Consider the following 144179-nt stretch of genomic DNA (forward strand, 5'->3'; position numbering starts at 1 on the left):
GTTCATTCAATTTTTACCAAAAGTTAAATCGGAGCCCGGGCCGATCTAGTTACATGCAAAAACTGAGCTCAAATGCAGGCTTAGTAGTAGAGATGATTAACATTTATTACTCAATAATAAGAAGCCATATATCCTTGCTACCTCCCAAAGAAACACAAAGACACCAACACAGAGCAGTGAAAAATATGTCCAAAACGTCCCATCAAGGCATGAACTGCAATTTATTTCTATGCCTTGTTTGTATGTATCGATCGGGTGTTGGTTTAGGTTTAGGATAAATTTGCACTCTGGTTTATTTTTGGTCGTGTTTGATAATATTACATTTATGAATTGATAAATGACAGATACATATTTATATTGATATTAAGATGTAAAAGTAGATCAATAAAAATAGTATTTAAATAGGCTTTTGATAAAAAATAAAAACATATTTTATTGGAATTCATATTTACATCCATTATAATTAAAAGTCTGTTTGATAAGAAAGTAAATTTGTGGATACTAAACTAACTCAACTTTACAATTTAAATTAACCATTTTACAATTTATAAATTTGTATTCACACTTGTTTGCATCGTTTTCAAATGCAGCCTTAAGAATTAAAATGTTGGATGAATAACAATTGATTGGTTATGACTGTGTAGTATGGACGGACTATGGAGCCCTAAAAAGTAAAAACAAAAAACTAAAAGATGCGGAAAAGCAAGAGGGCGAGAATTATGCTGCCTGCTCTCTCTGCCTCTCTGTGCTCTGCCCCCTGCTCGTATTCCAATGTCCTGGGCTCCTGGCTCAGATCGGATGAACCGAACCGTAACTCGCGGAAATTCCGTCAAAGAATAAACATTTTGGCGGACTTCACGGTAAAAACTAAAAAGTTCTGTTTGGACCGTTTATATTCAGTGTCCAGTGAAGGAAGAATCTCAGCGGTCCAAGATTAAGGAACATTGTTTTTTGACTTGAGGTTTGATTTGATATATCATATATGCTGCCGTCGTGCCGCGGCCGCCGGGCCCTTTTTCTCCTGGCGGTGGCGGAGAATTTGCTCGGGCGTGCAGAAAAAACTGTGATTGTGTTTACATTTGCAGCTCTGTTCCAGACTTCCAGTAAAGCACTAAAGCAGGTGGGAGTGGGACCTACTGACTGACTGGGCAAAAGATGAGAATGAGATTACATGATCAACACCGTTGCTTTTGTGAATGAACGGTTGTGATGAAACATAAAACTGGGTGGAGTATCATCAGAAAGTAGGTCCAACTCCCATCAATAGTAAGCACTTCGGTGGACATTCCGTGCACTGATTTTTCGGGGTTGTAAATGGGGTGAAAGGTAGGTGGGCCCAACCCAACTCACCAGAAGCTGTGATTTGGGCCGTGGGTCCAGTTGCACACCGTTCCAGTCTAGGGAAGAGTCACACACAGTACATTACTCTTGAACGCACACAACGTATCAAATAATATAAAATTATTTAATTTAATTGCAAATTATGTTAATGTGGACTGGACATACATTAGTGATTAGTCAAGCCCATGCTTTATTTATTTATTGTTGGATGGGGCAGGCTGCTTCAATTATTCAATATACTCAATTACTCCTTTCCCGCCTTTACTTCTATTTAATTCTCGTCTCTGCTTGTCATCAAAATCAAATCAAATCATTGATTCAGTCTGAAAAGAGTATGCAAATATGTGGAGTACAAATCTTATATTTTGCATTAATTATTTTGTATGTATTTACATTTGTATTTCTTGTAAACTGAGCCTTACTATCTGAATGGAATTCCCTTGTTGTTCACAGAGTCCCCTTTCTTAGACCCAAACCTTTGATTTTCCTTCCATTTTCACCATAAGTCGCCGTATGAAATTCCTCTTAAATGGGTAATTTCTTAAATGAGAAAACCTCATTCTAACAAAAATGAGAATAAAATTTCAATTCCACTCAATCAGATAGTTTGAATTAAAATAGGTCATTTTAATTCCAATTCTAAACCCCTATTCCCAAGAACCAAACAAATCCTTAATTCTTGCTAACAGAGGGAGACTGATACTCATATTATATCATCCTATATAAATAAACAGCCAAGAAATTGTATAACAGTTGGCATGTTTATTCATTTTTTAACGATTTCTGGTTTGGTGATGCCTAGCGGCCAACATTCATATTGTAATATGTAATTCACTTAAAAAAAAAAAAGAAATAAAGAAATAGCTCTTGTCCAATGTAGATAGATTCCTTTCAAACAAGGGCACAAACAGCTAATTTGGCTTATTAGAGGCTTTTCTTTGGTTACTATATATACTAAACGCGTTATGTAAAGAAGCTTTTTGACCCTCCTCTCGTCGTGGTCCATTACTCCATTATATTCATACATTTAGTCTACTTGTCAACTACTGATCTCTTTAAATTTGTTGAGTTTTCTTTTTCTTTTTCTTTTTCTTTTTTTTTTATTTTCTTTTTTCCTTTTCGGATAATGGTTGGGGAGTTAATGAACGTCTAATTCTGTGAGTGAAATGAGAACAGTAAGGAACGAGGTGGACTGGGCACCCAAAAGTTAATAATAAATAAATAAAAGCCCAACTACTTCATAAATCGAATCCCTTAAAATTTGGAATCACACAACAAACGGCAATTCCTTTTAAAATTTAAATTGTAAACAAAATAGCTAATTGGTGCCGAATTGGGGTAGACGATCTTAAGCATCTGGTTCGTTTTTCAACTTAAATTAGTAAACAATCTACCTAGCTATTATCTCAAACTTCATATCATAGTCTAAAACGCTATTAGTTCCGATATAAATTTCAAAACAGGAAAAATATTAACAAATGTATTACCCAAAAGTCCCATAGGGTTACGAGTTGGAGAGCACCGGGTTTTAATAAGTGAGAAACTCTAAACTATCGAGAAGTGATACACACCATATACAAGGCCCACTTTGGAAGAAAATACAGTACAAATACAAATATATACAGTACAAAATGCAAGGTTTTGCATTCTACATATTTATATTTGTATTCCTGAAACCGAGCCAAAAGAAAATATTAGATGGGTGGATGGATTCAGTATTAACAAAGGGAGTTCAGATCAATCTCCCATGAGGGGGCACCCCACAATGTCCAATAACACATCCCAGTCATATATTGGGAACATCTTCTAATGATAGTATAAGAAAATTGCCAAATCAATTTTCTGGTTAAATTAATGATAAATACATTAGAATTGATCGAAACCCAACTTGCTCAATCGATGTTTTGCACTTTTCTGTGCAGGGAAGAAGCCAAGTGAATTGGTGAAAGCAACCCATGACCCATCCAAATCCAACCACTTAAGACAAGAGCTCTACTCAACTCAACACTCAACAGAACCTTATACCAACAACCAAGGTTGGCAATTTCGTCCAAGAGTTGGCCTTTTTAATATTAGAAATCTTGTTTAAACAATTCCAGGGTGTCTTTTTTTTTTTTTTCCTTTTCTAAGAAGTTTTAACTAAAAGCATTCTCTCTCCAACTACTTACAGACCTGTTCAACCCACTTATGCCAAAGTGATTCGGTATGTATCAACTTTGGCCCAATCTCATATTTATGAATTCTCCGGGATGAAAGCACACCCACCCATTACTCTTTCTTATTAATCATGAATTGATGTTACAAGTTTTTTTATCAACCATGAACTCCTCAACCACATGTCCACAAAGCATCAATAAGAATAATAAGAGGCCCCTCAGCCTCTGGGTGTTGAAGTTTAGTTTGCAGTAAGATAGGCTTATATTAGTTGATCCCAAATCACGTAGCCTGATGAGAAGGAAGCCAGATTCTCTGGCTCTTCTATAACCCTTTAAAGTTTAAACGCTGTAAGTAGGTAGCATATGAGAGAATTTGTTAATGACAAGAGAGAGAGAGAGATGGGTCATAGACTTACGGGCGCTTGGAAACTGCGTGGAAGGACTATATTTAGTACTAGCAGCCAACGAGGACTGAAGCGAAGTAGAAGGCACCACACCATCCCGTTGCCACTAGAGAATTCCACATTTACTGCAGATTAATTTAAAATGAAATAGAGAGAAACCATTTAAGCTATGTTTGGTTCTGTAGGCATTTATTGAAAAACACCACTATATAAGCATTGATGTTCATTGTACATAAAACCACTGTTTTGTTTACACCTAAGCATCGTTTGTTGAAATGTTTATTATACATAAAACCACTGTTTGGTTTCGGCGCCCAAGGCATCGTTTATTCAAATGAAATACTTTTGTAAAAGAAGTGCACCAGGGTTGAAATTTTGTCCAGCCCGGTTTACACCCCTATGTAACCTGAGGTGTGAAAAGAAGAGTGAAATCTTTTCACAACTTGGATGAGGACATTGTGGGTTCAAATTCTTCTTTCCATTGAAGTTAATACTATATTAAAAACTTCCCACAAATCCAATTAAAATACTTGAAAATTATCCCATCTCTTTATAATGTAAAAAAAGATCAAAAGGAGAAATTAGGACAGACACAGAAAAAGAAAGTAGAATGCAGAAAGTAGAAACACCCATACCAAACCAATTCTCAACACAACCACAAAACATGGCGAACCAGCATCACATGTGCAATTAATGGGTTGCCTGTCAAGACTCAAGACTCAATGCCTTCACCACGAGCTGCCAAGCAAACTCTTCTGACACGATCAATGCACCTCCACCACCCCCTGCCTCGTTGAATGATTCTTTCTATATTTTACAATTCTGAATTCTCAAGGACCCCTTTTTTTTCTTCTTTTGTTTGATTCTCCCACATGATCAAAGATGGATAACTATGGATCAACACAAGGCTGTGGATCAATCAAACCAGAAGATGGATAAATCTTCAAAGTTCAAACATGAACATGTTACGCTTCCACGTGGAAATGGATGGATCAAGGAAAAAAAAAAGAAGCAATGTGGTCCACACACACACATTCACCAAACCAAAGAACCCAGAACACCATTATCAACTTCCCTGCTGATTTCCCATCCCCAGCGTTAATTGAAGTTCGTCTCATTTCTTTGGATGCATTCAACTTTTTTTTTTGTCAAACTAATACATATTAGATACCCAAAAGCAATTAGAATATATGCATAATGGGAGAGGAAGAGAAAGAAAGATGAATACAAAACTGTAAATAGAGCTTTTAATTCTCTTTCTTGATCATTGAATTAGATATCTTTGTACAGAAAGGATGGGTACAGAGAGGTTTCAGCAGATCAGGAAGAAGAAAAGCCAAACCAGATCCGAACCCCTAATACGATCTTATATAAACTTCAACAAGATAGACTACATTACTTAAGCCCATGTAGTTGAAGAAACCCCCCAGATCGCATATAAGCATACACTAATCCACCTGTAAACCTAGTAAAGTAAGAAAAAGGAAAACCCAAATTCTCCTCAACCCCCAAACAAGCGATTGATTCATGGAAGAAAGACGATTATCATCTTATCTTCTATCCGGATGAAAGGTTAAACAAAGAGAAAGAAAAAGGAAATTAAAATAGCCCGAGACAGCAATTAAAGGCGCAGGGCTGTGCTCTGGAAATCATCACCAGCAAAGTCGACGTCATCCAACGGCGGGAGATTGAGGTCGAAGGGTAAGGGTTTACGGAATGACGAAGAGACAATATCCCCATCATCAATAACCGAAGAAGACGAGTCACAGTCACTGTGGCAGTCGTCCGGAAGAATAGGCGGCGGCGGAGGGAGATTTTGCCGGCGATGGTGGCGCCCCGGTGCAACGGAGTGCACAGCCGAAGAGAGTTTAGGGCCACTAAAGGACTCGACAGTGCTGCTCATATTGCTGGAGGTTGGCCTTTGCGGCTGATGATGGTTCTGAGTATGCAATTGGGGGTTGTAGTGAGGGTCATTAGGGTTTTGCTGGAAAGCCAGATGGTGGTGGTGGTGGTGATGCTGCTGCTGCTGCTGGAGAGGATAGGACTGCGGGGGTGATGATAGAGGGAAATTGGTCTTGGCCTTAGGACCACGGAGGGTGCGTGCGGCGGTGTCGTAGGCCCGGGCGGCGTCTTCGGCGGAATCGAAGGTGCCAAGCCATACACGAGTTTTCTTCCGGGGGTCCCTGATCTCGGCAGCGAATCTACCCCAGGGTCTCTTCCGTACACCTCTAAATCTGGTCTCTTTTGCGAGGTTCCCTGATCCTGATCCGAAGGTCGTGAACGCTGCCGCGGCTGCCGTTGCCGCTGCGGTTGTTCTCCCCCTCCGCATGGCCTCGGCGACAAGAAACGGAAGAAAGGAAACAAGAAGGGCGAAATACAAGAAGAAATTTAGGGTTAAAACAGATTGCTCGGAAGCAGAAGACGACGGGGGAGGATGATAAAGAGCAAGAGATAGACAGGAAGAAAACAGGAGGAAAGATGGGATTGAGTTTGTTTTGTTCTGGGAGAGGGAGAGGGAGAGGGAGAGGGAGAGGATGATGAGAATCGGTGCTTAGAAATCTGTCCTCCACCCTCTTAACAAAATAAACTCTTCCCTCCTTCCCTGTCCTACTGTCCTTCCTTTCTTTTTTATTTTCTTGCTTTCTCGATTTCTCTACTCCCTCTCTCTCTCTCTCTCTCTCTTCAAAGTCTCACTCTCTCCACGCCCCCACCCCCCACATACCGACGACCTATTAGTTATTACTTCTCGGTTTGCTATTTCTTTTCCCTCTCGACCACATTGACGAATTGACACAAACAACCCTAATTTATTAACTACAAAAGCAATTTTATTTTTTCCTTTCCTTTTATTCGGATGAATTTTGATTGATTAAGGCTCTTTCGATATCATATATTTCCCGGCATCATAGGTTTTAACTTTTAACTTTTTAAGCTTTAATCCAAGTCTTTGTTTTGGTTGTATTATGCATTGGGTGGACGTGTATTTCAGTCTAATAATCATCCAATAATTTTACCAAAATGCCCTTATTGTTAGATCGTTAGGTGGAAATCCAATCCTAGAGGAGAAAGAAGGATTGGAAGATGCTTGGGCTTGAGGTTTGGTGGAGCAGCCATGTACATGTCATGGTATTTTCATGAATAATCGTGTTTTGTTAAATGTAAAAGTACAACATATTATGAAATATGAAGTAATGAAAAATAAATAAATATAAAGTTGATAATAACCGCCAACTGCCCATCTATATGTTGATTCATTGAGTCCTTTGATGAATACCAGAAATTTGGCTACCAATTCTATGATATAGTTGATTGGTTATGCATGCTTTTAGATATAATAGTCGGACTTGGAACACTTTAGCTCATCTTTTGGCTAAATATCAAAGGTAGTTTACAATTTTACTCACAATACAATTTAATCACCACTCTTTTGTTTGGAAAAAAAAAAAAATAGTCGGACTTAGAATAATTTGATAGAAAAAATAAAGCCTGTGAAAGGAAAAACAAAAGTATAGAGGTCATTTGATAATTGCTGAATTTGTTCAACTCAATGAATTACTAATTTGTTTTACAAGATAAAAATATAAAATATAATATATATATATATATATATATATATATATATATAATTCAACTTTAACTTCAACCATTATAGAACTCGTAGCCTCTTTGAGTCTGAGATTTTGCAATGTGAAAAACAAAAATGAGCCGATAAGTGGAGCATTGTGGTTTGGGGCTTTCAAAACACAAATGCCTAAAACGTATCTAGATGCAAATTTATTTATTAATTAAAAGAAATAAAAAAAAAGATAGTTCAATTTTAGCTACTTCAGGTGTTATTGGGCAGAATTCATGGTTTTGAAAATCGGATCAGATCAGATCAGACGGTCAAATCGGTTGACCTATGAATGGGTCAGGCAGCTGGTTCCATTTTACCCTACAACCGCTCTTGAGGCAAAAACCATTGATTTGATCAGCGGGCTGCTGACCCATACAGTCGAACTGTTGACCTGTTGATCCAAAAAATGATTTTTGGTTATTTTTTATTTTAATTATTTTTAACCCAAGAACCGGTCCTGAAACGGTTCCGTGTCCGGTATTATTTTTAAAACAAGCCCCCAATTCGAAGTACTAAGAATATGCAATTCAAGCAATGTACAAATAGGGGCGGAATCAAGTATATCAGTGGGGTCTTTGACTCCTTCAAACTTTTTGTTAAAACTTAAAACCATTATTTATATAATTCTAACCGGAGATAGGACCAGAAACATAAAAAGTGGGCCCTCCCCCATTAAAACTTGAATGTAAGGGTGCAAAGACCTCTTGTGCCAAAGAATTCAGGCTTTTTTATTTATTGGGTTGGGTCCAGGCCTAGTCTTTAAGTAGCCCGAATCCGACCCAAGCTCTCCTCTAATCTACACCTTTTCCAATATACATATGTATATGTGTGTGTACATGTAAATTTTTGCATACATATTTATGTTTGGGCTTAGGCTGATCATAAACCCAACTCAACTTGCTCAACTTGCACTCCTACTTGAAAACCTGCCAAATCTAATCAATTGGCCAATTCAACCAAAAAACATATGAACCGGTCCGGTATCATAAAACCAACATTTTTATTTTTTTCAATATAGAAACTTCTTGAGGCCATAACTTTGTGCTTAGTTGTCGGATTGAGATAATTTCTTTTAATTTTGGGTAACTTTTCATGGTTTACACAGTCCAAGGATCCAAAGGCAACTTGTCCCACAATTTTTGTCAAAATTCACCTTTTTAACTTCAAATCTTAATTTCTAGTAAAAAAATCAAACCTAAAATGAAAATGCATATATTATATGCAAAAATAATTATATATTCTAAAATATGTATAATCAGTATCATTATATGATTATGTATATAATCTATAGGATCACATGTCAACAAGTCGACCAATTTGATCGGACTAATTGAACTACTGACCTATGACCCAGAGGGAAAATGGTTCTACCTCATTCTGATTATCTGGACACTGCATTCAAATTGTATTACAGAATTCAAAAATTAGTACATATAAAAACAATTGGATCTATGTTTTGTCAATGTTGAAAATTCCAATATATAGGGGCCTAATCATTTATAAATCCATGGAATCAGGGTGGAAATGGAACACCGTGGATGGACAAGAGCAAAGTATAATTATAAAAGCTACGAGGATCAATATTGATTTGGGACAAATCGCCCAACTTCATTGCTGGAAGATAGCTTAGACGACTGGAGCTGAGATCGTTAGACCGATCTGCAAGAGAAGAGAGATTGGAGTATCCGGGGGTTTGGACCGAGGCTAGGCATTCCGATGCTTAAGTTAGTTGAGCTAGAGAGCAAGGAAGCAAAGAGATTCATAAAGCAAGAGAGATGGTTTTGCACTTAATTGTGTGTATCTTATACAGGCATGGAGGTGCCTTTTTATAGGCCTCAGGCTCAAAGAGTCGTGTCTGAGATATCTAGGAGCAATAGGTCTTATCAACTCATTATCTTCGAGGGATGTTGTACCGGTGTTGGCGATGATCTTTATCCAGTCTCTCTGAAGTGTGCAAGGACCGAGGTCACCCCTGCCTGCCACGTAGGTCAGTATCCCAAAGGTTAGCTAGCTACTTAAGTCAAAGGTTCCCCAGGTCAGGGAGGTCAACCCGGCATTCGAAGTCATTGGTTTGTTCTCCCAAGGTGATGTGCTCTGCTCTACACCACTATGGAGTGAACCGTCGGTCTTACATCGGTCGAGATGTAGGTCCAGCGAGTCGTCTTATGCCAACCTGGCTGGGTGCAACTTGTTCCCACGTCACGTCAAAGTGTCATTAAATGGTTCGATTGCCCCTCACTCGCGAGTCTGAGGTGATAAGCTCAACGAAGGGAGTAACTCAGTTCACGGTGATTATGGCTTGACATTTGATGCCGGTTCCTTATTAGGTCGCGATTGAAGATCGAACCGATTCGGCCACCTTGGGTCATGTGTTGCACATGTGGATGCCATGCAGTGATTAAGCTCCGTGAATGTAAAAAATGCGTTAAGTTCATTTTTGGGCCTCGGAAGACGAACCATCACACCATCACACCCTTTTGATCCATCGGATTGAATCGATTTCGACTGTCAATTGACCGAGTTCCCCATCTATAAATAGGGGCCCTTGAGGGGTCCCATTTGCATCTATTTTCTAAGCTTCGAGTGAGGTCAAAGAGGATAATGATTGGAGAGCTTAACATGGTTAATTGAGGTCAGCGAGGTCAGTTCTCTTTGTAGTTCAATGAGTCCTCTCATTTTCTTCCCTTTTCCTTTCTGTCTTTTTAAGTTTTATCTAGTGGTAGGTCTAAGGGAGAGGGACGAAGGGTTGTTCATGCCAAGGGTCCTCAGCACAAGAACAGAGAGGCTCCCATAAAGGGGGCCTCAACCCCACGTCGACAACCAAAATCCCAGATGGAATTTGGTCCAACGAAATGAACCGCTGAGGACGTGCTTCACCTAGCAACCCGATATAGGATCCCTAACCAATTTGGTCTTAACCTTTCCATCCCCAAGCAAATGCCTTGGGACCATGAGAAAGACGAGCTCTATGTCTTTGAGGAGGATTTGAAGGCCAAGCTCAAGTTTCCTCTTCACCCCTTCATCTCCGAGGTCATGAACTACTATGGCATTAACCTAGCTCAACTCCACCTTATTTCCATCAAAACCATGTTTGGCACCACCTCTTTCTGCCACTGCTTTGAGTTTCCTTTAACCATCTAGACTTTTACCGGCTTGTGTCAACTGAAGTGAAACCTTGACAAGGAATTCCACTTCTACTTGCCCTATCGACCTTGTTGTAAACGGTTAGGTGTCTTCCCTCCAAGGTGCCGGCTTCGAAGACGAGGAATTTATTCCATTCCATGGGCAAAGGGAAGCCCTTCACCTTGGAATTAAAGACGGCCATTAGGGACATCAAAGATGACTCAGCCTTGAGTGAGTGTCTGCAAGAAAGGATGCAGGTCCTAGTCGCTAGGAAGTCACTGATCAGTGAGTTCCTAGCCGAGGAGGAGCTGATTTGAGCCAAGCTGAGTCTCCCGAGTAGGTTACTCCTATCTGTACCTTGGTTTTTCTACATTGGTTTCACCACTTTGGCAGTTTGGCTTACGCTCTTCATTTCTTCTTGTCTATAAAGGAGACATGTTGTGATCTAGAGTCAATGTTTCCGGGTTGTTCGATCGAATGAAGAGCAAGACCAAGAAGAGGAAGATGTCTGATTGGGACACTCCTTGAACCGAGGAGGCTGTGCTGCCCACACCAACAAAGTAGGAGGGGACCAAGGTCGTCGATCTCGTGAAAGATGAGCCCTAGGGGGACTAACATAGATTCCAACAACGTATGGGAAACTGAGGTATGCCATCCCACACCCAGAACAAAGGAGGTTGGTACCTCAAAGGCTGGCATTGAGGGGAAGCATCCTGTCCTTGACCCGAAGACTATCCAATGATAGAGCAAGTCCATTATCATCCCCGAGGAGGTGGAGGAGCACGGCCACCAACAACCTACTACCCTCGGCAGTAAACTACTTTGACACCTCATCGTAGTGAGTACCCGCCATCTTGTGCTCATTCATTTTATCTTTTTTTGCCTAAGTACTGATTGGGAGCTACTTTTCTTTCTCAGTTCAACACCCCGAAGCATGCCCTGATGGGTCAAGCCGAGGCGTATTATCATCAGTGTGGCTCTCTATAGAAGGAGGGGGAGAATCGTGATGAACACCTAGGAATGGAGGCAACACACAACAGGGAATTAAAGACCGAGGTGGTGCATCACCAGATTGAAAAAGAAAGGTTGGCCAAGAAGGTCGATCACCTTGCCTGCAAGCTAGAGCATAAGGAGGCCAAGTTTTCCAAGCGGAGGTTGAAATTCAATGAGGAGTTGCATTAGGCTAAGGCTCAAGGCTTCAAGAAGCATCTTACCTTGATGGAGTGCCAGAAGGCTAAGGATGACTACGCCGTCACTACCTTCCGCCAAGGGTTTAAGTTATGCCGCCTCCTTGTCACCTTGTTGTTCCAAAGCTCGATGTGACAAGGGTCAAGAGCTCGACCGTTACAAAGGAGATGATTGGTTAGGCCGATAAGGAGCCCGACTTTGAAGGGGAAATCAAGGGCGATGATGAAGAAGAAGAAGGCAACGATGCTGAGGATAAAGAAATGTAGTCTATCAAGGACAAGCTGTCGACCAGCCAAGAGTGATCATTTTGCCCCTTTTCTTGGACCTCCCGTACAGATGATGTATCACAAGCCTCGAAGCTTGGTTTTCTCCCTTTTTGTTGTTTTTCCTTCTCCCCCCTTTGCTTGAGTGCAACGTGCTAACGAGAAGTTGGCTTTAGGGTTTGCGTGCTGAGCTGCTTAGAGTGGGTTGGCATTTGCTTTTAGTGAACCGAAGTGCATAGAGTAGGTTGATCGGAGTTCGAAATTCGAAATCGTTGAGTTGTTGCTTACAACACTTAATGAAAATCCCTAAATTTTAACTTAGGAGCTTGGAACTTTAAATGTAATATCTTCTTAGGTTGTCAGCATTCCACGTACGGGGGACCTACCTCCTTTTGAGAGTTTCGAGCTCATAAGTCCTAGGTCCCAATACCTTAGTCACCTTCTATGGGCCTTCCTAGTTGGGGCCGAGCTTTCCCAAGCCCGACTCAGGTACCATGACCTTTCATAGCACGAGGTCACTAGCTTGAAAGTAGCACCTTTAGACTCTGGCGTATGGTATCGAGTTACCCTCTACTAGTAGGCAGCAGTTCGGATCTGACTAAGTAGAGGTTGGTCCTCGGCCCATCATCATTCTCCTTGTCATCGTATGTTTCCAACTATAAGCTTAGCACCTCGATCTTGGTAGGGGTAACAGCCTCAATTCCGAATGTTAGGTTGAACATTATTTCACCCATTGTTGTTATGCTCGTTGTTTGATACACCCATAAGATGCTAGGGAGCCTGTCGACCTACAAACTCTTGGCTCGGGTTAGTTGAGCTTTCAAGCCTCACATGATGGCCCTATTTGTGACCTCGACTTGCCCATTCTCTTGGGGGTGACCGACCGACGTAAAGTGTTGTTTGATCCCTAGCTCAACACACCATTCTTGGAATTTTATGTCTTCGAACTGTTTCCCATTGTTCCAAATCAGTACGCGAGGCAACCCATGCCAACAAACAACACACTTCCAGAATAAATTTGGACGTTCCAGGTTGTGATGGTAGCCATTCGCCAACAACTTGGCGTTAACCCACTTAGTAAAATAATCCACGACCACAAGTAGGAACCTCCTCTGCCTGGTTGCCAAAGGGAAACGGATGAGGATATCTATTTCCCATTGAGCAAAAGATCATGGGCTAGTGAGGTATTGGAAGTCGACAGTCGGCTACTAAGGAATGTTAGCATGGCGTTGACACCAACCACAATGTTGTACGAACTAGACTGCGTCGGCTTTCATTGTTAGCTAGTAATAGCCTTGTTGAAGGGCCTTCTAAGTAAGCGCCCTACGCCCCAAATGTTCATTGCAGAGACCTTCTTAGATTTTCTGAAGCATACATACTTAGCCTCGCTAGGTCAGAGACAACGCATGTAAGGAAGAGTGAATGACTTCCTGTACAACTATTTGTCAATTATGATGTAGCGAGCTGACATGCATTCGATTTTTTGAGTTATGTTATGATCTGAGGGCAATGGTCCATGGAGCAGGTACTCAAAGAGCGGATCCATCCAGCTTAGTTCTACGACCTGCACAGGAGCATCCTCCTCTTTTTTTGTCTTCTATATGCTAAGGCGCAGTAAGTCTTCTACATAGTCGTTCTCCCAGTGTAGTATGTAGAGCGGGCCAGCTTCAAAAGAGCATCGGCTTGGGCGTTCTCAGGCCTTGGTATCTGGTGGATAAAGAACGAATCAAACTGTCTGGTCAATTCACAAACCAACACCAAATACATAACTTTTGCTGGCTCTTAAGCTTCGTAGTGTCCGTTCACCTGGTTCACCATGAGCTGGGAGTCACTACATGCCTTTACATTCTTGCACCAAACCTCCTTCATTACGGATAGGCCAAAAATGAGGACCTCATACTCTGCTTTGTTGTTAAACATCTGAAATCCAAACCATAGGGTGTACTCCAGGTTCACCCTGTCAGGTCCTAGCAGAATCAGCCTGGCTCTGTTACCTCTCTAATTGTTCGAGTCGTCCACATGGAGGATCCAAGGCACTTCACCCTAGTTGGGAAAACGTACTACACTAGTGGATGCCTCCAAACTAGACGTAGGCCCATCCATTACCAAGGTTGACGAGCTAAATGTGCACTTTGCTAAAAAGTCTACTAGGATCTGCACCTTGATCGCTGGGCGTGGTTCGAATTGGATGTCTTACTCGTTGAGCACGATGACCCACTTTGCTAGACTTCCCGAAACTTCCAACTTTTGCAACACTTGGCAAAGGAGTCTATCAGTGAGAACGGTGATAGTGTGGGCTTGGAAGTAAGGCAACAACTTCTGAGCTGATATGATGAGTGTGAAGGTGAACTTCTCTACGTTTGGGTATTTGGTCTCAACAACACGCAAGACCTTGCTTACATGGTAAACAGGTAACTACACATTATCTACGTTCTGTACCAATACCGAGTTGACTACCTCAACACTCATGGAGAGGTATAATTGGAGTTCGTTCCAAAGCTTTGGGCGTGTCAATAACGATGGCGAGTTGAGATATTGTTTGAGCTTGTCAAAAGCGAGCTGACACTCCTCAGTCCACTCGAAGTCCTTAGCCTTTTTTATGGCTTCGAAAAATGGAAGGTATTGCCCTACTGACCTTGACGTGAAACAACTGAGGGCAGTGATTCAGCTTGTTAGCCTTTGGACTTCTTTAAGGGACCTCGAAGGTTGCATATCAAAGATTGCCTTAATTTTCTCGATCTTGGCTTCGATGCCACATTGGGTGGCTTTGTAGATGAGGAACTTACCTGACGTAAAGCCGAAGACACACTTGTTCAAGTTGAGCTTCGGGTTATATTTTTTTTAAAATGGCAAACACATTAGTTAAATCAATGATAAAAGAACTGGAATTTTTACTTTTTGTAACCATGTCATCTATAAAAACTTATACTTTATTTCCAATTAAATTTGGAAATATTTTGTTTATAAGACACTAGTAGGTTGCCCCGACATTCTTCAGTCTGAAAGGTATGAGTTTAGCCAAGGGATTTACATTAATTCTATGGGTAATAACAAACAGGTTTATGCCAGGTGATGAGGGTTAATTTGACTGACCTACCGCAAGGAGACACATGGTGAGCCCAAACCGTCTAATGACACCTCGACACCACGTGACATAGGACTGAGACAACCTAAACCGATCAATCTAGCTTGAATCCCAACCTATGAGATGCCAATAGGTCGCTCTTCAACTGGTGGTGCACATCACCTCGAGAAAACAAGCCAAGAGCCTCAAAGGCCGGTGTGATCTCCCCTACCTGAGCTAACATATACTAAGTAGTCAATAGGACTTCCAAGGTGCCAACCTACCGACCTACATGGTAGAACGCCCTTATCCAAAATGACACACATATCGACTCTAAGCCAAGCAGCGATACATCGCCTATCCCAGTACATGTATCTCGGGTTCCCACACGGTTCGAGGAGTTTGGATATGGATCACTGCCAACGTGGAAGAAACATGCTCTAAAGATAACAGACTGATAAGGCCAGTCATGCCCAGGTACCTTGGGCACGAAACACGGGCCCCGACGCCTATAAAAGGACCTCACTATTCCGCTAAAAGGTACACACAATAAGTGTAATCTATTCACACTTGCTTTCTCGAGCTCTTTTCTACCAAACGCTCACTTTGCTAACGTAAGCATCGGAGTGCCCAGTCTAGGTGTATCTGCCCAGGTACTCTAATCTTTTGATCTTCTTGTAGTTTGGTGAACTGACCTAATTAGCCTGTTCGTCCAAGCTGTCCTCCAGCAGGGAGTCTTGTGATTTCGTGCTACATCACTAGGCATGTCAGTAGTCGACCAAGAAAATACATTTATATTAGAACATAAAAAACTTACCAGTTCAGAGTGTGGATATCCCTCGAACCATCCCAATCTAGACCATCTTCTTGGGATTGGTATTTGAGACCGACACCAAGATGGCATCTTCAACCGGGTGAGCTCTGTCCTCGTCGAGCTTTGGGAGTGGTTCTAGGTCGACCGCTAGTGACTATTTTGCCTTACCTTTCAAGGCTGCCATGTAACACTTATGAGACTCTAACTTGTCCCTACACTCTAACCCAATTCCATTATCGGTGGGGAATTTCATGGCCAAGTGGTATGTGGATACCATAACTCAGAGTGCATGCAGGATGGAGCGGCCAAGAATGGCGTTATAAGGTGATGGTGTGTCCACGACCATAAAACTATGGTCGAACAAAGTCATGTTCGACGTCGTCCCCACTGTAACTAATGCATTAATCCTTTCTAGAGGTTGGACAACCTCCCACTAAAAATGACTAGTGGTATGTTGGTAGGGACAAGGTCCTTCCTCTATAGTTGCATTTTCTCGAAGGCTTTCAGGAACAAGATGTTCGCCAAGCTACCACTATCCACCAGGATACACTTCACCTTGTAGTTGTGGATGATCAACTTAACCATGAGAGCGTCATCATGGGGGTAGTGAACCCCTCTCATATCGTCTTTGGTGAAATAAACCACTTCTTCTGTCCTTAGTCTCTTGGGGGGTTCTTATCATCGTTCCTTAAGTCGTGCACTGACGCCTTTTCAACGGACGAGCTGCAACCTACTACTATTGACCTTCCAGTGGTCTTGTTTATCACCTTAGCATGTTCAAGATCAATAGTTTGGAGACCTAATGCACCTAGATGACCTACTGTCTTTGAGGTTGCACTTGTTGCTACTTTCACCTCAATAGTCTTCACGTTCCTTACACTTACCGGCTTCGATGAGCTCTTTGCGTGCACAAAGCGTCTCATCGGCATTCATATATTTTTGGGCATGCTTAAGGAGCTTCCCCATGTCCTCCGAGGGGTTCTTCATAAGCGAACTTCTCAAGATGGGGTCTCGAGCGCTATAGATTGCAGTGGTAATCTGTATAGGAGACTAAGGTTCTGGATTTGTAGAGATTCCAGATTGAACCTTCGCACGTACTCTCTAAGGTCTTCTCCAAAGTGCTGGTAGATTATCATTAGGTAGTCGATGGTACTCGAGCAACATTTGCTGGTGGAGAAATGGGTAGAAAACAAGTTGACAAATTGGTTCCAAGTTTTGATGGAACCCGGGACCAGGCCTTGAGTACCACATCCGAGTAACCTAATGGAACATGGTCAAGAAGGCGAGGCACAAGCTTGCCTCATTTGCTCCATGCAGTTCATCATGGCCTGGAAGTTGTCAACCTCATCGACCAAGTCAGTCATTCCATCATAAATCTCTAGGTTCGGGGCCTTAAAGTCCTTGAGTCGAGGCTTAGAAGGATCTTGGCTGATAGGGGTGAAGCTTAGGTGAATTGAGGCGCAACCGAGGTGTTTGATTGACAGGCCTCCTAGTCTTTAGGTGGGGTCATCTAACGATCCTCCACATTAGGACCGAGTCGATTCTTAATGGGCTCACTCCTGGGGCACCTCCTACACTTGTTGCACCTCGATCCCGATGTTGAACCCTGTTGTCTGACTTGACAGAGGCGGTCACCTTTTTAGTCCTCGTCAAGGACATAAGTGGTGTCCTATGCTTTAGAGGTTCGGGTCCTCATAGGATTCTCCAAGATGTCGAGAGGTCGACGCCTGTCGTCCAAGGGGGTCACCAACCTATTGACATTTTGGTTCAGGTTCAGATTTTGGGGTAGCAGTTACATTTGCAATGACACCTAGGGCTGCTTTGCCTCGAGAGCGGTGAAGCACTGCTCCCAAGACTGCATGTGCAGGTCCATTCTCTAAACATACTGCATCAATTCCTAAAATTGTTGATGGTTCACACCGACAGGAACTATTGGAGACTCGACTACTTGTGTTTTCCCCCCAATGAAAGTTCCTTCATTCTAATTGTTCTTTGTTGATGGAAAAGACATGCTGAAATCTAAGTGAGAGTAGCGAGAGTCTGAATTGGTTTTCCGTTCAATTTCCCACAGACAACACCAATTGATAAGGGACGAATCACCCAACTTCCTTGTTGGAATACAACTCAGACGATTGGTGTTGAGGTTGACAGACCGATCTAAAAGAGAAGAGAGATCAAAGTACCCGGGGATTTGGACCCGAGCTAGGCACTCCGATGCTTAAGTTAGTCAAGCTAGACGGAAGCATAGAGATTCATAAAGCAAGAGAGTTGGTTTTGCACTTAATCATGCGTACCTTATGAAGACGTGGAGGTGCCGCTTTATAGGTCTCGGGGTCCAAGTGTCGTGTCCGAGACATCCGGGTGTGATAGGCCTAATCGGCCTATAATCTTTAGGGCACATTGTATCGATGTTGGTGATGATCCTCATCCAGTTTCTTTGGAACATACAAGGACTGGGGTCATCCATGCCAAGTGGATGACGTACCACCATCTATTTCAAAACTAATAGGCATGCTAATTGGATAAGGACAACCCACCACATAGGTCAGTACCCCGGAGGTCAACTGGCTACTCAAGTTGTTGGTTGCCTAGGTCAGGGAGGTCAAGCTAGCATCCGAAGTCATCAGCTTATTTTTCCGTGGTGATGTGCTCTGCTCTACTGTGGAGCGACCCATTGGTCTTCCAATGGTCGAGATGTAGGTTGGGCTAGTTGGCTTATGCCGACCTGGCCAAGTGTGACCTGTCCCCATGTGGCACCAAGGTGTCATTAAACGGTTCGGGCTTGCCACGTGGCTCTTTGTGATTGGTCGGCCAGATCACCCCTCACCAAATATCTTGGCATGTTTTTACTTAGAAGCCTGATCTATATATGTGGCTACAAGGAACAAATTTATTTTTTCAGGGTGTGGAAATAAGATGATATTGTTGAAAGAATATTTTGGAGAATAGAAAATAAATTTCATGATAGATTTTAGTAACAAATCCAGATTCTATTTTGAGAGCAATGCCAACTAGGTAGGAGTTAAAGATCTCATGCCAATAAAACACATTTCGACAACCTACCAACATCATCTAACAGGGATGGGATTGGCTGCCCACAGAGCGTGCCCTACAGCCCATCCCATCCATGCATTGGGAATATCTCCCCTTGACAAGCATGGGAGATGTTCCCTAGTGCACACGAGGGGGTGGTTTGTTGGGAGCCTGTGGGGCACGCTCTGTAGATAGTCAATCTAATCGTCACTTGATACTGCACATCATATCATGAGATTAGGACCCACCATATAAGTGGGACCTCCCATGTGTGAGACATATGTGTCAAATCTTGTTGGTAAAATATGGGAATGTATTTTGTTGGCAAGAGATCTAGACTCTCTAGCTACCAATTTGTTAGAAACAGAAGGCTTAGCTTATTGGGACTTGTGAGGATATTGCCACGACCAATGTTTTCAACCTACCATTGAACCCGTCAATTGAACCGTTCAAACCATTAGGAACTGCTGACTTGCTTAAAAACTATCCGACCTTAGCGGTTCAACTATCAACCCGGCCACCGGGTCATGTGTTGCACAATCAATGTATGTGTAAACTTTTAGAGGCCATAACTTTGCACTTTGATGTCCAATTGGGGTGATCTTTTTTTTTTTATTTTGAGTAACTTTTCAAGATCTATGTGTCCCATGGGGCCATATGTGCCTTGCCCCATTATTTTTATGAAAAAAAAACTTTTTGGCCTCAAATTGCAATTTTTAATATTTTTTATAAATAAAAGAATTAAAAACTGAATTAAAAAATATAAATTAATTATAAAATAATACATATATTATAAAATGTCGAATGGCACGGTTTGACCTGTTCAATCCAAACGATCAATCGGTGACTTGCGACTAGGAAGTAAAAGCGGATTGCCCTCCGATCAGTTTTTAAAGCATTGACCACAACAACATAGTATTTGAAAGTGAAAGTAATTCAAGCGCTACAAAGGAATGGAGAAGGCTACTCAGTAGACGTAGGCGCCACATCAAAGAAAATGGTGCTTCAAACAATGCCCTTTTGTTTGGTACTGCTTTTCCAAAAAAAAAAAAAACATTGCTCCAAACCACGCCTCGGAAATCAAGAAAGTGTGGTCTGGAGCAATGCCAAATTCAATGTTTTCTGAGAAAATGGTGCATTGCTGCCAGCGGTGCAATGATGTGGCATCATCTTGGACGTTGGATAAAATAGACCATGTTGAAAACATTGCTGCCAGCATTGGTAAAAAAGAAAAAAAAAAACTAGTGTTGTTTTCTCAGAAACGAGCCTATGTGGCAGCACTAGTTCCAAACAAAAAATAAGCATCGTTTTTTTTACAACTCCACATGCTCAGCATGCAATGTTCCCAGCACTGATGCCAAACACCTACTATGTGTCCGGATCTATTAGAAACTGGTTATTGTAACTTGTAACTACAATAACACCAGGACTCATTCCTTTTCTCCTTTATCTTAATAAAATGCAATCATTCTTATTCTCATGTTAAAGTTTTTTTTCCATTTTTTGACAACGAGAAAATGTTGGAGATGCGAAAGTTTCTCGCTAAAGAGGTAACAATGAAGAGCTTCCTCTCATGTCACAACTTGAAAAATATACAACTTTGTTTTCTTCTTTTCATTCTTATTAGTAATAAAATCATGTTTTTTTCGTCTTTTCTTATCGTTTTAAAGCTTTTCAAAGTGTTGTCGGTCTCCAGTCTCCACAAGCATTTTGGAAAAATGTCACACACACTAGTTGATAAGTTTCTAAAGGATCAGATGGCAATTTCTACTCTATCTCGTGGGTACTCAGTTTGATGGGGAAGGTTTTTTTTTTTTTTTTTGCTTGAATGAATGATTTTGGGGTGAATGCGGATTTTGGGATTCTATAACTCGTATGGGTATGGGTAAGGTATTGTATTAGGAAAAATCCAACCCTCCCCAACCCGCATAGTGTTAGAAAGCATATGAACTTTATGTATTAGGTATTTAATTTAATAATATTTTGAATTTTATGTCAAAGATAATTGATAGCTTATGTGTTTTTTAAATGACTTAATCAAATAATTAAAAATTTTGCTATTTATTCATGTTATTTTATTTATTTATTACTTGTATATAACAAGAAATAATAGGAAATTAAATGCAGGTTCTAAACCCAACCCACCCTACCCTTGCATGCATAAAGGGTAGGATCGGGGAAGGTTTTGCATTTTCATGTGGGGAGAGGGTTTGAATTTTCAAGATCCAACCCACTATGGGTGTTGGGGGTAGGATCGAGTAAGGGGGATAAAGGGAGGTGGGTAGGGTCTAGAATTTACAAAATCCAAACTCCCTAAGCTTGTCCCATTGCCATCCCTAAGGATCACACCCATTTTCTATTTCCATAATCAAGGACATTTTTAATGTTTAACAATGATTTCATGTAAATTCCTTTTTAAGCATATACATATATAGGTTTTACTTTTGGGGAAAGGCCTTGTTCAATGTTCAAAAATGCCTTACTTACCTATAATTATAAATATATATGGTTCCATGAGTTCCTTTCTAAGTTTGATAGTTTGATGTGGTCCTTCTAGGTAGGTGCACAAATCAGTTAAGTTAGTTGGGACCCGATCCAATGTGTTAAAACATAAAACACCAATTACACCTCGCTCCTTCCTGCAACAACATATTTCTGGAATTTTTTGAGGACAACCCTCCATATTTAAACTTATTGATAAAAAATAAGGGCAAAGAGGGTAATCGGTTAATGATATTAAATGAGTTGAAAAGAGATCATTTTAAGATATTTAATGCATTCAATTTCCTCTCATTAAATCCAACATATAAAGCATTGACTTGCATTCACCTTCATTGAATCATATATTTAAATAATTTTTGTTTATTCTCATCATTAAATTCTTAATTAAATCCATACAAAATAAATTAATAATTCCAATAGCATAACAACTTGTACTTTTAAAATCTACCTTAAAAAATAGTGCTTTCATCTACGTGGCGGTAAGAAATTAAACCATTTTGGGTCAAATGGGCTAATCCATGTTGCCATAATTAAATAATAAAATTTAAATAGATAAAATGCAAAAAATATAGAAGTTAAAAATAGGAAAATTTTTAACATCATATACTTGAGATATTAAACAATAATAAGTATGATAAATAAGTAATGTTTTTATTAATGATAGAAATGGAATGTGAAATTTAAAAACAAATGGAAATAAAACTATTTTCCTATTCTCTCTCTCTCTCTCTCATTAAATCTTATGTTTAAGATATATTTCTCTCATCATTAAATTTTACTAATTAAATCCCCAACATTAATTTTAAAAGAATAAAAATAAATATCTTGGAAAGTAATTTGAAAGCAAAACCATTTTCTTCCCTCTCGGAGGTGGATAAGCAATTCAACCATTTGGGATCAAATGGTTAATAAATAATGTGATAATTAAATATAAAAATTAAAATATATAATACAAAACTAAAAAGAATTGGACATATATCTAATATTGTATATTAATTATACTAAACAAAAATAAGTATGAAATGTAAGAAGTATTTTATTAAGGATGAAAATAGAATGCCAAATTTAAAATCAACCTATAAATGAAATAGTGTCACAGTCAAATAATAATTTTTTTTTAAATAAAAAATACAAAGAATCACAAAAAAAAAATTAGAGAAAATTACAACACATCTAATTTTGTATATCTATAAAAAATAAAATATTAGGTACATCTTTAATATTATACATTCATTCTGTTGAACAAAAATAAGTATTATACACAATAAATAATTTTATCAATGATGGAAATGTAATACAAAATTTAATGTCAACTTAGAAATCAAACTAGTTTTCTTTTTAGGTGGTAGTTTAATGGTTTGGGTCAAATGGATTAATTAATGATATTATAGTAAAATAATAAATCTTTAAAAAATAAAAAAAGTACAAGTGATCAAAAGCTATTTTCTTAGCTAGATGGTGGGTCAATAATCCAATTTTTCAAAGAAATTCATGATGTCATAATTGAATAATAAATATTTAAAAAAAAAGATAGAACACAAAAAAATGAAAAAGTATAGAATTTTGTTAAAAACATTTGGAAACATTTCTAATGTTATATATTCATCATATTAAATAAAAATAATTGTTAAAATAAAGAATATTTTTATTTATGATAGAAATGGAATAAAAATTTTAATAATAATAATTGTTATTGTAATTTAAAATTTTCACATGCAATGCACATGCACATTTACTACAAGCATTTAAACTTATTTTTAATCATATTGTTACTTTTATTAATTTTTTATTTTTATATTAAGTATGATTTATCTAAAATGCAAGTAATTAATATAAAGAAAATTTTTGTGCTTAATTACTAACAATTAAATATATGGTAAATCTATACACCCTTCAAGTAAGATATAGTAAATCCATACCATATGATACTTGGATTTAATTTTTATGACGTACACCTAAACCAAGGCTACTATATATTTTATATGGTATGGATGATAACTTATTTTTAACTCTGCACCCGTATGAATCTTCTTACACAAGCTCAGATAAAGGAGGAGGATTATGTTAGGTTGGAGTTGGCAATTTGCATAATTCTTATGATCATAAATCTTGAATTGTCTTTTTGTATAAACACAATGAAATAGTGAAACAAGATTCATATATAGCCGGCCCAATATAATTAGGATAAGACTTATTTGATGATAATGGTTTTTTTTTGGTACTTTGATGGTGATGGTTGAAGTTGTAATTTTTGAACCCCAACTTAATTTACAATTACCAATTTAAGGGGGTTCAGGTTGGCACTACCCACCCAAGTTGCACCTTAATTTATGTATGGGCCATATATATGGGTGTGCTAGCTTCAAATTGAATGGTTGGTTTTGTTTGTTTTTATTCGGTCTTAGGGCCATTTGATAATAACCAAATGACTTATCAATTTGCTTTTCAGTGGATAAAATAATTAAATAATAAAATATTTGTCAAATCAATTTCAGCTTTAGCCATTAAAGAGCCAATAGCATCTGAATATTGACAAAGAAACAACAATTAAATTCAACTTTAGGCTATCTTTGGTTTTAAGGAAAATATAGGGAAAGGAAGTGAAAGGTAGGGAAACTTTTACAACTCTTGTATTAGTTTTTTTGTCTTTCTTTCCCTTCCTTTACTTACTGTTAGTGCTCAGATTAGCCGAGAGCAACAAAGTAAATTTACTCTCAAGCTTCGAAGGAAGGCCGAAGGCTTTGAGGGTTTGGAGGAGATAAGTCAAGGCTGATTGCTCCTTTGGATACTTTATAAGCTGAGGGCTAGTACTGAGAAGGGCATCCGAAGAGGGACGAGATACGGCTCCCGCAGTAGTGAATCTGCAAGGGAGGAGATGTCAGAGGCCTCGGGGGGAACCTGAGGCAAAGACTCTGACGGTTAAGTTAGTATATGCACATGGCAAGCAGTGAGTATGGAGTCAAGGGACCTAGACGAGGTCTCAGATAGCGCTAAGTCCTTAGAGGAGAGAGCATTAGAGATCACAAAGGTTTTGAATCCTCTACCTTGTGGGGAGTGCCTTATATTTATAGTTGTAGCTGCCAGGGGGTAGTTGGGCTCAGATGGTCAGATGTAAGCCATACGAGGGCCAGACGAGATGTTATGCTAGAGCCACGCGACGCCCTACGATTGGGTCCTCCTGGTCAGCGTCGGGTAACCCTAAGCGTCCTCATGGCGAGCCTATGCTAGCGCCCTCTAGTCAACATGCGTCAGCCCTATATAGGCCAGTCGAATGCACCTACATCATTTTCCCCCCACTCCCGAGGTTGAGGTGGTGGTTCGAAAGGGGCCTCGGCTTCGACCAAAGGGAGTGTCGATAATGGTAGGTGCCATCGGGCTTGTTCAGCGGAGTGAACCCTGCAGTGGCATCGCCTTCGTCTTGCTTCTACTCTGGCTTGATTTCAATTTGTGGAGGAGAGGTGAAACTATGGATGTCTCGGCTTTGGCTAGGGAGCCCGAGATGGAGGGGGCCCGGCGGAACCGAGCCTATGCCTTGTACTCATGCGCCAACAGTTTGGGGCCATGCGCGATACGGGATTCATGGGTTGGCACGTTGGGGTCATGCCCGATACGAGTATAGCGCGAGGAGAGCTTTTTGTAGGGTGGACAGGCGCTCTGGGCGAACCGGTCTACCCGTCCACCGAGCCTGTGCACCCAAACCGATGGGTTGCAATGAATGGACCCATCAGTTCGCTCAGCATCGTTTCGTCTTCCCAAGGTTAAGCGTTGGTTCACTAGGTGTCGTTTCATTTCCCCAAGGCTGGGTGCCGAGTGTCACACTGTAGATGCCCCAAGACCATTGGATTAGGTGGATATGAGCCATTCATTCTTCTATAAATAGGGGCCTTAGTGGCGATTTTTCTTCGTCATTTGTCTCTAGGCGCCCTTACTGTCGAGTGAACACTGCTCCCAGACCTTCAATTCTTCAACACACCTCATCTTCCTCCTTCTCTTCTTCGTTTTTAGGTTACTCCTCAAACCATGTCTTACTCTGATTCTGGCCCTGAGTGCTATGAACTTTCGGCTGGTTCGAAAGGGAGCTCTCCTCAAACTCCTTCCCCCCTTTCTCACTTAGGTCCACTGGTTGTCATCCACCTTCAGCAAGAGGTGATGGTTCTGAGGGAGAGGGTAGCCACCAAGGGTGCCGAGGGCAACCGCTGAGGTGACGACCCTCCTTGTGAGAGCGCCGCATCCATAACGCCGAGGGAGCCAGAGGGGTCCCCCCAAGCCTAGGGGGAGAGGGTCGCGAAACCCATCCCGGGGGTGGTGGCCATTGCTGACCTTCCACGTTCGGAGTTCGACAGCACTTTCGACGTGGACCAAGTAAATTCCCTAACTAGGAGGTTTCATATACCTTGATCCTACCAGCTTAGGGTTCCTGATGTCGGTGACTAGCCGTGGATCCCTGATGAGGGGGGAATTTGTATATACCAACACTTTTTAGAGTTTGGCCTTAGGTTCCCTCTTCATCCCCTAATCTCAGAGTTGCTAGAGTGGTACAACATCACGATCAGTTAGCTCATCCCCAATTCGATTAGGACCCTCGTAGCCATATTGGTGTGGGCTCGGCTTCGGGACGTGGAGTTAACCCCGAAGTTATTCCGTGCCATGTTTGTGCCGAGGAAGCACTCTTCCGAGGCCATCATGTACTACCTTCAGCCACAGAGGAGGAGACCCAACGATAACCCCACATTCGTCCACAACTAGAAGGTTAAGTTCTTTTTCATTTCTTGCCCTGAAGGTTGGTCATTTAGGTCGAGGTCAGGAGAGGCCTACACGAAAGTCGAGAAGTGTCCCCCTCCACTTTGGGACGAGGAGGCAGTTGTTGTGGCTCACCTACTCATGTTGGGGACAGTCAAGGCCAAGCCTTTGGTGGAGGAGGAGCTTCCCCTGGTGTTCACGGGGCTCAGCCCTGCCCCCTTTGATAGGAGAGGTTTCATAGTTTTTTAACACGTTTCCTTCGTCGTCATCTTATCATACTGACTTGCCCTTTCTTGTTTGTAGAGGTGCCAGTGGACGCTCGGAAGTTGCTACTGTAGAGTGCCCGAGCTAAGCAGAATGCCCAGGCCAGCAAAAAGCCGAGAAGGCAGACGTCGAAGGGCCTTCTGAGAGGGTGCCCGTGAGGGATGAGCAAGCATCAGTCCCCGCCAAGGGGGTTACTCAACAACAAGTCCCCATCGACCAAGGGGACAAGGGAAAGAGGCCGACTGAGGGAGCCAAGAAGTTGGCCGAGGTGAATAAAAAGCCCGCCAAGGTGGCCAAGGTGGATAAGAAGAGGCTTGCCGAGGAGGCCCTAAGAGAGCAGCCGCCGAAGAAGGTGGCCCAAGGTGAGCGCTGCTAGGAGCGTTGTAATAAAGAAGCCTCCCACCAAGGGAGATCGGGAGGGGCCTTCGTCTGCCCTTGCTTCTGCACAAAAGCCAGTCGAGGGGGCCAAACAGCTTGCCAAGGTCTTTCGCCCTTAGTGGCAGATCCACGAGGGGGACTCCATCACTAAGAAGGGGGTCGGCAAGGCCCTAGTGACTGGGGCGATTCTGCCGAAGGATCACTTTGAAATGATGCAAAGTGACCCCTAGACCATCCACAACGAGGGGCTTTATTACTTGGCTGAGGTAAGCTTTTAGTCTTCGTCTTTTCTTCTGTACTTCTCTTTTTTTCTTTGTATGTTGTGATTCTTACTAATGGTGCTTAATGCAGGTCTTTCGCCACTTCGTCGGCCTGGGAGACCGGATGGGCCTCACACTAGAGCACTTATACCGGATGGAGAAGTTGAACAAGAAGCTCTAAGTGGTGGTTGTCACAAACGAGAGTAAGCGGGACTGGTTCAGGGCTGCCACAAAGATGAGCAGCAACGCCGTAAGACTATGGAGGATGACCTAAAGACCGAAAATGCCTACCTCGACCAGGTGCAGGAGGCGTTGAGGAAGTCCGAGGAGGACCGTGCTAGCCTCGACAGCATCGTCGTGGAGGCTCAGTGGCGGGTGACGTAGGCCGAGGAGCGGGTAGCCAAGGCCGAGAAACGGGTGACTGAAGCCAAGAAGCAGGTGGCCGAGACAGTGGAGGCCTTCAAACAGTCATTCAATTACCAGAAGGCCCTGGCGGAGTATGCGTCTTCGTCATACCTGGATGGCATCAAGGACACAAACAAGGCCATCCTATAGGTGATGCCCGACTTCGACATTGAGGGGTTGAAGGTGACTCCAAACTCCCCCGAAGGGTCTATCGTGGTCGTTGATGTTTTCTGAGGACTCTGCCCTTCGCCCAACTGGCAGCAAAGCTTAGTGGGGTTCTTCTTGTTTTTTATTGCTTTTTGTTTTTGTTAGTCTATTTTTCTTTTTCGATGTAAATGTGCTCTACCACTAAGGCCATGGAAAAAATTTTTGTAAACACTTTACAAAATGAATGAATGAATTCAAAGCAATTTTTGTACAGTGTTCTCTCCTTCTTCTTTCTCTTCTTTTCTTGTTTTCTTAAAACGAGAGGTCTCTGCCCCTCCCAACGAAGAGATCACAGTTCGAAAAATGGCTTGTAATGGCTCTCTTTAGGTACACGCTCGCTTTAGATTGTTGAGGGGCCGAGGCCGAGGCAAAGATATGCGACCAAGGTGCAACTTGTTTGGCTCGTTTTTCTCCCAAGTGTTTACTTAGGCTAAGCCGAGGTGGTCTACCGAAGTTTGGGAGAGAGGTTGAGGCTGAGACGTAGCTCGCCTTGCTAGTTTCTTTCCCGAGTTGTTACTTCGACAAGGCTGAGGTTGTCTGCCGAAGTATGGGAGAGAGGCCGAGGGTGAGATCCAGCTCACCTGGCTAGTCTCTTTCCAAGTGGTTACTTCAATGAGGCAGAGGTGGCACTCCAAGGAGGTTGGGGTCTCTGGTCGAGGCGAACTGCCAAGTTGGTCAGGGTTGCCGCCTATCTGATTGCGCTAAGTATATACAACTAGGAGGCCATCTGCCGCTAAGGCAAGTGGCGAGGCATGTGATGCCTCAGCTATCCTGATGTATTTTCATTTGGCGAGGCGTTAAGTTAGGGTGTTTGTCACTAGAAATGTGCCCTAGCGACAGTCCGACACGAGCGCATGGTCTTCGAGAGAGGCTATGCGCCTCAGCCAGTCGCGAAGCCGAGGTGTCTTAGGGACTTGGTGAGAACACACGCTAAACGTTGAGCCAAGGGGGAACTTTGCATTATTCATTCATCATTTGTCCATCACAATATACAATCACTAGTAGTACACCTGGAGATTCTCCGAGTTCCACGTCCGAGGGACGGGTCTTTCATCTAAGTGTTCCAAGCGGAAGGTGCCAGGGCCAAGGACTTACTTACTTCTATAGGGGCCTTCCCAGTTGGGGCCCAACTTTCCTACTACATGTTTGGTGACCATGACTTTCCTAAGGACAAGGTTTCCCTCTTGGTAGTGTCTTTCTTTCACCTTCGAGTTGTAGTACCGAGCCACTTGTTGCTGGTAGGCAGCCACCTTAATTTGTGCCTGCTCCCGGGCTTCTTCTAGTAGATTCAGGTTTGCTCTAAGTGCTTCGATGTTCTCGGCCTCCTCATATGCTTCAGTTTGGAGCATTAGCTGGCCGATTTCTGCTAGGATAACTACTTTTCTACCATAGGTCAGGCCAAACGGGGTTTCTCCCATGGCCGTCTGAGGTGTGGTTTGGTATGCCCAGAGGACAATGCTCAGCTCATCTACCCATAAGCCTTTGTCTTGGTCTAGTCCGGTCTTCAGTCTTTCTAAGATGGTTCTGTCAGTGACCTCGGCAAGGGCATTTGTTTGGGGACAGCCTACCGAGGTGTACTACTACTCGATGCCGAGGGAGGTGCAGCATTCCCAGAACCTGGTGTTGTCAAATTGCTTTCCATTGTCAGTAACCAACATGTAGGGGAGACCGAAGTGGTAGATGATGCTTTTTCAAAAGAAGCTTTGGATTGCTCGAGCTGTGATGGTAGCCAGGGGTTTGGCTTTTACCCACTTAAGGAATTAGTCCACAACGACGATGAGGTATTTCCTACCCCCCGTTGCCTGAGGAAAGGGGCCGAGGAGGTCCGCTCCTCATTTGGCGAAGGGCCAGGGGTTGCTGAGAGCTGAGAAGGTTATGGCCAACTGAGGGCAAAGGTTGGCATGTCTTTGGCATTTGTTCATCTGCATATCAGCTTGGTTGCGTCCTTCTGAAGAGTTGGCCAAAAGTACCCCTGTCTTAGTGCCTTTTTTACTAGGGTTCGGCCATCGACGTGATTGCTGCAAATGCCTTCGTGAATTTCTCAGAGCACATACTCGCCCTCCTCCTGACGGAGGCATCAGAGGTAAGGCAAAGTGAAGGACCTTCTGTACAACTTTCCTTCCAACAAGGTGTGATGGGCTGCCTGACGTCGAAGTCACCTCGCTTCGTTCCTATCGTTGGGCAGTTGCTCTATCAATAAAAAGTTGATGATGGGGTCCATCCATGATGGTTTGGCCTCAACCAAAAGTACTTGTGCTTCTTCTATAAAGGGTCGGGGTAGCTTCTCCACGCGGACGGTGTGGCCGAAGGCTACATCTGAGGTGCTTGCCAACTTGGAAAGGGCGTCGGCTCTTGTATTCTCGGATCGTAGGACTTGCTACAAGGAGAAGCGATTGAAGGGATGGGCTAGCTCTTGGACTTTGGTGAGGTACTTGGACATGCTTTGCTCTTTGGCTACATACTCGTCGTTGACTTGGTTCACCACTAGTTGTGAATTGCTAAAGGCTTCGACGTGTAGGGAGTCGAGGTCCCTAGCAAGCTGCAAGCCAGCGAGGAGGACCACGTACTCGGCTTCGTTGTTGAATGCCGAGAAGTCAAACCTTAACGCATACTATATGACTACATTATCTGGGGTGAGACTCCTTGGCTGAGCAGTTTGGCGTTGGATGAACCATCAACAAAGAATTTCCATTTGGGGTGAACCTCCTTGGCCGAGAGGTCCCTTTCAGCATGTTCAGGGGCTCGGCGAAGGGCCTGGCTAAAGGTGTATTCTGCTACGAAGTCTGCTAGGGCTTATGCATTGATAGCGGGTCTCGATAGGTATGTCAAATTCAGAGAGCTCGATGGCCCACTTGGTCAAGCGCCCCGAGGTCTCGAGTTTGGTGAGGACAACCCCAAGGGGCTGGTTCGTAAGGACTGCTATAGTGTGAGCTTGAAAAATATGGCCTGAGCTTTCTAGCCAAGACCACAAGGGCAAAAGCTAGTTTTTCCACCTCGGGATACCTAGTTTTAGCATCGCAGAGGACCTTGCTGATGTAGTATATCGGCTTTTGTATTCCATCTTCTTTTATCAGAACTGAGCTGATAGCCTCGTCCCCGACCGATTGGTATAGATATAGGGTTTCTCCTGGAGTTAGCTGAGCGAGGAGGGGAGGTGAGGCGAGGTAGACCTTTAGCTCGTCAAAGGCACGGTGGCATTCCTCCGTCCACTGAAAATCCTTCAACTTTTTGATGGCGTAGAAGAAGGGAAGGCAGCGGTCAATAGACTTTGACATGAAGCGGTTAAGAGTAGCTATTCGGCCAGTGAGTCTTTGAGTCTCCTTCACCGACCAAGGGGGTGCCATGTCCAGTATGGCATGTATCTTGTCTGGGTTAGCCTCAATGCCTCTTTGTGTAACGACAAAGCCCAAAAATTTGCCCGAGGTGACGCCAAAGGCACACTTGCTGGGGTTGAGTTTCAGGTTGAACTTGTACAATGTGTCAAAGGTCTCGGCCATGTCTGAGGTGTGTGCTTCAGCTTTCAGGCTCTTCACCACCATATCATCCACCTCCTTGTCCTTTGGATGCATCTTTATTTGGTTGTATCTGGAGAAGGCATCCATAAAACTAAGTAATCCGTACCCTATAGTGACGTTGACGAGGTGGTCTATCCTCGGCAAAGGAAAACTGTCCTTAGGGTAGGCTCGATTAAGGTCTGTGAAATCAATACAGATCCACCATTTCGCATTAACTTTCTTTACCGAAACCACATTCGACAACCAGTAAGGGTAGTATACCTCTTGGATGAACCCAGCATCGAGTAGCTTGCCAACTTCCTCTCCTATGACCTTCCAATACTCCGGTGCAAAGTTCCTCTTCTTTTGCTGAACTGGCCTAGAGCTCAGGTTCACGCTCAACCTGTGAGTGTTGACCGAATGATCAATTCTAGGCATGTCAGCAGCGGACCAAGCAAAGACGTTGGCATTAGTTTTGAGGAAACTTACTAGTTTAGATAGGCTCTCTAGGGGAAGGTTGGACCCAACACAGACTGTCTTCTTGGGCTCGGCCTCATCTAGGGGAACCGAGATGAGGTCCTGGGCGGGTTGGCCTCGGCTCGCTGATTCCTCCTTGAGGTCGAAGCCCTCTAGTGGCAATTCATCCTTGTTCTTGCCCTTTAGTGCTGCCACATACCACTGGCGGGCCGCTTGTTGATCCCCACGAACGACTCTGACGTCGTGCTCGGTGGGGAACTTGAGGGCAAGGTGGTACGACAAGATGGCTGCCCTGAGTGCGTGAAGGTTTGGCCTCCCCATGATTGCATTGTAGGGCGAGCCGATCTTCATGACCAAGAACTCATTCATCCTCGTCACCTGCCAAAGCTCGGTCCCTACCATTACAGGTAGGGTAATTTTTTCCTCCGGTCTAACCACGGTACCGGAGAAGCCGACCAGTGGGACGTCGGCTGGTTGGAGGCGCTCAGGCGCTATCTTCATCTTCTCAAAAGCTTCGTAGAAGAGGATGCCAGCCCTCTTAACTACAAAGCTTGTGATGGTGGCTGAGATCACCAGAGTGTCATCATGGGGGACTATGACCCCCTTTAAGTCCTCGTCTGTAAAGGAAAGGGTCTCCTGTTGTATCGTCTTCTTGGGGGTAGACCCTTGGATGTTTAGCTGCCTAGTGTAGGCATTGCGGTCGGAGGCCAAGGCCCCACCCGAGGCTGTGCCCCCAGCGATGATGTCAATGGTGTTGCTGCTACTATTGGGAGGATGAGGCATCGGGCATGCCACTGACAAACTGCTTAAGGTGTCCTCATTGGATGAGGGACTCTATCTCGTTTTTCAAGTCATAGCAGTCCTCGGTGTCATGCCTAGTGCCACAGTGGTACTTGCAATACTTCTTGGGATTCCCCTTTTGGGGTTCCTCTTTATCTTCTTAGGCCACTTCATGAACTTCTCCTCCCCGATCTGCATTAGTATCTGCGTCCGGGTGGAGTTGAGTGGTGTGTATTGGTTGTAAACCAGGGCTGAGGCCGATGGCTTCTTGTTGTCCTTGCGGCTGCCGTTGTTGTGGTGGTGGTCTCCGCCATTCCTCTTCTTCTTAGGGGGCCCATTGTGGTGCTCGTCTTCCCTTTCTTGGTGGTCCCCGGCCGAAGCCTCTTCGGCCACAATGTACTTTTGGGCTTTCTTGAGGAACTCTAGCTTCGTCTTCGGTAGGGTCTTGGCAACCAAGCACTCCTGGGCCGAACCGGGGTGGAGCCTATTAATGGCAGCATGCTCGGCTTCACTTTCTTGGTGGTCCCCGACCGAAGCCTCCTTGACCGCAATGTGCTTTTGGGCTTTCTTGAGGAACTCTAGCTTCGTCTTTGACAGGGTCTTGGCAACCAAGCACTTCAGGGCCGAATCGGGATGGAGCCCGTTGATGGCAGCGTACATAGAGACCATGGGGTCAAGGTCACAGACCTCGACCTCTTCCTTTTTGAAGTAGTCGATATAGGACCGCATACTCTTTCCCTGCTTCTGCTTGATAGACATTAGCGAGACTACGCTTTTTTGGCATCATCTGCTGCTGATGAAGCGAGCAAGGAATAGGTTGGAAAATTGCTCCCACGAGCTGATTGACCGACTGATGCGGGAGGCTGGAGAACCAACGGCGGGCGGCCCCCTTAAGAGTGGCCTGAAAAGTCCAACACGTCAGGGTGTCGAAATACCCGTAGAGTATCATGAGCGCTCTAAAACTTTCCTAATGGTTGTCTGGGTCTGAGTTCCCGTCGTACATCTCCAGCATGGTAGCTTTGAAGTGTTGGGGGAGGGGCTCAGTGATGATACCCGAGATGAAGGCATCCATTCTCCCTATCGGATTTCTTTGATCGGCCGAGGCATCAGCCCAGCTTTCTCGGACCTGGCGGAGCTCATCTTTGATGGCCCCGAGCTCGTCTCGCAATTCCGTAATCCGAGGGTCGGCTGGGGCTTGCCACCCGTCTCTTTCTTCACGGGCTTGGTGAGGGTCAGTACGAACTCTGGAATGCTTCGAGGCAGGACCGCACGCCTATCGTCTGGCACGGCGGTCATTCAGGACGTCACGGAGGTCCGAGACTGGTGCGGGAGAGGCGCCACATCGACCCTCAGCCCTTGAGTGGGAGCTGTGACGGCGAGGTGCCCGCCCACGTCCTGGGGGTTCTCCCTCCTACGTCGGTGCTATTGTTCAGAAGGTTGGCGACTGTCTTCGAACCGTGCTAGCTCTTCCTCCCTTCCGTTGGGAGGCCTCACATTTCTCTGTGTTGGGCTGGCGGGTTGGCTGTTGTCGGACTCGGTGGGCTTGGCTCATTGGGGGTTGGCCAGGTCGAGTGTTGGGGGCTTGATGTGCTCACGTCAGCCCTGGTGATCTAACACCCCGGTGGGGCAGTCGCTTCGGGAGGGTCCTCCTACCTGGGGGCAGGCTTATTCCACGCTCTTCGTACCATGATGTCTAAAGCCAAGGGGATCGCCTTAGCAACGCTTCCCACAAACGGCGCCAATTGTTGGTGCTCAAATTAGCCGAGGGCAACAAAGTAAATTCACTCCCAAGCTTCGAAGGAAGGTCGAAGGCTTTGAGGGTTCGGAGGAGACAAGCCAAGGCCGGGGGCTGGAGGCCGAGGCTGATTGCTCCTTTGGATACTGTAGAAGCTGAGGGCTAGTACTGAGAAGGACGTTCGAAGAGGGACGAGATACGGCTCCAGTGGTAGTGAATTTGCAAGGGAGGAGATGTTAGAGGCCTCGGGTGGGAACCCGAGGCGAAGACTCTAACAATCAAGTTAGTATACGAACAAGGTAAGTAGTGAGTCTAGAGCCGAGGGGCCCAGACGAGGTCTCAGATAACGCTAAGTCCTTGGAGGAGAGAGCACTAGAGATCACAAAGGTTTCGAATCCTCTACCTTGTGGGGGGTGCCTTGTATTTATAGTCGGAGCTGCCAGGGGTAGTTGGGCTCGGACGGTTCAAATGCTAGCCGTATGAAGGCCTGGCGAGATGTTTTGCTAAAGCCACGCGGTACCCTATGATTGGGTCCGCCTGGTCCGCATCGGGTAACCCCAAACGTCCTTATGGTGAGCCTATGCTGGCGCCCTCTAGTCGACACATGTCAGCCCCGTACAGGCCAGCCGAATGTGCCTACATCACCTACCTTTTCCTTCAAACCAAACATAACCTTAGTGAATATCCTTTATCACAAAATTCAAACCGGATGGCAATGACCCAATAGCTGAGATTTTACTTGGCAACTCTCGGAATAGGCACAGGATCAAACCCTCACATATGCGAGCTCTCCGTGTTTAAGGTCAATGGACTTCATATGCACCCTGTTCTCTCCCTTATTAATCCCTTTATCCTTGAAATGTGTAATATTTAATATAAAAATAAAAACAAATAATATTTAAAACTGGATTATCACAAAATAACCGAATATCACATCCTAGGACAATATTTATGCTGTGTTTGGTTTGAAGGAAAAAATAGGGAATGGCCGGGAAACTTTTACAAACCTTCTTGGTTTCCTTACATTTTCCTTCCTTTCCCAACTTTTTCCTTCAAACCAAACATAGCCGTAGGGAGACTTCACAAACAAAATCGTTGTCTTATCTTAGAACTCGAGACCTGCTGCTGTGTTCAGGGGATGCTTCTTAGTTTGAATGTAATATTTAAAAAAAAAAAAAAAGATGAATGAATTTTAGTTTTAACTCCACTATAAACAAAATAAGTTCTATGAAGCAATGTTCAAAATATTGGTATTGCATATCATTTTCGGGAAGTTTGGACATGGATAAATAAATATGCTTTTTTTTAGGAAAAATATGCTTAAGATATACATGGACACAATAGGAAAATATGAATATGCTTAGATGCATTTAGGAAACTCACATAAATACATCAATAATACTATATATAAAGTTAAAATAACCATCAAAAAGGCATAAACACATCAGAAATAAACACTTTTTGGATTAAGAAGATGAATAATTATTGATGAAAACCAATAGGCAAGGACAATGAAATAATAAATCACAATCAACAATACCACAATAATCTTATTAATAATACATCAAACAGTGTTTTGAGTTTTCCAATCTACTAAAAACTTATCATAAAGACATATTAAATTGTTGTTAGATCAATGAATTTGATAAATCATTGAAAGATCTGTTCTATAGTTCTTCCTTCCTTATCACAAAAATCATTCATATAATAAATTATTTTCTGATCTTTGGATTCTTTTTTGAAAAATTAAGAAATCATCTTTTAACATAAAATATTCTTAGATCAATGAGTTTAATAGACCATTGGTATATCCATATTATAGTTATTTCTTGCAATGAAGATCATTTAAAATATATAAAAATATATTTTTTACAACGTTTGGATTTTTTTCCACTGTTTTGGGAAAATCTATATATCTAACAAGTTTGGACCTATATTGGCAGTCATGAGTCCTCACTACGCAACAGCCACATAAGCACTTTTAATGGTGCTTTGTGGTGTTTACGACTACTGCCATAAGTCCTCAACAGCCCCATGTCATTCCACCAGTACTACATATGATGTATTGTATTTTGAACTTTGCTATCATGTTAAAAAATTCGTGTTAAAAATACATTAGTTGAATCTCACAAATTGAAGTGTTTAGTGTCAAGGATGGCAATTTCTGTCCTACCCAATTTTTTTTTTTTTTTTTTTAGAAAAATGGGGATGGATTTTGCGATTTTACAACCCATACAAATACGGGTTAAGAGATTTGGGGAGGTGGGGAGTAGGGGTATCAAAGGACTGGTTTTGGATTGAACTCCGTCCATACCAAAATCAATTTAGATGGATTAAACAGACCAACAAGACATATTGAATTGGATCAGTCCAGACTTAATGGTCCAAAGTATTTATTGGATTGGACTGAACCTGGTCCATCCATAATGAATTTATATTGGATAAGAATATAATTATTAATGAATCAGGTTTGAGTTAGAATTAATCTAAATTAAGACAATTTCGAACAAATTGGATGGTCCAGACATTGAATTGACCGATCCAAAATGGGCCAAAATATTCATTGAATTGTATCAGAATAATGAGAGAAAGAGGTGAGGACTGGGGAAGCTAACTACTGTCATTGCAACAGCGAATGAGGGGAGTGAAACGTAGAGAGGTAGAAGGGGGATGTTGTCCGGTATGGGTAATTCACCAACTTCCCATCTTCCAATTTCATTTTCATTTATGGGCAGTTGCGATTCCTAGCACTAAGCAGCAGGTTCCAATCACTTGCAACACATGAACTTATAAATGCATCTCTTTATAACTCTTTACTTTTAACATGCTTTTCATCTCATGATTCTTTTTCAAAATTTCAACTTCTACCAATTACAAATATAGCGCAAGTTTTAAGCATGGTTTTAAAAAAAACAGAATCTTTCTGGTCATTGGTTTTCGGGTTGATGGTTTAACTGTCCGATTCGAATGGATGGTACATTCTAACAAAATAATTAAAAATAAAAACAACCAAAAACCATTAAACAAATTGATAGTTCAACCACCCGAATCAATAGTTCATTAACTAATTCAACGGTTTTTGACCAGGGATCAAACTTAAAGTAAAACGGAACCGATTACCTGAACGATTCCCCAGTAAATGATCCAACCATCGGAACCAATGAAGGTTCAAAAACCATGGTTCTAAGTTGAATTTTGAATCACAACATGATTAAATAGGGATATTTTGGTCACCGGGTTACGGTATTTGTGACGCAGGGTTGTAGGCTTGTATCATCTAGCATGTGAAGACAACGACTGCCATGAATGAGCTATCAAGTAACAGCAGCTACCCTCGAGAAGTGGCCTTCCCCCAATATTAACATACCCAAACACTTGGACCTTGTTCGTTTACCAATAAATAATAAATAAGAGCGGGAAAGTTGGTGAATGCATGTCGATGTAAATCGATCGGATGGGATTTAATCAGGGTATTATATTCGAATCCGATCAGTCGATCTAATATACTGTAGATCTGATATGATTTCATCCAAATATTTGATCAAATTTCATAAATATTAATTCGAATTCGAATCAGATTAAGATGCTGCATATCTGAATTTAATTCAATTCGATTTTATTTAAGAAAATAATAATAAATTATTAAAAGAAAAAAATCTAACAGTTTATAACATATAGGATCAAATAGGGGGTGATACAAATTTGTTTTGATTTTTTTTAATCGGATCTGGTTATCCGATTTGATTCGATCCAAAAATTTAAAATGAGGTATCCAAATCCGACAAAATAGTATCGGACTTCGTATTAGATTGAATCATGATCTAATCCATTTTCACCCTTACTTTCCCATTGACCAACTTTACATAGTTCTATTTTCAATAATTATTGGGCCCTATGATAAAATTTATCTTCCCCACCAAAAAAAGTTTATAAAATATAATAAGACAAATTATACCCATTGTAATATTATATTTTTATAGATAAAAATTATTATATTATTTATGAATAATATATATATATATATATAGGTAAATTTATTCGGACAAGTGTTACCCAAAAAATATTTACCCACAAAAATCCACCTATCCAAATAAGTGACAAATTTATAAATAACAATCCCAAAAAATAAAACTAATTGAAAGCTTATGTCAAGATATATTCATTAATAGATTTCAGGTACAAAACTAATTAAGCACAAGTATTGGGTACCCAAATGCAAAATCTGGTATTTGCGGTACAGCCTCTCCATTCTCCTTTATAGTACTACAATAACTAAAACATCTCAATTCTGGACTTGCCAAGGAATTCAATTAAAAGGGTGGATGGCGATGGCGACGGCGATGGCGATGGCGATGGCGTTGGGAGTGGGACGGAATCGAGGAATTTTATTCACCATCACCGCCTAACCCATCCAAAATTACAAATGAATTAGAAATAACACAGATCACGCCATACCACATGCACACGGATCATTACCCTTAGATCCTCCTGATGGAATTCTAATTCCCCTCCCTCCGGATGGCGGATGGGCGAAGCGAATATGCTCTTTTAATATTCACCACACAAACAATTTTGAATCGATAATCCCTTCTTAAGGCATTGGGTTGTGGACAGCGACGAAACGAAACCAAACTCTGATTTTGAGCAGGCAACGGCTTGGTGCTGTGAACAATCCATGTCAAGCTTTTACCCTTTTTTTTCTCTACTGGGAAATGGGGGAGATGGGTGCTGGTAGTGGTCGGATTGGAAGTGTTGGTGGTGGGGTGGGGGACCTCAGGGCTCAGAGGCTCAGTCAGATGATTCAAAGGTCACATACCCTCTGCCCTCTCTACATCGCCTTTTCCAATTCCCCAAAGGGGCCAATGGGCAGAGTCTACATACAGCCTACAGTGAGAGGCTATCCTATTCCTAACTTAATAAATCCCAATTTATTATTAATTATTATTATTATTAACTTAGTGTAGTGGTTATTAGTAGGTGTAGGACGACCTCATCCCTGATCCCATCCCAAAATCAAAGTAGCGAATCATCATCATCATCAACACATCTTTACCAACATTGACATAAGAAGGATCCCACTGCCTGTACACATGTCACAAGTGTCCAACGGTAATTGCTTTTCTTTTTTTTAACTGATACATCATGACACGTTAGCATGGGTATTGGGTAAAAGAGTAATTTTACTAACTGTAATTAATGCTTTTTAATTAAAAATAAACCAATAAAGAAAAGTAGAGGAGAGGAAGCTTCAAAAGAGGACAAGCACAGGCTGTGTTTCCCTCGGGTCTTTCACGTGCCTCGACATGCGGGCCCTACCCGGCAGTCACCGTCCGGAACATCCCACTCATCCATCTGTCATCTCAGGCATCGAGTTCGAGTCGGGAGTCGGGACACATGGGTCACCCGCATCATCATCAGGTTCAGGTTACCCGCTCAACTCTGTTTTACTTTTTACTGAACTCGTAATTAAACTAGTTTTCTGGTTAAAAAACAGCTATGTGCCTGTGTTCGACTGGTGACCGGACCGGTTGGACCATTAATATATTTAAAGGGGGGAGAAAGGACCGAAAAATAGTTTGGTTCGATAGCGTGCACCGCGTTACTGCAACTGCAAAGCTTGCTTCCATATCCATGGTTCCATGGGCGACTCTTGGAACCCACGTGGCGCTAAAGCGTGTTTGGGTCGTTGGGTGCGCCGAGTTCGGATCTTCTCGCAGTCCTCATAACACTTCAGCCGCACATCGATGTTCCCAGTACACTGTGGGATGCGTTGTCAGGAGCAAATCTCGATTCGAAGTGGGGCCATCAGCCTTGTCTATGCTTTGAATTTGAATATTTGATCATGAGATGAGAGGCATGCCCATGCGTGCGCGCGTGGGGATGGACGTGGCGTGGGCCGCGTGGCTTTGCAAATCAAATTCGTAGCCGATCGAAGTTGTTTTGTTTTGATAGTTTGGGTGGTAGTGGTACACACAACACGAGGAGGATCGACGGCAACCAAAGTGGTAAGAAATGAGGATGGGATTCGCTATCAACCATCTTGATCTTTGTCTGATTGAAAGAAAAAGAAGGATGCGTTGGAACCTATTATTCAAAGTTGGAGTAAGATTAATGTTCCAGTGATGGATAAGCTGGCCAAAGATGTCGCGTGGTTATCTCCGCGGCTAAGCCTTCTCTTAGACTACGCCGACGCTACGCCTAACTAAAAAAGAGTGTTCCGCATGAACAATAAAACAAATTCCCATGGGAAGAAAGAAATCTTTGAAGAACTTGGCATATGCCTTCATTTTCACAAATCCGAAGGTTTTACCTATCCAAGACATGGATACCCAAATATAAATAGGTATTTTCTGCTCGACGTAAGGGATTTTTGGAAGAACCCTCTTTGAATACTTCTTTGCATTATCTCTTCGGTTCAAACTAGTGCTATTTCAACCTGTTAGTCTCAATCACATCTTTCTCTACCTTACTAACTTGAGCGTCGGAGTACCTACCCGGGGAGCAACTCCTCAGGCCTCTAACCTTTCTCCTAGTTGTAGATCTTGGTGTGCAGCTCCGTCCTTCCACCTCGACTTCATCCAGTTGATAGGACTATCTGATTATATCCTCGGTTTGGAACACCTTGGATCAAACAACATCATATTGGCGTCGTCTGTGGGAAACAAATACAAAGTCATTTCCCAAACCCCTCTTCATGCACTAAAAGCAACTGTGCCTAAGAACACATCCAACTACTCTGGAGCCCGTTCCCCATCTCGAGGATCCCACTCGCTCCACATCTCCCCACCTTGGGAGCCTGAGCATCAGGCAATAGTCGACCCTGCGCAGTAGAAGTTCGACCATATCCTAGCCATGATGGAGACGCTGGGGCAACCGACACACACCTAAGGGTGGCAACAAGCCAAGCTTTTCACGAGCTGCTCAAGCTCGGCTCGGCTTGGTTTCAACCGATCTTCGAGCCGAGCTCGAGCCCAATTCAATGGCTCGATTATGAAACAAGTCGAGCTCGAGCCTACTAGAGCTCTACTCGTAAGGCTCACAAGTTGGCTCAAATATATAAATATAAATATATATATATATATATATTATAATTCTTAACTTTTTAAATATCAAATAAAAAATATTTTTGTAAAACATTTTTTCTCAAAATTGAGCTTGAGCCTTCTAGAATAGTCTCGAGCCGAGCTCGAGCCTCATACTATTCGACTCGACTCGACTCAACTCAAATCCACCCCTACGCACACCCCCCAAGTTACTCGCCCTGCTGCACAAGCACCATACTATAGTCGATCCTCACTTTGAGGACCCCAAAAGGTGCCACGTAGACATGCATAGGTCCACTCCGACTGTGAGCAACTGCAGCCATCCAGAAGATCTAACAACCCAGCCCGACCTTTTTTGCATGACACCTTTAGTAGACCCCATCACTCCGCTCAAGTGTCGGCGAAGGAACGGCTTGGCCAACGTCTGCAATAGCCGCCGACCTTGATAGCCAAATCCAACTTGGTCTGAGACCGGTCTGCGATCCTAAAAGGGGATTAGTCTATAAATGTGGTCCTAGTCTACAAAAAACCTGATCCGAGACCGACCTCCGACGGCCCAACCCTCAGAGCAGCACCACAACCAATCCACAAAGGAACCCATCTTCATCTAGGAGATCATTAATGAGCTTCCCCTAATCGGTAGGCAACCCCCTCAGTTCAAGAAGTACAATGGAGCCCCAGACACCAACGATCACATTAAAGAGTTTAAGGCAATAATGATGTTGCATGGCTCTTCAGAAGGTCTCAGGTGCAAGGCCTTCATCGCCACCCTCCACGGAGTCGCCAGAACCTAGTACGCCTCCCTTCCTCCACAGTCCATATCCTCCTGGGAGCATCTACAGACACTATTCCTAGTGCAATTCACCACCAGCCAAAGGCATTAGAAGACGTTATGCCAAGGAAATCCTAGCACTATGAAGGAGTGAAGAGGACCAACATGATCGAAAGCGGAAAGACCATGATGAGGGCAGATCGGACAAGGATAGCAAGAGACAGGACCGCCGACCTGACCATAGGCCGAGGACCCCACCGCCAACGTACAGAAACTTCACTCCCTTGAACGTGACGCGGGCCAAAATACTGTTGCCAATCTACGACCGTAGCTTCACTAGGTGGCCCAAAAAGATGAAGTCCTAGAATAACAAAAGAAATCGAGACAAGTACTATGAATTCTATCAAGACCACAACCACAAGATTGAGAGTTGCTGTGACCTACACCACCACTTGGAGGACCTCGTCCGACACGGGTACCTTAGCGGGTTCATAGACATCAAGGAACACAAGCCAAAGGGAGAAGTGCGCCACCCTGAAGCACCACAACCAATCGGAGTCATCATTGTCATCTCAGGCAGGATGGCCTCCGAAGGAGAGACTAGCTCAGCCCACAAGGCGTATGCCAAATTGCATCTAGTCAAAGATAGGGAACCAAAGAGACAAAGGTAGGATGTTCCCATCACATTCATTGGCGAAAATCTCGGGGGGGTTCAAACACCAAATGACAACGCCCTTGTGATAACCGCTCAGATTGCTAACTTTAAGGTCTGATGCATACTGGTGGACACAGGGAGCTCGGTCGGCATCCTCTTTGAAGAAGCCTTCGAACAGCTTGGCAGTGGGAAGGACTGTCTGACACTAGTCAACACTCCCTTGGTGGGATTCTTCAGGGACTCCTTGATACCCTAGGGGAGAACCACCCTGCCACTACTAAGAGACGACTACCTCATCATCACCATGGAAATGATAGACCTCATTGTCATTCACTTCTTGTCCCCCTACAATGCCATCCTCGGTCGACCCACGCTGAATGCTTTACAAGCCTCAGCCTCGATGTAACACTTGATCATAAAGTTCCCAACCCTATATGGAGTGGACATAGCTTGTGGAAACCAGAGAACTGCGAGGCAATGCTACTTGACGGCCCGAAGAGGGAGACCACAAACCATTGAAGCGCTCACCACAGAAAACATGGACCTGAGGGACGAACTATGGAAACAATGCGGCAAACCAGTGGAAGACCTAATCTAGGTACCCCTCTTCGGTGATAACCCCGAGAAGACTGTCCAAGTAGGACCCCTCTTAGAAGGCCACCTTCAAGATGACACTGTACAACTCTCCAAAGATAATGTCGATGTGTTGATGGTAAAAAAGTGATCAACGAACTTGTAAGGGAGAAGAAGAGGAGCTTTGCCTCGGAACGGTGGCAAGTGATCAACGAAGAAGTGCAAAAACTACTCGCCACCGACTTCGTTTGAGAAGTGACATACCCAAATTGGCTAGTGAATGTGGTGATGGTAAAAAAGGCCAACGGAAAGTAGAGGATCTGGATCGACTTCACTAACCTGAATAGGGTCAGCCTGAAGGACAATTTCCCCTACCAAGGATTGACAAGCTCAACGATGCAATGGCAGGACACGAGCTCCTAAGTTTCATGGATGCCTTCTCTGATTATAATCATATCCAGCACTCGGATGACCAGGAAAAGATGCCCATCATCACTGACTGAGGACTGTACTGCTACAAGGTGATGCCCTTCAGCCTTAAGAACACCAGCGCCATTTATTAGAGGCTGGTGAATCACATATTTAAGGAACAACTCAAGGGAAACGTGGAAGCTTATGTAGATGACATGTTGGTGAAGAGCAAGAAATCCGAGCAGCACCTGGCTGATCTAAAGGAAGTCTTCAGCACCCTCAAGAAGTACCAAATGAAGCTGAACCCAACGAAGTGCGCCATCGACGTCGGCTCTGGCAAGTTCCTAGGTTTTATGATCACACAGAGGAGAGTCGAGGCAAATCCATAAAAGATCCAAGCCATCCTAGGCATGCAGTCACTGCAGACATATAAAGAAGTGCAACACCTCACCGGATGAGTAGCTGCGTTGAGCAAATTCATGTCAAAATCTGCGGACCGATGCCTACCTTTCCTCAAAGCATTAAAAAAGGTGAAGGACTTCCAATGGACCGAGGAGTGTGAACAGTCCTTCCAAGAATTAAAGCACTACCTAAGCTTGCCACCCCTACTCACGAAACCAAGCCCAAGAGACCAACTCCTACTCTACCTGTTCGCCAGTGACAAAGTGGTCAGCTCAGTCCTAGTAAAGGAAGAAGGTCATACCCAAAGGCCAATCTACTACGCTAGCAAGGTCCTCACGGGCGCAGAGACACGATACTCAAACCTAGAGAAGGTCGCCCTGGCTCTCGTCACCTTGGCGAGGAAGCTCAAGCCGTACTTTCAAGAACATAGCGTTTGACTACTCACCGACCAACCACTCAAGTAGGTCCTGCAAAGGCCGAAGTCATCTGGGTGCCTTATCAAATGGAATGTGAAACTAAGTGAATTCGACATCGACTACGTACCTTGGCCCGCCATCAAAGCCCAAGCACTAGCCGACTTCCTGGCCGAATGTACTTTCTTAGCATAAAACATAGTCGAGGTCCCACCAGCCTAGACTCTCCATGTGGACGGGTCGTCCAATCGGCAAGGCAGTGGCACCGGATTCATCCTCCTCAGCCCAAATGGCACCACCCTAGAGCACACCCTGAGGTTCAAGTTCAAGGCATCTAACAATGAGGCGGAGTACAACTCCCTGATAGCCGAACTTTGGTTCACCCTGGACATTGGAGCGAGGCATGTGGAAGCCTTCAGCAACTCCCAACTGGTGGTCAATCAAGTCACTGGTCAATTCGAAGAAAGAGAGCCCACCATGGAATGTTACCTGCAAAAAGTATTGGTGCTCGCCAAACAACTCGAGCACTTTGCCATACAAAAGATGCCTAGAGCCAAGAACATCCGAGCCAATGCACTGTCAAAGCTTGCCAACTCGTCGCGTGCCAACCTCAGCACCACAGTCAAAATGGACACCTTAGCATAGCTTGACATTTTAGAAGTAGCTCTAATAGTCCTCCCAGTCCAGCAAGAGCCATCGTTGATGGATCCCATTATACAATACCTCTAGGACGGCACCCTCCTGGCAGACTGAACCGAAGCAAGAAAACTCGCCCATAGGTCGGCTTGATATTGTCTCATCAGGTGCTAATACCCACCACAAAACAAGATGCAACCCAACCCATCCGAAGGTGCGACATCTATCAGAAGCACTCAAATCTCTACCACTAGGCAGTGGCTCCCCTCACGCTCATTCCTAGTTCGTGACCTTTTGCCCAATGGTGGAAGGACATCCTCGAAGCATTCCCCACCGTAGCCGAACAGAATATGTATATCCTTGTCGTGATCGATTATTTCACAAAGTGCGTAGAGGCCAAGCCCCTAGAATGCATCATTGCGTAGAACACCCAAGGCTTCCTATGGAGAAACATCATCTGTCGTTTCGACATTCCTCGTGTCATCATCATCGACAACAACTCCTAGTTCATCGACCGGAAATTCAAAGCCTTCTGTGCAGAACTCAAGATAGATCACCAGACCACAGCTGCTCATCGACCACAGAGCAATGGACAAACTGAGGTGACCAATTGAACCCTGCTCCATGGTCTGAAGACTAGACTCGACAAGGCCAAGGGCAGGTGGGTCGATGAACTATCGAGCATCCTCTGGTCCTACAGAACTACATTGTGCACGACTACCAGAGAGACCCCATTCAGTCTAGCATTCAGAGCCGAGGTGATGATCCCCATAGAGATCGGGTCCCATACTCTTTGGATCGAGCTCTACAACGACAAAATGAACAATGAGGATCTCCGTGCAGAGCTCGACCTAGAAGAAGCCTACAATTGAGCACACAAAAAAGAGGATCTCCGTGTAGAACTCCAAAGTTCAGAAGAAGCAATTCAAGACAAGAGACCTCGTCCTTTTTAAAGTCATAGTGCCCGAGACAAGAGAAGGAAAGCTCGGACCCAACTGTGAGGGATCATACAGAGTGACCAGAGTCCTCGGCCCGAGCACCTATAAAATAAAAGATCTCGACGAAAATCCGATGCCAAAGAGTTGGAACACTAGGAATCTACAGATGTACTACCAGTAATTAAAGATGAGCACCAACTTCAAGAAATAAGTCCTCTTTTTTGTGTCTAGTAGACAAATACGCACAACACACGCCTACCCATCCAAATTCTAACGGCTAGGGACATTGAAACATGTCATTGCACACACTGCCTCACACATACCGGCCATGCTAAGCCGATCAAGAATGACCAAGAGACCCAGATGACCTGAAATGACTAAGGCCCAAAGCCAAACAGGCTCCATAGGGCATGACAGGAACGCCGGCCTTGTTGACCATTGAAGAGAGCAGCAACCGAACTCCACGGAACAACCCAACCCAAGTCTAGGATAGAGCTGGCCGAACACAATAGCCAGCCCCCTTAAGGAGCGCGTGCTATCTGTGAGGACCACCTCCTCGAGAGTTGTTGCATTGTTGTTCAAGGCAGGCTGCTCAGTTGACGGCTCCTAGGCATCGAAAGGACTATACTTCCCCATTGCCATGGCGATCGTAGGTGCTCACACATCACTCTTCTCTAGCAGCAAACAAAACCAGTCTGCTAGGAATCCATAGCAAAGTCATCGAGGGAAACCTGGTACTCCTCAAACTCCTTGTACCTCACCACTGCTTCTTCCTCGGCACGGAGCAGCTTTGCCTCCACCTCCTCGGCCCCTTTCCGTGCCTTGTCACGGCCCTCCTTAAGTTCATGCACACAACTCTTCAGATGCCGTAACTCCTCGTCCTTGGTCATCATTGCTTGCCTCAGCTCGTCCATCTCCGCCTATAGATGGAAGAACTCGCCCTCCCAAGCCTCGGCCATCTAAGAGGGCGCGCACCCAGTCGACCAATGTCATCACCGCGCAAGCCACCTACAAAAAGAAAACTTAAGTTAATGAACTTGGCAAAGCATACTGAAGAACAGAAAAGGCAGTACAAAGAACTTACCGCAACACTCTCTAATAGCTGCGCTCTCTAGCACCTTGCTCGTACAATTGCTAGTCTCCCTCTGGATGCCGGGCAACAGAATACCTCGAGTCAGTTGCTCTAGCATGCTCCTCGGGCCAGACACTCTAGCTCAGCCTATACACCTTGGCCCCCTGCTCCGTTAGGCTCGAAGGGGGGACCTCAAGACTTCCCTGCAGCACGGACCACATCCTTATGTGTGGCAGAGAGCCATCAAAGCCAACATCCACCACGTCTCCCTCAATCGGCCTTGACCTCTTGTGCAACTGAGGGTTCATGACCTTTGGGCAACGTTGCTGCTAAGTCACCCCTGCCTGGGTCATCGCCTTCCTCTTGCGGCAGCCTGCATGTGTTTCGTTCTCTCCTTGTCAACGATCGCCATATCTTCTAGAACAACTCAGTCAAAGCCAAAGAAATGAAACAAGAAGAAAGACACTTACAAAAGAAATGACAGACCAACCGGGGGCTCCATCAACCTGACACAGATCAACATAGAGAACAATGTCTACTCTCTCTATCCGCCTGATGGCTACTAACTCCTCCCTAGACAGCTCGGCCTCAATCGATGCCTTCACCTTGGTCCTCGGGATTGACAACTCAGCGGGGAATGGCCTACCCCTTGGATAATGCACGAAAAAGAACCCCTCCTTCCAATGTTTCACTGATGAGGGGGTTCCGATGAGCACCTTGTTATGTTGCTAAGAAGAGAAGTAATAATAGCCCTACTGGTGCTTCTTTAGGTGTAGAAAGTATGTGAACATCAGCAAGGTGATGTCCACGTTGTGAACCGAGCAGTAACAAAGAAGGCTAACCAAGTATCTAAAGGAATTGGGCATCAGTTGGACTGACTGGACATGGTACCACCTTAGCACTATTGCGAAACCCTCACTCAAAGGAAACCTCAACCCAACTATCAGGATGTGCTCATAGATGCAAAGCTCCCTCGGCCAGGTCGAGGTAGCCCTCTCACCGATACCAAGTCACCTCAGCTCGTACTACTCAAGAATTTAGTAAAGGGCCTTAATTCGGGCCAAGTCTCTAGGTGTCAACCTACAAGGCAAAGATGCGAAGTGGCTGCTAAACCATGGAGGGGCATCGAACCCCTCCTTTGACACATTGTTCACTTTGGCCTCGTCGGTTTCCCCGACCTCATCCTCTTGAAGGGCTACGACCTCCTATGTCGTGGCACCCTCACCCTCAAGCCCATCAACCTCGGTCCTCTGGGTGTCGGTCTTTCGGGCCATGAGCACGATGGCCTCAGGGTGAGACCCCAACTTGAACTCACTACCCAACGTGCAAGAGCTAGACGAAGAGGAAGAACAAGAATACGAGAAGGAAGATGAAGACTTCTTACCGAAGAGTTACACCATAGGACACCTGAAGCACCAATCGAGGACTAACTCTCGCTGAGCTCCTGTGATCACTCACTCAAAATGACAAAGTAAAATGGCTCGCCACCTCCCCTTTTATAGGGGGACCAATGGTCCAAATCAACCCAAATCAATGGTGCTGATTCGACGCCACACTTCGCACGTGCGTGACCTCGAGAAGACGAAATGATGCGTCTGCCGACCCGTATTGAAAATAGCATGAACGTCAAACCGGCCAGTCCACCCAGCAAACTGGTCTCAACCGAGGCTAGTCAACTCAAAAAAACTAGAGTTCCTCAGCCGAGGATCGCAAAACTCTTCCATGCCTAGCCACGGCCAAGCACCACACTCCTCGACTTCGGAACTGGGGAAGTGGTGTTCAGGTGATGGATGAGATGGCCAAGATGCCACGTGGCTATCTCCGCGGCCCCCCCAGGCCATGTCGACGCCATGCGTAACGGAAGAGCACAACTAAGAAGGAGTGTCCTGTACAGACAAGGAAGCAGACTCCGTCGGGGAAGAGGAAACCTCCCGAAGACCTCGGCAGATGCCCTCATCTCGACAACCCTGGAAGCCCTATCCATATGGGACACAAACACGTAACTATAAATAGGTATTCCCTGCTAGAGGTAAGGGACTTTTAGAAGAACACTCTTTGAATACCTCTTTGCATTATCTCGTTGGGTCGGACTAGCGCTATTTCAACCTGCTAGTTTCAACCACATCTTTCTCTACCCTTCTGACTTGAGCATCAGAGTACCTACCCGAGAAATAACTCCTCAAGCCTCTAACCTTTCTCCTGATTGTAGATCTCACTGCGCGGCTTTGTCCTTTCACCTTGGCCTCGTCCAGTTGACATGATTATCTGATTGTGTACTCGATTTAAAATACCTTGAATCGGACAACATCAATTACTAGGATCCTTTCATGGAAATGTCGGATATGAAACCATTTTTTTATGACCACACACACAGAGAGGGAGAGAGAGAGAGAGAGATGGAATTTTGTCCTCAAAAAATTGGTCCTCACAACACAACACTTGCATTCTTGTATTGGACAGCAAGGTTTTAAAAACCACCTAGAATCGAAACCGTTCTAGCCATCGGTTTTCGAGTCAATGGTTTGATCGTCTAATTCAAATGGAGAGTCAATTCCAACAAAAAATAAATTAATTAAGATAAAAAAATAGCAAAAGCCCATTGAACAAGTCAAATGGGTTGACAATTCAACTGCCTCGATTAGCCGGTCATTGACCATTTCAACAATTTTTAGCCAAGGGTTGGGTTTGGGGTAAAACGGAATCAGATGCCTAGGTGGTTGTCAGGCCAAACAATCAATGAAAGTTGGAAAACATTGTTGAGCAGATCTTCTACCCAGAAGAATCTTACCCACACCTAGCCATACGATACTACAGTTATACATTGGGAACATCTCTCCATAAATGATAACGTAGATGTAAATACGGGAGATATTCTCAATGTACAACTGACGTAGTGAGGCATGGATAGGATATGAGATCCGAATTCATATGAATGTTTTCATTTATGTAAAGATGGTCCCAATGTACGTCTGAAGTATTGTGAGGACCAATTTTTGTAAGAAATAAATCCGGATTATGGTGTGGGTGGGATCCATTCATCAGTGCAGTTAGCCCACAGCGTGTGGTGGAAGATGACTAGTAGAAGGCAGGCAGCCTCACAGTCACAGAAATGTTATAAAGGGTGTGACTGCAGTGCACCGCTGTTTCATCTCCCATCAACTTTGTATTGAGAATATCTTATGGGGAAATGTTCTCAATGTAAGGTTGGATAAAGGCGATTGGAAAAGTGTGGGCACGGATGATTTTTTTGGGATAAGTGGATTGCAGTCTAGTAATCAGACCCCCTCCCCCTGGCCCCTACAGTCCGCATCCTGCTCCTGAATTTGACATCAATCCATTGGTAAGATTCAGTCTACCCCTAGAAATCTTAACTCCACCATAGGAGTAGACTTAATTATAAATTGTGTGATTTAAGAGGTTGTCTCTCGTCCAAATCGATACTCTTAGAACCAAAATTTTCCAAGTTAAAAATTAAAAAACCTATAAATTAACCAGCTCCACCTGTATGGGTCCATCAGTTTCGATACATCATTTACTCCATCACCTTTTCTTTTTCCTTTCGTGTAACTATGCTTGAAGGCTTATTAACAATTCTTGCGAAAATCAATTAGGTTGAAGGCTTAGAGGAATTCAATGAAGATTGAAGTTAGTTTCAGTGGGTGAGAACGAGATCAAATCAGCCCCCCATAATGTCTCACAGCACATCTCTGCCGTGTATTGAAAACATCTTCCGATGATGATATCATCATCAAGAAAATATTTCCAATACACAATGGAAATGTACTGTGAATCATTGTGGGAGCAATCTTGTGGGGGACTGATTTGAACTCAAAAATCTATTTATTGGGAAAAAATTGCAAGACAAGTATGCAATTCGAAAACAGAGCCCTTCCAGGAAGCATAGGAAGAACAAAGAAATCAAATTCCAACTTTAATACAGTGTTGGGTAAGTATCTCTAGGTCTAGGGTGCCCGTCCTCGTCCGTCCTAGAATGAGTAAAATGTTTTCCTTCTTCACGCACGCTATGGCTTTTTGGGCTTCCCAAGATGGGGCCCACCCCAAAAGAATCCGGTGGGCCAAATTTTTGGTCATCATACATACGGCCCTCCCAAGTCCCAAAAATGGGTCCCTGAACAATCCATGTAGTAGTGCTTGCTTTCCTACTTTCTAACACTCCATCCATGATTCCATAAATGCTAAATGGGATCCAGACATCGGAACAGCTTGAAGCCACTTAGAGGAATGATTAGGCAAAAGATTCTAATCCATGTTATGAATGAATGTCCCTTTGCCCTTTGGCCTGAAAACCACTTAAAAAAAAAAGGATCCAGTCATCATTTGAGCATGTCAATCCACTTAGTCCCTCCCCTACCCCATTTCCATCTTAGAGACAGAAAGTTAGGCATAGTCCCAGAGGAATTCTCCCCTCAGTTTCATTTTGAGAAAATTTTTCTGCAACCACATAATTAAGGCTTAGAGAGGCAGATTTGTTTTGTTTGCTGGATGTGAAAAATTGGAGGTCAGACTGCTGCTCCCTGACAGTCTCAGGAAAATTTGGGTCTAACGATGCCCACCTAACCTAGATGTGTCCTTCGAGTTCGGGAGTGCCTGTAACTTTAGGGGCTTATCAGCTCTATAATTGATACCTAGGCAAGTAATTTGGAATTCATATCTGCTCCCCACAAATGTCCCATAGCATATTTCAGCCATGTATTGAAAATATTATTTACCGATAATTTCGAGAGATTGTTTCCAATACATACTTAGATGTACATATGAGGCGTTTGTGGGATGCAGATATGATCTCACTAATTTTAAAGTTGGAGACCCAGTGTGTTTTTCTGTTTTATCCATAATGGTGGTTCCACCAAGTAGCTTCCCTACGCTACGGTTTTGATTCCACTTTAGATAAGTTAGAGTTAGGAGTTCAAAGGTCGAGACTGTAGAGCCTTGCCGGTTGCAACAAATCTCACTTGACAACACACATTTCTCCAAAACTTAAACGCTTTTGATTCTATATTTCTAGGGTTAAAATTTTGAAGTATTACTTCAAGGTTTAGCAAATGGACAAAAGCTTACCTACTGTTTGTCTAATCACTTAAAGCATTACTTTAATTTCTGACAATGGTCAAAATCCCCCTACTATTAGTGTACCGTTACAATCCGTTCACATGTGATGTTACTTGAGTTATATAATTATTCTTAATTTCAAAACTACCCTTTTACAATCAATTTTTCCTTTTATTGTTCCTTAAATTTATAGAACAAAACCCAATTTACCAATGAAAGAACCCCAAAAAAAATTTTTTTTTTCTTCTCTTTCTACTGTTGCTGGTTGATTTTAGGTGAAAAACACAGAAAATTTGTATTTCAATTGAAAAGAATCTTGAGAAACATAGAAATTTGTGATCAGATCTGAAATAGAATTGTTAGGGCAAATCTAGGCAGAGATCTAGGGTCCTTATCTTTGAAGACCCCCTAAGAATTAATGAATTATAACAAACGGGGTGGCCTTCTATGTTGTGAGCATGCATCTAAGCCACCACCGAATAAGAAACCTCGGTAGTTCAAACCTCATCATCGAAACTAGAGTTTCTCAGCTACAAAGAAATAAAAAAGAGACAAAAGGTTAACATATTCTTGTTTCTCACAGATTTCCTATCTTGTTTCTCACAGAACTGTAAACGGAAGCTTCATCTCCTCTCTCGGTCCCACAAACCTCACAAGAGAATCCGCAAACCTCTCCAAAACCATTTGAAAAAAAAAATAGGCTTTGTTAGTTCGTTAATGGAGGCCACTTCACATGTGAGGCGCCAGTGGGGCGCTGATGCAATCTCATATCTACTACCTTAAAAAAGAGGCCAGCTGATTTTATAGGCAATTGATGAGGGCAAGGTTCAAAATATTGGTGTGAAATGCATGATTCAAAGGGCCATACACTTGAGGGTTGAGGGGTGTTGGACGATGTGAATGGTTTTTTTAGAAAACAAAACCACACCACCACATCAGCCCCAAGCCATGAAAATCTTATCTTGGAATTGACAGGGGGAGACCCTGGTAGTTCAACACTTCTACAGGCTCCTGAGATGCATGCAACCTGAATGTGTTTGTTTTTTCTTTTGCATTTTTTGAGTGGGTACTTCAACACTTCTACCCACCTATAGGAACCACCCTGACCCAAACTGTGACATTTTTTATTTTTTTCTCTATTTAATATCAACCAAGTCACTAAGATAACATAAAATGATAAAAAGTTCAAAAATATTTTTAAATAAAAAAAACTGCACAAAAAACACTAAAAATGAATATAAAACATAAAAAATATAGAAAAAATAAAAATTTAAATGAAAGTATCATTTCACATTTTCACATAAAAACATAAAATTGTAAAAAAAAAACATAGAAAATTGCAAAAAGAAATGCAGAAATTTAGAAAAATAGAAATTACATAAAACCCGAAGGAATTATAAAAAATACAGAATAAACAAAAAAAATGCAAATAAATAACAAAAAATTTCAGCAAAATGTATAAGATGCAAAAAAGCAACAAAAATTATGAAACGTTTAGAAAAATGATAAAATGCAAAGAAAATACAAAAATCACAGGAAACATAAAAAAATAGGAAAAATATAAAAATTGCAAGAAAAAACAAAAAATTATAACAAAGCAAAAAATGCAAATAAATAACAAAAGTACAAGAAACCAAATATAAAAAATGTAGGAAGATTACAAAAAGTGATAGATTTTCTTTTCTGAATTTTCAATGCAAGAAAATAAAACGTAAAAATGTAGGACATTTTTTTATAGAAGTTTTTCTTTCTTGAATTAATAGAAGTTTTCAAAAAAAAAAACATAGGAAAATATAAGAAATTTTGAAAAAATATATCAGATTCCATCTTTACATGCGAACCCAGATCTGTCTTCACTGAGGAATATGATGAACACAAATCTGGGTTTGAATCAGATCTAGCACGATCTCCTCCTCTACAGGCGATGGATCTGTTTAGCGAAACCAGATCTTTATTCACATACCAAGATGATGAAGTTTTGAACTAGATCTGTAATCTCTTACTTTACAAGCTGTGGATCTATGTTTTCAAACCCAGATCTGTCTTCACCCCATCCTCAATAGAGGACAATGAACACAATCTGGGTTTGAACCATATATAGTGCGAATCTGATATTGAACGCAACCTCTGCCATGGCAGAAAGAACAAAGAGAGATCTGTTATGCGAACTCAACCTCTCTCATGGCAGAAAAAGCAGAGAGATATCTGCTATGCGAACCCAACCTTTGGAAGAAGAAGAAAAAGAAGAAATAGAAAGAAGGGAGAAAATCGCCAGACGGTTTTGATGAGAACGGCGACCTAACTTTCTCCTCTCAACCTGGCGATTTGGCAGTACAGAGCATAACATAGTCGAGACTCCACCCAGCTTGACCCTTTTCCCTTACAGTTTCGACCCTCCCCTCAACCCCACTGATCCTAACCCTTTAACCCAATGAGTGCCCTCAACCCAACCCTCTTCTCCTGACCCAAATGAATTGACTCAACCAATAATGACCCTCATCTTAAATGGGTGGGTAGGAGTAGGTTTTTAAGCGGGTGGGTTGGGTGGGCCAAATGGGTTGGGGTCAATATTGCCACCCATAATGCTGGAATTGCTCTACTGAAATAGAATAGGCTCTAGCTTTCAAACTGGAATGAACTCAGATCATACTCCCATCTGTTTCTATTACGCCTACGCTTAGACTCCTATCTAAGCTACCTACCTCTTTCTTTGTCTGTTGGAGGCAGCTGGCCGTTCATTCGGCATTCTTTCTCCTAGCGGTGTCTGCAGAGAATTCCTAAGTATGATCCAGAAGTACGATCCCCCATGGTGTTGAGTTATCAACGAGGTATCATAGTTCTATTTGGTACGGATCTTGACCCATTGCTCCATTTTTTTTTTAATCCAAGTTCGCGTCAAAGTCTCCAGAGAATATTTACTGTGACCAAGAGATCAAGGGGCATTTTCAGCCTCATTCTCCGATCAAGGAAAGTTGGAGCCATTAGGTGTGGTTCTGAACTGGTTTGGTTTGTTACTCCCCCTCTTATTTGTTGTCGTGTTGGAGCGCAAAAATCCCTGAATGATCAAAAGTCTGTTTACTTGAGTGCTAGGCCAAAGTCAGATATCGTCATCCAAAAGAATCACCCAGGGGGAAAAAGCACAAGCATGCAAGTATTGTGGGGAAAAATATATGAAAGGAAAAGGTGGCAGTAGCAAACATGCCAATCTCTTTCATCCTTCACCATACCACCATATCAAACAGCTACAAACTCTTTATGGAGCCAAATAAATATAATCTGTGGAAAAAGAAAGAATTTAAAGAAAGAAGAGACATACATTTTTCACCTGCATTTTATTCACCACAAAAAAGAAAAGCCTTCCATGCCTCCTGCCTTTACCCACCATGTGAATTTGTAGCCTAGCCCACTCCACAGAATTTGCAGGTGAAAAGGGGGAAAGCGAGGCGCACATGCGAAAATTTTCCTTGCAAAGGATCTAAGCACAAAAATAGAAAGATCAATGGAAAAGATTTAATCAGATTGATCGTGTGGACGTTCTGAAGACGTTGGAGAAGTCTGGGTTGGGGAGGTCGCTTGTGGTTCAAGTGGCTTTGTATCTGAGTTCTGATGTTTGGTACTAGTAACCTCAGGCTTCCGGTCAGGCAACCTTGATGACTTGGAGGGAGAAGTTTCTGAAGACCGGGTCATTGGTGAACTTCTCTGGTAAGGGAAGCTGGTAGGATCTGCTGCTGCTATGGAAAGAGTCGGCAGGCCCATGCCATAATTGTAATATCCCGCCAATGGGTGATCATATTTGCACGTTGGACCAAACTTGCAGATTCCATATAGATTGTAGAATGTACATATAGCCTGGCCCTATATATTAAAATTAAAGAACATGAGATTGTGCAGCGAAACCAAGAAGATCAAGAATATGATTGAACAAGATATGCAACTTACAGGTCTCAAGGGAAGTCCAAGTGGGCCTATAGTACTTGTAGCTAAGGGAGCAATCCTCTCTCTCGGATGATGGTACTTGCAAGTGGATCCAAATTTGCAGCTTCCAGTCTTCATGTAATACTGGCATTCTGGCTGATCAGGTCTCTCAGGGAAATTTGTAACAGATGTTGATACCAAGTGCACTTGCCCACTTGAACCTGATTCACCCTGTGCCTGTGGTTTAGAGTTGTAGACAAGATTGGATCCAAGAACACTGCTAGAAGATATGGGGCTCATCGTGCTCTGATTGGCAAATAAAAATACGGATTAAGCATACAATATACAATTCAACTTTCTCTTAACTATACATTGCCAAACAGGTCACGTAAGTCATATTTGAGCCAGTACTTAATAGATCCTAATAATGAATAGTTTGCTGTTTGTGCAAATGTATTTCTAATAGTAAAACCATGGAAGAACCAACCCAGACCTTGATCCAGAGAGATGAATGGGTCCAGGTCTACACAAAACAATTTATCAATTCAAGTATAAACCCATGCCCAAAATATGATTCTATATGCATAGTCCAATGTATACATTAGGAGAGCAACATGATGGCAGCCAGAATTTACTCAACCTTTTCTTTTACTCCTTTGATTTGAGATTGTTTTAATGTTTGGCCCTTTCCTTGGAATCTTGATTTATTTTCTAATATTTTAATTGAGTAGGATCAAGAATAATCAGACAGTACTGCAATATCAGCATCTGAGGATTTAGATGTATTTCTTTTCTGTTTGTTTTTTTTTCCTGGTAATAATAGCATTTAGTTGATAGTCAGGTGATGATTTTGATAAGCTCATACTCATGGCAGTTATAGGTGAAGATCCAAATAGAAAACAAGGATTTTGGCCCAAGAAAATTGTGCCTTCAGAAAGAAATAAAAGAAAAAAATGACCAAGCAGAAGATTAGAAGGTTCCTGCAGCATATGTACATTAATAACAAATCAGACACCATTGAGAAACTAACCTTACGCTACAGAAGATATCGTTCAAGACAAATAAACTCAAGTTAAAATGACTAAGTAACTTGTGACCAAACAGAAGCAGCTTGTGGATCCATTACTCAGAAAATGAAGAGAGTCCATACTAGAAATCCAAATACAAACCTTTGGTGCAAATAACAGCTAAGACAACACAAAGGAACAGAATGACGCTTCCATTCTTATGAGAATGCAAGTGTCAGTGCGAATGATTAAGAGAAAGCAATATAGTTAGTGACTTCCCATTTTGAACAGTTTAATAATTATGCTAAGAAAGTGTGCAGGCTGAAAAGTAACACCTGACATCTGAGAAACTATAGTTAGATAGATGCATCCTCCGTGCAATGCAGAAAATTTTCTACATAAACAGACCAACTTTCAAATATGGAATCTAAGAAAAAACCAATAATTTTAATAGATACTCAACTCAATTAAGGAATGTTACTGACCGTATAAGTGTTCCATCCTTGCTGTGCAGGTACTATGCCTTGGGAGGGTGAAAGAACAACAGGCATGTAGGCCTGGGGACCTTCCATGCGGGGACCAGAAATGTACGGTGCTCGTGGTAAAGACCAAGCTGGAAGTCCACTTACATAGGGTACACCTGATGGGGGAGCTACTGATGAACCTGTAGATCCATAGGCAGCAGATCCAGTTCCAGGCAATGCAGGTCCAAGTGTTACAGGTTGAGGATGATGGAACTTGCAAGCCACTCCAAACTTACAAGACCCAGTTCGCATGTAATATGGACATGATTTCTCTTCCTGTTAAAAAGGAACTATTGTAAAAACTGGACAATGAACCACCTTGTTGGGAGTTCAGATGCAAATCAATTACAATGGTGCCGCATAATAATCCAACCAGTTCCACAAACATAAATTATTTGAATCACCATTACATCCATGGAATGTAGATGAAAACTTCTAAATCAAAGAGAAGGAGAAGTAGGCACCTGACGCATAGGCAGTCCTAAAACATTCAGTAGAACCTGATCTGCGTCATGCCGGTCACGTGGGTGATGATATTTACATGTTGCTCCAAATTTACAAGTTCCTGTCTTCAGAAAATACTGCAAAGAACACATGAAAGGAAGAGAACCAATTACAAAGACTGTTTACTTAGACCATAACTTCGCATAACTTCTTGTATATAAGGCCAACACTGAGAGTAAGAGATTGATGAACAGATTTCTTTGCCATGAAGAATTTTCAGACTAATGAGAACAACCAAGCTGGATATAAGTCCCAACTTTTCATAATTTTAGTAGTATTTCCTTAGAAATGGTACAGCATTACCCAGATTATAAACTAATTGTAGTAAAAATGGTCATAGGCATGAAAACGTCCAATGGCCAATATCACTCAACTCAAAACATTCTAATTTCAATTGTAATAAAATCATCTCAAGATAGAAATTGTATTAGAAGCATCCATACAGAGAGGCTGTTTCCAAGATTTCAACCGTGGTCACCCAGGTCACAATGGAGCAACCCAACTGTTGTGCCAAATAAGAAAAATAGTTCAAATTAAATTACACAAAAAATTAAAAAGAAAAATAAGAAAACAACAAAAAGGGAAACAGAGGAACATGTGGGCCTAACTGATCATGAAAGCAAATGAGTGGAGGCATCACAAAAGGCAGCTTTTAAAGAAAATGACTTCAAGTGGAGAAAACAAAAAGGCTTGTACACATTGTGCACTTTAGTAGATGTCTCCCTTCTAAGCAGACCCTGCTAACAAGCACCAGATGTCAATCTGTTTGGCTGACATGAGCTAGGAACATCATCAGCACGTTAGTATAGTTCCAACTTCCAAAGATCTATGCATCAGCTGTTCAGCATATATCCAAGTGTCAGCAGCATTAGATCTCTAGTATTGAGTTACCCTAACAACCCTGTTGCTAACCAACATTTACAGAAGAAAGATGATGCATTAAGATTACCAGAGCCCACAATCAGTAAGATCATGTCCTAGTGTTAAAAAATTTTAAAATAAAAAGAAGAGAGGTAGTTGGGCCTCCTGAAGAGGTAAGGTCCTTTTTGTTGAAGAAAACAACTAGTAAGGTATGTTTTAAAAAGAAGAGGTGTCTGTGAATGGCAAAGAACATCAAAGAAAATTTGAGGCAGGTTGAAAAATGTAGAATTATGAAAGTATACAATCAATTATAATGGAACAATAAAAGAAAAATAAAAAATAAAGATGATCAACTGTGTAATGAAACGGGTGGAGCCAGGGGGTCAAGGGGACCATTAGGGTTATCAATGGTATGGACCAACAGACCTGAACTGATCCGAGTCTATTATATGGAGCTGGATCTGTATTTTAATCCCCAATTATTAATAGAATCAGTTCTTGTTATGTATTTTGAGTCCCCCTTAGAATTTTCTATTTTGGTTAAGAAAGGGTGTAGACATCTTAACAAAAGACCATTCTGTTTTGGTTAAGAAAGGAGAGGATATTCCAAACTTGCATTAGGAACTTGAAGCTTGAGATTTGCAATAGTCCATGGGAGTCAAAAACTCAAAACCAATTGAAACCCTAATAGAAAACTTAAACTCTTTGTTTACTTTGTTTCCTTAAATTGTAGGGCATCCCAGTGCACGAGGCCCCCTAATCAACCAACCAATGTGGGGTCTGGGGAGGAACAGATGTACGCAACCTTACCCCTGCACATACAGAGAGGCTGTTAACTTAAATCCTAGCCAAGCAAAATTTGTACGTATACATGCATGCATGTATATTGTGTGTGTATGCTTATAAACATGCATACATTCCATTTAGAGAAGTTCCCTAAACAACTTAGGAATGTTCCCTCCAAAAAACTAGTTTGGTTTCTAAAAGGAATTCACATGTTCTTCTCCCACCCTATATTCATGGAACCAATTTTCACCCAAAAGCCCTTGCCATGTATGTAAAAATAAGCCCTTAGGCAAGATATATAATAAAAAATTAAACTTTGAACTACTAATATTAATTAACCACCAATATAAGGTGGGATATAAGAACAATGCAAGGTGGAGGATTAAATATATGGTCAATCAAGAGGGTCTCCAACTTCACTGCAGCATGCCCCTACTGAGTCTTGAATCAAGACATATATACCCATGGTCATAGATATAAACCATGACAACCCTCTTCAATGCTATTTGGAGTTCACCTTCCACTGGTGAAATAAATATACACTGCCACATCCACCTTGTCCTTTCTTTTTTTTCCGGATAAGTTCCATCTTGTCCTTCCTTTCTGAATAAAGACTGCATTTCAAATAATTCTACTACTGTAACTCAGAACTTTCACATGCAGACAAAGTTAAAAATCAATAAAAAGGAAGTGATCATCACCTGGCAGGTCTACAAGGTTAAAAATCAATAACTCAGAACTTTTGTCCAACAAAAGTTTTCTCAAATAGGTCATCTATATATATATATATATATAGCAGTCAAGAAATTTTCCCCTTTTTTTGAAATTTTTATTTTTTTTATTCCATGTCATTTTTTAAACAACCAATGAAATGCACTTTCTCAATAACCTAAATAATCTCTTCCCTAAAATTTATCTTAAATAATCTCTTCTCAAATTCCTATTTATCTTTTAAATTATCTCTAATTCCTATTTATCCTCTCCCCTATTTTTTATCTATATCTATCTAAAGAAAGTTTGGATTAAAAAATTTAAGAATTATTTAAATATTCTAACAAAATTATATAATAACTTTAAAATATTTATTAAAAGCACAAAAAATAATTTTATATTTTTGCAAAATATATCACGAAATTATGTACTAACAATTTAAATTGTGTTTTTCCAGATTACCAATTTAAATGTTTTTCAAATATTTAATAATATGTAATAGCTTTAAATAAATAATATTCAAATAACAAAAAAATTTAAATATTTTATAGATTATTTAAATATTTAAATAACTAAATATTTATCATAACTAGATTTTAAATAGTTAAAATAACGAAATTATGTAACAAATTTAAAAAATTTCTTCAAAGTAGAAAAATAATTATAACATAATATTGGAATTAAGAATAATTTAATATATTACAAAATTAATAATGAAATTATGTAATAATAGTATAAATTATGATTTCATGGATAATTAAATTCGATAAATAATTAATATTTTAAAATTCAAATACTTTACATACTATTTAAGTATTTAAATAACTAAATATTTTAAATAACAAAATATTTAACATAACTAGATTTTAAATAGTTAAAATAAAGAAAATATGTAATAGATTTATAAAAATTCTGAAAAGTAGAAAATTAATTATAACATAATATTGAAATTAATAATAATTTAATATTTTTACATAATATTGTAAATAACTAATTTCACTTATATCAAGTAATAACTTGAGAAAATAACTTTCAAAAAAACTAATATTTGTTAATAATAATTTTAAACTCTTAATCTGTATTTATTATATAATTATATATACTAAAACTAATATTTATTGTATTTCAGTAATTATTCATTGTTTTTTGTGATAAATGTATTTTCAATGATTATGTATAAATTTATTTTGTTTTGTTATTTAACAGAAAACTTTCAATAATTATCAGAGATTAAACTACTATTATTGAAATTTTTAATTTTAATTTATTGTACTTATTGTATTTATTGTATATTTTTTATAACTTATTGATTAATATTTATTAGAGATTATACTATTTATTGACTAATTTAATATATTTGTAGTACTTATTTTATTTTTGTAATTAGTGTATTTTTCATTATCAATATATTTTCAATAATTGTGTATTTTCGCTATAAATTTTCAATAACTATTGGAGATTAAACTATTGTTATTTATCAGAGATGAGACTATTTATTTAACTGAAATCATGAGTGTTCATGAGTTGTTCCGGTTCGGTCGTAGGCTATTTGGCCAACCAAATTGACCTGGTCAGGTTGGGGAGTTGGTTAGCTGAAATCGACTGACCTTTTGTGAAAATCGACCCACACAAGTTGTATCAGTTCGAGTTGATTTTTTGGTTTGGTCAATTGGTTCAAAAGATTTGAACTTAAAAATTTAATTTAATTTTAAAAAATTACAGTGTAGTTATTAAAAATAAATTTAAAAATTAGATTTATGACATAAAACATTTTAGACTAAGAAATATGGGAAATTTCCCACTTTTCCATGTTAAAAATTATATTTAAAATATAAAATGTTAATATATATCCACGGTTAGGTCGTTCAATTTTGGTTGGTTTATAAATGGCCAAAGTGAAACTAATCCAACTTTGTCGAATTGGGAAATTTTTGAACCAAAGCTGACCTAAACTACTAGAAAACCAACCAACTTGGGTCGAGTTGATCGGGTTGGTTGGTTTCATCAATTTGATGAATAAACCTAACTGAAATTAATTATTGTTATTTTTATATTATAAAAAAGTTGTTAAAAGTAGTATATAAAATATGAATAATTATTAACTATTTAAAAAGTTGAAAATATAAAACAATTGTATACTCTTATGTGTTTCTATTAGGGTCATTTACTAGAACACACCTTATAGTTTTACATATTTACTTAAACCTACCTTTTTTCATTTTACTAAAACATCCCATATATTTTACAACTCATTTACTTAATCAACCTTTCATTAAGGAGTGTTTGTCTTGCCATTAGGCCCATGATTTTTTATTCCAAAAATACCCTCAACACTTTTTTGTACATAAGGGGTATTTTAGTAAATGACCCTTTCTAATATTTAGCTTTCGCTTAATAAATCTCATGCATTGCATGGGTCCCCGCTAGTTATATCTAAAAGTATGCATTACACTAAAATACTAAAAACATGAAACTGATAAAAAATACTAAAAAAATGAAATATGAAATGTCTTAAACCACAAATGTTACCAAAAAAAACAAGAAAGGAACTTCCATACAACTAAGAAAAACCTAATTAGCTAATTGACTCAGCAACAACCCCCAAAGTCCCTTTATCAAGAACCTATCAAGAGATAGTATACTCCAATCAACTCAAATCAGCCTCAACCCCACCTATTTAGGGTCAGTCATATCAGTACATGACATCAAACCAAAGAAATTTTGAAAACTCTGTTTCCATCTTGCTCTTCAAATATTGAGGTATTTGAATCAGGATTTGGATCAGGACTGTACCATCTAAACTGGCTTTTTTTGTTTGGCCTGCAGTGCTGGACAAGATCTTAACTAGGGACAATTTAGTCAGAAGAGGTATAGAGGGTGGCGGATATGGCTTGCACATTATGTAATGGAAGTGTGAAGCCTTCTAAACATTTGTTGTTACACTGACTTTACTTACTGGGCTTGGATAAGACTGTTGGAATTGTATGGTGTTAAAATGTGTTTCCCAGCTGATGTGAAGGGATTCATAGGGGCTTGGTTCTTAAAAGGCTTAAGTAGGGCTGGAAAATTAGCTTGGAGCATCCTCCCCACAGCAGTTTTCTGAGCAGTGTGGTGTGAAAGAAATAGTAGAATTTTTGAAGGGAGACAGACTACAAACGAAGAGGCTTTTAAAAGGACTTTGGGTATGGTGCATCCATGATTGGTAAATCACCCATTATTCAAAACACATGTTCTTTTTTTACCAATATTTCCTCTTTGTAAGGAGCTTATAGGTTTTTCTCTTTTTGGTTTGGGATTGGTTGTATTGGGCATACTGGTTTTTTACCAATATTGCATCTTTGCTTTATAGTTTTTAATGAATTACTTTACCTTACAGTTCAAAAAGGACAGCACATTATGAAATAAGAGGTTTTTTTACAAGTAAAAAAAAAAAAATTGAGGTATTGGTTCATAAGGACAGCACATCATTACTTGCGCCCCTAGATTAGATTTGTCTGTCAATCATTGGTTTTTTCATATTTCTGCTATTTTAAAAACTACAAGCCTTTTTGTTCACAATAAAAATCACAGTCCTGCATCTAGCCAAAGATAACAAGTTCACCACATGAACATAGACAGCTGGACCTTGAGTTGCTTGTTGTAGATGATGTTCACAAAATACAACAGTTCAACAACCCAGCTTGTAGTAGTTATCCACGCCTAAGATGTTTATTTTTATTTTTTCAATCTCTTTAATTCTTAAACCAAATTAAAAGAACTAAAGAAAAGGAAGCTTGTCCATGCATTTAAAAAAATAAAATAAAGAAACTCAAAACTTCAATACTTTCAACCTTCATTGCAGGCATTAAACTTCAATCACCTTCTTCCTTAAGAAGAGGCTTGTGCCTCAAATTTGATGGGTCATCCACCTCACCGCCTCAAACCTCAAATTGATGAGCCATACCATAGTTGTCAAGGCGATGTCTAGGCAGGCGCCTAAGCTATAAGGCACTCACAGAGGGCTGCTTTAAACTAAATTATTCAGTTTAACTTAAAGTACTAGTTTTTTTCCTATTTTTCTCATTTTTTAGGGTTCAATCAACATGTATATGGCCTTGAGTCCTCAAAGACTTGAAAACTTGAACTAATAAGCATGGAAGAACTCAAAATTTTATCCAATCAACACATATTGGTTATTTTCATCATCTTTTTCTTCTTTCACCTAGCAAGTGCATGCCTGGGTGATTTAATTTCGATGAGTTCACATGACCATAAAACTTTCTTGTGACCCTCCAACAGGTCACAAACATGCTAATAATCAAATTTAAAACAAAATCACCTTGTGAGTGCATGGCTGGGTGATTTTCTTTTGACTAGTTCACATGGTCACAACATCTTCTTGTGACCTAAGAAAACACAAACATTTTACCACATGAAATACCAAATCACCCAATGAGTTGTCAAGGCATAGACATGCTATTATTATAGTTGTCAAGGCTTTGCCTAGGTGTTAACTAGGCAACTAGGTGCCCTTGGCTGGGCACCTCGCCTAAAAACCTTGTTTATAGCAATTAGGTGGCCTATCTAGGTGATAAGGCGCCCCCGCCTAAACAACTAAAATGACAAGGTGAGTGCCTTATTAAAAAATACCATTGGCATCATTGCATCTCACTAATATGTATGTTACTACATTCTATTATATACTATTGTTAGTAGAATTCTTTTTTAGTATAACTTCTCACATAACATAATTCACCCAATTAAACTAATAACTAGGTTTTTTTATGTTTGGGTAAGTCCCATTCAGGAAATCATGTAGATGTTCACTTAATTACATCTCTGCTAGGGGTAGAGAAAACCTCTTGATTCTGGTTTAGAAGTACAAATGAATAGACTAAACTAAGTAGCATCTTCCTACAGAATTTTCAAAATATACTCCCTCTTTGTTTCAGAGAAAACCAGCAAATATAAATAAATAAACTTTTTAGGCATAACAAGCAAATAGGTAATATGGTGAATTATTCTGAAGACAATGCAGTGGTAGATATTTCTCCTAGTCAATGACGGCAGCAATCTTCAGGGACAGTAAGTCTAACTCCTAGTCAACCACCGGCCTTACAAGTGAGATCGGAGCCTTTGGAAGTGCAGCCGATTATGGTGATTGACTCCTCTTCTCAGCGGGGGAGAAATGTTGCTGTTCAAGAAAGGGAGAAGGAGACATCTACTCCGACCACAACCCACAAAGACAACCTGCAAGGAATGGAACAATTCCCAACAACAGGCTTGGATGGCAAAGAAACAGAGCTAGCGACTGTTGGAGGTAAGGTTGGTATGGCGGGTTCTTCCTCTTCTTAGGTCTCATCAAAATTATTGGAGTTGGGGAAGTTTTTGGGTGTATCTCTTGATGGGCTGGAGGAAGAAACTACAAAATTTTTGGAAGGGATCGAGCATAGAATTCTTATGGAAAGGGGAAAGTTGTCAGCGAAGAAGGGGGGTAATACTTCAAGAAAAAACAGAAATGATGAGGCTGATCTGGGGCTTAAATGACAGGGCAGGAAGCTACGAAAGGGGGGTAAGAATCAATAAGAAGTAGGAAGAAAAAAGGGTTGGGTTCTTTTTGTAGAGTTTTTTATGGATTTGAAGATTTTATCTTTGAATGTCAGAGGGTTGGGTTCGGGTAGGAGGAGGTTAGTTGTTGTAAGTTGATCAAAAAAGCAAAATCTCAAATTGTTTTGCTTCAGGAGACAAAGCTGGAATGTTTGGATGCTGGAATTGTGAGGAGTATCTGGGGGGAGGGTCAGGTGAGATGGAGAGCGAAGGTGGCAAGGAGTAGTGCTGGGGGTTTGATCACTCTTTGGGACCCTACTGTGTGTAGACTTATTTCATGCAGGGTGGATTCCTTTTCCATCTCTATGGTTATGGAGCTGGCTAATGGGAATACTTTCCAAGTTACTAATGTGTATGGCCCTACTGAAACAAATCTCAAAGGAATCTTTTGGAAGAACTTGAAGCAGTGAGAGGTTCTTCTTCTCTGCCATGGGTTATTGGTGGGGATTTCAACATTATTTTATCAATTGAAGAGAAAAACATCAGGAATAGGAGATCAAGGGGAATGGGTCTTTTTGCTGAATTTGTTAACCACTTAGAGCTGATGGATCTTCCTCTCGTGGGGGGAAGTTTCACTTGGACCAACTATCGAGACAACCCAACTCTTGTCAGACTGGATAGATTTCTGGTTTCTGAAAACTGGGATAATCTCTTTTCAGATTTCAAGCAAATAATTCTGCCGAGACCCATCTCAGATCACACTCCAATTCAGCTCATTTGTGGAAGCAGGAACAGGTTTAAAAGTCCTTTCAAGTTTGAGAATGCATGGTTTGAAGAGACAAGTTTTCTGTCCCTTTTGGAATCCTTTTGGCATGAAGTGCAGGCCGAAGGGTCAAGTTCCTTTATTTTAGCTCATAAGCTGAGGGCTGTTAAAGAGAGGCTGAAAATTTGGAAAGTGGAAAATAGTTTGAATGCTGAAACAGAGAAGAAGGCCTGTCTAGGTCTTATTGCTGAAATTGATAGAGCAGAGGAAGCTGGTCCAATTTCTGAAGGGCTCAAGCTGAAGAGAATTCAAACTAAGGCAATGTTTGACAAGTTGGCAGTCAAAGAAGAATTAAAATGGAGGCAAAGAGCAAAATCTGAATGGCTGAAAGCAGGAGACGGGAGATAGGAACACTCACTACTTTCACAAACTGGCAAATGTAAAGAACAGACTTTCCACTATCAACAAGCTTATTTGGGATGATAAGAGGGATGATACAGATGCTGAAATCAAGGTAATTGCTACCTCTTTCTACAAAAACCTCTATAAGGAGAACTGGAAATATAGACCTTTTCCCATTGATCTCCCATTTAAAAGGCTTAGCGAAGATCAACGGATTTATCTTGAAAAACCTTTTTCTGAAGAGCAGATTAAGATGGCAATCAGCAGCTTGGACAATGATAAATCGCTTGGCCCGGATGGCTTCTCCAGTTTATTTTATGTTAAGTGCTGGGATTTTTTTTTCTTTTGATAATTGTCAAGTGCTGGGATTTTATGAAGCAAGATATCTTAAATGCCTGCCATTCATTCCATTCTAATGCATCCCTTCAAAAGAGCCTGAACAATGTCTTTATTACTCTCATTCCTAAGATTGAAGGGGCAGTTCATGTCAAAGATTTCAGACCAATTAGCCTTCTGAATAGCTTTTATAAGGTTGTGGCTAAAGTCCTAGCTGAAAGGATGAAAGGAGTTTTGGACAGTGTGATCTCTAAAAATCAAAGTGCTTTTGTACCGGGTAGGCAAATGATTGACTCAGTTCTTATTGCAAATGAGTTGTTGGATTCAAGGATGAGAGAGGGATGTCCAGGTTTGGTTTACAAACTAGATATTGAAAAAGCCTATGACCATGTTAACTGGAATTGTTTAGACAAAGTCCTAGAAAAGATGAACTTTGGGCAAAAGTGGAGGAATTGGATCAAAATTTGTCTCTCTTCCCCTAGATTTTCTATTCTGATCAATGGTCAATCTGCAGGCTTTTTTGAGAGCTCTAGAGGGTTAAGGCAGGGAGATCCCCTTTCTCCCCTTTCTCTTTATTTGTATTGCAGATATCCTTACTCTATTTAGTTAGAAGGCAGCAACCTCTGGTCTGTGGGAAGGGTTTGCAATTTCCCCAGGGGTGAAAAAGTGAACATCCTTTAGTTCGCGGATGACACCTTATGTTTTTTAGATGCTTCTCTCGATCAGTTGGATAATCTGCTTGGGATCCTCAGCTGGTTTGAAGTAGTCACAGGACTGAAAGTCAAGTCATTCCAGTGGGTGATGTCCCTAACCTTGGAGATTGTGCTACTATTTTGGCTAGCCAGGTGGAACAGCTTCCCGTAAAATATTTGGGCCTTCCATTGGGAGCTAAAAGCTCATCTGTTGCCATATGGGATCCAATTATTGAAAGATTGGAAAAGAAGTTGTCATCTTGGAAGGCTAAATACCCCAATCTCCCCACATATTTTTTGTCCCTTTTCCCTATCCCAAATAAAGTGGCTAGGAAAATTGACACTCTAAAAAAACTTTTCTGTGGAGGAGTTGGGAGGAAGAAAGGAAGATCCATCTTGTAAATTGGAACCAAATCTGTCTTCCTAAGGAGAATGGGGGTCTTGGTCTGAGAAGAATCAAGGTGACAAATTCAGCTCTGCTGTGTAAGTGGATTTGGAGATTTGCAACTGAGAGAAGTGCTTGGTGGAGGAATTTAATTGCATCTAAATTTGGGGTTGAGTGGGGTAACTAGAAAACTAACCCCCCCCCCCTCCTAACTGGATTTATTCTCTGTGGAAAAATATCATGAAAGTTGCTCCCCTGCTTGATGGGGGAATCAGCCTCAAAGTCGGTAAAGGGGACAGAATTAAATTTTGGAAAGATCATTGGTATTGCAATCACTCCTTGGCAGAAGAATTCCCTCTTATTTTCCAGTCTGCCTCCAACCAGGATGTCTCGGTTGCTGATTCTTACTCAGTTTTGGGTAATGAAGTGGTTTGGGCTCCTCAGTTCAGAAGAGGCCTTTTTGACTGGGAAATACAAGAAGCTTCAAATCTGTTGGAAACTCTACAGGCTCGAATATTTGACCATAATCAAGATGACCAGTGGATTTGGAATTGGTCCAAGGATGATGTTTTTTCAGTCAAAACAATGGCTAATTGGTTTGGTAGCAGAGTGGCAGTGGAAAGTTTTCCTGCAAAACAGATTTGGAATCCTATCTGTCCTAAAGTTAATTTTCTTATCTGGACTATGGCTTTGGACAAATGTCTGTCCCGCACCAATCTCGAAAGAAGAGGGCTGCAGATTCAGGATAAGTCTTGTGTCCTTTGTGATGACCATCTGGAAACTACAGACCATTTATGCATCCATTGCTCGTTTGCTGCTTAGGTGTGGCATCATTTCTTGAAGACGATGGGGATTTGTTGGGCCATGCCTAAATCAACTAAGGAGTTATTTTGCTGTTGGAAAATCAGCAATTTGAAGAAAAGAGGGAAAGTGGTAAGGACCACTATTCCGGCAGCTGTGATTTGGGCCATTTGGTCTGAGAGAAACAACAGAATTTTTAATCAAAAGGTGGTGTCTGTAGTGGGAGTCTTTCAGACCTGCCTGTTTGTGGGCAGATTCTGTTCTGTACTTTTTTTGAGTTAATTTTATAAATTTACCTTACCTTTCTAAAAAAAAAAAAAGTGTGAGGAGTATAAGAAAAGACATAGGCCTCATAGAGGAAATTGTGGGAGTATCATAATGAAGAGGTGGAAGAGGAATACTAAAATCCCCACCTTCTTCTTTCTCCTCTTCTTCCTTTTCTCCACACAACAATCTTCTTTTCTTTCTCCTTTGTTTGTCTCTTGTTGTTGTAAATTCTATCAACTGAATAGCATTAGCCAACAAAATGGCATTAGCCCCTTCTTGTAGGAGAGGGGTTTATATAGAGGAGAGAGGTGGTTAAGTAACTCCCCACTCCTCTCTTCATGGGGTGCAAAGTGTCACCCCATTTAAAATGTGTTAAGGAGGGAAAAGAAAACTCTTCCTTCCTAAGGTGACAAGTGTTACCCCACTTAAAGTGATTAGAGGAGAGAAAATAACTCTCTCCCCTAGGGTGACATGTGTCCCTCCATTTCAAGTGGCTTAAGGAGGGACAATAGCCCTCCTATTAGAATAAGACAAGTGGCATCCCCTTTATAAATAAGTAGGACACCTCACAAAATTATTAATTAATGCAAATAAAAATTTTTTTAGGGCCTGTTGTTCACTAAACTAGACTGCAGGCCCCTTTCTTTCCTAAATTATTTCAGCCCATCCATAGGATTGACTGGGCTTAAAAAGTTAGGTTGGAAGGAAATCCCCTTTTTTCTTTATCTTTTTTTCTTTAAGTTGTGATTGGGAGTAGCTTAATAACATGCTCCCAATCCAGCAAAATTAAGGACTTAACAACTATATGTAGCATTTCTACTTTGTTTTGAAGTTTTACCATTGAAATTTAAAAGATCCAAAGGTATTGAAGAGAAAAGGCAAAAAAAAATAATAGAAATATATAGATGTTTCTTTCTTTTTTATTTTTTTCCTACTCTCTCTCTTATATTAAATAAACAACAGCTCCACCTTTGTTCTTTTCTCTTGTACTTATCCTCTATCTTAAATTTTATCAAATAAAACTCTAACCTTCTTTAGTTGCTAATATGATATGAAATTGCTTTATAAAATATTTGATATGTTAATATCATTTTTGAAAGTATTGAAAAATATTGTGCTAAATATGTTTGATTTCCTTGTTTTGAGAGGAAATTTAATGTTACTAATAGAGAAAATTGTTATTTTTCTGATTAATATGCAGACTGAATTCTATTTTTTTCATTCATATAAAACTAGAAAACTAAGAAAAACTTCATTTTTATTTTATGGAACTTTTATCACCCAGGCATCGCCTGGGTGGGCCTAGGTGACTACACGACTAGGCATCCCACTACCACCTAGAATCGCCTAGGTGCCTTAACAACTATGACTGCTATCAATCAAATGAAAAACCAGATAACCCAGTGAAGGCATGTTTGCTATTGTTACACCAAATGACACAAGAACAACCAATTATGATATGAAAAAATAGTAATTACCTCAATGATATACTACCTAACTATGACCAGTGTTTTAAAAATGACACAAAGGCTGAACCGTTTTTGGCTGCAGGTCACGGGTCAATGGTTCAACATTTCAGGTCGAACGGGACAGACCATGTCATGTCAGCACAAAGCATACATGTATTATATTAATTAAATAATGTATAATTATATATTTTTTTATCAGCAAAAGAACATAGTTGTTAAGGCAATGCCTAGGCAATAAGGTGCTCAAAAGGGTCACCTCGCTTAATCGCTAAGATATTTTTATACGGTGCTCTTGAATACCTTTATATTCTTAGCTTTTTGAAATTATAATATTAAAAACCAAATCACCCAATGAATGCATGCCTGGGTGATTTGATTTCAATGAGTTGGCATGGTCATAACACTTTGTTGTGACCCTCCATATGTTATGAACACTCTAATAATCAAATTTAATACAAAATCACCTTGTGAGTGCATGGCTAGGTGATTTGGTTCCGATTAGTTCACATGGTCACAACACTTTCTTGTGACCTTCCAATAAAACACAAACATTCTATCAATCAAATGAAATACTAAATCACCCAACGAGTGCATGCCTGTTGTTGCTACCCCAAGTGATACACAAACTAACTGCTATCATATGAAAAAATAGACTATTTCTAGGGTCCATCACCTTAGTAGGAATATCAAGAAATGTGAAGGTAACCTAATATGTTAAGTGATGAGTTCACAAAATCATAACACTTTATTATGGCCTCCAAAAAAACAGACATGCTATAAATCAAAGGATAAACCAAATCACCCAATGAATGCATGCCTGGTTGATTTTGTTTTGATAAGTTCACATAGTCACACCAATTTCTTACGACCATCCAATAAAACATAGACATGCTACTATCAATCAAATGAAGAACCAAATAACCCAGCAAAGGCATGTCTGCTATTGCTACACCAAATGATAGAAGAATCCAATATTATATAAAATAGAGACTACCTCTAGGTTATGCTACCTAACTATGACGATCAAGTAATACCAAGATAGCTAAACATGTAGAGTGATGCCTAGGTGATAAGACGCTCATGGAGAACCGCATCACCTAATTGCCAAGATATTTTTTACACAAGGCTTTTGGATACTTTTATATTCTTAACTTTCTGAGATTATAATAATAAAACAAACATTATTATTTATCAAAAAAAACAAAACAAACATTATTAAACTAAATTATTCAGTTTGAGTTAAAATACTAGTTTCTTTTTATTATTTTTCTTACTTCTTAGAGTTCAATCATGATGTATACTGTCTTGAACCCTCAAAGACTTCAAATCCTGAACTAATAAGCAGGAAGAGCTCAAAATTTTGATTAATCAACAACACACTGATTTTCTTCTTCTTTCATCCTTTTTTTTTATGAGTACTTCTTTCATCCTTTCTTTTCTTTTCTTCTTTTCCTAGGACAAAAATAGAGGCTCAGGTCCTCTATTTTCTGATATTTCTTTCCTTTATTCCTTTTTTCATGAATATGTTGATTTTCTATATTTTAAATGAAGTTTATACATTTTTATGAAGACTATAAACAACTAATAGTGAAAGATGGTTGTTGTTTGCTAATGGAACCTAGGGAATTATCCTAGGTTTCATACCAATCAAAAAAAATTACACTAGGTTTCATGGTTTTTATTCAAAAGAATCCCATCGCCTAGGTGACAAGGTGACCCCCAGAAGTAAATTAATTATATTCTAACATGCATGCACACCTTTAACCTTTTAAAACCTTGCTCCAAAGTTGATGAGCAAGGTTGCTAGTATCCAATCTGATGATACAAGCAGCTTTCAATAAATTCAGATACATGAATTGGAGCAAGGTTGCCAGTATCCAATCTCATAGCAGAAACAACCTTCAGTAAATTCATATACATGAACTGGAGCTGCCAAGGGGCATTTGGGTAGGGGACACCATAGCCTTCCCCCACCCTGGCATCACACCCAATATGGTTGTTTGGTCCATGAGCATCTTCAGTTTTTTTTTTAATCATTAACAGATCTGAGCACCTCTATTAATTAAATGAAAGCAGATTGCATAGAGGTTTACAACAGAACCATTCATTAAACCTACTGCCATGCCCAGCCCATGTCATAGTACAGTCCTTTGCTCCCACAATGGAAGTGCATTCCCCTAAAATAGATTCACCCTTCATCTAGCAAGCTGAAATTCTACAGTACTGGTGGCCCTTCTAACCCATCTGAACAGCGTATTCAGATTACTAGCTAGAAATTTAACTTCCCTAAATGAGTGTCTGTATGTCCGGGGCACCATTCACCCTCCTATCATCACTTTTGAGTCCGCTTCTACTTCAACCTTGTTGGGTTCAGACTTCATAGGAGAGCATAATCTCAGAACTAGAAATACAGCTACAAGTTCTGCCCTTAAAGAGTACTTATTCAGCTTAACTTTGGATGGTGCTCTCTGGGAAATCCGAATCCTTCAGAGTTTGGAGAAGAATTAGGGGCAGTAAAGTTGTGATCCTATTAGCTTGCTCGGACCCCACGAGGATTGGTGACGCAATAAGGATGAAACTCCTTTTCCCACCTAGAAGGCCTTGTTATTGTCTTTGTCACTGGTATTGATCAGATAATAGAGTCATTATGGAGGGGAATGCCCATTTAACCATTGTGTGGATGAGAAGCATATCCTTTTTTTTTATGATAAAGATGAGAAGCATATCTTCAAGCACATGGAGACTAATCATTCCCTTAAAAGGGAAGATCATTGGCTTCCAGAATGAACCACCCACTCCACTAGATTTCAGGATCTACTTACTAAATTATGTATAACCTAGATAGATATGGGGTGAGGGCATTGTGACAAGAATTAGTGAGCATGATACAACATCATCCAGACAAATAATAATGCTCACTAGATACACCATTTCATCTTTGGTTCTCTTTTCTTCTCTTGTACTCAAACATTTCTGGCAATTTGTTTTGAAAACCCAAATACAGTGCTAATAAAGAATAAAATGGCCACCTACATGCCATAAAAGAGAATGAAGAGAAGTGTTATTTTTCATTCAGATTATAACCAATTCAAACTTCCATCCCTAGGGAGATATGGATCCACTTGTAAAAGAGGGAATCAAGCAGGTAAAATAAGGAACTTTTAAAACTTTAGAAGAGAAAATAGAAGCCACATGCCTTCAATAACTGGTTTCCAGCTTCCATTTACCTAACTATGAAAAGTTACAGCACATTAAGTGACTTCCCCCATAGATTTTGTGGGTTTAAGTAGGACGAAGTAAAAATGTTCCACATTTCTACCATAAGGTAATAGAAATTAACTTTATGCTGATAATGTCATAATAATTTCCTTTTCTTTTTGTCATCATCATCCAGGCCTCATCCCAAATTAAATCATTTTTTATAAGCAGCTAAATAATTTACTTAAACCATTGAATATTTGGTATTAGCCAAAACATCATTATAAATTCAAAGCTTTATGACATCAAATCTAGACCAAAAGAATAGAATTTCTTTTCTTTTATTAAGAAACTGTATAAGAGCATAACACTTAGTCATGCTCACTTGTTATGTATGTACAGATAAGCCTAGTTAACCTTTTCCCCCTTGTTTCCAGTTTCTCAATCTAAGTTAATATGGGTATCAAAGGAATTGGAAGTTTAGCATATATATAAGGAGAACAAAAGTCCGTAAAACCAAATCATTCTCATTCTCATTCTCTTCACATTTCAGATAATATGACACACACTAAAATATGTTCAAAGTATTATTCTACATAATATAAAATTAAAAATCTTCATTCTCAAATCTCACAGCAAATGCATATCAACATTGAGTGCATGACAATTCATAAGAAGTAAACAATCTCAACTCGTGAAGATCATGTACCTGGCAATCAGGTTGTCCAACTCTTTCGGGAAGTTCTCCTCTGTATTGAACAGCCTATAAAAACAGAATGGTTATGACTTGTGAGAAAACATGTTGCAGTTTCCAAAAATAAATATTACCAATTGAACACCTCAGCCCAAAACTTCTATGCATCCTACCAATAAATGAAGCCCTAAATGCAGATATTGTCAAACAGCCTCACACTGAGTGACAGATATAGGAGGTATGCCAAAACTGAAGATTCTCAAGACACATCCAAACTGAACAAGTGTAAACTGAAAATATATTCAAGTCCCGTGGATATATTCTTTGCTTATATATATAAAAAAAAAAAAAGATGTCTTTTTACCTGTCCAGCATAAGCAGGATGATTAAAACGGCAATTGCTTCCATAACCACATAACCCTGTCCTTAAATAATATATGCAGTCAGGTTCACCTGGACGATCTGGATAAGGGTTTGAGTGAGCAGCAACAACCTCCTGATTATCATGGGGCTGAATTTTCAAGCGCCGCATGGCATCTGCAAAGGATGAGAATGTACGATCACCATATATTGTAACATTTAGTGCTTCGATCATGAAGGCATTGCATCCATAGCCATAATTGTGAAGAGCAACTGATTCCGACAAAAGTACAGATACAGAAAAAATAGAAAACGTAAAATAACCCAAAATCAACATTAAAAAAAAATTATGAAAGTTAGAGCTTCAAAAATGGACGCATTGTAGCAATAAGCAATAACTTTAAACAAATGAAGTACAATCAAAACGAACAATGTAAGAAATATAAGAATAGCAAACACCAAATAAAATATTAACCCAAATTGAAGGAGCTCCGGTTTTAACATCAAAACATAACAAGATAATTCAGCATAGTCGTGATAGGCATCAAAAGTGGAACAAAAGAATTAAGACAGATCAAATTACCTTCGAGGTTATCGGCCGAGGCATTAGAAGAAGTGGACACAGCATTATTCTGAACCTGCCAATTATCCGGCATCGATAACGAACTAAAACCCTTACTCTAACCAACAGCTACAAGGATTAAATCACCCCAATCCCCTCAAGATAAAAAGGGGGAAATCGTAGAAAAAAAGGAAAGGTGTCAAATCTGTCTCCAAGGAAACAACATTCAATCAATTCCACCCGAAATACTACCAGCTCACCATGACCGATCTGTCATTCAATCAGCAATCCTAAGGCACTCGATGTTAAACAAATTTACACCAATTCTAGCCGGAAAACCACCAGATTAAGGGGGAGAAATCGCAGAATTGCAAATAACTTACTGATATCAATCTATATTCGGTTTATAGACGCTTGGATGACAAATAGAAAAAAACGATCAGTCGATGGATTCCCGTTTCCCTTTTTTTTTCGCTTTATTTCGGATTCAAAGTAGAGAAAATTGGGGATCTTTTTTGCGTCTTTTATTATTTTTAGAGAGAGAAAGAAAAGGGAGGGCCCGAAATATGAAAAAGGGTCTCTTTTTCCCTTCCTCCTATTTCTAGTTTTGAGCACCTACACATTTATTTCCAATTTTTTTTTGTTTTTAATTACTTTCATCAATCACAGTTTCTTTAAAATCCAAATTATTATTATTATTATTATGGAAAGAATAATCGTCACCGTAAATAAGCGCGAAACCGTTGAGTGGTGTTTGGCCGTTGGATGCAAGCAACAGTGGGACCCAGGGAAACCAAAGCCACTCTCATAATCCACGGGGCCGACGGGTTGCTCTGCTATTCGCGCCTCGAGGGCAAGTGGGTCCCTCCATTCCACCGCTCTTTTGCGGATATATTCCCCGGCGATTTATGCGCCTGCGGTCTCCCGAGCACCTTCCTGCCTCTCGGCGCCCGGAAGAAGTGCGGGAGACGAAATGACGCCTTTTTTTATTTTTCAAAACTTCCCTTCTAATTCTCGCGAATTCGGACTTCGTCCTCACACCGTCTCCTTTGCAGTTGAAAACATCTCCAGATTTGTATTATGGATAAATTGCTGAAATTTTTCTTGAAGTTTCTGATTGATTGTTGCTAAAACTTTTTTTGAAATTTGATAATTGCAATCACCTCTGGCATAGTTGAATTAAACACGATGATATCCAAAATATCCATACAATTACTTTTAACCAAAGTATTTATTTTCCAAACTTTCTCTTGATATGAATGCTAGCTCAAACCATTTTAATCTCCTTTATGAAAATTGATTTATTTTTCAAATTTGCCCCTCATATCAATTGGTCAAAGGGAAAGTTTGGACTTTGAATTCTCTTTTTTTTGTTTATAAAATGTATTATTTTTTTATGTAAAATCTAGCCTCAATAGTAATTATGAGTATTTTGGACATTTTTATGTCTCTTGTTAGAGAATTCTATCCTACTTGCAACTATGTCAGAAAATTCAAGGGAATGATTAAAATTACTAAATTTCATGGGATGTTTCAACAACCGTCAGATATTTCAGGGGTGGTTTCAGCAATTTACCATTGTGTTTTTTTTTTATATATTTAGGGGATATATTCTCAATGAACACCTAATCACCTGTGAAGATTTGTGACCATGAAATCCAAATTCAACTTTAGCTTCTTGTCTAATTCAGCTCAAAGCCCTTGTGTGGATGTGAGACTTACCATGTCTATTTGATAGATTTTCAGGGACCATTTGACAATGGCCGAATTGAAATCTCTTCCCGTTTTAGACCAACACTGAAAATTTCTTTTAAGAACACAAGAAACAAAAAGGTAAATCACAAATTGTTACCCTATACTTGTGGGGCATTTACACTTATCACCTCAAACCTTGTTTTGTGGTTGGCAGAGAAGATAAAATTACAAAATTGCTCATTTAGGAAACAATGGACTAATAGGTTAAGTGGAAAAAAGATATCTACTAAACGCATAATATATTTTTTTGCGATTGGGTTAGTATGCTTCTAAGCCCTGGATGATAAAGATTCTTTCTTTCTTTGGGAAGGATTTGAAAGCACAACAACCCAATCAAAAATAGATATTATGCTTTAACCACTAACCAGCCCATTTTCATCATTCTAATAATTAAATCTTAAATGGATAATTTAGTAATTTTATCTTCACCGTCAACCCCCGTTAAAGGAATTGGGGGGAATGCTAAAATCCAGGACCAGGAGTAAAAAGGAGCCGGTCAGCAAAACAAAGTTCGGGACTTCTGGGAGCTAAGGATCACCACCCCTGAGTCCCTGACAATCCGTAATTCACCCTAAAAACAACAAATTTGTTGGCCCAGCTGATCGGACCGGTTGAATGAAGTCTCCCAACCTGATGACATGTTGACCCGTTTCTTTGAACCGTTAACTGACCCAACTCACCTTGACCGTTCACTCTAACCACTTGATTCTTGATCTCTTCTCGTTTCTTGCTGACCATCCATCCATCAAAGGTAGTAAATACAGTGGCGACAGGTGACAGCCTGACAGGTGAGGCAGCAATGAGCAACCTCTCCTCACCTTAAACACAAACAGCGACCAGCAGCAAGCAGTCACCTCTCTGCTGGTTCCCTTCTCACCAAGGGTAATTATGAACAGTCAATGGGCCCATGTTCAGCCCACTCCAATGGATTCAGTTCTCACAAAACCGTCATTATATTGTATTAACGAGTTAAGATATGCGCCCCACAACGTACCACAGCACATACCGTCGTATATTGAGAATATTTTCCGATAATGACATCATTGGTTTTAGTACTGTTATCAGGAGATATTTTCAAGACACTATGGGTATGTGCTGTGGGACGTTGTGGGGTGCCCCCTTATGGGGCTCAGATATGAATTCTGTATTCACAGTCTTTTACAATTATGCATTGAAAATATCTCTGTATTTGTATATTTTTATTCATGGAAAGATATTCCTAATGTACAGCTACAAGTGACAGTAAGCACATGCAAGGACAGTTCTGTGATAACCGAATCCAAATTCTCTTCATTCATGTTAGAGTGTTAAAACATTTGTATGTACAAACATACTTGGAGGCATAGGCGGTCAGGGATCGAGGTCAGTAACCTGCCTAAACCATAGAGAGATGATTTGGTTTGGGTTAGAATTGCTTCGGGTCGGGTTCATATTGAGGCAGACAGTTCTGAATCCAACCTACTGAATTCTTAAGACTGTTTGGAATGATGGCTGTGATTGGAAATGATGCAAATATGTAGGGTGTAAAACGGTTCATATAAATTACAAAATTGGATTAGTTTTGTATTGACAAAATTATCTTATTACCAAACAGACTTTTAGTTGTAATAGATGCAAACATGAATTCCAATAAAGCATATGCTTTATTTTTTATCAAAAGCCCATTTGAATGCAAATTTACTTCTTTTTTATTGATGTACATTTACATCTTATTAACAATGTAAATATACATTGGTCTGTCATTTATCAATGGTTAAATGTAATATTGCCAAACACAGGCAAAAGTGAACTAGAATACAAATTTACCCTGAGATTTACACTCCATTTGCATCGTTTCCAAACATAGCCTTTTACATATGCTGTCATTTTTGTGAAAGGTATATAAACCATGTAATGTGTCGCCACTGCCACTGCCACCAGGGAATTAACTATCTCACCCCCCACCTATTATTGTGTAGACTTTTTATTTTGGTATTTAACACAAGAAATTATTAACTCTCAAAGGTAGGTCCGTAGGTGGTAATAGCGTAACTCGGTTCCGCATGGAGTACCCGGTTAACATACCAATTGAGCAACCACTAATGAAGGCAAGAAAAAAAGAAACTATTGGTTGAATACATACATCATGGGTTAACCGATTTGCACTGCATGATTGAACCACTAAACTACCATGTGCTTAACATCAATCAAGAAAAATAGAAAAAACAATATATGTGCAAAAATAAAACATTTATAGCAAAATGCAGGGCATGATTAACAGAGTTCAGATTGACATTGTACTGAAAGACATTTTCAATATAAGGTTAGAATGTGCTATGAGGTGTATGTAGGGTGATCTTCACAGAATTGGGACCTGGTCCTCACAGAGCATTCCTCATACCAACTTCACAACCACATCACACCATGTATAGAGGACATTTCCCATAAATAATAATATAATAATGAGAAATATTCCTGATGTAGGGCTAAAAGATGCTGTGAGGAGCAGATCCAGACTCTACTCCACAGAGTACCATGCAAATTCATTAGCAGAAGCAACCCTGATAAAACACCAACCAAAGAGAGTTCGGCTTCAGTCAGAGAGTCCATTTGAACAGCCTTTACTGCCTTGCATTTATTTCCCTACTAATGTGTTTTATTTAAAGGGGAGATATTCCCAATACAAAGTTAGAAAAGACTGTTAGATCTGTGTGGGTACAGGTTTTGCCCTAATGGAAGCCGATCTCAACCAAAGAAGGGTCAGTCATGAGATGAACGGATTCGAGGACTAGTAGACTAGAAGAATAACGTGCGCCATTAGAATTATTATAGCGTCAAAAAGACGGTAGTATATAATTCTTCCACAACATCAAGGTTGATACTTTATTTATGAATTACCTGTCACCATACACGTGGCCCAATTGAACTTGGTCTTGTAATAACGCATCAAATGATCCCATCTTCAAGATTTAAAAACATTCAAACATCTTTTCTTTTTTTCTTTAATCCCAATCAGCAGGAGCATTAGACATCTCCCTTTTTAAGTCCAAACGAATAAAATAAATCAGTCATGATGTTGATTTGATTAGCCACATCAGAAACGGGTTGTCTGTGTAAAGGAGGGCAAAAGTCGTATTTGTTTATGCCAATTTATACAGAAATATAAAACACGAACGCATGATCTAGAAGACTAGAATTTCGCGTAAGAATAGGGCATTTGGCCTAGCGTTATTTGAGTTTAGACCCTTGTTTCTTCGCATTAATTTAGTCCAGAAAATCTTTGTGAGACCTTTGGTGGGTTCCTTATAGTTTGTGGAAAGATTCGAGTGGGATGGTGTAAAAATTTATATTTTCATTGTTTGGTTTATATGGGAAAATAGTAGAAAAAATACTGAGAGAGATAGGAGTGCTATTAAAGCAGATCACCACTGCCAAGAGTTGCAGCGTCAATCAGAGAAAGAAGGAAATTCAAAGGGATGAAGAAAACGGTGATCAGAGAAAGAAGCAGATCACCACGACTTGGTTCTCTTGCCACCGCCGCCTCCACTGTTCAAACAGGGAATGCAATGAACAGTATTTGGTTCGTCGCCGCTGTCAAAAGGAATGGGGACCGTTTGCCGTCATTGCTGGTTTGTCACTGTTGTCCATCGCCGCTGGTCCGTGGTAAGGAGACTCTTCATCGCTCTTTTGTCGCCGCTATCAAAAGGAAGGGGGTAGGGGTGGCAATGAGCCAAGCTTTTCACGAGCTATTCGAGCTCGGCTCGACTCGATTTCAACCGAGCTCGAGCCCAATTCATTGGTTCGATTATTAAATGAGCAGAGCTCGAGCCTACTAGAGCTTGACTCGTGAGGTTCACGAGCCGACTCGTATATATATATATATATTTGATATTTCATATATAATATATAATAAAAATATTATAATTATTAATTATTATAGTTCTTAATTTTTTAAATATAAAATAAAAAAAATTATATATAATTTTTTTTTATAAAATCTTTTTTCTAAATGTTTTTATAAAATATAAAACGAGCCGAGCTCGAGCTCAAAGTTTTGGCTCGAATCGAGCTCGAGACTATGCCTTGTAGAATAGTCTCAAGCCGAACTCGAGCCTGGTACTATTCGACTCGGCTCGGCTCGGCTCGAATCCACCCCTAGAAGGGGGCCTGTTCGCCGTCGTCGTTGGTTCGTCGCCTTACTCCAGTTGAAGAAGAAGGCACATCCCCCTTCCTCAAACGATTGAAAAAAACTCGAGTTTTTCCACCGGAGTTGCACTATTTTGGTGCAACCCCGATTACACAATTTTGGAATCCCGCATCCCATGTTTTTCTCATCCCATTCCCCTATTTCTCTCAAAACAAATAAGAGAAAAAAAAATATTTTTCTTTTTTCTCTTCCTCGTCCCAAAAACCAAATAGAGCCTTAAAGAGCTGGGCTTGACACACTTGAGGACCAGCATCGCTTGGACCTTGGGACCGATTTATTTCCTAAGACTTCTCAGAAGTCAGAACTGAGATAAAGTTTCGCGTTTTTCCCTGAAAAAAGCTAATAAACCAAGACCAATTGTTAACTATTGTAATTAAGGCTGTGTTTGTTTGTAAAAGTCCACTAATGGAGTTTTATATTGAACCGTTTGAAATCTCTAAACCATTGAGCATTGAAAAGCATGTTTATTGATATAAAAGCTCACTATAAATGACATTTTACATTGATTTACGACATAAAACTCTACTCCATCCAAACGCTGACAATTCTGATCCAGTAGTGACGTTTTACATCAAAATCTTGATTTACACTACAAACAATAAAACAAACACCTACACCACAAACAAAAGAGCCTAAAGGAAAAAAGAATGGGCTATTTAGACAAGACTGAGCCAAAAGGAGGGCACAATGACTGCAATGAAAACTTATGGAGAATATCAGTTAAGTCTCATTTCAACTTTTAGGAATACAGCACATTTAAGAGATTCCCATGATTTGCACGTTTGAGATGAAAGAAATGCCCACCCATCTAACAACTCGAACGCTGTCGGAATCAACTAAGAAATAACAAAGAACAGATGCTGAGTACAGTACTCTGGCATTGTCCATCACCGAGGCCCAGGACAACCCAGATCGCCACCGACATTACTTCGCTTCACCTAATTTAGAGTTTTCTACAAATAGAAGTGAACAAGTATAAACGGTTTGGTTGGATGGAAAAGAAACAATGTTAGAAAAGGTTTTCCTGCAAATAAATTTTTGGACCACCTCTCAGAAAATTGGTTTCTTGTTTGGGTGGATATAAGAAAAATAACTAGGGAAATATTTTCTATTATTTGCAGTGAGCCAGTGACCACCGGTAGAAGACATCAGTGAATAATCTCAACAGCAAATTAGATGGCAGGAGGGAAGAAGTAGAAGACTTAAGTTGGGGCTCGGACTCAACACCTTACATATAAATATGCTGCTTTTCCCACATAAACCATATTGATGCTTGAAAAGAATGAAACCATTTGCCAACGAAGGACAAGTGCATTAGGATGTAGAAGAAATTTAATTTCTTGCTAGAATAAGAAAGATACCATTTTGCCTGGAAACCAATTTCTGAAATTTGGTTTTCCACCCAACCAAAGCCAAAACATAATAATATAATCTGTCTGCTCAATGGTGGGGGGACAGGATGGCATTAACCACATTGTACAATAGAAATATTCGAAGTGTATCAGTCTTGCAGGAGAATCAGTAACTACCAAATTTTCTCAGATATCGAATATGTTCTAAGCAGCTCTGGTCAAAAAAAGGAAAAAAAACAGCACGCACATCATTCAGTCTACAAAATCTCCTAGAAGAAACAAATCTAATGTCACAACTAGTACATCTAAAATATGTATCCAGAAAATTTTATAGTCAGTTTTGATTTCCATTTCAATAGCACTCAGTAAAGGATTTTATTTCGCAGTTACAGAGAATGAACACACAACATTATGGAAACATAAACCATGTATGAGATGCAACCAAAAGTAAGACCAACAACTGATAGATATGGTAGCTGATAAATGATATATATTTAAAGTGAGTTCTAAAATACATCCCAAACCTTCCAACTATCATTTGTTCCCTCCTTTACAAAACTTAGATCAAAATGGAAGAAAAAATTTCAGGTTCCAAGAGTAAAACCCCATGAACAGGGAATATTTCTTAAGTTATGCACATCTTTCCATATAGTCACACCCGTATTCCAACAGGTAATGGCACCCAAAATTGACACTTGGGTGGCCTGTATTCTATACAGCCCAAGTATGTACACATCCTCAACTTATCAAATTCCAGGTATCCACAAAAAGCTGAGTCTATGCTTTCATAGTGTTAACAGAAGAACATAGAACTCCTGACCTTCTCGTGCAACTTTGGAAGCTCTGGAACCAAGAAACTCACTGCTGAGGTGATACCTCCATGGCTGGAGGAAGAATCTGAAGAATCATCAAATTTCATGAACTGCCCCATTTGTTGTGCAGCAAGGTGTGCATAGCAGATTGGTGCAACTGAAGGGAACAAATGTAAAAAGGAGATGATTGAAGTAACATGTGAAAATAATAAACATGGCAATAGAGAAAGTCTGGCAGATTTGAAATGAAAATAAAATGGCAAAGACAATGATCACAGCAATGGAGCAGAGAGCCAGAGGTTATAAGCAACCATACTGGATTCAATCTGCCCAAGCTGAAGATATATAATGCTCTAGCAATAGGTATCATATGAAATGAAAAACTTACCAATAGAGACTGCCGTCGTACTCCTCTGGTACCTAAATTAAGTCAAGAATCAATAGTTAGACCATTAGCAGGGGCCTCAAAACTGCAAACTACATAGGAGAGGATGGGTCTTACACATAGGAGAGTGAGTGAACAAGCTTTTGCAGGTCATCAGCAGAGAAACCAATTTCATCAAGTAAGACATGATAGTGAGCAGGCCTGGATGTTCCCTGTAATTGCAAATAATGAAAACATGAGTTACAGAGCACAAAAAATCGAGGAGCATATATACATGGGTGGAAAAGCAAAAGAACAAATTTAGTAGACCAAGAAGATGAAACACCAAATTGTGAAAAGATAGCACCACTGCATACACGTGGCATGTGGAATCAAATCCATGGAATTCCTTCAGGAACACTAATAATTAACAATAGCTCATTAAACATCATATGGACATCTTATGTGTACATAGGACACTGACAATCATCCATCACAGATGACCCTGACAGGCATTTAATGTTTTAAAACATGGTTTGACGTGAGGTGTTCCACCACCAGATGCGAGGGGTTGTTCAGAACAAATGAGACATATTGTTTAGAACAAAAGGAAGCATAAGCCTCCTCAAGAGGAGGGAGTTATCTTTTTCTTTTCTTTACTTTAATCCTTTTTTTTCTTTCTTCCTTTTCTATCTTTTCTTTCTTCATTTCTGAATGAGGCATACAAGAAGTGCACACCTCATGCAAACAGCGTTTGAGGCATATGACTCAAGCACCTGAGCATTTGCCTCAGGGTGTTTTGATTGTTCTGCTGCCCTCACCTGGAGGCACACCACCATGCTTACACCTCAATGACTTTATAAACATTGCTTGAGATCTTCTATGCAAGGGGAAAAGGATTTGGATAGAGAATTATATATACATATATATATATATATATATATATATATATTATCAAAAAAATAAAGAAACTTACTATCCTTCCTGCATGAGCACACATGTAGAAGTCATAATTTCTTGGATGCACAACTTTTGTATCAACCACTGTTCCTGTATAGAAACAAAAAGAAAAAATAGAAAAAAAAAATCCTTCATTACACCTAGCATTATGCAACACTACAACATCTTTTACGTTTAGATTCTTCAACTGCTTCACAGTAATATTTGGGAATTTTATGCTCCAAAACAATTCAGATTTATTATGCCCTCTTTTGCAGTGAAATTTTATATACAATTCTTTTTACATGGGAGAAGTGAAGCCTTGGGAAATAACAATATAAACAAAGACAAACCTGGTGGAACATTATCAGGGGCACCATCTAGGAACAGCTTAGTGTGGTGATTCTTTTGTGCCACAATAACTGTGAACTTTGGAAATGTGGTTTCACCCAGGTGCTCCAATGCCTGCTAGACCAGAAGTAAAAATTAACAAACAAAAATTTTAGCGAACCAAGGGAAACCTAAGCTCCCCAGTTAGTTTAGCTAGAAAACAAGTAGGAATTTGCAGGAACCAGAACCTTAATGATTTGCTCCAGTTCTATGTTCAAAACTTGGTTAAACTGTGATTCACTCACTCCATCCCTAAAACCACAAACACGATTGCAGAATCAGAGAAACCAGATGCTTAAGAAAGAAAACTAGGATTTAGTGATCACAGAAAGCAAAAGATTTACCATTGAACCACTAAAAATTTATTTCACCACACTAGAAAAGCCACAAGATAAAAAAAAGACACATTATAAAAGGAAATGCAATTAGAGAAAAAAAAGAAAAACATAAGATGCTTTTTGATGGGATCATGGTAATCACACTAGACTTCCAGCTGAGACATTTCCTTCTTATATGGATAGGTACAGAACACTAATAGATGCAGTAAAGATGATTCACAAGTACCTTCAGTCATGACAGCAACAAAAAGAAACTAAATAAAAGAAGGGTGAGAAGGATTAATTTGTTAGCTTTCTTGGTCTGGTGTATGTACCAAGAGGTGTTTCAGAAATCCAATACCCAACTAACCACCCTACACTACATCTTTTAAACAAAAGAGCAGCTTTATTTGATCAATCTAGTGGCAAAATTAAATCTCTTGTAAACAGGAAAACATTTTTAGAATTATGTATCCACTTAGTCCCTCTCTCTAAGCATGAGCTGTTTAGAACCAACCAATGAAAGGGGGAAAAATTTATGTTTGTCTACAAAGATCTTCAATCAAATTACCAGATTTGTAATTCATTGGCATCAGTCAATAGGACTTTAGGAGTCCATGCGTAAAAGTTCAAATAGCCTTTACTTGTTCTGATGTTCTATAATACCTACATACCTGTAAAAGCATTCAGTATTGTGTTGGATACTTCAAGTTTTAGGTGTGAATTCCATATCCAATACCATATCCAGCCATGCCATACCCCCCAGGTATCATAGACAGAAGAAAGCTATAGCATGAGTGACAAAATGCACATTTATGTGATTAAAGGAAGAATAAAAAATATGTTCAACAAAAATGTAGATCTAGATTTTGCTATCTTACAAGTATCCACTGAATCCAATCAAGTTGTCATCATTATCTTTTACAAAAAGAAAGCAATACAGAGACAAAAAGAAAAACATGCAATTGACATTAATGCAATCCAAACAATGATTGCGATCTTAAGAACATATCATCTTAAGAAACATTAAATAAAAGGATTATAACATACCTAAATATGATGATCTGTCCAGGCTTCCGTGAATTACTTGTCTGGTAGAAGTCAATCAATAGCTCTCTGCAACCCAAGAAAATAATACATCATAGTAAGTAATTTGTTCAGAATGTATAATAGTCATACAGGAAGGTTATTATACATCATCCTTCCCTGCTGAAATTAAATTACAAAATATTCATGGCTTATGGAAACAATTGCAAAAGAAATACCTCATGATGCCATCATCCTCTCCACTCTCTACAGGTTTGTACAAAGAATCAATCATCTCCACTTTAGGTGATTGTGTTCTCACAGATGCCCTGTACCTTGAAATTAAGGGCCACGATCTCGAGCCAACAACCTAAGAAGTGCGAAATATTAAGGATGATTGCAAATTTAATATCAAAAAAACCAACAAATAACAAGATACCAAAATGTAATGTCATATTAGGAATACCGCAGCTACGGAAGGTACATCTGATTGGCCTGGAGACCCATGGGAAACATCCATTCCCAGGATCATCGTAGGAGTTTCCTTTATAAATGGAATACATGGTGAATGCTCAACTGCTAACAGAGAATTTGTACCTCCAAGCTATGAAAGGAAGATAACAAAAAAATAAGAGGAAAGAAAAAGATAATTTCAAATTTCAAAGTACAAAAGGAAAAGAATTATAAATTAGATTGTATGCAGAACTTTTCATCCCAATCTAATGGCTCACCTTGGCATTGATTTTTAGAAGTACATTTGTGAGATACTGGTCATTGATCTTTGTGGGGGAGATACATTGTGTGACAATTCCCAGTTCATGAAGGTTTTTCTTCTTCCAAGGCCCTTGAAAATGGAAACAAGTATTAAATGAACATCAAAAAAGAAACACAAAACCACAAAACATACAAAAACACTACCATAGATATCTGAAATTTTCCGCTCTGGCAAGACACAAAGCAGAAATTCAGGGGGCCCAGGAAGCTTAGACCTTAACAGTTCAAACATCTTTTCAACTCTTGTGATGGGCCCAGCCCTCCTCCACTGATGATCTTCTTCAATTAATGTAAAAGGTCGTTCAATATGCTGTATAGAAAGTATTCATCAAAAAAAAATATGCTGTATAGAAAGAAAAAATATATACACTATAATGAAAATGGTTTTGGCATGGCAATGAAACTTGAAAGAGAGATTCCACGTAGGCCATTACATACAATTCCTTTATTTCTTCCACAGTTAATAAGCTCACGAGAGAGATAGCTTATATCACACCGAGCAGAAAAGTTGACAATTGCCCAGCGTTCAATTCTAATTGGGGAAAATAGTTTCTGCAAACAAAAATGAATTCAGATAAGATATACTGTTAGAACTATATGGTACATAAGTCCCTTAGAAAATGCACTACCTTGTTATTAAAGTTCCATCTCCCATTATGAGGGTTGCAATTTTCATTGTTACCAACTTTTAGCTGGATAATCCAATAGAACAAAAGTAAGGTCAATTAAGAGATATGTCACAATGAAAGCAATAAGAGTTTAAACCACTGAAAAGGAGTAAGAAATATACTGTTGGTGCATTAAGTATGCGACCTTCAACTTGAGTCAGGTGTTTCTCAATAGAAATACCACAAGCAGAAAGAATTGGATCTTCATCAAATTTAAAGTTACTCATAGCCTGCCAAATTCAGATAATGATGATGATAAACAATTTATGACAATGATGAATGCATTGGAGTATCCATAAAACTTACACCAGTCACAATATCTATGCGCTCCTGAGGCTTTTGTCTTGACTTTTCAACTAAGGAAGATCTCTGCATGGTAGATAGTGCTTTGGTATAACGTTGCAATGACACGAGCGAACAGAGCTATACAAAAAGAATCAAGGATCAGAGGCATAAGTAATAAGATATTACTTAAATCTATATAAAACAAGAATCTTTGCTTATGCGGGTCAGAAAAGAAACTTTCCCTTACCTCAAGTGGAAGATAATTGGGTCGCTTTGGTCTACCAACATTAAGGCAGGGCAAGTATGCAGAATACGTTAATTCTATTTTACGATGATGGACAAAATAATCATACACAGTGACCTCTATAGTTTTTCCTTCACCATCAGCACCTTCTCCATTTTTCACTTTAAGTGAAAAACTATAAAAGAAAAAAAAAAAAAAAACATGGATCAAGATCAGGAGTTTGATCTACTAATTGTAGAGACCAGAACCATCCACAGTGATCAAATTATCAACCACCACATCTAGTTTAAGATAAGTCAGTGAAAATTATGATGACAATATGCAACATACTATTGCTCATTGCACGTTTTCTCGCTCACTCCTATGATCTTGAATTCCATGTTGTTGTGCATTGCCTTTACCCTCAAATTTTTTAGCATTTTTTTGGCCTGCACATCTCCAGAATCCAGATAGTGAATGATGACAATATACATGTAGAATTTATGTAGAAATTTGAAAAAAAAGGCATATGATCCACATACTTGGTCCCACTTAATATGTCTTGGGTCTCTAACATTCTGGTTGGCAAGTAAAAAGTCTATAACAGGCCCAGGAGTTAATATCATTGTTGTTGACACATCTTCACAAAACAATGAGGGCAAGATCAGTATTAGCAATAAGAAAGAAGATTTATTAAAAAAGATTATGAACATAAGTAATAAAGAAGTACCCATATTCAATGACAATCCACTCTGTGTGGTACGGAAACTTGAATGAAAACCTTTGCAGCCAGTAATCCCACCTCCTAAGTCAGTGAAATTCCTCACATCATCATGGAAAAATGACTGTCTGACAAGTAGGCATCCTCTGTGTTGAACAGCCATGGTTAGAATTGTAAGAGCTAGAACAATAAAAAAAGAACTAAAAAAATAAAAACTGACTTACCTGCTAGCTGCTTGCTGCCTCAAGATAATATCAAGCACTCTCAATGCATCTTGAGTGTTGTCAACCTCATTTCCTTTCAGAGCTGAAGCAATGGATTTCATGGGAATTTTTGCAGAAAAACTGATCTCTACTTTAAATAATTTTGATTGATAAGACTGCCTTGACCGCTTACGGTCACCCTCAGTGGGGCTCCCATTGCTGTTTTAAATTAAGAGAATGATGAACTTCCAAAGGACTACAAATTTACAAAGGTAACCATAATAACAAGGGGGGAGGGATATCAAACCGTTTGAAAGATGATTCTTCAAGCACCACTGTGAATTCAAAGTTGTTTTGGGGAAGAGAGCCCACAGTGTATAAGCTTTTTTCTCCATCATAAGCAAATGTCTTCCCTTCAAACTCAGAAGCATATGTTTGGTAAAGTTTATCAATTACTTTTCTCCCAATCCCCTTGCCTTCAACAGCTCGCTTATCATCAGAGATAATGGAAACCTTCAAAAGAACGGACTAATAAGTATAAAAAATAACTGCACAAAAAAAACACACCAAATCAATCCAAAGAGAAGAAAAAAGGACTATAGTAAACATACACTATATTGAAAGAAAATCCCATCCATAGCACCAAAAGTAACTTTGAAGTGATTTGTAAGCAATGAAATACGCCTTCCCTCTTTTCCAAAACCAGACCTTCTTATTGGCAAACACTTTGGAGTCTCAAGTCTCTCTGGTTTCACACCAGATGGTATAGCTGGAGGTGGGGGCGGCAATATATCCATGGCTGGTGGTTTCTCCATCCCTTAAATCAACACACATAACACCTTCAACGTATCAAAAAATGTGCATTTAAAGTCAATCATTTTAACTAGAGAAGGGACTCATTTTCTTTTTTTTTATCGTAACCCATTATCAATTCCAAAAGTGATAATTGAAGACCTTTTTACATGTCAATTTCATCAAATAATAAGCAATCCAGAATTCCTAAGGAACTTGTGTAAGAAAACAGAGAAATTTTGTTGATAAATAGGTAGAAAAGAAACGTTGTATACAGAACAGAAGGATGTCTCTTAAAGAAATGACAAAACAATTTGGCTAGTATCAACTACATAATTGAAAATAAGAAATAAATTAGAAATAAAATGTTTTAGGAACACACAAATCCTTTGAGTTAACTTAGGCAACACAATTGCAGAGAAGAAAGAAAGACAAACTTTCTTTAAGATAGGAAACGGTAACTTTCATTAGATAAAAGTGTAATAAATAATGACTGATGACGGTGGTAAACTAGAAGAAACATAACAGAATACAAAAAAGATATGAAACAAAAAGAAAGAAAAAGGAGGTGGGGTAGCAAAAATCCGGTGAATAAATGAAGCAATAGTAGACTATCAACAATACATGATCAAGATTTTCATGGTGCCAGGTGAGAATTTTCCAGCAACAAGCATAGACAAAAAGAAAGAAAAAGGAGATGGGGTAGCAAAAATCCGGTGAATAAATGAAGCAATAGTAGACTATCAACAATACATGATCAAGATTTTCATGGTGCCAGGTGAGAATTTTCCAGCAACAAGCATAGACAAAAACTGTAGTCAGTAGAAGTAGCTACAAAGAAACGCTATCAGAACATATGCATATGAAAAATTGTCATGTAGTAATGAAAATCTATGGAACTTGAACAGAAAGCACACAATGGATTGTTTGGTATAGTGGCGTTGTGTTGACGTTGCGTTTTGGGTTCATCAATACAAAATATGTCGTTACATCCCGTCATTTCAACTAGAAAAATGCGTGTGGAGAAATATCAAATTTAGCATTTTAGGTGGAAATAGCAATTTGTATTGTATCAACTCAAAACGTTTTCAAAACATTTCAAATGAAAATAAACAGAGCTCTCGCTCAAAAATTTATATTGATCAACCTAAAACACAATGGCAACGCAACGTCACTGTACACTTCCAAAGAAGTTCGCCGTATTACGGGTCGAAGAATTTAGAACAATAACATCATATAACCAGAACTAGATGAATTAGCCTAAACTACAGCAAAATACCACTTACAACCAAAGCAGAAAAAAGAGATAATGGAGATGAAATATCTCACGTGAAAAGGCCAATGAAAGGATAAAAAACAAACGGAAGGCGAATCTAAGAACCAGATAAACATCCAATACAGCGAATCTCATTGAAAAAGGCATACAGAGATTGAATACAAAGAGGAAGCTCTTGACAGAATACACACATAAAACCAAGATCTTCAATACCAAACACAAATAGAATAAAACAAGTGTAAAATCGAAAAGGGACTCCAATGATGTAACGAAGCGTCATACAAGACGATATTTCTCGGAGAACGCCCAAGTAAAGTCGCAATGACTACACCAAAAACAACGAAACCACCACTAAAAACTCCCAAGTAAACATTGAAAAGAAAAAACAAAACAATGCCGAGACGTATAAAGGAGTTTCATGATGTTTCCATTAATACTTCTCGAAAAAGAAATAGAAGAAGATCAAAATACTGCAATCATAGCTAATTCAGTGAAACAGAAGCAATGGAAAAGGAGAGCATTCCCTCCATGAGAAATCCTTACCCGAAACGACAAACGAGAGAGCAAGTTTGTTTTACTTCGAGCCGGCGTTTCCCCTGAATTCGAAACAGAGAAAGAGAGTAATGGAGGGAAGTGGGAAAGACGGAGAGGGGAAGAAGAAGCGGAATACTTGCTTAGTGATTACGTTTTGTTTATTTATATATAACCAATGAAAAGTTAATAAATATTCAGTGGTTAAATCAGTTTATGAATTGTCTCTGGATTATCGATCTAAATCGTTCATCTGGTGCGAGAAAATATGTAACAAAAATGAACGACTAAGATAAAGAGTTGGGACAAGGTGAGCTTATGATGATATGGGTAAAGAATTAAGGGCTTCCCTCTCTTTTTTTTAGGTATGGAAAGATTAACTTGAAATTATTAGTAATAATTAGAGAATTGAAAAAGATCATAGTTTCCTTTTGGCGTATGTATCTCCTTTTATTGAGTTTGGCTCATGATAGGTAACTGGACTTCCGGTTTATGGCGGACTGTCTCGAAGGGTTGAGCCGAAGATTTGGCATCCTGCCCCCTCCTAATCTTTTAGTAGTTCTCTTAAATCGCATCCTTTATGTAGATTTGGTATCGATCCACGATTATGATTCATTTTATATATACGATCCTTCTCTTAGATTTGTCATCGACCCACAGTCAGAATTCATTTTACAGATGGAGTTAAGATTTTTAAGGGTGGATTCAACAGTAAAAGCCTCTTTTTTATGTCAAAAGCAAGCTTGCGTTCATCCTTGGTTAAAATTAAGCACTACTAATGAAGTATGGTGGAATAGACCAAGTGTGAACAGAAGAAATAGAAAGAGCATGTTTAGCTAGCAAATGAGCCGCTTGGTTACCCCAACGGCCACCAAACTGAACTGAGGAATGGGAGATTTGTTGAAATAGTTCCTTACAATCTGCAATGACTGAGTGAATCCGTCAAGGGACCGGGGAGGAAGACCCCAACAGAGAGTTTAACACTTGTAGATCATCTCCTTTAAATGCAACATGATGAAACTGAAATTCAATAGATAACTGGATAGCATTCAGAAGGGTCAAAGCTTCTATCTCTAGGGAAGAGAAGGGGTCATGTTTAATTGATCTTTCCACTATCAAATGGTGGAATCATGAGCTATAAGTCCTGCACCTGTGCAATTTGCATTTGTGGCTCCATCGAAGATTTAAGTTTGTTCAACCGTTTTAAAATCCTCTACATAAATTATTTAAAAACGATGAGAACAACCCTTCTTCAAGTAACTGACATGCAGTCAAATTTAACTTAAAAGGTTGATTCAAGTATTGATACGATAACGCCCCATGTCTGATGTATCATACGTATCTTTTGGTTCCGAAACATCTCTTCTTAGGTTTTTTCAAGAATCCTTTAATTTATTTACAGAGGTGTATCAATACTTTAAATGACTCTGGATCTCCTATGTATAGCCACAAGAGATCTACCCATGCCTACCCACAAAGCATTATCTCCATGCATTGGGAACATCTCCCCTACATAATAACATTTAGGGGGCATTCTTTTTTTGAATTTTGAGATGGGGGAAAGTTGGTTAATAGGATTTTGATAACCACTGACCAAGAAACCCATGTTTATTTTTCAAATTTATGTGGGGACCAACAAAAGTTTACTTTCCTAGGTGATACCCATCTCTTAGGTGGGTAAATTAACTTTCCCATCTAGGAGAAGTTGCCAATACTTGGATGAGACAAAAATGCCCATTTTATGGCTAAGATGGTCATTGCCTTATTTACATTGGAAATTAAAGAACATGGGCAAATGCACTTACCCAGGTAAGTCTTTCCTGGGAAACACTTACCGAGTAAGTGCATTTACCCGAGTAAGTGACTTACCGAAAAACGAACAGGGCATTAAGAGAATGAGATGTTCCTATGTGTGGTGCATTGTCATGTGGTAGAGTTGTTGTGGATAAGTTGTGATTCAGCCCTCCCATACGAGCACCAAGAAACTAGCAAGGCAGCAACTGCAAAAAAAAGTATTTTCTGGCTATAAGATAGTGTCTGCTTGAGAGGGCTTTGACGAATCAGCTTGGGGCCTTACAAGGTGGGCCCTATATAGATAACATATAAGAGTTCGGCTTTTGTCAGGGCAAGTCAGTGCTCGCACCGTTCGAGCAGCCCCTTGCAACCTTGTATTGAAAATATCTCCCATGAAATAAATCACACAAGTATGGAGATATTCCCAATGTAAGGCTGTAAAGGCTGTTGGAATGGGCTTTGCCCTGACCGAAGCCAAACTCAAGCTATGTTTGGTGGAAAACTCTGAAAGTGACAAGGCTCTCCGGGGAAACTTGTTTTAATAGGTTATTCAAAATGATTTAGTGAAAGCAATTAAATCAAAACTTTGAACCTTCCAAACAGGCCTGTATTTTTAAGCTTTTGAGGTTTCGATAAATTACTTGACAGTATATGACAATTATTTAATGTAATCATCTAGTTTCAGAAAATGTCCTTTAACTTTTGGAAAATCACTACCATTAAATTTGACTAAAAGACTCTTTTACTCTCAATCATTTTTCAATTTTTCAAAATGTTTTAGCTCATAAACTAGCTGCATGGAGTTTGAAGTTCAACAGCTATGATGTATGGCTGAACATGCCCTTCTTGTATTAGACCTGTTTTAATGAATTAATCTCATTTTAGTAGCAAAAAAAAAGTGAAGGAAAATATAGGAAAACCTATCCAAGTCCAATGTAACCAACACAGCCTAACAGTTGTGAAATGCCCAAATTTCATTAAAATGACATTGCATTAAGGGGGCGTTCTTTTTTGGGATTTTGAGAGGGGGAAAGTTGGTCCAAGAAACCCATGTTTATGTGGGGACCAAGGAAAGTTTATTTTCCTATGTCTTCTAGGTGGGTAAATAACTTTTCCATACAAGGAGAAAGTTGTCAACACTTGAATGGGACAAAAATGCCCCTTTTAATAATGGATTTTTATGGCTAAAATAGCCATTGCCTTATTTATATAGGAAATAAAAGAACATGGGTAAATGCACTTACCTAGGTAAGCCTTTCCCTAGATAAGTAACTTACCAAAAAGTGAATGGGACCTAAGAAATTTGGATTAAGAAGAGGAGGGTTTCCAGGAGTTGCAATCACCTACAAACAAAATACATTGTAAAACCCTCACAACATGATCGTACACCACACATCTCACAAGCCACCATGAGATAGGGACCCACCATGTATGAAATGTGCAGTGTCTTTCCAATATGGAATTTAACATATGCTTCCCTCCAAACCAATGCCTTCACTTGAAAATCAAGTTTCTAAACATGGGCATTTGAGAATAAATCATTAGAATTATCCTCCTTTTCACGAGTTTGGATTTCCTACCCACAAGGGATCTACGCACACTTGTACGAGAGCATCCACATGTATGAGAGCTGGTTGAAGAAGAAGGCTATGGTCCACAACATTTGAGATAACACAGAATAATGCACTTAACAACAACCCAATAATCTCCTGCAGGAGTATGCATGTGCTGAGAGTTGTTGACAATAAAAGAGATATGGGGCCTTGTAAAAGAGAGATATTGTAAAGATTCGATGATGCTCCTATACTTAGTAGAATCATGAAGTGGTAAACAAGATGTAAAAGGAAAGCTAGTAATGGAAGGCTTCAATGCAAAGAAAAAAACAGTGGGTCCAGATCTTTAATGACAAACTGTTGAGTTATTAAGGTTGCGTTTGGAAATGATGCAAATTAGTGTGAATGCAGATATGTAGAATGTAAAACGGTTCATATAAAATGCAAAATTTGGTTAGTTTTGCATTGACAAATTTACCTTCTTACCGAACAGACTTTTAGCTGTAATGGATGCAAACATAAATTCCAATAAAGCATATGCTTTTTTTTTTTTATCAAAAGACCACTGGAATGCAAATTTACTTCTTTTTTATTGATGTATTTTTACATCTTATTATCAATGTAAATATGCATTGGTCTGTCATTTATCAATACATAAATGTAATGTTGCCAAACACAAGCAAAAGTGAACCAAAGTACAAATTTACCCTGAACCAGAATTTACACTCCATTTGCATTATTTCCAAACGCAGCCTAAGTCAATGAGATCAGTCATGGAATCCAAAGTGTTGCCCATTACAAAAATGCCATCAGTGATATAGGAAGAGACATTGTTGGCATAGATGAACAATTAATGAAGGATTTGTTTTGGATCCATAAAAGCCCAACATCAGGAACATATTAGAAATACGCTGAAACCAAGCCTGTAGGACTTGTTTCAACCCAAAGTGATTTACACAGCAAGCATACATAATCTGGTTGTTTGGGGATACACAAAGTCGTATAGTTGACACATATTTATTGTATTGAGTACCATGCAAGAATGCATTGGAAACATCTAGTTGGCAAGTGGGCCAACATGGGACTTGGCAATGACAAGAACAAGCCGGATTGTAATTGGCTTCACAACAGGATTAAAGGTCTCTTTATAATCCAATAATCCTGTGTTAATGAAAAGCCCTTTGCCACAAGCGGACTTTAAAAACGATCCACAGATCCAATCAGCATTTCATTTCACCTTATAAACCCACTTACACCCAATTACATTTTGAGAATGGGTGAGGAGGTGCAAGTTGCCAAGTACCGTTGTGTATGAGGGCATTTTATTCTTCAACCATAACGGCACACCAAGGTAGGGAGAACTTCATATTTAGTTGTGAAAGGAAAGCCATGCATATTTGCTACAATCATCTAGAGAAAAAGTACATAGTACCTACAGCCACCAAGAAAAGGATAAGGTGAACGACCCCGAGCATCTGAAAATATAAGTTGTAGTGGAGTAATACTTCTATTAGAAACAACAAGAAGAGTGTTTTTTATTGCGGCATTTTTAAATTACGCCACCGATATCAGAGCCGGTATAAGTTTGAGTGGCATTTATCCGAGTTTTAGTGACACTTAAATAAATGCCAATAAAGCTTATTTTCAGTGGCGTTTATCCAAATTTTAGTGATACTTGTATGAACGCCCATAAAAACTATTTTTAGTGGCATTTAGTGGTAGTTTCAAATGCCACTTTTAAATTTAATTATGGCATTTATTGACACATTTAGTGGCAATTCTTAATGTCACTAAATAGCAACCACCATAGAAGGTTACCATAAAAGCTAGCAATAACAATATAATAACATTTATTTTTTTATATAGTGGCATTTTTAAATGTCATTAAACATTTATCTGTATAGTGGCATTTATAATTGCCACTAAAAAGTCTTAATCATTCTATTCATTTAGGATTTAGTGGCATTTACAAGCACCACTAAATGTCTAAACATATTCATACATGCCTGCTAAAAAATAATAAAATGAAGCAACAAAAAAGATGTTGCTTATTATATAATGGTAAATGGACCTGTATCAAAAAATATTAATTTCATCATGCCCTTTAAATCAAATGCATATTATATATTTAATTAAAAAAATCAAATAATTATGAAATTTAACCAAATAAACCATTTTCATATAAAACAAATTTATCATAAAATGTTTATATATACAACTGTCCCTTTCAAGTCATAGATCCATAGTGGATAGTCCAAAAACCAACCAAAAAAAAATCATTTCGCTCTATGATGTCCAAAAGTCTTCATCAAAATCCAAAGTAAATATCTTCAATACCCTCCATGTTAACAATTTCTTGAAAAAACAAATACATCTTGTTAATAAAAACTAGATACAATATTATATATTTGGATTTAATAATAGATGGCTGAGAGATAGATAGATAAATAGAGAGAGATCTTACATAACAGATATTATATCTTTGTTGTAAATGGACTATTTTGTGTGCTTTCACTATTTGTTTTTTCTAGGACAACATACAAGTTTATGGTTGTATCTTTAACAGTTCTCACCTGCTTTAGAGTGGGCAAAACAAGTGAGTAGAAATCTGGAGTAATGCTTGTACTTCGAGATTTTTTCTCTAACATTTCTAGCGATTCTTGAGAATCACTAGAACTTGGATTTAACATATTAATTCCCCAAGAACTTCCTCTAGACTAAAAACTAAAAACCAAATCTCATAACAACAGTAGTAGGATCAAGCCAATTGGCATCTATTAAATTTCTGTTCCATATTCCAAATTTCTGTTCCATACAAGTTGTCCATATTTCAAATTTCTGTTCCATCGAAGTCCTCCTGTTCAGACCATGAGAGAGGGATGTCGTGGTCAACCTAGACTAGGGGTGTCAATTGGACTGGATTTGGTCCAATCCAATTCAGTCCAATGTGAGTCCATTATAAATGGATCAGGTCTAATTCAATCCAATGAATGTTTTGGACCAGTCCAATTCAATGTCTGGACCGTCCAATCTGTTCAAATTCACTTTTGATTTAGATTGGTTTCAACCCAACCCGGTCCATTGACACATATATTCTTATCATATATCAATGGACTAGATATTGGCTTAATCCAACCCAATCCAATATAAATTTGTTATGGACGGACCAGGTCCAATCCAATCTAATAAATATTTTGGATCAGATTGGTCCAATCTAATATGTCTTATTGGTCCGTCCAATCCGCCCAAATTGATTTTAACCGGTCCATTGACACCCTTAACCTAAACCATTCATGAGAGGACCCGATCTAGTAGATACACCCTTGTGAGCACACACCTCTTAGTGTTCTACGTCTAAATTAACCAACATGCACCTAGCCCAATCAGTTCATAGTCTGTTAAAAAAATAAAAACCTATTCAAGGACCTCACCTAACAGCTTATTAAGCTTTTAGGTTGAATGGTACCTTGACCAGATGGTCTAGTTTGATCCTCGCTGTTAGGTTAACAAAGCCAAACATAGATTCAAATTCAAAGATCCGATCAGATCTCACAAACACAGGATAAGAAGCCAATAGGATAACAAAGCCAAACTATCCATATTTGAAAATCTTTCATATGACAATATGAGCTATGGGACGGTGTTATATTCGCCAAACCAATGATCTTCTAGTCAAGAAACTGTGGGTTTCACCATGATACTAATATGGTGAGAAAGTCTATTAAATCTTAAAAAAACAATTAATTATGAAAAGTTTGGCAATTTTCATTCAAAACAAGAAGATTTCTTATGTACTCAAAATGAAAATCTATGGGCAAGGAATTGTCTAAGTTAACTCTGATTATGCATTTATCCATCAAATGTTAGAAGAAGACAAGAAAATGTATAATTAAGACAAGCAAGTACAAGTAGCAGTACAGGATTAAATGTTTCAACTGTCATGTGCTATAAAGATGCTAATCTCCAAGATGCCTTGTTAGGAATCATCATTTGCAGATCAAATGGGCTAGACTCATCATTCAAATTACACATTATAGCCATTAATTGGCCCAACAATTCCTGATTTTGGGACTCCAAAGTCCAAAACAGTTCATAATTTGTAAATTTAGATCTTTGGAACAACAAAACCACATCTAAGCTCAGTTTGGAAAGAGTACAAATGCAAATATGTACAGCGTAAATACATACAAAATATAAGGTTTTGCACTCTACATATTTGTATTTGTACTCCTTCCAAACTCAGCCCTACTGTTAATGTCTACGGGGTGAGTCATAAATGATAAATTGGGTCACTTTGTTATTATTATTATGCTTTGAATCATGTTCCAGAGGCTTGAACATCTTGACAAAGCAACAAGATTAGCAACTAGTACTCTTTAACACATAACAAATGGTTTTGGATCTCAAATAAGATTGCTCTGCACTTGTGTTTGTAGAGTAAGTATTTAGGGCTTCAGCACTTCAAGGTATCAAGTGCACCACACTAGACTAACAGTGGATGGAGATTCGCTCTTAATGGGATGCTTCTTTCTCCTTCCTGATATTTTTTAATGCAACTCTCCAGTCTTTTGTAGCTTTTTGTTCACTGTATAGGGTAGAATTGTTTTTAAGGATCCATCATGCAATAAAGCATCTCCTGATATGACCAAGGTTGGATATCCAGCATTCTCCATTCATTCATTTTTTTTCTGGGAAGAGAAAAGTATAAACTTTAAAATGATTATGAGAGGGCCCCTGTATTAGGATGGGTGTGGGTGACACCTCCTATATACAAGGCTACCACCCCCAATGCTTACAAAGGGGGAACATGGCCCCTAGCTCTGACCTTGGATATGTCCAAGAATGATGAGAATCTAGACATTGTTGTTATCCATCAAGACAATCGTCAAGATCTAGGTAGTACCATGTATCTCCTAGCAATTGCATTGTATTGAAGGGCATTGACTAAATCATATATATATATATGCAATGACGACTAGAGAAGAAAGGAGCTGTTGAAGTTTGACCTGCCATAGAACTCTGTCTTGTTCGTTGACTGTAGAGTAAAGTAGACAGCAAGAAGTAGGAGAGGAAAGAAGAAAAGAGAGAAGAGAGAGAAGAGAGAAAGGCTGGTTCGAATTAGGGAAAAAAGTTAATCCCTTGATTCGGCCAGACCTGTTATTATATTATTAACTTATTGGAAAAGACTTGAGTGCCCTTCTTTAAATAAGAGGCACTCGAACTAATATAACAGTACACATCAGCATTCTCAACAAGTACAAAGAGTGAAATACCCCTTCACTAACACCACTAACACTCCCCCTCAAGCTGGTGAGTATATATCATATAATCACAGCTTGTTACATATGTAGTCCACTCTCCCCCGACTCAAGCCTTTTGTAAACAAGTCTGCCCACTGGTTTCCCGTACTAACATATGCAGTTTCTATCACCCCATTCAGCACCTTCTCTCTCACAAAATGACAGTCAACTTCGATGTGCTTGGTTCTTTCATGAAACACTGGATTGGAAGAGATATGAACCGCTGCCTGATTGTCACAATAGAACTTCATTGGAGTACTGATGTCATATCCTATCTCCTGTAGAAGGTTCCTCAGCCACACTAGTTCACAAGCAGTATGTGCCATGGCCCTATATTCTGCTTCTGCACTGCTTCTTGCCACAACTGTTTTGCTTCTTACTTTTCCATGTTACCAGGTTACCCCCCAGAAAGGTGCAATAGCCTGTGGTAGATCGTCTATCAGACATAGAACCTGCCCAATCAGCATCGGTGTATCCTTCTACTACCAGTTTTCCACCACTTCTGTACAGCAAACCACGACCAGGAGCTCCTTTCAGATACCTCACAATCCTTAGCACTGCATTCCAATGTGGGACCAAAGGTTTCTGCATGAACTGACTCACCACACTAACTGCAAATGAAATATCTAGCCGAGTAATGGTTAGATAGTTTAGTTTGCCTACAAGTCGTCGGTATCTGCCAGGCTCTTCAAACACTTCACCTATATCACTGTTCAGCCTCGTATTTGTTTCCATAGGTGTCTCAGCCGGTTTAGTACCCAACAATCCTGTTTCTTCCAGTAAATCAAGCACATATTTCCTCTGGCACAAATTAATGCCATGCTTAGATCTTGCTACCTCTATGCCCAAAAAGTATTTCAACTTGCCAAGGTCCTTTGTCTGAAAGTGTTCCTGTAGGAATGCCTTCAATCTGTCAATGCCCATTTTATCATTCCCAGTCACAACGATATCATCCACATACACCACCAATATTATTTTACCTGCCGAAGAGTCAAGACAGAAGACAGAGTGATCAACTTGGCACTGTTTCATACCAAACTTCTTGACCACCTCACTGAACCTACCAAACCATGCTCGAGGGGACTGTTTAAGTCCATAAATAGCCTTCTTAAGTCTGCATACCTTACCATCCTCCCCCTGAGCAACAAACCCGGGTGGTTGCTCCATGTAGACCTCCTCGAGCAAATCCCCATGCAAAAAGGCATTTTTGATATCGAGCTGATGGAGAGGCCAACCAGACATAGCTGCAAGAGAGATGACGACACGAACTGACCCTATCTTAGCAACCGGGGAGAACGTCTCCGTGTAGTCAATGCCATAGGTTTGGGAGTACCCTTTGGCAACCAGCCGCGCCTTCAGGCGCTCAACACGACCATCTGGCAAGTACTTAACACTATACACCCACTTACAACCGACAGCCTGCTTCCCAGGAGGAAGAGCGGTGAGATCCCAAGTGTGATTATGATGCAAAGCAGAGAGCTCTTCTTCCATAGCACGGCACCACTCTGGAGAGGTAAGGGCTTCCTGGACATCCTTAGGAACAACCACGGAGGATAACAAAGATATGAACTGGCGATAGGAAGCGGAGAGGTGGGTAAGTGAAACAAAATTGGAAATAGGGTGAAGGGTGCAAGTACGCTTACCTTTCCGTAAGGCAACAGGAAGATCTAGGTCAGAGGCTGGTGTCGGAGCTGGAGCTGGATCTGTCGACGGTGATGAAGCTGGAGGAGCTGCAGCCGGTACACGTGGGCGATGTGTATACACGTGACGGATGGGTGGACGGTCAACCAATGGTGGCACCGAAGGCAAGGACGTAGGCATGACTGGAACCAGAGGAGGTGGATCAGCCACAGGAAGAGGAAGAGGAGGTGGTGATGTGGGGGAAGCAGCAGCACCGAACCCCACGAAGAACGGAGTAGACTCGAAGAATGTAACATCAGCACATACCAAGGAACGACGAGAACTAGGATGATAACACTTGTACCCTTTCTGAGTTCGGGAATAACCAAGGAAGATACACTTCACGGAACGTGCATCTAACTTGTCCATCCCGGGACTCAGATTATGAACGAAGCAGACACACCCAAATACCCGAGGAGAAAGCGGAAACGAAGACATGTTGGGGAATAAGACACTAAAAGGAGAACGACCATCAAGGATAGACGTGGGCATCCGATTAATTAAGAAACAAGAGGTGAGCATTGCATCGCTCCAAAAAGTTTTGGGAACATTCATGTGGTGCATGAGGGAGCGTGCCGTTTCTACAAGATGGCGGTTCTTTCTCTCAGCAACCCCATTTTGTTGCGGAGTATAGGTACATGAAGTTTGGTGTATAATGCCATGTTGATCCAAGTATTCTCGAAAAGATGAAGACAAGTATTCACGACCATTATCAGAATGGAAAATTTTGATGTGAACACCAAATTGATTGCGGATCTCAGCATAAAATTTCTAGAAGATGGAAAATAATTCACTTCTTTCTTTCATTAAATAGAGCCACGTCATTCTTGAACAGTCATCAACAAAAATAACAAAATATCGGTATCCATTATATGACATCACTTTATAAGGACCCCAAACATCTGAATGAATTAAAGAAAAAAGACTCGACACACGGTTATCGACCCTAGAACGAAAGGGAACACGATGGTGTTTCCCAAATTGACAAGACTCACAATCTAAAACAGAAAGTTGACTCAATGAAGGGACTAAGGACTGCAACACTTTCAACGAAGGATGACCAAATCTACAGTGCCACTGGAGAGGAGAAATGGATGACTGAAGAGCCGTTGACGTTCGTCCACCACCATCAAGATAATACAGTCCACCGGCTTCATGCCCTCCACCAATCTTCATCCCCGTCTTGAGATCCTGAAAAACACACATAGAAGGGTAAAAAGTGGAGCACTTAAGGGACTTGGTCAGCTTACTAACAGACATAAGATTAAATGGAAGCTTAGGTACATATAAAACAGAGGATAGGGATACAGGGTCTAGGTCAACATTACCAACACCACAGATAGATGACGTGGAGCCATTAGCAAGGGTAACAGATTGTGATGTTGAGCAATGAGTGAGAGATGAAAACACACCTGGAGTTCCCGTCATGTGATCGGAGGCTCCAGAGTCAATAATCCAGGGGTTGGGTGTGGATGCCAAACAAGCCATACCTGAGTGTGCAAAGGAAGTTGTGTTCTGTTGTGACTTGGATTGAACAAACCTCTCATACTCATCACGAGGAACACTCACCATCTCCTTGCCTGGACCATCTGAGGGAGTAGAAGGCATCGGGTCAGTTGACCGTTTCTCCTGTGTAGAGCTGAAACTGGTGTCACTAGTCATGGCATGGTTGGTCCACATCGAGGGAGGGCCATGTAAGTCATAGCAGTAGTTAATGGTATGTCCATCCAAACCACAGTGAGTACACTTCCGTGGACCCGAGCCACGTCCTCTACCACGAGCTCCCCCTGAATCTCTGCCTCCAGTACGACCACCACCACGGATATGTGTAGATCCACCACTACCACTCCTGCCAGGCTGGGTTCCTCGAGTCCCACTTCTGCCACCTCGGCCTCTTGACACTGCAAATGCTGATTTATCGGAGACATTAGAGTCCATAGATCCAATGGAAGCCCTCCGAAGACGAGCAAACACCTCCTCTAAAGATGGAAGAGCAGATCCCCCTAGTATCTGGGCTCGTACAGGTTCATACTCAGACTTCAGCCCCACCAGAAACCGTGTCACATCAAGCTGCTCTCGCTGTTGCTGTTGAACTTTGACATCTAAAGTGAGAGGATGATAGACATTTAACTCATTACGGATATTCCTCACATTGGCATAGTACTCCTCAAGGCTCTGATTTCCCTGTTGCAGATTGAAGTATTCCTGATACAGTTGATATACCCTAGTGGTATTATCCTGACCTGAATACAGTTTCTTAGCATGATCCCACACCTCTTTGGCTGTGTCAAGAAACATGAAGTTCACACTGATTTTGGGTTCCATACTGTTCCACAACCATGTAATGATCTGTGCATCTTCCTGTTTCCAGTCTTCATACTCCTGAGAATTAGCAGGGGGTTTCTCCTCTCTTATATGCTTCACTTTCTTCTTCGCCTTCAGAAAAACCTCTACAGACTTGGCCCAAGGGACATAATTCTCTCCATTCAGTTTAATGGAGGTCATTTGGACATTCAGGTAGTCAGTAGATATCATGACACTAGGTTTACTATCACTGTTGTCTGCCATTGCCGAACTCCCTTAATTCTGAGCACTGAATTAGGAGCACTACACACTGCACACTACACACAGACACTTCACCGAAATCTGCACACTGATTTCAACAGCTGAGAACTGCAACACCACAAACCCTACTCACCGAAATCTGTACATTGATTTCGATAGTATTAAATGCTGAAAACTACAACACCACAACCCCTACTCACCGAGGTCTACACACTGATTTCAGCGATATCAAAAGCTGAAAACCACACTTGTAACACCACCAACATTAATCCACAACTATAGGAAGCTTCACCATTCAGTAGACACTATTGCCATTCGAATCACACACAAACCAGAATAAACCCTAGCATACTGCAATCTGAAAACCCATCATGCGAACTGTACTACACCTCTCATGTATTCCAAAAAAAAATATATAAAAAAAACTTTACCTCATCGCCTGAAGGCCAACCATACGAAGGGCTGAGACACCACTGCACCACACGTACCAGCCCTAACTAGGGCTTAGAAACCACAGCAACCAATCACCAACGACACAATCGGAGGCATAGAGACCTCCTAGGGAAGAGGGCGATCACTCCTTTTCAGCCCTTTTCCCAGTCTCCAACTCACAACTGAGAACCCCAAGTGAAACCCTAATTCGAATGCGCAGAAGGCAGAATTCTAGCAAGTCTGATTTGGTGAACCTAGCTCTGATACCATGTTGAAGTTTGACCTGCCATAGAATTCTGTCTTGTTCGTTGACTGTAGAGTAAAGTAGACAGCAAGAAGTAGGAGAGGAAAGAAGAAAAGAGAGAAGAGAGAAAGGCTGGTTTGAATTAGGGAAAAAAGTTAATCCCTTGATTCGGCCAGACCTGTTATTATATTATTAACTTATTGGAAAAGACTCGAGTGCCCTTCTTTAAGTAAGAGGCACTCGAACTAATATAACAGTACACATCAGCATTCTCAACAAGTACAAAGACTGAAATACCCCTTCACTAACACCACTAACAGGAGCAAAACAACTGAAATTCCTATCTACATGTTCATATTCAAAACCCCAAAACTGTGTGATGGGGGCTAGTAGAGAGACAGCAAGGAGAATATTCAGGATTATAATTACAATCATGCACAGTTGCAAATATCCCATACAAACACAATAGCTGATCCAAACTATCCATTAGATGGGGGGGGCTCTGGATCAGCCATGTCTTTGCTCCAAAAGTACATATCATCCTTTACAGCACACTGAATTGAAGTAATGTCTGTATTATATTAGCCATCTAAACTTTTGATTTTTTTTTTGTTTCAAAAGAAATGACTACCAAAACATTTTTTCTTTTTTTTTTCTGATTCATGGTAAAGACTTTTGGCCTGTAATTTATATTCCCCATAGTACTCAACTAAGGGGGTAAAGTTTTCAAGTGTATAATCATATGAAATAAATGAATGAATCCCAATCCATCATTTCTGTTATTTTCTTTTCATAGGAAATCCCAATCCCACCTAAATCAATGCTTATGCAAGGAATGAACACACCAATTGGGAATGAAATAAAACATCTTCACCAATTGTAATAGAAACTTACTTTGTCGTTGAACCAAAAACTTTTCCTAGTGCATATTTGTCCAAAGGTCACATGTCTACAACCTACAAAAAGAAAATAAAAATCAGTAAATCAAAGGTTCTAAAAAAGTAAGAAAACTAAACTTCAATGAAAAAAAAAAAACTTACCAATGAAGTTAGCCAAGCAACACTTGAACCAACAGCATCCCCAATTGTTCAATAACATCCATAAGGCCTCATTAAAGGCTCCTCAAACACGAAAGGGACCTCCACATGTACTTCCCAAAAAGCAGCACCTAATTCAAAGCCTCTGACTTTTGTAGATGAATTCTTATTAAGTAATGTTCCTTGAGCCACTGTGATTTCTGGCTTTGAAGCACTCTTCAAAAGAACCCTATGGTAGGAGTTATTCATAGTTTTTTCTCCTCTTTGGCATTGATACCTACCAAAAGCCAATATCCATCAATGCAAAATATTTAAGATAATAATTAATTAAGTAACTTTCTTACCAAATGCTCAACTACCTCCAAATTTCTTGCTTGCGCATTATTTTTATGTGTGCTGCCTAAAATGGGTGGAGCTGAGACAACCTTCCATTAAAATTTTGTAAGAAGGATGTTACCAAATTGACTTTTAAAATTAGATCATATTTACCTTGGGAGATGGTGCTATGTGACTTGATGTTGATGATTGCCTATTCACACCGATAGAAAAAACAGGAGCACCTACTTGATTGGCCGACGGACTTGGGCAATTGGATGTCAATGTAGCCAATGTCTCTTGTAATTGAGCCAGAGTGGATTGTAACCGAAGCATCTCCTCCTGCATCTTATTGAATCTCTCATCAGATGATTATCTTGTAGCTAGCAATTCCATTTGGGCTTCTGAAGCTATCTTCAATGCCTCTGCACGTCCAGGTGTTGTACCCCATATATCAGTAGGTGATGGTCCCAACCCATATGTTCGAACACGACCATATTTTTCTTTTCCCATGATGCGAGAAAAAATTTCTTCTTCAGAAACTTCAGTTTCTTGAGATATTTGTTCATTTAAATGCGCCTATAATAAAATGACAAGTTTACTTTCTAATTAATCAATTAACAAAATAACCACAACAAATATTGAAAATAAAATCATATCAGCTGAAGCTTGGTCCACAATTGAACCATTTTTCCGTGTGTGTTATAATAAACATTTCAGCTCTACTTGGTTCCTTTGCATTACTTTTCCTAGACAACTGTTCCCATGTAAAAAAAGTTTTAATTAAAAGAGAATCATTTTATCTTTAATAACAAACTGTTTTATAATTTACCTCCTCTCTTATTCTAGCGAAGCTCTTTGTGCCTGTAGTGTGTCTCATAAATTGTTTTGCACGGCTCTCCTTGTTTTTCACACTACGTGCCTGCAAACATATCAAATCCAATGTGTACAAATGAAACCCTACAATTTAAGTATAGTTAAAAAATATTACATACATCACCTTCATCAGATTGCCAAAACCGAATGAGCAGCTCCAATTGGTCCTTAAAGACACGCCCATCAACTCTAGTGATTTCATTTACTTCAAAATATCTTTTCTTTAAGATGTTTCCAATCCTTCCACTTTTTTCCAATAGATTTTACTGCTCAAGATTTACCACTGTCATCAACATCAAATTTCTCCTGCATCATATGTATTTATTAATTAATTGCATGTGTCAAAATATTCATAAAAAATACTTATAACTTGATTGTAGTTTTTAAATTAACATACTTTGATAATTTTCCACATTTCTTCCTTTTTATCCTTAGGCATAGATCTCCAATCATTATATGTTATCGGTGCTAAACTTCCATTTCTTGCCACCGTGCCCTTAAAGGTAACCAATTTTTTACTTGTATCTCCAATAACTTGTGTATATTTGTTTGATTCAATAGGAATTTGTTTTCCTTCAGACAATGTCCACACGTCCAAACACCTTGTAGGTCCTCGAGTTCTTTTACGTGAGGTATTATTGTCTAGTAAAAGTAAAAGAAATAGCAACATGAAAAAATTCATATATTTAAATTGGGAAAAACAAACATAATATATATAAAAGCATGAATATAAATATATATACTCACCTCCTACACCATTGTCACTTCAAGAATCTCGAGAGCCAACTGATTGAGACTCAATCCAATGGCTAGAGCTTGGTTGGGATTGATTACTACCCCTAGTGCTCATAGGATGTCTAGCATGACTTTTCTCATGGTAATATCTAAATGGCATGATGCAAAATACAAACCCAACATATATTATCTTGATAAGTGACAAATGCAAAAATCCATAGACAATTATACATGAAAATACCTGAAATTTTGCAGAAATTGCAAGAAAATCAGAAAAATGCAAAAAGTTTTGCCAACCTATCAAACCACTCTCTTAACTTTTAATCCTCTTCTGAAACCTAAGTGCAAGGAAAAAAAAAACAGAGTTGGACAATAAGACAGAATGAACAATGGGTAGCTATAAGAACAAAAAACAAAGTACAAAGTACATTGTGGAATTGTCAATTGGCAATAGTAAAATGTTACCTGGCAATATCATTAGGCCAAAAACAATTCCAACCTGTTGATTGTAGGTGAGAGCTCTCTACTCAGTACTTAGCCCCATGAGAGATCAGTCTCTTATGAAGCTGGTCCATTTAGGGACCACTGTAGATTAAAAAAAGACAAAAAAAAGGAAGTTAATCTATCCCATGGACAATCTAATTTATCAATCATGGTGGGTTTTGTTGCCACAGTGAATCAAGGTGGTCTCAAAAAACTAAACCTTACTCGAGTAAATGTCTTCATATGGATCTCTAGGGCTGGAGAAATTGCAGATCAGTATGGGGCCCATAATTCGCAGGCCCACTAGTTGATAGATTCCACCTTAGACTTCCCTGATTCTAAGAAGCATCTTGGTTCTTATCCCCTTAATTTGCTAATTATGAATTTAAGATAGGATTTCTTTCTTAATAGATCTACTTTTGGGTCTTTAAGTCTAAGATAGTAGTTGACAAGTCATCTGGGCTTGCTGAGTCTGCTACATGGGGCCCAATCTGATACATGGGATAAACAGAAGTGGTTAGGGTGGGGGGACCTCGTAGCACTCATGGTGAGGGCACCCTCTTTGTAGCACTGCCTCAAGCTAAGTTTTCTAGTTGAGTCTGCAAGCATCTAAGGGATTTTTTTCAATGGAATATCACCTTCATTTGCATCCCAAATACAAATATTTATAGTCCAAGTGCAAGGTTTAGAAATACCATAATGCAATCAAGTAGAACAAAGATAAATCAGAATTTGCATTCAAACTCATTTACATTCACATACTTTTATACCAGTGCAAATGAAATTGCATTGCAAATAAAATAAGCCTTAATATAAACAATTTGGGAATCTTTCCTAATTATGGACTCAAGAGACACACCACATGCCACATGCTACTTCCTCCATCTGCTACTCATTGGGTATATAGGTTTCATATGTAGTCCTGAAATATATCCAAAAATTAAGCCATTTTTATTTTGGGTTTTTTAATTGAAAAAAATTACTAAATCTCAACTGTCACTAGAGAGCAGCTTCCATTCAAAGTGGAGTGAGAGAGACTAAAGGGGGGATTAGGTGAGCAAACATGTGGCCAATTCAGATAGCTTGATCCTGAGCTTAATTGCATAAGCCTGTTTCAATTTATATTCATTTAGCTAAATGACCCTCTGTCTATGGCCAGTGTTTTTTTCATCTAAATTCAGCAATGCAAATTTTATATGACTAACAAATTGAATCTTTGACATACAAGTTTAAAGAACTACTAGTTGCTACTGGTGCCCAAAAGCCACAGTTCGACAAATGAATATCAAGGATGTATTTGGAACAATAAAATTGTTGTGTTAGAAATGCAAACATCCATTGTTGGATTTCAATCGAACAACCAATATTCTCAATCTCTTAGATTTTTTTATGAAAAGAAAAAGAAAATAAATAGAAAATAAAATTCAATTTTATCTTATTTTACAAGAAAACAAACTCAAAGTTATCACAAATAATGGATCCCAAACAAAAACATTGGGTGTGGTTACCCTTTAGTTAGTAGGAGGTGGTCATTTCTTAAATCAAATAAAAAATCAATCAATCGAAAAAATCCTTTACCAAAAGATAAAAAATAAATAAATAAACCTAATCTAAATACTCAAGATATGAAGAAATTAATCACCCATTACCAATAAAAGTAAAACAAAGAAAAAAATGGGTTCTTCATTTAAAAAATTTTGTACTCAAATTTAAAACCAAAAAAGAGCACAACTAACAAACTACCTATTCAAGCAATAAACATAACTTCAATCAAAATAGAAAGGATGTGGTAAAGGGCTTACCTCTTAGAGCCTTAGAATGTTGAATTGATGCTACAGGATGACGTTGGGATTCGATCAACTCGGATGATTTCTTTCAAACAATGGCAATAGCGTTTCAGTTTGGCCTTTGAACTGAAGATTAATGATGACAGGGGGTATCTACGACAAGGTACGATGCAAAGACAATGGGAAGAGAAGTCCTCCTCTGCTAGGCCTTTCGATTGGTGGCATTTTTCTAGGATTGGACTAGAAAGACAGAGAGCAACATGTTCAAATAGGGGTTTCCCTCTATCTCCTAAAATTCATGTTTCCAACACCCTCCCCAAATGTTTTACAAAACACACACACACACAACAATCAAAATAAACCAATAGAACCTAAAATGAAACAAAAATAGAGAACAGGCATATGTTCGAAATTGAACTAACCAGCTTCAAGCATCAGAAGACCAATGGCTGAAGATATGACGACACAACCAAACTCAATGTATCTTGCAAGAGACGTGCATTGCTAGAGAGAGGAACACACTAGTTTTGAGTGAAAAAAATTAGGGTCCTCTGCTGCGGTGGCTTCTGATGAATGCGATTTTGGTAGTATAGCAGGAGACGTGCGTTGTCAGAGAGAAGAAGAATGGGCGCGGGAAGAAATTGGTATCCACACGCCAATTTTTTGTTGCATATATAATTTCTCCAATGAAGTTAAACCTACACCATTGATGTAGAAGTGAAATCAATGGTTAAAATTGCTGATATAATGGCTTTTAAAGGTGATTTAAACGGCTATTTAATAAATGCCACTTAAAAACCATACATTTAGCGGCAATTTAAATATATTTTTAATGGCATTTTAATAATTGGCACTTAAAGTGCATATAATAGCGATTTTGATATGGATATAGTCGCATTTTTAATAAACGCCATTAAAAATAATATATAGTGGCGATTATATAAATGCCAGTAAGAAAAACGCCATTAAATCTTCACTTTCTTGTAGATAAAAAGAGATGCAGCCACTTAGCCTTATTGAGTCAACATGCCTCACAAACAAAAGATGGAGATGCAATATGTGTAGAAGGTAAACCACGCCAAGATATGACTTGATGAATTAATCAAAAGTTGGGATTGTTAGTATCTATGCTCTCAGCTCCAACTGATATATTATACATAGTTTTGTCAAGAATAAAAAAATATTTATTTCATGTGTCATCGGGTTGTTCTACTAAATATCTTTACTTCATATAAGTATTATGTATGAGACTAATGGATACACTTAGGGAAATATCTTAACAAGGTTATCATTATCGCATTGCCCAAGGTAGTGAAGCAATGGGTCTCAATTTCTCGGGTTGTGACCTAACGTGTGAGGATGAGTACTTGCAAGAAACATTTAAATGAACCAAAACTAGCATGTTCTTGGACTCTCTGATAGGTGGAACGGTTGGGTATTGCTTTTAATCCCTAAACTTGGTATTGATATTTGATTGAGTACTAAGTTCGTATGTCTTTAATATATTAATCGATGAGATCCTTTTGGGGTCAAATATCTAGGTATATTAGGAAATTCAAGGATGGTATATCGACTAATGATCAACGTGATAGGATTTGCTACTATGTTAAGAGATAGATAACACTTTATACAACTTCCTTCTTGGAGTCCTTAACTTGGTAGTAGGGGTGATCATGGGCCGGGGCGGGCCGGACCCGGGCTGGGATTTGCCTTCATAACAACAGACTTAGGCTAGGTCCGGGCCCAACCCACATTATGGGCCTAAAAATGTAAGACAGGGCCCAGCTCGGGCCAAGCCAAGATTCCAAGCCTAATTATTATATTTCAATTCCAAAATTAAACAATTGTATTTTTTTTTTCACTTTGTTGTTGTGGAGACTAGAGTAACATATAAGAAACTTTAAACTTAATATCAAGATAAAAGCTTCTAACATAAAAGAAATTAAATAATTATACCTTGTACTTTAAAAGTTTCAATTAGTCATTAGTAAGCTAAAAACGATAATTTTAATAAACCAATTCTTTTATCAACAAAGAATCAACCTAGAACCTACAATATCTATAAAAAAAAATAACCATCCATTGTCATGCAATATCCACAAAACAACTTTAAAAATCTCTATAAAGGGCTCCATCTTCCATTCAACTCTTATAAATAAAAAAGATATTAGCAAACTAAGAAAAAATAGTTCAAATTAATGTAAATAAATAAGTAATAAAATATTGAAAATGGTTTCAATTTTACCCAAAACTTGCAACCACTCTAAACTTCTGAATTATCTTCATCAATGGAGTCTTCATCACTAGAAGATTCATCTTTGGTGAGAGAGAGAGAGAGAGCCGAGAATATTAGGGTTTAGTAATTTCTATATTTCATTAAATACTAGATTAGAATTTAGTAAGATCTAAGACCGTAAAATTAAAATCTTTAATCTCCTACAAATCTCTATTTAATATATAAAACATCAATTATCAAATATTTTTAAAGAACATATATACATAAAGATATCTTTATATATATTATATCTTTATGTATATATATTATTTATAAATAAATATTTGGGTTGGGTCGGGCCTTAACAAAAAACCTAGGCCCAAGCCCGGATTTTCTAGGTCGGGCTGGAATGATCACCCCTTCTTGGTAGCAATAGGATTATCTAAATCCTCAATGAATGATCAAATAGTGTTGGGAGTTGGGCACCATGTCATAAAAACAAAAAGGGGAAAAGCTCTTCCTTTAATGTGGTGTCAAGCGTTTATAACAGAGAGATTGATTGCAAGTGATTAATTGCGATGTATTAACTTAATTATCACATAATGGGTTGAACCAATAGATTTTAGCCTTTAAAATGGTAAGGTTCCAAGTGTTTTAAGTTTTTAGACACTTAATTGGCCTGATCACTTAAGCCCATAACAACTATGTTTGAATTAGCCTATAATGGCTAATTAAAACTTATGTGGTCGGGCCCACTAACTTGTATAAAGTATGTGACATGTTGGTTCTCCCATTAAGTTACAGGTCCTACACCATGCAAGCTATAATTTCCTAATTGAATAAACATTTTTCAAAAATAATAGAGTGCTAATGGACAATTAAGAGTCTTACATAGGAGTCCTAGTCAAACTATGTGCTAGATAAATCTAGTAAGACTAGGATTTAATTAGTTTGACTAGTTAGATGGATTCCAATCTAATGATTGATCAATAGAGATGGATTCTCTCTAATCTTATCCTAAATGAATTAGGAGTTATAAATAGATTAGAAATGGACCCTCGCAACCTTCCCAAGTCTATAAATAGAGAGGAGTGAGAAGGGATCAAACCATTAGGGATAACCGAATCGTAGGCCTATTTTTAAGACCGAACTGGTAACTGAAATCAAATCGAAGCCGATCAGTTAACCGGTTGACCAGTTCGGTTAATCGGCGGTTCGGTTGATTGGTTCTTTTATTTTTTAACTATATATTATAAAAATATATAATAAAAACTAAAAATATATATAATGTTTATATTTTAAATGATAAATAATATATTATATTATATATATTTATATATATAACATACATAAATATATAAAATATATATAAATATATGTATAGTGGTTGGTTCGGTTAACCGTCGATTTTCTGTATTGATTAACCGAAACCGAACCTTGTAGTAAACTAGTAATTACAAAAACATAAAGTTAATATTGTAGTAAACTAGTAAAATTAATATCAATTTTCTGGTTTTTATATTCTACCTTGTAGGACATGAAGTTTATGTTCTCTTGTGAGGGCAACACTTAGAATCTTAAAATCTGATGTTGCACCCTCCCATCTTGGCAATACATATGTAAATCGTAGGTTGAACTAACATGCAGCTAAAATGCTTTGTGTAGGATATGAATTATGACCTCTAAACTTAGCAACTTCTAAATTTGGAATTTTTACAAGGAGATGTGAACCATCAATTGCTCCTATACAATCCTGCCATTCATAAGTCTCATTAGTTAAAGCATAAATTAATAAATCAAATTAAAAAGCTTCAAAAGGAAATGGTTATTACCTTGAAATAAGGCCAAAGAACAGACTTGTATCTAATCTCTAGAGGTGTCTCCCTTTCAATTAGTTATACCAAATGTCTATCATTTAAACTCAAGATTGCATCTAGGACTCTATTGAAATGTCAGCTTATAGTCTCACTGGATCGACTAAAATGAAAGCTCATTTTGTGGTTCTTGACATTGTGTGCTAGTATGTGGAGAAACCTAGAAACTTGCTCTTCAATGGTACTCTTTATATCACTCACTCTTCATGTCTTCCAGAGTATTTAAATAACCGTATAAATGCCCCCTTTCCCATTCATAATTGATTATAATAGCCAATTTCCCTTTTCTTATGAAGTCAATCTAACAAGTCAGACCTTTCTAGATCTCGATTAATAGAAGGCTCTCTATTTATGTAATTTATATATTGTTCCAATACTAACAATAAAAGATAAACTAAAGAAATTATAATGCCAACAACTGACACAAGTATGAGATGTCTTTCTCTTTCCAAGTTTAAAGGTTTCAAAAAAAGAATAATAATGATAATGATAATAATAATGATAATGATAATGATAATAATAATAATAATAATAATAATAATAATAATAATAATAATAATAATAATAATAATAAGATGGTGTCTGATGTTTGGACGATTTGGCGACTCTCACGTGGCAGATGACTCAGACGCTGAATCAAATGTTCATAGTCAGTGGCCGAGTTGAGATGGGTTGAGCTGTATGATTTTGCAAAAGGCGAGAGTTAGAGTGCCCGGGTGGTTTTTACTTGGGGTGGGCACTTCGATGCTTAAGTCAGCGAAGATTTCTTAGAAGGCCTTAAGAGATTAGAGAGTGCGATAGCTTAATCGCGCTTTCTTCTTCAAGTAGAAATGTGACCTTTATATAGGTGTGAATGTTCAGAGACCTTAATTCTTGTAATGGGTCTTAGGTTCTCACAAAAATATTTTTGTTAAGTCGAGAAAGTAATGATGTTGGTTACGTAATCTACGCAGAGGGAAAAGGTCCATCTGATTGGCTCTAATGCGTGTGATGTGGGTAGGCTGGTATAACGGTCGACTCATTAATATTCTGGAGAACTTGGTCTGGCAATAGATCTATGCGACAAGTCAGTGAGCATGCCTTGTATGCCACCGATAGTATTTTTCTTACCTTAGCTAGTCCTTAAGGTAGGTCACCCCTTAATTGGAGGTCCTATAGGTCGGCCAAGCCGAGGTACTTTTAGGTCGGCCCTACGAGGAGCTACCAGTTGACCTGTCGAGGTGATATGCTTACTCAATGCCGAGGTGTCACTTGAAAGCCATGTTTCATGATGTCATTCAGAGGACCAAATTATCCCTCATCAACTTCCCTCCACGTGTCAAGATTGGAAGAACATATACTTCTTCCTTTCTCATAGTATTGGCTTTGGCTGGAACATGGATACTATCTAGTAGAGGGATTTCCAAAAATTCAACGTAGAGTTCGATGGAGAGCTACGACTTGACGTTCAATGCCTTGCGCGCTAGAAGTTTCAAGTAGAAAACTTTTTGGCTGAGTATATGCTTATTTGGGCTGGCCTGAGCCGCTTAGGTAGGTCGACCGACTTGCCTTCTGTACATTGCTTTTGGAATTTAACTTTAGCTCAGCTAACGTCTCCCTTGTCTTTTTCAGATATGGCGAGAATAGAATCTCTTCTGGCTACATCGAAGAAGAAGGCATCTAGGAAGAAGAAGAGGGCTGAGTACTCGTCGATGGAGGGTACCTCAATCAGTGTTGAGGCAAGGTCAGCGGTGTTTGCTTCGAACGCTATCGACCTTGAGGGAGGTGGCGATCCCATGAACACTAATCAGGTCCCTATGAATCCTGCGGCCTCTTCATTTCAAGTCGGCCAAGATGAGCGTCCTGCCGGTCTTTACCCTTCCAACATACCTTGCTTCGTCCCGAACATCAACGTCTCAGTGCTGGACCACCTTAACAATTATCATGTGGCTCTTCCAATGGGGCGAGGTATGCTCTTCCCCAAGGATGTGCAATACTATCGCGGCTTGGACCCAGTTGAGGTTGGTGCCAGGATAACTTGGTGCATCCTCCAGTTCGTCTCTTTGCTTTATGAAGTTTTTATCCTCTTGTTCTATAATCCATGTACTGACTGTATTTTTCTTTTGGTAGGCAAACACTATGGGCCAGGTTCTATAGGATCAGGTCACCTTGGGCCAAAGAAAGAGGTGTGAGCTGCAGGCGAACATTGATGCTCTACAGTCTCAGATGCAAAGGATTCAGCTTGGCACTGAAGAAGACCGTTAGCGATTCATCAAGCTGAGTGACGAGATGCAGCACGAGATGAATGAAGCCAGCGAGGCCATTGCTACCCAAGAACGCTAGTTGGAGGAGAGGCGGATGAAATACACTGAAGATATCTGTTGGGCCGAGATTGCAGCTGTCAAACGTTTCCGTCGTTCCCTCGAGTATGCCCAAGACAAGGTCGATAATGCAACCCCCGCAATGAAGAGGGGATATAAGCTCTGCCGCCACTCCTTGAAGACTCTGCACCCGACTTCAACTTCGGCACTTTATTTGTCAATGATGTGTCGGACAAGTTGGTTGTGCAGGTTGACCGGGAGCCTTTGACTCTTGATGAAGAAGAGGAGGTAGCTGGCGTAGAAGAGGGCAGAGGGGATGATGATGTCGATGACGAGCTGTAGGGCGATGATGAAGAGTAGGTCGGCCACAATATCGGGTGTTTTTAATTTTTCTGATGATGTTTTAGGGAGCCTACGCGCTCCTATAAGATGATGTTTCTCAGGCCTACATGCCCATTTTCTACAAACTATGTTTTTTTTAGTGCTAAAAGTGGTTTGGCATCCCTTAGACTTCCCTTTCACACTTAGTGAAATTTCACAAATTCGTGGACGTAGCTCAGAATGCTTCCTTTCATAGATAGTATCTTCTTAAGTTGTCTATATTCCATGTCTAGGGTACCAGCTTCCCCTCCAACGTTTTAAGTTTGTATGCACCTTTGCCAATTACTCTGAAGTCTCTGTAAGGGCCTTCCCAGTTCGGACCTAGCTTTCCTATACCGGGCTCAGACACCATAACATTTCTGAGTACTAGGTCGCCAACTCTAAATTCACATCTCTTGACTCGGGCATTATAGTACTGAGCCACTCGTTGTTTGTATGCTACGGTCCGAATGTAGGCAAGGTCACATACGTCTTTTATCAAGTCGAGGTTGGAATGTAGATCATCCTCATTGGTATCTTTGTCATAAGTCTTGGATTGTAAGGCAACACTTCAATTTTTGTTGGGATCACAACTTCAACTCCGTATGTCAAGTTAAAAGGTGTTTCACTGGTCACCGTCTTGATAGTTGTTCGGTAGACCCACAACACGCTGGGCAGCTCGTCCACCCACAAACCTTTCGCTTGGGAAGCCGAGCTTTTAGGCCACGGAGTGTCACCCTATTTGTTACCTCGGTCGGACCGTTAGCTTGAGGATGAGCGACCAAGGTGAAGTTTTGTTGTATGCCCATCTTTGCGCACTATTTCTGAAACTTGATGTCTTCAAATTATTTATTGTTGTTCGATATCAATACTCTTGGTAGCCCAAATTTGGATACAATGTTTCTCCAGAAGAAATTATGTATGTTTCGAGCTGTAATGGTTACCTGTAGTTTGACCTCTACCCATTTTGTGAAATAATCAACTACCACAACTAGGAACTTCCTCTGCCCGGTCGCAAGTGGAAAGGGGCCCAGTTTGTCAATCCCTAACTGTGCGAAAGGCCATTGACTAGTGAGATACTTCAGGGCGGTAGTAGGTTGATGCAGGATATTGGCGTTTTGCTGGCATTTGTTGCATTTTTGCACTGGTTTGATTGCATTTGCTTTTAGTGTAGAATTTCCTACAATACTTGGTCCGCTTCAGCTCGGCACCAGCAGCGCAGGTAAGGAAGCGTGAATATCTCTTGTATAGTTGCTTGGCTACAATCATGTAGTGAGCTGCTTGTCACTCTACCCTCAGGATCGCATTATGCTCTTTTGGCAAGGTCCCATGGCACAAATAGTTAACGAGTGGATCCATCCAGTTCGTCTCTGCTATGATCACAGGAGCGACATCTTCTGCCACCCTTTCTATTGTTGGGTGTGGCATGTCTTCTATATAAAATGTACTTTTTGTAAAGTTGATTGTGTTAACCAACTTTGAGAGTGCATTGGCTTCGTTGTTCTCTAATCTTGATATCTGTTGGATATGCCAAGAGTGGAAGTTGGGCAAAAGCTCCCTTACCTTTGCCAGATAGGCCGACATGGCGGGATCCCAAGCCTCATACTGTCACTCACTTGGTTAACTACCAACTATGAGTCTCTGCATATCACGAGATGCTTGGCCCCAACTTCCTTCGCCAGAGATAGTCCGGCTATGAGTGCCTCTATTCAACTTCATTGTTCGAAGTTCGAAATGCGAACTGGAGGTCATATTCCAGCTTTGCTTCGCTTGGCTTGTAGAGAACTAGCCTAGCCTTGTTTCCGCATTGGTTGGATGATCCATCCACATGAAGGATTCATGGCTCCTCATCCCAAGCCAAGGCTTCCCGGGCAAGCGTAGGTGCCACGTTCGTCAATGCCTCCGAAGTGGTTACTAGCTCGACAACTTCAAGAGTCGGCGAGCTGAAGGTGCACTCGGCAACAAAATCTACCAAGACCTGTGCCTTGATTGCTAGTCATAGCTCAAATCAGATGTTGTATTCATTGAGTTCGATTGCCCACTTCGTAAGTCTCCATGAGACCATGGGCTTCTAGAGGATTTTCCTTAGAGGTCGGTCGGTCAAGACTACGACAGTGTGGGCCTAAAAGTAAGGTCTTAGCTTTCAGGCTACTAATACTAAAGTGAAGACCAATTTTTCAATGCCCAGGTACTTAATCTCAATAGCGTGTAGCACTTTACTTACATAGTACAATGGTCGTTGTACCTTTTTCTACTTCCCTAATAAGGACCGAGCTAACTACCTCGTCATTCGTAGAGATGTATAGCTTAAGCTCATCCCTGAGCTTGGGTTTGGTCAACAAAGGTGGTGAACTTAAATATTTCTTTAGCTCGTCAAAGGCGAGCTAACACTCTTCGGTCTATTCGAAGTCTTGGTTCCTTTCAATGGCCTTAAAAAATGGTAAACATCGCCCCAACCGAATTAGACATAAATCGGTTCAAGGGGGCTATTTGGCCAGTTAATTTTTGTACTTCTTTTGTTGATTTGGGAGGTCGCATATCTAAGATTGCCTAGATTTTTTCTGGGTTGGCCTCGATGCCATGTCAGCTAACTATAAACTCGAGAACTTGCTTGACATAACACCAAAGACACACTTGTTCGGGTTGAGTTTCATGTTGTACTTTCTTAAAACATTGAAAACACTGTCTAGGTCAGCAATTAGAGAGTTAGAAAACTTAGTTTTTACAACCATGTCGTCTACATAACATTCCACTTTATTGCCAATTAAATATGAGAAAACATTGTTTACAAGGCGCTGAAAGGTCAGTCCAGTGTTTTTTAGACCAAAGGGCATGACTTTGAAGCAGTACAAGCCCATTTTAGTTACAAAAGAGGTTTTTTCTTTATCAGCCGAGTCCATCAAAATTTGGTTGTAGTCGGAGTATGCATCCATGAAACTTAACAGCTAGAACTCTGAGGTCGCATCTACCAGGCGGTCGATTCATGGGAGGGGAAAGCTATCTTTCGAGAAGGCTCTATTAAGGTCTATATAGTCGACACACATGTGCCACTTGCCATTGGATTTTTTTACGAGTACTGTGTTTGCAATCTAGCTCGGATATTGGACATCTCTAATGAAGTTTGCTGTAAGTAGCTTCCCTACTTCCTCATCTACTATCTTCCATCTTTTTGGGGTGTGGTTCATTTTCCTCTACTGGACTGGTCTTATTGAGGGGTCAACATTTAACTTAAGAGTTATTACTTTAGGGTCTATACTGAGCATTCTTCTGTCGATCAAGCAAAAACATCTAGGTTATCAAGTAGGAAACTTACCAGATTGGAGTGCACTGGTTTGGTTGGGCGAGCTCCTATTTACACTGTCTTCTCTGGCTCGACTTTTGAGACCGACACTAGGACAGTGCCTTCCACTGGTCGAGCTCGCTCATTGATGTTCTTTGGGGGCTGCTCCAAGTTGACGTCGATGGCTATTTTGCTTCTGGCCTTTAATGCTGCTATGTATCATTTGCGAGACTCAAGCTGGTCGCCTCGTAGAACTCCAATGCCTCCAGTAGTTGGGAACTTTACTTCCAAGTGGTAGGTTGACACTACCGCTCAGAGGGCGTGCATAATAGGTCAGCCCAAGATGGCAATATAAGGGGAGGGTGTAGCAACCACAAGGAAGTCGTGATCAAATCGGACCAAGTTAGGGGCCTAGCCTGCTAAATTAGTACCCTCACCTGGCCAAGGGGCTAGACCACTTCTCTACTGAAGTTAACCAAGGGTACGTCGGCTGACTGTAGATCTTTCTTGCCCAGCTCCATCCGCTTGAATTCCTCCTGGAAGATAATGTCGACCGAACTTCCTGAGTCGAGTAAAATTCTTTTAACCTCAAAATCGTTTATTGTCTACTTCACTACCAAAGCGTCATCGTGTGGATATTGTCTGTTGTGCATGTCATCTTCGGTGAAGTATATTATCTCTTCTCTACGGGGGCGCTTTGGTGGGTTATCACTGTCGTGTTCAAGGTCTCGGATTGATGCTCTTCCTGCTGAAGTTGTACATCCTGCTATGATTGACCCTCCTGTGATCATGTTAATGACCCCACAGACGGGTTGTTCTACTGGCTGTTGGTCTCGAGGAGGCTGGTCTCTTTCTTGCTACCTGTTGGTCTGTGGTGCCTCCAAGCGTTGCTCAGCAGGTCAGCCTACTCCTTTGATAAACTGCCTTAGGAACCCGAGGTGGATCAGTTCTTCGATCTCGTTGTTCGGGTTCCTACAATTTTCTTTATCGTGATCAATGTCACGGTGGAAATGATAGTATTTATTCAGGTTTCTATTTCTTAGGTCACTCTTCATCCTAGGTGGCCATCTTACATATTCTGCTAATTTAATTTGCATTAAGACTTTGCCCCTTTTTGCATTTAGGGTGGAATAGTTTTTATTCTATACAGGTGGGGCTCTAGATCGTCGGCCTGATTCAGAACTCTGATGAGGGGACTTGGTCTTCCTTCTGGGTGACTTACTTCGTCTGCTTCAAGGTGACCAACTCCTTTTGGGTGACTTATTCCTTCGCTGTTACTTGTTGCTTCCTGCGCTTCTTCCCGGATAACTCAAACTGAGATCCCTATTGTTTTTCGCCTTTATGAATTTGTTAGCTTCGGCGAGGAACTTCTCCATAGAAGTTGTAGGGTTCAACTCGATTTCCCAGTGCAGGTCGAGGTGACGGACACCATTTGTTGCCACAGTGAGTTGTATGGTTGGGTCAAGGTTGGGGATTTGAAGACGCTCCAAGTTGAACCACCTTATGTATTCACGAAGTGTTTCATTAGGTCATTGAATGACATTTAATAGGTAGGTTACAAATTTGGGGGTGCCTTTTACTAGTGGCGAAGTGAGTCATAAACAGATTGGCGATTTGATCCCAGCTTTTTATAGAGTCGGGGGCCAATCCAGAGTACCATGGCCGAGTTGTCTTGGAGAGTTGTTGGAAAGGCAATACATAAGCTTATATCATTGGCCTTGTGCAGTTGCATTAGGGCTTGGAAACTATCAACATGGTCTATCGGGTCTGTTGTTCCATTATACAATTCAAGGTTGGGTTCCCTAAAGTTCTTTGGCCGTGGGGCCGTAAGTATCTCTGGGGCCAATGGTGATGTGCGAGATATAGGCTGCCCAAACGAGGTGCCTACCTAGGGGTGAGCATTATTATATAAAATTGAAAAACCGAACCGAAAATTTTAGTTTTCGTTTTTAGGTTTAGAAATTCAGTTAACCAAAAAAACCAAAATAGCCAAACTTTATTATCTATTATATATATATTAACATATAATACATATATAATATGTATAAAATATATTATATTGTATTATATTATGTATTAAAATATATAGTTTATTATATACATTGTATAATATATATTTGTTAATATATAATATATTAAAATATACACTACAATATATATTAAAATATATATAGTGTTAAAATTCGGTTTTAACCGAAATAACCAAAAACCGAATCGAAAATTTCGATTTCGGTTTGGTTTTTCATTTAAAACTTTGGTTTATTTGGTTTAGTTTTTAACTGAATAAACCGTTTGCTCACCCCTAGATGGAGCGAGATGACTTTTCTTTGAGGCACGGTGAGCACGTCTACAGTGCCTTCTTTTGGATCCTTCAGAGGAACTAGCGGCTTTAGTTCCTATGGGAGCGGTAGCTCAGCTTTCCATTGGGAGCGGATTCTGGTTCTGGTCAGGAACCTGGTTCTCTACTAGGGGCTGGTTGAGGTTCTGGTCAATAACTCGGTTAGAAACCTGGTTAGGGATCTAACTAGAAACCCGAGCAAGAGCTGGGTTATGATTCAGTCTAGCGTTTTGTCGCTGTTGTAGCTGGGTCTGCTATACTCACTAATTATGATGTTGTTGTGGCTATGCTTGGAGATGAGAATTTAGCCTTTTGTATTGTGTTCCCATAGACGACGCCAATTGATGTTGCACGATCTGGTGGTTCTCACATGGCAGATGACTCGGATGCCGAATCAGATGTTCACAATTGGTGGCCGAGCTAAGGCGGATTGAGATGTATGATTTTGTAAAGGGCAAGAGTTAGAGTGCCCGGGTGGTTTTTACCCAAGGTGGGCACTCTGATGCTTAAGTTAGCAAAGATTTCTTAGAAGGCCTCAAGAGATTAGAGAGTGCGAGAGCTTAATCGCGCATACCTCTTCAGGTAGAAATGAAACCTTTATATAGGTGTGAATACTTAAAGACCTTCATGTAACGGGTCTTAGGTTCTCACAGAGCCATTTCCATTAAGTTGGGAGAGTAATGACATTGGTTACGTAATCCGGGCAGAGGGTTAAGGTCTGTTCGATTAGCTCTGATGCGCGTGATGCGGGTAGGTCAGCCTAACTGTTGACTCATTAATATTCTAGAGAACTTGGTTTGGCAACGGATCTATGCGACAAGTCAGCGAGCATGCCTTGTAGGTCGCTAGTAGTATTTTTCTTACCTCAGCGGTCCCTAAGGTAGGTCACTCCTTAATCGGAGGTCCTTCAAGTCGGCTAGGCCGATGTACTTTTAGGTTGGCTCTGTAAGGAGTTACTAGCCGACCTGTTGAGGTGATCTTCTTACTCAGCACCGAGGTGTCACTTGAAAGCCGCGTGTCATGATGTCATTCAGAGGACCAAATTACCCCTCATCAGTGTCCTTTGAAACTTTTGAGAAACTCTATAGTATATATGACTTGCATAACAAATAAATGATTCCAAGGTCTACTTAAAAGAGTTACAAAGTGCATGCATTTGATCACTACCCTAAACTAGACCTGTTCACAGGCCAGGCTTTAGGCCTAAATTTATACTATGTTGGACTCGAGCTTCGGGGCTGGGCCCATTCAATTTTGGCAAAAGCTAGGCCCGAGCCCGACTCATGAATAGGTCTACCCTAAACTAAGGTTGCTATGTAATGTTAATCTATATATATATATATATATACACTAAAATGCAATGTGCCAAGTTGGCAATTTCCTACTCTATGGTTTATTCTCAAGGCCACTTATCTCTTTTATGGTTTCTTCTAAAAGGCACCTATCTTTTTTCTGGTTTATTTGAATTTTCTAATTTTAAAATTGAACAAAATAACTCTAGTGACCAATCACCTTTAACTCTTCTTTCCCATTAACTCTTTTACTAATCCCCCTCAATAATTACGCCATTAACTCTCTCCTCCAATAACTCATTCCACTAGTTCTCTCTCATCTCCATTAAACTATAATTATTAGTAAAGATTAATTATACTGAAATTGAGATATTCAAGGATATATTATTGCGCTAAATAATCTACTGCCATTCAAAATTATAATCCATTTATATTCCATTTGAAAAAAATAATTATCCATAATAAAAATTATTTAGTAAGTTATTAAATAAAATAAAAATAATTATTAATTATTGTTATTGATAAAATTATTTTTATTAATATAATAAAAATAATTTAATTAATAAAAGGAATGAGATAAATTAAAAATCATTTTAAAGTTAATATAAAACTAATACACAATTATCTGACAATTATTAATTTTATAATTAAATTTTATTAATTTAAAACCAACTTAAGTTCCACTAAAAAATAAAAATTTATATAGTTAATTAAATTTCATAATATAATTAATAAAAACTTAATATACTTAAATAAATTCAATCTTTACTAATTCCAAAAATTAATAAAAAAATTATTTTTAAACATTTTTAATTATTTTAAAATCAATTTAAATTTTAATTAAAATAAGGAAAATGATAAAACCTCCTTGGGTTTTCCAACAATCCTATGAAACTCCCTAGTGTTTTGACCTTAACAAAAACCTCCCATATTGTTTTGAAAAAAGGTGCAAATACCTTCCTTTAGTGAGCATTCCAAATAAAAAATGTTAATGTAATGCATACTTGATTACTTCAGCCTTTTTACATTTGTCCAAGAAGAGTAAGGAGAATTATTTTTTGAAAGTTGTCTAGCAAAATAGATTAGTGGAAGGTAAAGTTGAAACTTTAAATTATGTATGATAATACACTAATAATGATAAGGGTATTTTGGTTATTTTAAGGAGGTATTTGCACTTTTTTCTCAAGACTATAAGGGCTGGGAAGCCTTTGTTAGGATCAAAACACAAAGGTGGTTTATAGAATTGTTATAAGAGGATTTTTTATTATTTTACTTAAAAGTAATACAAAAATAATAATAAACCAATAAAAATTAGCACTAAAATATAAAAATAATACAAATTTATCTAGAGAATAGGAAATTGGCTACTCTCATGCGCAACTTAAATTGTGATCGGATAAACTAGACAGACCCCAAAAAATAATACTTTAATTGAATTTAGATGGACATCATTTAATTGGAAATGTCATAAAGCTCCATCTTCAATTTTGGTGATGAATAGAGCCAGTGCATTGTAATTGTACTTTATTTAGAAAAAATCTAAATCCTGATGGATAACAAGGCAAATCTATAACTTAGATATGCATATTGGTTGACTTTAATCCATGTCTAGCTCAACTTGAACTTGAAGTAAGCTAGATTCACTTAAACCTCGTCCTATACCTCAATATCTAAAACTATCCTAAAACAATTAATAAATCCAACCTTATATTTTGATTAACTATACTGAACCTAGTCTTAACCCACCGAAAGATGGTTTAAACTATCCCTAGTATTTTCATACATGTATCTCAAATACTATACAAAGATAAGCCACAATTATATATCTCTAATAGTTAGATTTGGGGACCACCACTACTCTAACCATAGATCATGAGTTACTCATGACCCGATGGTCGATTTTTATTTTCATTATTGATAGGTTAGGTTTATGAGTTACACATGTTCAACAAAATGCTTAGATGGTCAGCTGCTAATGAACAAGTAGATTTTTTTTTGTATTTTCCTTGAAAGTTCTAATGTTCTAAGAGTATTATAGGATTTCTTAAAAAGATTTGATGCGTGTAAGACTATCTTAATCAACCCAACTTTACAGAGGATATTTGACGGTATATGATCAAGAAGAATCTCCATGCAGAATTTTATGGAACTTTTTTTGTTGCAACCCAACTTAGTTTTGCTATTTTTTTTACTGAATTTTATGGAACATTCTTGGAAGTCCTTCAAATTAGGAGTGAGAAAAGAAAAGAAGACTTGATGCATTCATGCAGAAATAATTTAAACTTGTTGATGAAATAGAATTTTTGGAAAGGGTTGGATCCCTTTATTGTGAAAGGAGTAAATCATATATTGTATTTATAAGGATGTTTCATCATCTTATATTTGTATGGTTTTTTCATGCAGACTTTATTGATTAAAAATACATTGAGAGTAGTAACAACATCATATATTTGAGCTGCTACTACATCGGTTTCTTCCTAACTTGTATATATTGCATTGATACAAGTAGGGGATTAAGTCATAGGCCCCGTTTGCATTTTAGTAAGTTATTTATTCGAGTAAATATACTTACTCAGGTAATTGTTTTTTAGGAAATATTTATCCGGATAAATGCATTTACCCATGTTCTTTTATTTCCTATGTAAATAAAGTTGTTGGTATATAGTGCTCACTTAGACTATCAAAGTGCAGAAGACACTAAACTGGTATCACTTGGATGCTTGCGATGAATCCATAACTCATCGGTTACTTGTGAAGAGCTTATAACTCGTCGAACAATTGTGATGAACATACGACTCATCACATGTTTGCGACAAACTCACACTTGACACAAGTCAGAGTAAACACTGGCAAATGTGAATCTGCGACGAAGTCTGGAAGTACGCGATTCTGCGACAAACTTTGAATGTGCGTGATTCTGCAATAAACTTTAAATGTGCGTGGTTCTGCGATGAGCTTCGGATACGTGCGGTTCCGCAATAAGGTATTGTGAATCTGAGTTAAATATTGGTTACATGTGCAACTTCAGGATCATGTGCGTGATGATGCACCATGCATGCGTAGTAAAGCATGCCTGTCGGATGATAACACCATTAATGCCACATCGGTTAAGTAGTTTACAAAAGGAAGTAGCACATGTTGATTATGAGAATCTTTGGACGAAAGGAAAGTCAGTGAACTTAGTCCTTGGGAAGATCTCATAAGACACGTGGCGAAACCCTAGCAGCATCCCTTAATGACTAACATCGAATCTAATATTCCCTTTCCTAATGGGAATCAAATTCTTTCAACACCTTCCTTTTAGGACCTCGGGATTTCTCCTTATAAATGCGAGTCCATCCCATGACGAGGGGATCATTCGAATCACCCAATATTTCTTCCCTGCTCCCTTATCACTTTGATTCACCCTAATTCTCCAAACCCTAAACTTGCACCCAGTCTTCCTTCGTCCTTCAAGGAGACCACTCTCATACAGCCTAACCATACCTTGCTTACAAATGCAATGACCATTTTATCAATAAAAATCTATTATTACAAGGGGCATTTTTGTCCCTTGCAAGTGTTGGCAACTTTTCCCCAAGGTGGGAAAGTTATTTATTCACCTAAAAAATGGAGTAAGTGATACCTAGGAAAACAAACTTTCCCTAGTCCCTACATAAGTCTAAAAAAAGAACATGGGATTTTTGGTCAATGGAAATTAAAATACCATTGACCAACTTCCCCCCTCTTAAAACGCCCCATAGAGTGCCAAAATCAGAAGAACTTGTAATACGACATAGCACCAGATTAAAATGTAATATAATATATTAAATTTAAGCCGAGAGACAACAATTTGTTAAAACATGTCAAGAGCGAGCTCAAATCCAAGATTTTAACTCAAATTGATGAAGACAATTCATATATGAGTTTTCCTGTATGCAATGAGCTCAAATCCAAGACTTTTAACTCAGATAGATGAATAGAACCCAGATATAAGTTTTCATGTATACAAGTAAGAAAAATCACATGGCTAAAGTAGAGTATTCAGATATGAGCTTTTTCACTCAGATTGATGAAGAGAACCCAGATCTAAGTTTTCAAAGGCTAGCCATGGTCGTCAGAACAATGAAATCCATACCGGATCTTCTTTTGGGTTTGGCACTTATAAAGAACCAAAAAATCATATAAAAATATAAAATATAAATAAATCTATCAGAAGTCTTACCTTCACCAGCAAATGCAGACTAGAAGCTTAGAGTTGTTTCAACGCAAGAGGCAAAGGAAAACGAACCGTGTTCTGACAAACCCTGAAAAAATTTTGCTCAACTTTCCTTTTCCATCGGGGTTGCACTGTTTTTGGAACTTGAATCTCACAAATTTCCCGTCCCATCCATCTTGGTCGCAAATCAAATATGAGAAAAGTGAATCTTTTGGGAATATTTCTTAGAAACCAAACGGAGCCTAAGAGCCCTTTGACCCCAATCAAACTTGAAGCTTACTATCAAATAAAAAAATGGGTACCAATGCTTTCTACTCTTATATTAGAAGTTCTAAATTTTCAGGTACTCTTCTTTCTTAATTAGAAGTTTTCAAAGTTCTAAATTTGAGGAGCTTTATCACGGTTTTTTGAATGCAATAAAAAGGAAAAGAATGGTGACTCATCAAAAGAAACTTTTTCTCATTGTCTCGCATTTTTTCAATGTTTGCATTAAGTAGGAAAAGAGCTTTCTCCAATAGCGGAAAATTAACTGACTTGCAAGGTCGAGCAAGTTAAGATATTGGTTGCCTGAAATTGAGTTGAATGCAATGATAACGACAACAGCTGATCCACAAGTTCCCAATCCTCTCTAATATCAAACTCAATGTTGCTACCCGGTTTGGCCAAAGGGCAATAGGGTAAATTCACTCCAGAGCTCTGAGGAGATACGTCGAGGCCGAGGACTGTTGGCCAAGGCGGGTCGTCTCTGAGTACTATAGAAGCTGAGAGCTTATAGCCTAGAGCTGTCAGTTGAGTGGTGAAGTCCCTTGAAGTATGAGGTTCTTCAAGACAGTAGATATCAGAGGCCCCGGGTGAGACTCCGAGGTAGAGGCTCCGGTGGTCAAGTTAGTATGAGGGCTGAAGAGAGGGATCTGGTGCAGACGAGGGCTCTAAGGAGGGTGCTCGTATGCACGAGACTCCCAGGGGGCAAGGTCCTTCACCTAAGTTTAGAGTTAGAACTGGAATTTAGGGATCCTTTACCTGGAGGGGGGTACCCCATATTTATACTTGAACTACTTGGAGGTAGGTGGAGATGGACCTCCCTGATGAGCTCTGTATGAGGGCAGTCAGCGGGAGAAGCAGGGATGCTGGGGCACTCCGCTATTGGCTCCATATGAGGGGAGCAGGGTAGCCCTCGCCGTGTTGGACCGGGACCCTGGGTGGCATCCGTGGGTTGGGCCCTTCAGCTTGTAATGGGCTGGGCCAAGTTACCCTACATCACTTGCCCCCTACTCCCGAAGCCAACGTGGGGACTTCGGCTTCAACCAATTGGAGTAGCGATGGTGGGTGCCAGTGGGCCAGGTGACTAAGAGGTACCTTGCAGTGGCGTCGAGTTTCTCATGCCTTCGTTCGGTTCGTCTTTCGCGAGTGGAGGACAAGGTTGCTAGCACGCTTCGGCCCTTTGGGAAGGCCAAGTGGCAGGGCCCCAGGAGAGCCGAGCCCATGCCTTCTCGTACTAGCAGCTCGAAGGTGCATGCGGCGCTGGCGTATGGGGACCGTGCCCAACACGGATTCGGAAGCTAGGTGAGACTACCATGTGCAAAACGGCCTTCCCGGTAGACCGATGCACGCGTTCACCGGGTCAAAGGGCCTGAACTAACGGGTCCATTAGTTCGCCCGGGATGTCGTTTCATCTTCCGAGGGTGCATGCCTAGGGATATGATGTGGTTGGGCCGTTGATGCGGAGGTCTTCGCGACCGTTGAATCCGTCGCGATTTGAGTCGTTGCTTGGGTGTTGTTTCATTTTTCGAGGTTGGGCGCCGGTTGGGTTTTGGAAGCAGAGGTTTCTTGGCCGTTGGATTCGGCGAGATCTGGGTCGTTCGTTCTTCTTTAAATAGGGGCCTTAGTGCAAATTTTTCTTCGTTATTTGTCTCTAGGCGCCCTTGCTATTGAGTGAACTTTGCTCTCAGACTCTCAGTCCTTTGACACACCTTGTTTTCTTATTCCTCACCCTCATCTTTTAGGTAACTTTCGCACTGTCTCTTTCTCAGACTTGGGCCCTGAGTGCTATGAACTTCCGAGCAGTTCAAGAGGGAGCTACATTCGGGCTTCTTCTTCTCTTTCTCCCTTAGGTTCTTTGATAGTTGCATCCCCTCGGCAGGAGGTGATGGTGTTGCAGGAGAGGGTAGCCTCTGGGGGAGCCGAAGGTAGCCACCGAGGCAATCACCTTCCCTGTAAAAGCGTCGCATCAGTGACACCGAGGGAACCAGAGGTGTCCTCTCAAGTCGAGGGGGAGGAGATCCCGGACTTCGCCCCTAGAGCAGTGGCCGAAAGTGCTGCTCAAGGGGCGGCGAGGGCTGGTCTTCCATGTTCGGACTTTGATAGTTCTCTGGACATGGATTAGATCAAGTCTCTGGCTAAGCAGTATCTCATCCCTCGGACCTACACTATTAGGGTACTCGACGTAGGTGGCCGGCTATAGACTCTCGAGGAGGGGGAGACTTGCATTTACCAACACTTTCTCTAGTTCAGTCGTAGGTTCCCCCTTCATCCCCTGATTTCCGAGCTGTTGAGGTGGTACGGGATCACCCTCAGCCAACTGGTCCCAAACGCCCTTAGGACTCTGATGGCGATGTTGGTGGTGGCTCGGCTCTAGGGAGTGGAGCTGACACCGAAGCTCTTCCAAGCCTTATTCTGCCAAGGAAGCATACTTCCGAGGTTGGTATGTACTATTTTTGGCCCTGTAGGATTAAGCCCGTAACAACCCCTCGTCCATCCATAATTGGAAGAGTAAGTTCTTCTTCTTATCATGTCCCAAGGGATGGTCTTTCAAGTCAGGATGGGGAGAAGCTTGCTTGACAGTGGAGAAGAGTGCCCCTTGCTTACGAACGAGGAGGCTGCTGATCTCGCTCACCCACTTGTACTGGGGGGAGTCCGAGCCCAGCCCTTGGTGGAGGAGGAGCTCCTGTTGGTGTTCGTGGGGCTCAATCCTACTCTCCTCGGTAGGAGAGGTCTTGCAGTTTCTTTAACACACTTCCCTTGTCTTCGGCTATTGTGCTGATGCTCTCCTTTTGCTTGCGGAGATTCCAATGGACACCAAAAAGTAGCTACTCGAGAATGCCCATGCCAAGCAGAAGGCTCACGCGGAGAAGAGGGCAGTAGGGCAGGCGCTGAAGCGGCCTGTTGATGGAGCCACTCAGCCACATGCCCCTGCCAAGGTGGCTACTTAGCAAACCCCTGCCAAGGGGAATAGGCTGGCCGAGGAAGCCTGCCGAGGAAGCCGTCTTGAGAGCATCGTTATCGAGGCCAAAAAGTAGGCTATTGAGGCTGAAGGGCGGATGACCATGGCAAAGAAGAAGGTTGTAGAGGCGGAAGCGGCGACAAAGGAGCGAGCGGCTGCCGAGGCTTTCAAGAAGTCTTTCGAGTACCAGCAGGCCCTCGCTGAGTACGCTTCTTGGAGCTATTTGGACGGGATCAAGGACACCAAGAAGGCCGTTTTGCAAGTGATGCTCGAGTTCGATGCTGACGGGCTAAAGGTGATCCCCGACTCTCCTTCGGCTTCGGTTGCAGTTGTTGATGAGGCTTCTGAAGGTGTCGAGGTCTCTGCTCCCCCTCTTCCAGCTAGTGGCGACGCTTAGTGGGGCTCTTCTGGCCTTCTCCGCTTTCTCTCTTTTTTTGTGATTGCAAATGTGCTCGGCCTGAGAAGTCGTAAAACCTTTTTGTAAAGGCTCAATACTTGAAGTTAATGAAAAAATCATGCATTCTTTTTGTACATTGCGCTCTTTTTGTTCTGTGCATTATGTTCTCCCTTTCTTTACTTTTTCTTTCTTCTTTCTTCACCGAGGGGTCCTTGCCCCTTCCAACGATGAGACCATAGGGCACACACAAAAAGTAGCTTGTGCTGCCCCGTTATATTTACACCTTAGGTTGTTAGGAGGGAGAGGCCGAGGTAGAGCCGTTCGACCAAAGTGTGGCTCACCTAGCCTAATTCCTTCTAAGTGTTCACTTAGGCAAGGCCGAGGTGGCCTACTGAAATGTGGGGGAGAGGCCAAGGCAGAGCTGAAGCTTGCCTGGCTCCCTCCTCCCGTGGTTTCTTAGGCAGAGATGAAGCTCGCCTGGCTCCTGTCTCTCCGAGTGGTTACTTCAACGAAGCTGAGGTGACGCTCTGAGGAGGTCGGGGTCTCGGACCGAGGTGAACTACCGAGTTAGTCGGGGTTGCCGCCTTTAGTTAATCGCGCTAAGTGTATAAGACCAAGAGGCTATTGGCCACCGAGGCGGGCAGTGAGGGATGCGAGGCCTCGGTTGTCCTGGGGTGATTTGGCGAGGTGTTAGGGTGCTCGCTATTAGTAATATGCCTTGGCGAGCGCATGGTCCTCAGGAGAGGCTATGCATCTCAGCCAATCGTGAAGTCGAGGGATCTTAGAGACTTACTAAGAACACGCACTAAGCTTTGAGCAAAAGAGGAACTTCACTTCATTCATTACTTCATAAAAAAAGTACTCATCTGTAGTACATCCGGAGGTTCTCCGAGTTCCATGTCCAAGGACGGGTCTTCCATCTAAATGTTCCAAACGAAAGGTGTCGGGGCTGATGAATTGCTTGATCCTATAGGGGCCTAGCTTTCCCACACCGGGTTCAGGGACCATGACTTTCTTAAGGACGAGGTCTCCCTCTCGGTAGTGTTCTTCTTTCACTTTTGAGTTGTAGTAGCGGGTCACTCTTTGCTAGTAGGCAGCCACCCTGATCTGTGCCTGCTCCCAGGCTTCTTCCAGTAGATCCAAATTTGCTCTAAGTGCTTCGCTATTCTCGGCTTTTCTATACACTTTAGTTCAAAGTGTCGGTTGGCCGATCTCTGCTGAGATAACTGCTTCTGTACCGTAGGTTAGGCCGAACGGGGTCTCTCCCATGGCCGTCCGAGGTGTGGTTCGGTATGCCCAGAGGACACTGTTTACCTCATCAGCCCATAAACCTTTGGCTAGGTCTAATCTGGTTTTCAGTCCACCCAAGATCTTGTTGGTGACCTCGGCTAGGCCATTTGTCTAGGGGTAGCCCACCGAGGTGTACTGCTACTTGATGCCGAGGGAGGCACACCACTCCTGTAACTTGGCGTTGTCGAATTGCTTCCCATTGTCGGTGACTAGCATGTGGGGGAGGCCGAAGCGGCGAATAACGTTTCTCCAGAAGAAGCTCTGAACTACTCGAGCTATAATGGTAGATAGGGGTTCGGCCTCTACCCACTTGGTGAAGTAGTCCACAGCGACGACGAGGTATTTCCTGCCCCTTGTTGCTTGAGGAAAGGGGCTGAGGAGGTCCATCCCCTACTTTTTAAAGGGCCAGGTGCTGATAAGAGCCAAGAGGGTGGTGGCTGGCTGATGGCACAAGTTGGCATGTCTCTGGCATTAGTCACACTTCCATACCAGCTCGGTTGCATCCTTATGAAGGGTCAGCCAAAAGTATCCCTGCCTTAGTGTTTTTTGGGCTAGGTCTCTTCCACCGAAATGGTTACCCTAGATGCCTTCGTGAATTTCTCGGAGCACATACTCGCCCTCCTGCTGGCGGAGGCATTGGAGGTAAGGCAAGGAAAAGGATCTTCTATACAACTTTCCTTCCAACAAGGTGTAGTGGGTTGCTTGACGTCGAAGTCATCTTACTTCATTCCTTTTGTCAGGCAGTCGCTCTGTCAATAGGAAGCTGATGATGGGGTCCATCCATGATGGTTCGGCCTCTACTGAAAGTATTTGGGCCTCTTTTTATAAAGGGCCGAGGTAGCTTTTCCACGCGGATAGTCTGACCGAGGGCTACATCCGAGGTGCTTGCCAACTTAGAAAGGGCATTGGCTCTTGCGTTCTCGGCTCACAGAACTTATTGTAGGGAGAAGCGTTGGAAGTGACGGGCTAGTTCTTGAACTTTGGCGAGGTACTTGGACATGCTTTGATCTCTAGCCTTGTACTCACCGTTGACTTGGTTTACCACCAGTTGTGAGTCACTGAAGGCTTCTATGTGTAGGGAGCCGAGGTCTCTGGCCAACTATAATCCAGCAAGTAGAGCCTCGTACTCGACTTCATTGTTGGATGCTGGGAAGTAGAACCTTACCGCGTATTCTATGACTGCATTGTCTGGTGTGAGGAGGATGTCTGCTCTACTTCCCTTGGAGTTGGATGAACCGTCAACAAAGAGTTTCCATCTAGGGCAAGCCTCCTCGGCCAGGCGATCCCCTTCAACGCCTTTAGGGGCTCGGCTGATGGTGCATTCTGCTACGAAGTTTGCTAGGGCTTGTGGTTTGATAGTGAGCCTCGACTTGTACTGAATGTCAAACTCGGAGAGCTCGATGACCCATTTGGTCAGGCGTCCCGAGGTCTCGAGCTTGGTGAGGACAGTCCTGAGGGGCTAGTTTGTCAGGACCGCTACGGTGTGAGGTTGGAAATACGACCTGAGCTTCCTAGCCGAGACTACGAGGGTGAAGAACAGTTTCTCTATCTCGGGGTACCTGGTTTTGGCGTTGTAGAGGACCTTGCTGATGTGGTAAATCGGCTTCTGCGTATTGTCCTCCTTTATCAGAACTGAGCTAACTGCCTCATCCCTGGCCGAGAGATATAGGTACAAGGTTTCTCCTGCGGTTGACCAGGCAAGGAGGGGAGGCGAGGCGAGGTAGGTCTTGAGCTTGTCAAAGGCGCACTGGCATTCTTCCGTCCACTGAAAATTTTTCAACTTCTTGATGGCGCAGAAGAATGCTAGACAGTGGTCAATTGAGTTCGACATGAAGCGATTGAGAGCTTCTATTCAGCCAGTGAGCCTCTGAATCTCCTTCACTGACCGAGGGGGTGCCATGTCTAGTATGGCCTGTATCTTCTCGGGGTTGGCCTCGATGCCTCTTTGAGTAACATCGAAGCCCAAAAACTTGCCCGAGGTGACGTCGAAGGCACATTTGCTGGGGTTGAGCTTCATGTTGAACCTTTGTAAAGTGTTGAAGGTCTCGACTAGGTCCAAGGTGTGGGCCTCGGCCTTCAGGCTCTTTACTACCATGTCATCCACATAGACTTTGATATTCCTCCCCATCTGGCTTTTAAACACCTTGTTGACAAGGCACTGGTAGGTGACCCCTGCATTCTTGAGGCTGAAGGGAATCACTTTATAGCAGTAAGTGCCATGCTCGGTGATGAATGAGGTCTTCTCCTCATCGTTTGGGTGCATCTTTATTTGGTTGTATATGGAGAAGGCATCCATGAAACTAAGTAGTCCATACCCTATAGTGGCATCGGCGTGGTGGTCTATCCTCAACAAAGGAAAATTGTCTTCGGGACAAGCTCGGTTAAGGTCTATGAAGTCAATACAGATCCGTCATTTCCCATTAGCCTTCTTTACCAAAACCACATTGGACAACCAGTTAGGGTAGTGTACCTTTCAGATGAAGCCGACGTCGAGTAGCTTACCAACTTCCTCTCCTATGGCCTTCCAACGCTCCAGTGCAAAGTTCCTCTTCTTTTGCCAAACTGGCCTAGAACTCGGGTCCACGCTCAGTCTATGAGTGATGACCGAAGGGTCAATTCCGGGTATGTCAATGGCGAACCAAGCAAAGACGTCGGCGATAGTTTTGAGGAAACTCACCAGTTTGGATAGGCTCTGTGGGGGAAGGTTGAACTTGACGCGGACTGTCTTCTCAAGCTCGACCTTGTCTAGGGGAACCGAGAAGAAGTTCTCAGCTCACTGGTTCCTCCCTGGGGTCGAAGCCCTCTAGTGGCAATGCTTCCTTGTTCTTGCCCTTCAGCACTGCCACATAGCACTGGCGGGCTGCTTGTTGATTCCCACGAACAACTCCAACGTCGTGCTCGGTGGGGAACTTAAGGGCGAGGTGATACAAAGAGGTGGTTTCCCTTAGCGCGTGAATGGTCAGTCTCCCCATGATAGCATTGTAGGGCAAGTCGATCCTCACTAATAGGAACTCGTTCATCCTCGTCACCTGCTATAGCTCGGTCCCTACCATGACCGGTAGGGTAATTTTTCCCTCCGGTCTGACCACGTTACCGGAGAAGCCAACCAATGGGACGTCGGTTGGCTGGAGGTGCTCAGGTGCGATCTTCATCTTATGAAAGGCTTTGTAAAAGAGGATGTCAGCCGAGGAGCCCGTGTCGACTTGGATCCTCTTAACTACGAAGTTTGCGATGACGGCTGAGATCACCAAGGCATCATCATGAGGGACTATGACCCCCTTCAAGTCCTCATCCGTAAAGGAGAGGGTTTCCTACTGCTTGGGCTTTTTGGGGGTAGGCCCATGGATGCTTAACTGCTTGGTGTAAGCCTTGTGGGCTAAGGCTGAGGCTCCACCCAAGGCCATGCCGTCGGCGATGACATCAATGACACCGACTATCTATTGGTGTTGCCGCTGTTGCGGCTGTTGCTGGGAGGACGAGGCATCGGCCTCTCCCCCTACGAACTGCTTGAGGTGCCCAAGGCGGATGAAGGACTCTATCTCATTCTTCAGATGATAGCAATCCTCCGTATCATGCCCAGTGCCATGGTGGTACTTGTAGTACTTTTTAGGATTTTTCCTCTCTTGTGGTTTCTCTTCATCTTTTCAGGCCACTTCACATACTTCTCCTCCCCGATCTACATCAGTATCTGGGCACGAGTGGAGTTAAGTGGTGTGTATTCCTTGTAATCCAGGGCCAAGGCTGATGGCTTCTTGTGGTCCTTGCTACTGTTGTTGTGGTGGTGGTTGTTTCCGCCCTTCCTCTTCTTCTCAGGGGGCCCGTTGTGGCGCTGGGCTTCCCTTTCCTGGTGGTCCCCTGATGAAGCCTCCTCGGCCGCAATATACTTCTGAGCCTTCTTGAGGAAATCTAGCTTCATCTTTGGTGAGGTCTTGGCAGCCGAACACTTCAAGGCCGAGCCAGTGCGGAGGCCATTAATGGCAGCATGCATAGAGACCATGGGGTCGAGGTCATGGACCTCAAGCTCTTCCTTCTTAAAGCAGTCAATGTAGGACTGCATACTCTCTCCCTGCTTTTGCTTGATAGACATTAGCGAGACGACACTCTTCTAGCATCGCCTGCTGCTGATGAAGCGGGCAAGAAATAAATTGGTGAACTGCTCCCACAAATTGATTGACCGAGATGGGAGGCCGGAGAACCAACGACGGGAGGCTCCTCTGAAGGTGGCCTAGAAAGTTAGGCACGTCAAGGCGTCGGAATACCCATAAAGTATCATGAGGGCTCTGAAGCTCTCCAGGTGGTCGTCAGGGTCCGAGATCCCATCGTACATTATGTAGGGGCTTTAAAGTGTTGGGGGAGAGGCTCAGAGATGATATCCGTGGTGAAGGCATCCATTCTCCTCGTCGGATTGCTTTGGTCGGCTGAGGCGTCAACTCGACTCTCACAAACTTGGTAGAGCTCATCCTTGACAGCCCCAAGCTTGTGAGAGTCGAGTTGATGCCTCAGCCGGCCAAAGCAATTCGACGAGTCAGCAATCCGAGGGTCGGGTGGGGCTTGCCGCCCGTCTTTATCTCCGCGGGCATGGTGGGGATCCGCATGAACTCCAAAATGCTCCGAGATAGGACCGCGGTCCTCCCATCTAGTGCGGCGGTCGTTCAGGACGTTGCGGAGGTCTGAGACCAGCGCGGAAGAGGCGTGACATCAGCCCTCGGCCCTTGAGTGGGCGCTACGGCGGCCGAGGTGTCCACCCTCGTCCAGGGAGTTCTCCCTCCGACAGCGATGGTGTTGCTCAGAAGGTTGGCGACTGTCTTCGGACCGCACCGGCTCTTCCCCCCTTCGGCTGGGAGGTCCTTCGTTCCTTCGTGGCGGGCTGGCAGGTCGGCTGCTGCCAGACTCGACCCGTCGGGAGTCCGCTAGGCTGAGTGTCGGGAGCTCGGGATGGTCATGTCGGCCCTGGTGATCTGACACCCTGGCGAGGCGGTCGCCTCAGGAGGGACCTCCTACCTGGAGGTAGGCTTGTTCCACGCGTTGCATGAGGTACTCCAAGCGGGTGAAGACGTCTTGGAACTGTTCACAAGTGGCCAGGTTTTGAGCGTTCTTGGCTCTTCGTACCATGGCGATCAAAGCTTAGGAGATTTCAAGTTTGTAGAGTTTTAGGGGATTGTCTTAGCAACGGTTCCCATAGACGGTGCCAATTGTTGTTACCTGGTTTGGCTAAGGGCAATAGGGTAAATTCGCTCCCTAGCTCTAAAGGTTGGCCAAAGTCTTTGATGGTTTAGAGGAGGTACACCGAGGCCAAGGACTGTAGGCCGAGGCAGATCGTCTCCGAGTACTGTAGAAGCTGAGGGCTTATAGCCTAGGGTTGTCGGTTGAGTGGTGAAGTCCCTTGAAGTCTAAGGTTCTGCAAGATAATAGATGTCAGCGGCCTCGGATGAGAACCCGAGGCAGAGCCTCCAACGGTCAAGTTTGTACAAGGGTTGAAGAGAGGGATCTGGTGCAGACGAGGGCTCTAAGGAAGATGCTCGTATGCACTAGGCTCATAGGGGGCAATGTCTTTCACTTAAGTTTAGAGTTAGAGCTGGAATTCAGGGATTCTTTACTGGAGGGGGGTACCCCGTATTTATATTTGAACTGCCTGGAGGTAGGTGGAGATGGATGCCCCCGATGAACTCCGTACGAGGGCAGTCAGCGGGAGAAGTGGGGATGCTGGGGCACTCCACTATTGGCTCCCTACGAGAGGAGCAGGGTAGCCCTTGCCGTGCTAGACCGGGACCTGGCTGGTGTCCGTGGGCTGGGCCCTCCAGCCCGTAATGGGCTAGGCCAGATTACCCTGCATTACTCAAGCATATCAAAGTCTGGTCTCAGAATCGCGAATCATAGGCAAGAACTTGTAGCAGATGATGATGATGATGCAAATTCCAATAATAAATATTAAATAGTAAATTAAAAATAAAAGCAAATTAATAAAATCCATTGAAATGATCTCTTAATATTAAATTGTAAATGGGTTTTGGATTTTTCGAAAACATGCTAATGACAACCCCAAATGGGGTCACCTTCTTCACCCGACATACTAAATTGAGTTAAAGAACTTATTCATGCATAGTGTTGAGCAACTTGATCATGAAAAAACATTAAAAGCGTTTAGGGTTCAAAATAAAAATGCTTGCATATTTGAAAACTCTATGTTAGGATTGGATGTACATGTCAAATTACAAAATACTATTTTGTGCAAAATGATCCCTTGCAAAAACAGAATATTAAAAAAAAAATAGAATCCATTATGTGTCATAACTAAAAGCAAAAGAAAACGTCCATTTATCTTTTTAAAACTTGCCATTAGATTGGTCGAAACAGCATGGAACAAATTGGAGATTGATGTTGAAACAATCTTGATGCTGCTCGATCGTAGGTGGTGTAAGAATTGAGGTCACAGTAAGATAATTTTTGTCAGTTGGGCGGAGCCGAGGTGGAAAGATGAAGGCGCGCTTCAAGATCTGCAATCGAGAAAGATATCAGAGGCCCGAGGAGTTATCCCCGGGTAAGTACTCTGATGCTCAAGTCAATAGAAGGCAATAGGGGATCGGGCCGAGCAGTTGGAGAATAGTGTTGGTCCGAGCAGTATAACAATATGAGAGCTAGAAGTTGGATCCCTTACCTTGAGCGGGAGGTACCTTTTTATAGCTGGAGATCCGTGTCCTAGTCGATCGGATGAGGTTTTTGTGGTTATTGGGATGAGGTTAACTGTCGAGGTTTTCGGGATAAGATTCAATCCCCAAAGGGGCTGTCCCCATCCTATCTCCTATTTCAGTTGCATTCATCCATATGGCGTGGTGTCGACATGATTGGATGGATAAGGTAGGACATAGTGCTAATGTGGTCGAGGTGATGAGGCAGGCCGTTGATATGTCGTGGTGCAGGTGTGGTCGAGGTGACAGGGCGGCCACATAGGTGCCACATGGCGTCCGGAGCCAGCTCATCCATTACCCCGAACAATCATGCTTTTAGAAAACAAGGAAGATCGATACAAACATTTCTCAAAAACATGGGATGAAATGGATTGATATAAGGGGAAAAGAATGAAAATAGATTTGGCTGTAGATGATTACTGATGTTGTCCGACCCAAGTGTGCCAAATTGAGGAAGTAATTAGATAAAATCTGGCCAAATGGATGTGGTCGAGGTGAAAGGATGAAGTTGTGCATCGAGGTAATCTACAACCATGCAGAGGCCCGAGGAATTATTCTTCGAGAAGGCACTCCAATGTTTAAGTCAGCATCAAGAGTTGAAACCGGTTGAGACGAGCTAGTCCAAATTGAGGAAATCAATCTGAGAGCAATAGTGTAGAGAATTTAGGAGTAGAAGTCATTTACCTCGAGAGGGTGATGCTTTTAAATGAGCAAATGTCTATATTGTAGTCAGATGAGACCCACAGGATTGTTGGGATGAGGCCGCCCACTAAAGTTCTCAGGAGGCTCCGCCCTTCTCGGCGGGGGTACGTTTCCTTGTCCATGTAGGATTGTGCTTCCTTGTGAGGCTCTTGGTGATGCAGCCACGAAGGCGCATGCTGACATGATCCGAAGACGTTGACCGCTGGAGTTAACACGTGGCAGCTTCGGCCAGGTAGGGCACCGTCCGAACAATTACCATACGAATTAGGAATAGTTTTGGATAGTTTCCTTTTCTTTTAGTATTCTGAATTGTGAGTGAGAGGAAGTGAATGTGGGAGTTTCACTCTATAAAAGAATTTGGCTTCATAGGAAGGATTGCTACGTGGCTTAATGGGAAGGCTGGGATGGAGAGTTAATGAGAGAGCATGGATGGGGAAAGGAGGAAAGAGAGGGTGACGTGGACAATTATAATACAGATTATTACTATTATTTTTTCACCAAGCATTCGGGTAAATCTAAGAAATTGATACTTTTTTAATCCATTTTTATTGGTAAGTAAACATTTATATGCTTTCACACACATACACACAAATGCTTTACACTTTAAAGTTTTCCCTTCCATTGCCACACTTGCCACGTAGAATTCACATATATAACAGCTATGGTCACACCACTCCACGTGTACACCAATGATAGAAATTAAAAATAAAATAAAATAAAATGATACTTTTTTTTTATATTTGGTGATACACCACTAATAACCCCGTCCCCAAATATTTTTTATATTTGGCTACTCATACTTTTAATTTATACTAGAAGAGCCCCATGCAATGTATGGGCTGATATCAAAAGATTACCATGTTTCACAAGGGAATGATTACATGTTTAATAATAAAAAGAAACTGAATTTTCGTGACTAACTCTTTTTTTTTAAATTAAAAAATTACAAAATTCTTAAGGGACAAGGAAGCAAGAAAGAATAGATTATTTGGACAACTGCATTTTAGATTACATGTGTTCACTTGGCTATCACTCGATTATTTCAATTATTTTAATTAGCCTGAATAAAACAATATAAAATTGTGAAGTTTATAATTTTAATATTTCTCTTCTTTTTATCATTTTTTTTCCTAAAAGACATGAAATTAGATATAACCTATCAAACATCTAAAATTTGTAAAAATAAAATGTTGTTTCATTCAATAATGAATTAATTAATATCCCGTGCAACACACCACTCATGGGCTGGTAAGGTGCATTAAAAACAGTACCATCTCTACATTGAATAGTTGAATCACCGGCCAACTGATTCAATGCTTCCAGTTCAGCCTGTATTTGATGGCATAAAGTGGGTGATTGGTCCAGGTTCTTAGCTTCAGGGACGATATTTGAGGAATTTAATCCAATTTCTGTACATTTATTCCACTTAGAACTCCGCAAAGAATTGGAACCCTCCATCGTAAAAGATTGAAGTTGACCTAAAAACAGCTCTATTCTCCGATAAAGGAGAGTACATCTGGCATTAGCCTCAACCAAAGCTCTTTGGGCTTTAAGATAAGCTTTCAGTGCTTTTCTTTCTTCAAGTTCACACTGACGTCTGTGCTCTTGCTCCTCCTCCAACTCTTTATCTTGCAATTCCTCAATTTTTGCTAAGGATTCAATATTCATACTATCATGTCCCAAGAGATTTAGCTGAGCAGAACAATTTAATAAGCATGTGGTGTTTGGAAATGCCTAACATTAACCACAAAAATAAATTTACCACACTGGAAACAAAGTAGGCAAGGAAAATGCAACAGTACAAGTTCTACAGTCCTAAAGAACTTGAACTTACATCAGAGGTTCTCAGCTTGCTTTCTAGAACAACAAGTGGTTAATACCATATCCAGCTGCATACAGATAACATAGAGAAGAACACTTGAACAGCTATATCTTCCTGCATGCAATGGATAGGCTCTATAATACTTTCTTCTATGCAATGGATAAACAATATAATACTATGTAATTATAGCTAAGTTATAGTGAAGGAAATAAAACTTATAATTAGTGGCTTTTTCCCTAAAAACAAAGAAATAAAGTATAATGTATTTGTAATTATTGAACAATGTAGTGGATTTTGTTGTTGTCGTTTGCCATTCTCAACAACTAAAATCATGCATAAATACATCTTTTTCTATTTGAAATTAGTCTTATAAGCTTCTATAAGATCGATGAAATGTGTGGGATTCAATTGAAAAAATGAAAAATCCACAGTAGCCAAGCCAAGAATGATTAATAAATTTTCTTTTATTTCTTTGAAAATGCCAATATAATTTCACAATGTTGGGCCCACATTCTTGGAAAAGCACTCACGAAAACCAACAACACTGGCAATCACCACCAAAGTCATATTATATCCCGAAAATCTTCAAAAATCAGCTATTAATCCAAAAATATATATTCACAAATCAGCTCAAGATGCATTCAAAAGGGTAGAAGCCTTGAGTGTTAAACAAGAAAATGGTTCAGTAGCTTTATATTTCCCACATGGAATAAGCTTTACAACACGTATCTGATCATGGATGAAACTTGGAAATTTGTATGATAAAAAAATTAAAATGAAACCAATTATAGAAACAAC

General features: G+C 40.4%; 3 protein-coding genes and 1 long non-coding RNA gene across 34 annotated transcripts; all 4 read right to left on the bottom strand.

Moving 5' to 3' along the window:
- Positions 1-5140: 5140 nt before the first annotated feature.
- On the bottom strand, positions 5141-6304 carry LOC104594121 (ethylene-responsive transcription factor 3-like). Its single transcript, XM_010254279.3, has one exon. It carries the CDS (start codon positions 6228-6230, stop codon positions 5523-5525), a length of 708 nt encoding a protein of 235 aa, XP_010252581.1. The 5' UTR covers positions 6231-6304; the 3' UTR covers positions 5141-5522.
- A 49096-nt stretch (positions 6305-55400) lies between these two features.
- On the bottom strand, positions 55401-76616 carry LOC104594120 (zinc finger CCCH domain-containing protein 3). 3 transcript variants are annotated; one of them, XM_010254277.3, is made up of 8 exons: positions 76376-76589; positions 76014-76262; positions 75435-75607; positions 75086-75139; positions 58140-58256; positions 57637-57951; positions 56169-56450; positions 55401-56084 (listed from the first exon to the last, which is right to left on the bottom strand). In XM_010254277.3, the coding sequence occupies exons 2-8, from the start codon at positions 76084-76086 to the stop codon at positions 55740-55742; spliced, it is 1359 nt and encodes a 452-aa protein (XP_010252579.1). In that variant the 5' UTR covers positions 76087-76262; positions 76376-76589; the 3' UTR covers positions 55401-55739. The 3 variants fall into 3 exon arrangements, with proteins under 3 accessions (XP_010252579.1, XP_088758095.1, XP_088758094.1); XM_088901969.1 differs by having other exon boundaries at positions 76014-76616; XM_088901968.1 differs by having other exon boundaries at positions 75435-75703; positions 76014-76583.
- A 5959-nt stretch (positions 76617-82575) lies between these two features.
- Positions 82576-92768, bottom strand: LOC104594119 (protein argonaute 16). Of its 3 annotated transcripts, none has more exons than XM_010254274.2 (24): positions 92619-92755; positions 90619-90846; positions 90315-90520; positions 90029-90226; positions 89814-89950; positions 89626-89723; positions 89435-89532; positions 89108-89279; positions 88882-88998; positions 88698-88805; positions 88537-88599; positions 88346-88459; positions 88052-88217; positions 87865-87977; positions 87600-87737; positions 87373-87503; positions 87158-87223; positions 85979-86042; positions 85754-85865; positions 85438-85511; positions 84600-84694; positions 84486-84517; positions 84106-84254; positions 82576-83499 (listed from the first exon to the last, which is right to left on the bottom strand). In XM_010254274.2, the coding sequence occupies exons 2-24, from the start codon at positions 90820-90822 to the stop codon at positions 83452-83454; spliced, it is 2703 nt and encodes a 900-aa protein (XP_010252576.2). In that variant the 5' UTR covers positions 90823-90846; positions 92619-92755; the 3' UTR covers positions 82576-83451. The 3 variants fall into 3 exon arrangements, with proteins under 3 accessions (XP_010252576.2, XP_088758105.1, XP_010252575.1); XM_088901979.1 differs by having other exon boundaries at positions 82577-83499; positions 90619-90824; positions 92619-92768; XM_010254273.2 differs by lacking the exon at positions 82576-83499 and having other exon boundaries at positions 83759-84254; positions 90619-90824; positions 92619-92768.
- Positions 92769-96662: 3894 nt separating this feature from the next.
- Positions 96663-112109, bottom strand: LOC104594118 (uncharacterized). Of its 27 annotated transcripts, XR_016084539.1 has the most exons (10): positions 111830-112101; positions 111423-111647; positions 109603-109722; positions 109379-109475; positions 108800-109286; positions 108527-108708; positions 108359-108448; positions 107215-108105; positions 107069-107130; positions 98116-98308 (listed from the first exon to the last, which is right to left on the bottom strand). It is a non-coding gene; the product is annotated as an uncharacterized LOC104594118 (long non-coding RNA). The 27 variants fall into 27 exon arrangements; XR_016084532.1 differs by having other exon boundaries at positions 109435-109475; positions 109603-111647; positions 111830-112107; XR_016084519.1 differs by having other exon boundaries at positions 109603-111647; positions 111830-112107.
- Between the last annotated feature and the right edge of the window lie 32070 nt (positions 112110-144179).

Source organism: Nelumbo nucifera, chromosome 1 (genome assembly GCF_055504915.1).
Source record: "Nelumbo nucifera cultivar China Antique chromosome 1, China Antique-T2T, whole genome shotgun sequence".
NCBI classification, from domain to species: Eukaryota; Viridiplantae; Streptophyta; class Magnoliopsida; order Proteales; family Nelumbonaceae; genus Nelumbo; species Nelumbo nucifera.

Coding starts and splice junctions, on each gene's coding strand:
- LOC104594121 (XM_010254279.3), bottom strand. CDS start 6,230: ATGCGGAGGGGGAGAACAACCGCAGCGGCAACGGCAGCCGCGGCAGCG.
- LOC104594120 (XM_088901968.1), bottom strand. CDS start 76,086: ATGCCGGATAATTGGCAGGTTCAGAATAATGCTGTGTCCACTTCTTCT. Junction 75,704..76,013: donor CTCGGCCGATAACCTCGAAG/GTAATTTGATCT, acceptor TGTCGGAATCAG/TTGCTCTTCACAATTATGGC. Junction 56,451..57,636: donor AAGGATGGAACACTTATACG/GTCAGTAACATT, acceptor TTTGCCAATCAG/AGCACGATGAGCCCCATATC.
- LOC104594119 (XM_010254274.2), bottom strand. CDS start 90,822: ATGGAGAAACCACCAGCCATGGATATATTGCCGCCCCCACCTCCAGCT. Junction 88,999..89,107: donor CCAATTATCTTCCACTTGAG/GTAAGGGAAAGT, acceptor CTTTTTGTATAG/CTCTGTTCGCTCGTGTCATT. Junction 88,600..88,697: donor GCATACTTAATGCACCAACA/GTATATTTCTTA, acceptor TGGATTATCCAG/CTAAAAGTTGGTAACAATGA.